Here is a 121,896-nt window from a genome sequence, read left to right as displayed (position 1 = left end):
AATATAATATACAAGGGACCCCGGCATCCGAGTGTTCATTATCAGAGTCCCCGAAAATTAAAGAATTCAAGGATGTCCTTGATTTCTCAAGGGCATCCTTGAATTCTTGAGGAAAATTGACCAAGCACTTGAATATTTTTGTGAGAACGACCCTCCTCAGGATCGTGCAGCAAAAGTTAAGCGCGAAGTTAAAGATATAACGAAATGCTACGACACAATTTTATCTGAAATATGGCAAAAACTGGATTCATTCTTTATTCGTAAAACTTGAAAATAGCGTAACTTCAATAAACTTTACTTAACCTTGCATTGTTCAATATATTATAATAAAAAATGTCTAATAAAATAATTCTCATTTTTTAGTTCCTTCGATTCATTTCTTGCTGTGTACAAGTACATAATACAAAAATTTGGTCTCCGTTTTAAGTACGAGAGACGGCCGAGGCTAGAAAAGATTGTATCACTTCACTGTTAACTGTTTTATTTAAGACTAGGTGTAACAGCAATAATGAGCTGCATACTTTGTTACGTTTCGTTCCTTAGCTTCTCCACGTATATTTTTAGGTGTTCTGTAGTTTTCCATTGAGAATAAAAGAGAACTCCTCCGAAATCAGCGAGAAGTAATTGTGGTTAATAACTGAGTTGCCATAAATTTATTAATGTGTTCCATTAATTATTTACGCTAATATAAAATCAATAAAAGAAAAACTCTTTTGACCTAAATTGTTAATAACTATGTCGTTAAAGTGTCAGGAGCTATTACAACTGCGATGATAAATTTGACAAATTCATTTTCACCATCCATATAAATCTACAAATCTATCGGGAAAGGCCTTGACAGGGCGAAATAAGTACACGTGGCAGAAGTCACCCATCAATTAACATTTTGACAGAAAGAATCATCTCTCTGAGAGTACTTGAATCCCATACATTAAACTCGTGTAGAGATTCGATCATTTCGAACTTGTTATTTATTTATTGTAGTTTTTAATCCACTTCAAAAGGCATCATTCTTTGGCTGAATTACGCTTATTTGGAGTTATTGGAGTTCAGACGCTACCAATCCTTATTTTAAGTACTGTAATAGCCAATTGAATAAATATGCTAACTCAATAGTTAACTGATGGTCGCGACCCTTCAAGGGATCCTCAAAGGATGATATTCCAAGGGCGCTACATGGCATAATAAATTAAACACAAAGCACTACATCTCAAATTAAGTTGGTTATTAAGCTCACTATGGCCAAGGGGGCCTCGCGCAACAATCCCCCCACAAAAAAATAGGAGCCAAAAGTAAAACGCTGAAAACTCGTAGTTTGTTCCGGATGAGGCAGAATCCTATAACTGAGCGACTTCTATTGCTTTAATTTTTATGCTGTCTTTCCTAGCGCTGTACATCCCATGGAGTCTGATGAGGAGGCCTGCAAATATGCACTTTGTTCCAACAGAACTTCATTTGGTTATGAATTAAAAATAATAAATAAATACAGTACTTTGAATACAGAGGAATTACACAGGGCATGTAATATTTATAAGCGCAAGAAATTACTTTGGGAGTAAAGCGGTTGCATTAAATCTTCTAGATAATTTTAATCCGTATTTATATGAATCTATAGTTATTAAATATTGTTAGGGTGCTAGCAGTGTCGCAGTTAATGGCTGTCATCTTTGTGTATGGATACATCAAGAAGCTAGTGCTTTAAAGTTATGCTACTACAGGCAATCAGGTAGTACTTCCTTGTAATTAGTTGAACTTTGACTAATACTTGTTAAAGTTAGAATGGGAATAAAATTTAAGTCTTTTAACTACTTCTCATTAAAAGAAGCAAATAGAAATTGTGGAAAATGTGGAAGGATGACATGAATATAGGTGGGCGCAGACATTGGAAATTGGTGAGAGACCATCTAAGAATTAATGCTACAGGTAAAAAAAAATAAAACTGAAACGCAAGTTGTTGAGAACAGTTAGTAAGTAAATGTGATGCTACTACATATAGGAAAACAGGCTTTTATTAGTTCCAATCAGAAGTTGTAAATAACATTATCAATCAATATTAAAATTGGCACAATTTCAACTGCAGTATATGCTTAGCAAGTATCTCACTAAAATATTTGATCTGAGCATTCATTTTGTCATGGAAAACATGAGAAGCCAAAGAAGGGTGTGTCAACTACAAAAGCAGAATTTACGTACGATGTTGTGCTCAATACAAGAAGACTGTCCGGCGTATTTATTGATGCGGCTGATATCACCAACAATGCGTGTGCTGTTATTATCACCTTTTACGGTTGCCTCAAATAAACCGTTGCTGGGTTTCACGTTGACAACAACCCTGATGAAGAACGTTCTCTGCAAAGAATTCGTTGTGGACCGATTGTTGTTTGGCACTACTAAATGCATTACTTGATGGGCACTTTTGATCTGGCTCAAGCTCAGTTCAGCACAGAGATGGGAGTTTTCCTTCAGTTCTCTTTTTATGATGTTGTTCAGCTCCTGGACGAGCGCATTCGCGGCCGCTTGCGTCTGTGGATCATCTGACGCCAGTCTCACCTCTTCATCACATGTGCAGTAATGAACTGGAATTCCGGCGGATTCGCAGGTGCGATTAGCGGGAAGCGGGCCGAACAGCGAGAAACCGTAGCGAGACGAACTCTTGCCCAATGGAATTCCTTTCTCTGCCAGTTGCAGCAGATCCACTAACGTGTCGTAGCTGTCGTAATGAGTAGCTAACCTTGCAGTGTTTGCTTCCAGATTACGAAGAACATGTGGTTGCTGCTTAGCTAGTATGTCCGGCACGTAAAGGGCGTAAAACGGCATTCTCTCTTCGATTCTACCCACAAATGTTTCTCGTATCCGGTCAAACCTATGGCCGTGGTCAGACATGAATACGAACACAGTTCTGTTCAAATGTCCGCCTCCGTGCAAGTACTCCAGCATCGAAACTAAGTCGTCGTCCGCTTCGGCAACCTGAGGCATGTACTCGTGGCTTAGTTCTGCAAGGAATGAAAATGCGAAATAGCTCGTGAGGGGGTATTTACTCACGAATTTCTTGAGGTACTGCACTTGCAGCATATGCTTGGGGAGGGCTGAGAAACACATATGGGAGCTCATCTTAAGAACAAAAGAGTCTTCGACAGCCAACCAGAAAGGACGGAGGTAGTAGTCAGTGGGCAAATCCCCAAACCCTGTGGCGAGGTAGTTGAAGAGGCCAAACTTGGGAAAATCCTCGGCGAACATAGTGACGTAACCAGCACGCGAGTAGTTTTTCCATATAATTGGCCAGCTGTCAAAATTTGGAATGTCTGGTGGATGGCGTAGCTCTCCTCCATAAGCCGCCTTTCCCGTCAGCATGGCTACAAGATTGGGAAAAGTGTTGTCGGCCACTTTGTTCATCCCACGGAAAACAAACGCGTGCATAGTTTCTGTCAGGTAGCGGTAAGTCTTCGGGAGCAACCGGATGAAGCTTAACCTGGAGAGCGAGTCAAGTCCGAAGATCAAGACGTTGTATCTGTTCCCATCGGCACGGCCAAGGTCTGTTCGCGTCCGGTTTGGCAAGTGAGCGTGGATGTAGTTATACACTGAAATTCCGGCAAAGTTACGACAAGTAACACTGATGAAATCGTGTTGCACTTTAATCCCTCCGTCATCGAATGGCACTTCGGCGCCGTAAATAACGTAGTCGTCGGTACCGTTTTTCCGGAGAATAGGTGTGTAGGAGCAGCTGAGAGAAGTCGCGGAGTAACCGTAAGTTTCCAGTACCGTGCCATTTAACCGAAGAAATCCGTCGTCATCGATAAAGGTGAAAGAATGGCGGCGTGCTCGGCAGGTGACTGATTTCGGTTCCCAGAGGTATGGTAGGATAGAACTGTCGAACGGATGGATTCGTCGCAGCAGACACGCTTGATTGAGATGCAGAAACTCACTTTCTACGTCGTAAGTGAAATACGGATGGTTGAGGATGTAGCGTGAACGGAACTGCCATTGCTGTGCGACCATCAACATCAGCACGAGTCCACACACCAAGCAGCCAATCAGCAATCGGCGGAATAAGACGAAGTGCCGCATGCTAGGAATCCATTCGCCAACGTTCGAATCGGTCCTAAAAAAAGAGAGAAAAACATTGACATATAAAAAAGCCAACAGTTCGAACAAGAAGTTATGAAAAACATTTAAAACTTATGGCGAGATAATCTGACAACGCTCACGTATATTGAAAGTGAAATACTTATATTGAGTATTGAATACTTATCAGGCGAAATATAAAAATGAAAATTTTATTAAAGTAATTTTCATATAAATAAAGATTTTTTTTTGTTTATGCTCCGGGACGACCACACAAGGTCGGAGGAGTTTACATGACAGAGAATACAAGAAACATCGCCTTATATAGTAGTCATGCGGGTCAGAACTACGGTCACTTCAAGCACATGTAATTATGATTGGCCACTCTGCTACTTGCACTTAATAAAGGGCCGGATATTTCGTGCATCGTACAGATTTGAACATGCTTATCTGCAATAGAAATCTCAACAAAGGTCACCGATGTTCCAAAACAACACAGTGCCGATGTTCCAATTTAATTTCAAAGGAACCCCTCCCCTTACCACGATTGTATATAATTTAATACAACAGCCATACTGTGCAATAAAGCCGGGCTTTTGCTACACCAGCAAAAAAAAAAAAAAAAAAAACACGCGTTTCCCTCCTCCCATATGAACCACTCCAGCTGCCTATCGAATTCTCCAATTCGTCGGCCGCTCCTACTCACGGAGGTAACAACATCCCGACTACAGGAAAAGTTCCTCCAATCGATTCTGTAATTCTTCTCTCCGCTCCCCCTGTTCAAATTTATGCTTTCTCGTTCTAGTTTCATATAATACGGGAAAATTTTTCCCGGTCATTCACTTTACTATTCCCTCCTTCAATCAGATAATCTCTGTTCCTCTGTCGGGAACCATAGGCTTGTTTACGATTTTTTTTCCCCTTTTAATTGAAATTGCTGTGCATTTAAGGATTATGACTGAGGTGACACTGGATCAAAACGAGCGTGTGGAAGTAATTTTGTTGGGAAGAGGTCGTAGTCGGCGAGAAGTCTCAAATACGTTCAATACACCCAAACAAAGAAACGGCTCTCCAATCACCCATTCCTGTTTGCTTATAGCTGAAAGAATTGAGGGAGACTGGGGACAATTTTATGAAAAGAATTCCGTGGGACTTCGAGGAGTTTCTGAAGACGCAACAATTAGAGATCTTAAAAGGATGTAGCTCATTTTCGAGAGTAACCATTAATTACAACCCGTTTCCTCCCATCGTGTAGCCATCCTGTAATCCAGTGGTTTTCAACCTGTTTTAAATAACTGCACCCCTACTCAATTTTCTGTCTGTTAGATTCGAATCTCTCTCTCTCTCTCTCTCTCTCTCTATATATATATATATATATATAAAATATGATATTTATTACAATAATATAATTATAAAAATTACATTTCATAATACAAATATATATATATATATATATATATATATATATACAGTATATAACAATTTTATTCTTTATATAGAGGTACTAAGTAAACATCAATTATAGATCACCACAAAATTAAAGATACTGTACACCTTTTTATAATGAAATAAAAAAATTAAAAAATAATAAGTTTAAGTAACTTAAACCCAAATTACGTGGCACCCCTGGAATGTTGTTGCGGCACCCCGGTTGAAAACAACTGCTGTAATCCATCTAAGGATTTTAGTTGTGGCCTTAACATGTTCCAGATTATACAGTAGTCTCTTGTGTAGGACAAAAGTGAAATGCTTTGCAAAAGTACTTATTCACTTTATCAGCTGGCTTATCAGTCATTTCCTCATATTCATTAAGTAAAGGACCGACCTGAATTTTTTTTTTTTTTTTTCCGTTCGTACTTAACGTGGGTAAAATTCCTTTTCACTCTCTTAACCAGCGATTTTTCCTACATGGCCTTCGCCGGCCTTAATATTTCTGTGGTACCATTACAGGTCAACTTAATTATTACACGCGTCTGTACTTTTTATCGCTCGATAACTTTACTTGCTATCTTTGTTGTTCTATTAAACTAGCCAGTTTCATACTGATTCATCTTGGCATTCTCCTCCAGATGTATTTTCTTAGTGACACACACACTCGTGGCTTCCGTGAAGGCAGTATTAAAGTTCTTGTTTATACTCCGGCACAACCACCAAGTCACTGGAGTTTACAATAAATCAATCAATCAATACAAATGTTAATCGTATTTAGCAGTCACGGCTTGAATCCCGGTGCACTCAAAGAACGTGCGCTACTGCACTCGCGCTCCTAACCACTCGGCTACGTCAGGCCTGTATTTAATCCTCTCTCCACCTGTCTTTCCAGCTGAGAGAGGCATCTGAGTGTCATAGTCCCCCTTCCTGAAATTGTAACCCTACCCTTACTTTAATAAATTATCATCATCAACCTTAGCACCTTACAACCTCCCCCCCCCGCGCCTAAGGGTTCCTGTAATATAACCCTTATGACATATGTTTCATGGGGTGATGATCAGGTCTAGATTTTTCTTGCCCTAGTCCTATGCCAATATGCACAAAGCGAAATACTCTGTAAAAATGAACTTTAGGTCATAGCAATCCACGTCTTATCATCAGCAAGCAAACTTTTGAATGACGTATGTATTCACAACACGTCATCAAAAGTTTAAACGCTACTTTTCAGTGATATTTTCTTCCACTTCAGTGATTACAGTATTTATATGAATTAAACTTTTTTTTTTATCTTAACGATAAATTAAAATTAAGTTCTGAATCAGATGCCTATGTTCAAAATAAAAGCGAGCTGTATTTAGTTAATGTATAGTAACAAATAATATAAAATAATACTAAACAGTGCTGCAGACACCTAAACCAAAAGCTCCGCAGTGATTCCTTAAACTGATTTACCACTAAACAGCTGAAGTTTTTGAATACATATGCTTTGGCAGCTGTCTCCTTGGACAAGTGTCAGGTGTGAAATGTAACATTTGGCTCTTCACTCGCTATTGCTTCCCCATTCTGAAATTCATTTTAATTCAGGGTCGACATTCGAGCGATCCACGACTGCGTTCTCGAGCAGACAGAAAAACAGTTCACGGTAGCGGTTCGCGTCCAAATAGTGAAAAACATGGATATAGCGGGGATGATCATTGCATTTCCAAGTGATAGCAACGTCTTACGTTAATTAAATGGCAGGTATTTCCACCAAACCAAAAAAATTACTGGATGCTCCTATAAATGCTTGGCAGGAGCGCTGGAGAATGTGTGATAAACGACGGATTATCCAAAACGTTTTTTGCGAATATAAAACATTCAGCATCGATACTGTCAAGTCTAAATGGTTGCACAGAAATTAACAGGCTATTTCTTATTAATTACTCATAGTTCGATTAACGCAAATTTACATGACTTAGCAATCGCTAAATGAACTAGTTGCCACTGTGGTGAAATGGAGTCATGGGAACCCATTATGTACAACTGAGGAGTACAACGATCTAAAGAGTTGAATTGTTGCCTCGGGTGAGATTACTCACCCGAGGCAACAATTAATGGAAACACAAGATAACATCTCGGCTTTCAGGGATTCGCCACTATTGTATTTGAGAGGTGAAGCAGTTTGGACTGATAGTGTAATATCGTGTGGCGTATGAGCTGGCTTGGCTCATACGCCACACGATATTACACTATCAGTCCAAAAGTGTAATATCGTGTGGCGTATGAGCTGGCTTGGCTAGAATTCTGTGCACCTGGCTTGCGCTGCTTTGCACTATGTTGTTGTTGTTTGGTTTTTAGGGGCATTAGCAACTAAGGCCATATTGCTCCGGGATATGCGGTGGTCATTCCCTGACCTTTCCGCATCCTCCATATTTGGTGGTGACGGGCTCGAACCCCGGTCTAATCAAGAAGCGTGTGCTACGCACTGCTGCTCCTTCCCACCTGGCTACGGAGGCGCCGCTTTGCACTAATGGAGTCATGAGTTCATGCAGTCGAGTCCAAATAGTGCAGTCATAGGCAAATTACTTATCTCTTCTGACATAAGTCTACTAATCGGGAAAATTGGAGGTCTCTCGTGACGGAATATGACACTGGTCGATTAGCCTTTTGTGATCTGGAGATGAGGACCTTGAAATGCTTTAGAATTCAGCTGCGAATGCAAGTATTGGAAGACGTGTGGAGTATTACGTTAAGAAGCTAGCTGACAAAGTTCACAAATGAAGAGACTGTGCTGTGTGACGGAACATGAATTTGTTTTGGGAGTGGACAAGAATGTATTCTGTTCCTGAATATTTGGGTGTTTTTTGTTTTTTTTTTTTTTTGGTCTCATGATCGACGTCTTCTGTTTCCACTTAACATCCTCTGGCAGATGATAACGCTATCAGTATTGTGATTGTAACGGGCAGCTTCTTGTGCTGGTTCACGATACCTAGAGCCCAGTTGCTTGTGCTGGCAGTTCGATTCTATGGGCACCTTGTGGTATAGGTTTAATTTTGTCGAAATGATGTTAAACTAGTTTGGGCTGAACTGGGAGAATTCCGAGAAAAACCTCCTGGTGTAGAACGGGAAAGGATTATGCTCAATTGATCTAAATGAAGACATTTTCTTAAATTACGATGGATATACATAACAGAGTTTATTATAATATAATGAATTTTTTAAACAATCTTTATGTGGTATTATGATTGGCTCCTAATATCTTGTTAAAACAGAACACAATGTGAAAGAGATGCGCTGTAAGTTACTAAAAAGTAGTTTTACCTTTTCAAATTCCCACATAGAATTCACTCCGATTACTCATGAAAGAGGTCTGCATACCCGATATAACATCACCTACATTTTGAGCCAAAAGACTTTCCTTTAGGCATTCATCTGGTTGTTTAGATCCTGAATTAAATTTAGAAAAAAAGGAAGAAATTAGAGTGAAAAAAAAAAAAAAAAAAGTAACAATTCTAAATCAGAATGAAAATCAAAGCGAGTTTTCGTTGGAAAACTTATTACAGAAAAATTATCTGCACGAGTTAGACTTTTTTTAATGAAGTAGTGCCGCATTCACGTCGCTATGATACACAATGAATATCACACGAATTTATTAAATAAAGAATATTAAAGAAGCTTATTAAAGAATAGTATTAAGTTACGCGAATAGGATAACTAGTGGTTAGTTTTAAATTAAGCATGTAAGAAACAATGCTGTTGAATAATGTGATCTAAAATGAATTGAAGAAAAAGATCGCTTGCTTTATGAAGTTTGATGTGTACACTTACGTACCGAAGTTCAGTTTAATGGAAGAGGGGCGCCGCCAAACATCACCAAAAGAAATCGGCGATCTCCCCTTGAGCGAATGTCGTAATTAATGAAGATCGGAGGCTGGGTTATAGTGTAGCTGTTTCCAGGACCTTTGGTAGTTGTGTGGGAAACACGAAAGCCGAAGCCTATCTTAATATTTTCGACAATTTGGAGCAGTTTTTTTTGGTACAGAACTGGTTATTTTAACATGATAATGTCCTATGCCAGGCTACCGGCACTGTTCCATAATGGTTCATGGACATGAGTGTATTTTTGTACATTAATATCCGTGGAATGGCCGGTGCAGAGTGCCGATTTGGAACGTCCAAATTCGATAGAGTTCGAACGTCCTTGAAACGTTTGAACCCTATGGAACGTCAGACGAGACGAACACGTCCTACGTCGATAGCTCAAATGGTCACAGTCCTACATTAGGAATGGAGAACTACAAACGCTGCAGTCTACCGGTCGTTGGTGAAAAGCCTGCCCAGGAGGATGGAGTGTCATAACGGCCAAAGGGGGAACGACACGCTACAGAAGTGAGTGGCAGTGACGTCAGTGTGAAATCGACGTGTCCGAATGCTTTCGAAGGGTAGTGGTTTTTTTTTTTTTTTTTTTTTTTTTGCGTTTCCATTAAAGAACATTTAAGGTCAAATCAACCTACTTGTTCTAAATCTGTTATTTGATGCAGTAAGCAAACATTCCAAATTTTTCGGGAAGTTCCGATATCAAGGATTCGGTACCGTTATCCCCCGTAACATCGCCTTCAACATTCACTTACAATTGGCAAAATAGTAGAATTGAGACATTCCCCATTGAGGAATGTCCCAATTCTACTATTTTGCCAATTGTAACTGAATAAAATCAAATAATTTATGAAGTATCTTTTCTTCACTTTAATGAATTTTGTCCTTAATTCATATCTTAACGAGGATTAACAATGATATTCCAAAACGAAGAAAATGTGTGAATTGTCTTCTCTGTAAGGTAGGAACACTATGATCGGAATGGCGCGTATTAACAGGTTTCGTGGATCAGAAATCGGTGACATTGAAGCTAAAATTTTTATTGAAAAATCAAAATTAATTACCAAAAGTAGCTGGCTATAAAAGTGCCATTGGGTCATGGACTGCCACAAGGCTTTCCAGAGTTTGCCAACAACGTAATCAAAAAAAAAAAAAAGCGAAAATTTCTATGAACAAGCCACAAAATAACATAGACGATAATAACAACAGGAAGACTAAACTTTGCTATACTGACCCGTCGCCTACAGAGTGCCGCAACCAACCGATACATTTCCCCAATTTACTAACACAACACTTTCACCAGGGCCACAAAGGTTAACGCATCTGGACCTTCCCCGATGAACGGGGAAGGTCTAGATTATAGGTAAATTAAACTCCTACTTCCTTTCTCGCCCTCGTAATCAAGTGGACAATCGCGAGAGTAGCCTTAGTACACGTTTAAGTGGACCATGGTTCAAGCGTGCGTTAAGAGCTAAATACATCAGAACAGGCGGCCCCAGGTCTATCAGCGCCCTGTGCGAGATTTTTTGGTGCACCCTCTTCAACTTCCTATTTAGTTTATGCATTATATTTTTACTATTAACTAAAAAATTAACTGAAAATCGCACGGCCCCGTGGGAAAAGCAAGTGGCCCGTTTCTGGCAAGTTCAGCGGCACGTTTATTCATTCGAATGCACGATAACTGAAATCCGAACTCTTCCAAATTGCTTAAATCGAAACGTAAGATTGACTTCATATCACGACTTAAGATTTACAGCAAATCAGTGAATTTGCACCCCCTAAATTTTGGCGCCCTGTGCGGATTTGATCGCTCCTGAAGCAGGCCGCGGATTGTATTCATTTTCGAAATGATTACTTTTTTCTTCTGTGCATCTGTCACATTGCCTAATCATTCTTCCAATCGGGACATTGCCACAATGTTTAGAGTACGTCAGTTACACGATGTGTACCATTAGGTAATACAAAAGACTGTAGCTAAAGATAGATAATGGTTAAAGGGAATTCTTTTGGGATACGTGTAGTTAATTCAATACTTATTCTATAGATAAGTGCAGATATATCATATGGATTGATTAATAAAAGGAAAGTTCATAGTTACGTTTCATCTGCCTAACTTTAATGAATGTAGAATAACAACTTTTTGGAAGGGTTAATCAACAGAGCTGACGGAGTTATGTTAACATGTATAACGTCCCAGAAGTAGAGGAGTGGCGCTGCTAACCGCAGATAGCCGAGATTTTCCTTGAAAATCCAAAGGTGAGACAGAACAATTAAAATTTAAATGGTAGCTTTATTAATGTTAAGGTGAGATTTGTCCGGAGAAACTTACCATTCGGACAGTTAGCTTAAGAAGAAGAGAATTGTATTAGCGAAGGATTAAAGGAAAGATATGTATAATAACTGTAGAAATAAATGTGATTATTTTAATGAACTTTAATTGAAGAAAAATAAAAATACATATATATAAACGCAAGAGAGTGTTACTGGCCCAATGGCAAGAAGATGTATGGGAAAGCCTAATGACCAGGATCGTAATCCATGCCATGTACTAATATCAAGTAAATGATGTGTAATGATTTGCCAGATTTTTTTCTTTGTAAAATATGTATAATAAACTAATTGTATATATTGTAGAGAAACTGTTTGTCATTCTAACAACCAGCCTGAACAAACAAAGAGGGCAACATAACCACTGCTATTCCCTAGAGCCAGTTTCTTCTGTGAGATAACAAGTCAGATGCAAAGTGGGATATAGTAAGAATATAAATAATAATAAATGAGAAAGGGGATTTTTAAGATAAGGGAGCTTAATAATAAATAAAATAGAAATAAAGAGACAAAAACACAAATAAACACCACCCCACCCCCACAATTGGTAGTGTAAAAGGCCGCCGTAGCCTAGTGGTCAGGCGCGGGGATGCATAAGTACACGTGCCTTGAGTGACCGGGGTTCAATCCCGTGACTGCTGAATACGGTGCTGGTTCTTGTATTCTGTCTATCTAGTGAACTCCTCTGACCGTTTGGTCGTCCCGGAGTATAACAGAAAATTTATTTATTATTATTTACATGGATAAGATATCTGCATTTAAAAAAATATTTTTTTTCTCAGATTTTGATGCAATCGGATAGGGCTCGACAATCTTGCTAAAAGTTTCTGTCTACTGGGAGCCTTCAGTTACTTTTTACCTAAACTCAGACCCAACAGAATAATGGGTCTGAGTTTGGAACAAACCTCAAGCAGAAATGACAGATGACATGGATCAAAACCAGAGGAAACCAAACTGTGGACGAACATGGTAAAGATAGATGCTTTCCACATAAATCTATTAAAAATGTTTGAATAACAACCCCAACAAACTGCACCTTAATATTTCAGTATGATTCAAAATATTTCTTGGGTTGCAGAAAAAAGTAGAAGTTAAATTCATTGTAAAAATAAAAGCTTAAAAAGCTTTTATTTATACAATTTAATAAGGTGTCTGTCATCTCCTTAGTTGGAAGTGGCTGGCGCTGAGGGTGGCGGAACCATATTATCAACCATTAGTACTTCTTGAAAGAAAGGTTACATTATCTGATAGATCTTTGCGATTATAAAATTTTAGTTTCAGGTGCCAGTTCTAACTTGCTTCTGGGAACTAAATGACCAAAGCAGCAACGAAAGTTTATCATTCGGTTCGTATAGTGATAAAAAGCAAAGTTGGGATGATTTTTTTCTTTATTCAAAATATAGATCGGGATATAATTTACCGAATTCAACCATATCTCTAATACCAATAATAAAAAGTGTTCACTTGTTCTATATGATCTTTATGAAAAATTTTATACTAATTTTTAAAAAAAGCTGAAATCGATGGGAGTTGGATGTCCAGTGCTTTAGCACCTGCAAATTCTCGGTTCTGCTCATGGGTGGTGCCGTGAGTGTGTGTTCCGGATTTGCGACCGTTATATCCGTGTGCCGTTTGGAGCATAAAGGGCAGTGTGGTCATTACATCGATAATAATTCGTTTTTCGCCACGTAACTCAAGAAACCACGATTCTGTCATCGAACGAGCTTCACTCGCATTCTTCGAGTCGCCATAAATTTGGCGGCACCGCATATCAGGAAGCGAGGTTCGCTTCATCAGAAGCGTGTCGTTCGCCCACAATGATTACAGGAAGTGGTGGCTACCTGGAACGAGCAACAGCTTCAAGGTACGGCACGGCACGCTGCGGTCATTCGACATTTACAACGCTTTGAATACTGATCCGGTGAACACAACACAGATTATTAATGTGGGGTAGGGAACACTGTCGTGGCTACTAATTATGCGAAGATCAATAACGTGCGGAGATACAAGAAAGTATATTTCTTGCGTCTGTGCGCGTTTATTTCTGTTGTCCTCCCACAAATTTATCTACAAAAAAACAACACGAACGAAAAGTTGTAGAATAAATGTTTCAAAGGTAATTTATTAAAAAGATTTTTTGCAGTATGAAAATAATAACACTTCGATACATCCCCAAGGCAAGGGAGGGGGTATGGAGTTTGCTTTAGTGTAGCAGTCGATATTATTATTATTGGTATAATTAGAAATTCTTGTAGTGTCTAAACTTACCTGCATGAAGAACTTGTTGAAATGTTTGTCGGTATAATCAACTCCCCTGACTTCTGGGCTACGTGTCAAGGGCATAAGAAAGCTCAGAGCCACATATACTCTTCAGGGAAAGAAAAACACGCTGAAAATACCTCTTGGCCAGTTACTTCCCATAATGCTACAATCCCCCGAATGCTCGGAACTCGCAATGGAAAATATATGATGTAAGGATAGGTGGAATGGGACCAGGGTATGCAAGTCAGGGTCAAAAGTGGATGGTCATCCACTTTTGCCTCTGTCATCTTTTAAAGACACAAGGTTATGTTGTACACGTTGGTACCGATAATATTAAGACTAAGGGATATATGAGAACTTACTTAACAAGTACAGGTCAATGTTGGGAAAAAGCCACGAGTTAAGATTGAAAGTGTCTGCAATTCTGCCCAGACACGATAGGAAGGGAGTACATTCTGAAAGCCTTGTCAATCAATTCAGCTCTAGAGAGAATGTGCAATATTCATGGGGTAGAATTTTTCTCGATCCGCTTAAGGAGGCATTGATAGGTGGGCCTGAAAACTACTAGCTTGGGGGGGGGGGGGGAGGATACACAGACTAATAAATTAACTAGAGTCGCAGGCTGAGCGAAAGTAATTCTTGCGATGCTTCCACTGGAACATGCAGCAGCCTGTCAGGGATTTCAAGCCCTGCTCTGGGTTATCACGGAACAAGTAAATACATGGGCTGTATTAACGTAACTAAGCGTAAGAACGTGTATACTAATGATACGAGCATTGTAAATAAATTTGTAATTGAAGTACTGATTAAGTCATAAAATGCAGACATTGTAGAGATATCGGTGTAACTCAAACATAAGCGATGCTCGATTTGAACATTGGGAGTACAATGTATACAGGAAGGACAGACAGGCCAGAGGGTGGGGAAGGGTTTATGCTCTTAGTTAAGAAGCATTAAATCTAAGGCAGTGCATCCAGTCGACATGGATGGCTAGTGCAGTGTTAAGTCAGTTTGGTGTGACATAAGCACTGGGAAAATTAAAATGACAGTAGGAATGTGTTATTGGCCTAATGACCGATCGGTATACCAAAAAACAACTATACAGAGAAGTAGAGTGAGCCAGTAAATCAGAATGTCTTATAATGGTAGATTTTAACTTTCCAGATGTTGACTGGAATTCGTGGGTTGGTCAATCACACACTAGAAAAATCATAATTGAAATTCGGTACCAATAAAAATAATAATCAAAAATTGACCAATTGCGATAATTTAACTCACAATTCGGAAGCAAATTTTAAAGTTTATTTTGTTGTTTGTTCTAAGTTTTAGACTTTTCATATTCCATATTCGTTGGCAGATCGGTGCCATTAACAACCTTCCTTCTGTTTTTTCATTGGCACTGAATTTGGTCATTCATTAATGATAGCGCAAGTTTACGTTTCGCAAATATTTTTGCAAATGAATACGATTGCCCACTACAGCAGTACAGTAGGGAGGCTTCCATTGAGGTCGGTTGCTGAACATGAGATGCAAGAATTTTTTTTTAAAGAGAACCGAACGAGAATATATACGTACTGTAATAGTAACTAGTCTTGTTCACAATACCGAATGTATTACTGTAAACCAAGTAACGACGAATTTGTGGGGGGGGGGGTTCATGCTGTTCCCCAGTTTCTCAAAAACAGAATTACGGACATCAACGATGTTTTCCCACATCGTATATCAAATTACAGCTAAAAAACAAAAAACTGAAATACGAGTTATATAGTATTTAGAACCATTTATGTCACTGGTCTAAAAGAAGATTCAAAATCAGCTAAATAGCACATCGAGAAAACACTTCAAATTTCGGTGTAATTTGAAGTGTTTCTTCGATGTGCGCCATTTAGCTGATTTTGAATCTTATGAAATAAAGTAACAAAGTTTTAAATTGGGCGAACACACAGAGTGGACAAATATTGATACGTGGCCGAACTAATGAAGGCGAACGACGACCGCAACCAATAAACTTGGAGGGAAGAAAAAAAAAAAAAAAAATTTAACACTATGGTTAAATCAAAGTGGAGGGGGAGAGAACATGCGAAATCACTAAAATCGATTGCTAGATTTTACAATTTTTCCTTTTAACGATAATCGGTGTAAAATTGAAAAAAAAAAAAAAAAAAACCACACTACGGCATAAATATGCATCCACCGCCTAGAGATTGCTAACGCTTCATTCCAACCACATTATGAAAATATTCTAGTTTTCTCGACTGACGTGCGAAACGCTTTTTAGTGTAGCTGACCTAAAATATTATGACCGTGAAGTGAGCTAGATACCTTATGAATTTACCATTGAGTGAAGTGGAAATTTTTGAATGCAACTGATAATATTCAAATATGACTCTGAACTGAAGCCACTGATAAGCCACTTTAAAGAATCTCCGCAATGTGTTATCTTTACTCATGAGGGAGTGCCCTCTGCAGTTTTGTAAGATAAAGATTCAGTCGCAATTTTCTCCGACAAGAAACAAATTTGAATATTCGCTCTTCGTTCCATACTTAACACAGTGACTGAACAATCAACAAGTATTCAAGTATTTGTGTTTGTTAGGCGGGATCCAGGGTTTCCCCTATACACCGCAGTGTACTCTAAAAGCATATCGCTGAGCCGGCAGAAAAAAAAAAAAAAAAAAAAAACTTTTCAAGGAAAGAACAACTAATAAAATGTTTGAACCCGTTACTGTGTGTAAGTGTGTGTTCTGTTGTATGTTGTGTGCCGGCTCCTGGCATTTCGCAGTCTGGGGGCAGAAGCAATTTCCTTCTACCCCCAGACTCCCGTCCCTAGCCACGTGGAGGCAGCCAGGAACAACTATACTTCATACTGATGCAAAACATCAAGAATAAATGGGAAGGACTTAGTAGGAAAATAGTTAGAAGAAAGAAACGGAAGAAATAGGTTAGAAAAGGAAACAGAAGAGGAAAAAAGAATTTCCTCAACACTAGTGGCAAATAATTAAAAACATTTCAACAAATATTGCTTTAAAACTCTTACTATTACAAAATATTATTTATATTTTGTTATATAAAATCTTCCAATTGAAAGCAAAAATAAGTAAGTATATTCAACTACAGTTAAGTTAAATTTGATTCAATAACACCAATTAACTTATTACAACAAAATTCAGCAACTATTGGAACAACACTTAAGTAAATAATTACATTTACCATTTAACTTAATGAATCAACCACCAGCCCGAATGGGGCTGAAATTTACAAAATCTCAATTTCTCAGAAGAGATATACATATATACAAAACTAGAAAACAAACACAGAACAGACTCAAAAACCCAAAAACAAAACCAGGTAATAACTGTAAGTTACAATATAATACAAAAGTTCTAGAAGAGTTAAAACTTTGTTACATATTTACATTTAACTACGAGCTAAGACATCTCATTTACAACAGAAGTACAAGAAGAAAGACTCCACCCTAACCAGGGCAAAACAAAAACTGTGCATTATTATACCTAAAACACAAGAGTTAGATTCCTAATGGTGTCGATGTTATCTAAGAACTATCTGACATTAAGATTTTCCGACGTTTGAAAACCTTATCCGCAAAAGTTGAAAAAGCCCCAAACAATTCCAAAGAGGAAACCAAAAGAGGAAACTCAGAAACATCAAACACGTTTGTTATTAATTGAAAAGGAAGCCGTAAATCAACATATAAAGGACAGTCTAATATTATGTGTGGAACTGTTTCCAATTCACCACACAAACAGTTTGGAGAGTTAGCAAGACCGAAATGAAAAAGCTTAAAATTAATGCTACCGTGCCCAGAAAGAAGAAAGGTGAGATATAGACCTGGCGTAAACCAGGGAAAGTTATCCCTAGTAAAAATTTCTACTGTAGGTTTAAAACTATAAGTTACTCTTCCTTTTGTATTAAGATTCCAATCCTGTTGCCAGGAATCTTTAAAGAGTGCTGTCAACCTTTTACATTCCTCCTTATAGGTAAGATCCAAATTGTTAGAATACTGGTTCAATTGGACAAGAATACCTCGACTTTTATGGAACATAAGAAAATTTTGAATACCCTCATATTGAATTGGTAATTTCCCAGTTAAAACTAACAGGGCTGGGGTAGAAATGGTTCTGCAAGCACGTGATGTTGCTAAAAGGAAAAAACGTTGCGCTTGTATAAGATACTTTGCAACCATAGTTGTAGTACATTTACGGCCCCAAGCACCAGCAGCATAGACAATAATCGGGATAAAGATGCATCTGTAATATGTTCGAAGCACACTGGATTTTAAACCAGAAGTACATCTTGCTATATGAAGTATTTTGCCAGTGAGGATTTTAATTTTCTTTAGCAAGTATTTCGCATGCTGGACGAAATTTAGCTTATTATCCAGCATGACTCCTAAATATTTGAAAGAAGTTACAAGGCCAATAGAATTATCATTAAGTTTTACGGTTGGTGGTCTGTTAACAGCTAGCCGCCCCTTCAACAGCATCTGCTTTGTCTTTGAGACTGAGACCTCGAGCTTATGCAGTTGGCACCAGCAGTCAAGATCAAGGAGTGCCTCATTGGCACGTTCCTCCAATTCCAACCTGGAATTACCAAGGATGAGAACGACCAAATCATCGGCGTAAGCAACTTTATGTGTATATGGTAGATTTTGAGTGAGCCACCCATCCAGAACAACGGACCAACAAATTGGTCCCAGAACAGAGCCCTGGGGGCAGCCACGAGTAACCTGTCTCTTTACAACTTCAAAGCCAGAGGAGACAACAATGTTACGGTTTGAGAAATAACTTGATATTAACCTGTATAAAGGAATGGAAACCTCGGCCTCCCGAAACCTCGCGAGGACACTTTGCCACCATAAGGTGTCAAAGGCCCCCTTGAAGTCTACAAAGAGACCAAGGACATATTTGCTATTAGAGGCAGCTGTCAAATCAAGGGTGGCATTAATGGCATCCACCGTTGAGTACCCTTTCCGAAAGCCAAATTGATTACGTGCCGAAAGAGAATGATTGTTATAATAAATCTGAAAACGAAGTGAGATTAATTTTTCTAGTACTTTGCTTAAAGCAGGAAGTAAAGCAATAGGCCTATATGAAGTAACCATATTTGCCGGTTTGTCTTGATGTTTTAATAATATTTTCAAATTTGCTACCTTCCAAGAATCAGGAAAACAACCACCAGCCAAACAAGAATTCAATAAGTCACTAATGCAAGTCGGGCAAAGCTTCCAGATTCGCTTCAGTATGGACACCTCCATCAAGTCCAGACCGGGACATTTGCCCGAATTAAGTGAACTGATGGAGTTGTCGATTTCAAAAATGGAAAAAGGTTCCTCAACACTTGAAGCAGAGTAACAAAGATGATTCAATCTTAAGGAAGTCTGCAAAGGACTCTCAGGAACGGTGATATCATCCTTTATTATTTCTTGTAAAATGAGTGATGGATTCCTTCCAAGAAAGAGTTTCCGTGAGATCTGGTTTTAGGATTGAAGAATGGATCAGACCAGGGTGAATCTTCTCAGTAACCAGTTTGAACACAAAACCCCAAGGGTCAGAATTTAAGTTTTTTGAAATTAGATCATCCCAAGCTTTTCTCTTACATTTATATATAGTATTGAAATAAGTTCTCCTTGATGTTTTATACTGTTCGTAAAAAGTCTGTATTTCCGCCTGGGGTCTGTGTGAACGCTTAGCCCTTTGAAATTTTCGCCTTGCAGAGCTAAAAGCTTTTCTCAGGTTCGAGAGCTCAGACGTCCACCAAGGGACGGAAGAAGGGGAACGAGAACATTTCTGCAATGTAGAGTCACAAACAAAAGAGAATAACTTCATAAATTCTTCAAGATGGGAATTAGTGTCCAGAGAATTCAGAAAAGCAATACAGGTAGGAGTAAAAGTATCCAAAAATTTTGCATCAAAAAGTGACCAATCTATATTAACTGTTCTATATCTGGGAAAATCAGCTGTGTGTCTGGAAGGGCCCAAGGAAACGTTAAATTTAATGTGGAATACAATGGCATTATGGTCACTACCGGACCACGTGGGCTGAACCGACCAAGAATGAATGTTACTGCCAAAGGCTCTGTTGGTAAGAGTTACATCAACACTGGACTGTCCGGAAGCAGAAACAAAAGTTGGAGGTGAATACGGAATGTTCCAAACCGTTAAACCTTTAGAAAAAATTAACTCCTCAAACAACTCACCCTTAAGATTTGGAGGAAAAGAAGACCAGAGCGACGAAGAAGAATTAGAATCTGTCATAATTAGTAGTTTTTCACCAGCTAAATGCGATAATACGTGGTCCAGATAGATTAAAAAAGGCTCAATTGGCTGTACACCTTGTGAACAACGCATGTACAATGATATAGCATAAAACTTTTCAAACGGACCCTCTATGCAGGCGCAGGCAGCAAAATTAGAACACAAGGTATTAATTTTAGTAACAACCAATGAGGGGTCAGCCACCACCAGGGCTGCCCAAACCATAGCCCTGGCATTCCCCCCAGTACCAATATGCTGTATATAAGAAGAGACTATTCGAAACGAAAAAGGAAAGCCTTTAACCAAACCCTTTACTGAATATAATTCTTGTAAACCCATAAACGAAATCTTTTTATCAATTGCAATTTTTGCTAAGTCATTAGTAACCGAAGCTGACCTCTGACAATTGAGTTGTATAACTTTTAGCGAAGGACTAAAAGAAGAATGGAGGATTCTATTGAAAATTAGTTTTTGAGCGAATCAGCTCCTGTGCTCGAATAAATTCCGGGCAGCTAAGATCCCTATAAGAGTGTTTACTATCCTTTCTCCTCACCTTACAGTTAACGCAGCAAGGGGGGGAGTCTTTCTTAGTACAATTGTCAAATTGGTGACCTTGATCACCGCAGTGACCACATACATTAGCAGTTTGTTGACAAGTTTTTGCGGAATGACCATATCCTAAACAACGAAAACAGCGCGAAACAATGGTAAAGTCCTTTACACTGTGGGCTGTCCAGCCCAAGAAAACTCTACAATCCGAACTCAATAAGCAGTGTCTCATTTTCGGGGAAACCTCGAAAACTAAATGACAAGTATTTTTATTTTTCGAGCCAAACCTGAATCTTACTTTAGTATTTGTTTCAAAATCCTTTTTATCAATTTTATTACAGAGATTTTTCTCAAACAAGTCATCCAAAAAGTCCTCATCTGAGGAATCCCCAGGGATGTCAAAAACTACCAAGGTTGGGTTTAACTTCTTAGGATGTTCTATGTGAAGATCGCAGTCCGCAAATTTACCACAATTCTCCAAAGTACGGAGATCATTCTCAGTAGCAGTCTCTATTACTATCCCTTTCTCCCTTAGCTTTCGCACTGATTTAATCTTAACCTTCTTTAACTCTTGCTTAAAATCCGAAGAAAGGAGTTGTTTTACATCTTCGCTTGACGTTACCGTACTGTTTACGCCAGCTTTGACGAAGAGAACGTGTTTCGATTGAGCACCCGAAGGTGGAGGGGCTAGAGCTGGACCAGTTTGAGGTCTTAAATTAGTAGTAGTTACTGTAGCAAACGTGGATGCTGTCGAGGGGTCTGAGGAAACAGACAAGGGTTTGGAGATTTCATCCAATTGCTGCGTCAGCGTATCCAATTTTATTTGGATATCCTTCAATTGGTTATCTTTAGCCAGCAAGCTGGCAGAAACATCCTCAAATTTAGTCAAAAAGTCTTCCACAGTTGCAAGTTTTGTACGAAGTTCTGTGATTTGGAAATCCTTTGATGTTAATAGTTCCTTCAAATAAATATTATCTGTAGCTGCAACCTGCAAAGAAGCAATCTCCTCCTTAAGCTTTGAAGTCGTCTCAACGTCTTTGGCAGCGAAGTCGTTGAAAAATTTCTTCTGTTCCTCCAAAGCAAAGGCCAACTTCTGAATTATCTCCTCCACACCATTCCAAAGTTGCCAAGATGATGTAATAAACTTAGATGGAATGCCCTTATACGAATGTGAAACTTCAGAAAACTGATTCTTATAAAAGTTAAAGGCTGAAATCAATTCAGAAGGATTACTAATGTCCACAATCAAGTTCTTGAGACTCTTAGACTGAGACTCATTCAAAGCCAGAGGGCCTTCAACTTTGGAAGGAGTACTGGTAAGAATCGAACCAATGGGTCCAAACTTCTGTGTAAGAGAACTGTCCAACACTGAAATGTTCAATAGTTGGGGACACTTACCTGTATTATCATCACGAGAAGTACTTGAGCTGGTGGAGCTATCCATTTGGAATGTAATTGTACCTAAAGTTTGATAATGAATAGTTCTGTTTCTACTCACCAGGGGCGTTCAAAAAATTCACAAAAATAAGTATTTTTAATCTGAATTACCACACCAAAAATGAGCAGGATCCGCCCAATAGGTATCGAGAAAAGGGCGATTTAAGTTTAAAAAAATAACAGCCCAAACCAGCCCAAAAATAATATTGAAGGCAGGTTTGAGCAAACAAGACAATTATGCTTATATCTGAGTCCCTAATAAGCCAAAACCCCCAAAACTTTATGGAGGGGGTCTATAGGGCATGAGAAGAAAGTATACTAAAGGGCAAAATATTAGGAGCACCCAAACAAAAGTTACAAAATTTAAAAGACATAGTGATAAAAATGGCAATTCAAGTATACACAATATTTTCAAGGTAACTATTGGTTACCAAAACAAATATATTATAGTCAATGATAATGTTTATATAACAGTGCAGCCAATAATCTGCACCAAAGATAGTATAACAAGCTAAAATGGTATTACCAACAGTCTGTAATAACTCAATATACAAAAACGCTATAGGTTATAGCTACACCACAAAATGGCGACTCCCATATGGAGGCAGCCATGCAAACACAAAATGGTGACTTAACAAAACTGAACAATCAACAGCTGTAACAAGACTAGGTGCGAACGATTTACGATATGCAGACCTCGTAAAATGAAAGGAGTCACGGAGGGTAGGTTCCACGGCACGCTGTACACGGACTTAGATGCACCTTAGTCCTGGAACTTAATTGTCAAAACGTTGCGCAAGCACTGCACTGCACTGCACAGCTACCAAGCGGTGATCTAGACAACACAAGAAAGAAAAGTATATTTTACTATTCTTTCTTAATGTTAAGAAAGAATACCTTTACAGCAAGTTGCCATAGTATTGCACTACCTCAAATAAGTAACGCTCCACCAGTAGAGAAGACTAATGTTACTTATTCTCGGCGGATACCACCACTCAAGACGGCACCACTTCGAAGCTTATTGGCTCCTCATCGGTGGCTGGGCAGGTACCCTGATTGTTGCAATTAAAACGATGCCAATTTAACTACTTTGGTAGATGGCTACGAAGTAAACTGATGCAATTGCACTAACCTATACGCTAGTCATTATACCATATAGTATGAGGCTCTCGTCCTAAAATACTCTATAGTCTATACTACGGCACACCATCAGGCATCTCTCATATTGTAGAGTTATACTACATAACTGGGTTCTCACTATTGCAACAACCAGGGTACCTGCCACCCACCGCTTCGAAACGGTGCCGCCTGGGGGGGCCTGATGGCCACAGTTTCCACGAATAGGTAACAACAGCCTTCTCTACTGGGGAAGCGTTGCCTATTCGAGGAATATATGAGCTTTGAGTGTGAGTTGAAGGAGCAACTATCCCTTTCTTTCCTCTACCTCTCCTACTATCACCTTCCTACATCTTTATCTCTTTTCTAAGTCTAATAGGGATAGTATGAGGGTAACCGAGAACTTGATCCCATACCGTATTTCAAAACGGTGCCGTCTGGGTAGTGATATCCGCCGAGAATAAGTAACATTAGTCTTGTCCACTGTTGAAGCGTTACTTATTCGAGGTAGTGCAATACCATGGCAACACGTTGTGAAGGTATTCACAATATGAGATTTAATTAAAACGATGCCAACTTAACTACTTTGGTAGATGGCTACAATTTAACTAATGCAATTGCACAAACCTATATGCTAGTCATTGTGGCATGGAGTTCTTGCCCTAAAATACTCTATATACTATTTAAATACTAATTAATTTAATTTATTTACGAAAAATACCTAAAAATGGGTTTCACTGCACATACCTCAACGTAATAGTCTACGTTTTGTAATACTGTACTTTATATTCAAAAACGCTTGAAATGCAACACGTAGTTCAGTCTCTTGATTTAAAAAATGCGATTTAAAAATTAATTGTAGTAAACTATCAATGTTTTCGTAATCCAGTTTATTTACTTTTTCTTCTTGGATTAATAAAAACTGAAATATAATTATTTAACGTTTCTGTTGTATTTAATACAATAAGGAAATAGTAATAATTCACGATTTACGTATTTAGTAAACTGACAGTATGCAAAATAGCAAACCCCCAGGGGCTCACATCTGGTGAGTATGGGTTTGGTACACCCAGGGTCCTGAGCTGGATATCATCATTCTTCTTTTCCTTGGTGATCCCTTTTACTTTTCTCTCTCTCTCTCTCTCTCTCTCTCTCTCTCTCTCTCTCTCTCTCTCTCTCTCTCTCTCTCTCTCTCTCTCTCTGTGTGTGTAACTTTTTTTTTTGGCTGGTGTACCATATAGCTGTTAATAATAATAATAATAACAACAACAACAACAAGTAACGACTTTTATGCGAGAACTGAGAACATTTCGTTTTTACGCATCCGTCACCTTCTTCCAGTCACATAGCTCCCTGAGGAGCTGTTGTGGCCACCAACAAATTTCTCCACCCGAATCGATCCTGTGCTCTACGAGCGGCATCGGAGTGTATCATGCCCAGAAGTTCACTGACCCCATCCTTCCACCTAGTTGCAGGTCTTCCTCTGCACCCCTCGATTTTTCCTTCCATTATATTCTTCAACAGAAAGTTTTCCCTTCTTACTATATGACCAAAAAACTTGAGTTTTCTTTTGTTGATGCTATGAAGAATTTTAGGCCTGTCAATTTTATTCAATACCCACTCGTTTGTTCTTCGATCCAAGTAAGAAATATTCAGTATTCTCCTGTGACACCACATTTCAAATGCCTCAATTTTCTTTTGTCAACTCTTTTCAGATTCCATCCTAAACATCTATAAGTGACAATTGAAAAAAAATAACGAATCAATGGTTCTCAGTTTCGTCTTTAGGGGCAGATCTCTCTCTCTCTCTCTCTCTCTCTCTCTCTCTCTCTCTCTCTCTCTCTCTCTCTCTCTCTCTCTCCCTCCCATAATTTTGTCCGATCAGTGACCAACGTTTCAGCAATTGCCTATTAATACCTCAATTAATTGAGGAAGTAATGAGCAATATGGCATCCGCCATACTGCTAATTAATTCCCCATTCGTTCATGACTCGACAGTTATGATGGAAAAAGCCAAATATAAAATTTTATGAAAATCCATCCAATAGGATAGTAATTATATGTGGACGGGCATGAAGACAATAGGCGTTTTACGCACACATATTGTAAAGAGCCGAAAAAAATTGTCTTGATAATTAAATTGAACTATTAGTTCGTAGAAAAGGCTCAATTTAATTAGGTGGGTGGACAATGCCCTAACAACCAGCACACTACTTTGAGAGCGTTCATTGTGCATTCAGCGGCAGAGATTAGGGAAGGCAAAAGGTGGTGGTTACTGGAATGAGTTTGTATTTAAGAACAGCCACCTCATATTTATAGTTGAATGAGAATATGGTGATTATTGTAAGATTATCAAGTTAACTGTAATTGATCTGTTCCAAGAAAACATCTTTTGTATGTACAGGATGTCCGTCATTTGCTCTCTTAATGGTGGTCAAAAGTAAAAGGTGGAGGATGATCGATGCTGCATTTTTTTTTTTTTTTTTTTTTTTTATAATGAAACCACTAAATGTGGACGCTTATGCGACAGAAAATTGGCGACTGCAATGAGATTCTGACTTCTATCGGGTACTGCTAATTCGGACACTCGTTAAAAATATTTAAATTACTTTCTCATTGAATCTTTTTTGTAGCTAAATCTGAGATAACGGCAAATTACTTTCACGTTCAATTTAGTTGGTTTTGGGTTGTTTTTTTTTAGGAGCATTAGCAACTAAGGCCATATTGCTCCGTGGATATGCGGTGGTCCTTCTCTGACCTTTCCGCATCCTCCGTATTTGGTAGTGACGGGTTCGAACGCCAGTCTAATCAAGGAGCGTGTGCTACGCACTGCTGCTCCTGCCCACCTGGCTACGGAGGCGCCATTCAATTTAGTATATTTTGCTTTATCAAAAGCAACGAATAATAAGAAGACACTCCCTGTAATCCATGAGTGACTGAGAAAGATAAATGACACGAACTGAAAGCACTAACGCGATATCAGAGGTGAATGCCTCTTTCCTTACCTCAAAGTCAGGCAATATTAGCTGAAGTTCATTCCACTTAAGCAAAGATTATTTGTCACCAAGCGATGCGAACATTTTGCTATCCGGCATCTATTTCCTGATACTTCTGCAGCATGCCAGAAATTGGCAGGCTAAAGGTCACCAGTGCAAAGATGCATGTTTGGCAGCCGCAGAAGACTAGAGTGACCCGATTAAATGGAGCTAATCAGGTCACTGTAGTCTTCTCTAGTATTTTAGACTTCCGCGTGGGATCCCAAGGGGACTTAGCGAGGTGCGCATGACTATGTCCACTATTATTTAAAAGCTTGTTACTGCAACAGAATATATTAATTCTGCTGCAGCATTAATTAAAAGCATAGAATGAGGCAGATCAAAGCTGTAGGGAGAAGAAAACTTTCACTCATGCGACAGTATTTTGAACTTCAGCTTTCCCAAACTGTAAATGTATGGGAAATGGACGCAGAATTCTTATTCTCTCTTCGATGAAGGAAGAGGCAGATAGACAGAAATATGAATATTTATGCGGAAAAAAAATTTTTTTCTTGGGATGGGTATGCCAAAAATACACTTTCAAAGTTTTCTTTTGGTATTAGAGTCAGATACATCTCTGATACATTTCAGTATCAGAGGCGACAACTTTCTAAGCGATCGCAGTATCTGCGAAAAGAAAATTTCTGCAAACCTTATTTTTCAAATGTTAAGATGTAATTCTTCACTTCTTCCTATACAGCTGCGCCCAGGAGATAAAGCCCTGGTAGAACCCAGAAGATCCTGGCCCACCTTCTGTCAACGCAGGTGGGTCAGTCTCTTTTGAGACGGTATGTGTTTTACTGGGACTGGCCCACCTTGCCGTGGTGTGGACGTGTACCTAGAATCATTTCTCCAGGTGACTGATGCTTCTGGGTAGCCAAGTGTCCAGAACACAACAACAGAACATGCGAACTATTTACACAAACCTACACCAAACACATTTGTAGCTCTTTTACAGTTGATTCTGTTCTTCACAGCGATACGAGGCGGAGTTGAACAGACGTTCCAGGTGCCGCACTTACTACACATGTCCAATCCCTGGCAGTAGAGTGTTAAACGCCACCAGGAGTTTCTTCCATCTCCGCATAGCATACATTGTGGGTATGAAACAACGCTGTCAATGCCAGAGGTTTAAAGGTGTATGGATTTTGTATGTGTAGTGTATCGTTGTTTCTCTAGCCATTTAGCAGCTGGGCCCTCTAATGGGACTCAACGTTGCCCCACTCCGCCCCGTGGAGGCAGACCAGGTACACCGGTATTATAGTTATTTACTCTGGCAGGTCCTGCCACCTAATTTCCTGAGATTTCAGTGGCAAGGACCCAAAAAAGAAAAAAAAAAATAAATAAATAAATAAATAAAAACCGTTATAGATAGGGGTCAGCCAAAAAGAGTACTAGTTGTGATTTGATGTTATTACGTTTTTGGGTGTAGGGCTCAAGCAATTTAGAGATAATTCGGGCACTAGTTGTAAGTTAGAGAAAAGGAGGTAGACTGGGGGAAAGACATACGGGGTCTATAGAGAATATGACCTCCAAGTCAGTGGAACAGGCCCATGCCCCACCAATCCCTGGTAGCAGAGACTGGTACGGCCACTCGTTCATGAAAATGTCAGTATCTCCATCTAAATTTAATTACAAACAGAATAATCCCTTCAGCTCACGCCAAATCATCCAAACGATCACTGTTCTCTCAAACTCCAATAAATCATGGAGTTATTCCATTCTTTGTACAACTACCAGTTCGCATATAAATAAAATAAAATTTTCGGTTTGTATTCCAAGACGACCACACGGTAAGAGGGATTTATATGCTGCTTCAATAAGTATAAATAAATATATGAATGCTTTGTTTATACAATGGGGCCAGCTACATAAGGTCAGAGGAATTCACAAGATAAAGATAAAAGGACATTACCGTATTTAGCACTTCCGCGATTACTCAAAGTGCGCGTACTTTGTGTCTTCGCATTTGACCACGGTTACAAGAAACATAATTAGATAGTTACTGTTATGTATGATGTTATTGCTATGTGGGATTATACCCTTATACTTAATTATGTTACCAACTTTTCTGGGCAAGCGCATTATTCCAAAAATTAGGAGTCTTTTTTTTTTTTTTTTTTTTGAAAAATTGCATCCCTCCAAAAATTAGGCTGTAAGAAAATAAACCTGGACGTTCTAACAAATATTTAGATACTGCAAATTAAAGTTCCCAGTTTGACTATTTAAAATTTTAGTTTTTTTTTTTGTGTTTATATAATTATTTAAAAATCATACTGCAAAGGCAACTTATTTTAGTCTCAACTTCTGAAATAAGGAAATACAACGTACATATGAATACAGGTATTTTAATTCGCCTCAAATAATATTAAACCGAGAATTTTAAGACCGATTCGAATATTAGGGAATACCAGAATATCTGGTTGATGTCGAATGGAGTCGCACTGAAAACGGTGAATATGGAGGAGGGGGAAATATTTTTCTTAATTAATCTGAAAATATTTTCATGTAAGATACAGTACTTCTCTAACATGTTTGACCCTGAAAACAGAATGGATTACATTGCAGGAAATTGCATGTTTTCTGTCAGTCGTTTCCATGGAGGGATTTTGTGTTTCCAAGGCTACAGGGAACGGCCCACTATATTTTTAGTGTACGAGCATCTCGTTCTCAGAGAAAGTCACGACTATAGAAAAGCGTTGCCTACAAAATGACTAGCACAAGACGATAACTCCAAAACGATTTCGATATGCACAAGGAGCTACCACGCAGTACCTTTCACAGGAATATCTAATTTGGTCACGCTTGTCACGTGTTTATAGTAGTACACTATGAATATTGCATGATAATAATACCCCATTTTCCCAGCGCACTCACTAACAGGGCCGCACTAGATATTAGTGACATCAGTGCCCTCTAACAGCTAAATGATTCGATACAGCTTGTCATTACTATTACTCATTGTCATCAAAACAGCTTCCCCTCCTTTATTTGATCTTGCCGTAGCAGTACATCGGTCGCTTCCCCCGTGAACTGTAGACAGTTTGATCAGTATACTTCATGATATGGTAAATTATATTTTGTAGAGTTTAGCTTCGCGTAATCTATTAAAAGCCAAATTTCAAGAAAGGTCTCAGTTTGAAAATGTGTGTGGTTGGTAATATCGAAATGAGCTTTCAATGACAAAAAGCTTTTTTTCGGAGGCTTTTTACAGGTAGTAGAAATCTGGTTATCTTAATAAACGTTGTTATTAACCTCTATTAAAACCGATGACATCTCATTCTTTGACCAGGATCGAAGAGCATCTACTTCTATAAGTGACTTACAGTAATCATGAATCCCTCAAGCTAGCGCATCGCATCCGTGAAATCAGCCTATACAGTGTAAAGCTATCAGGTCCACTATTACTTTTTCACAGTTGCAAATAGAATAGAAGGATAATTACATACAAAAAAGAAAAAAAAAGTACTGTGCGCGCGTCATAGAAACAAATTCAGTTACAGAACTGGAAAGAAATTTAAAACCACGTATAGCAATGACTTAAAAAAATTCTACTGTTAAGTTTATTTTTTTTTTTTTTAGGTGAGGCCCGATTGAACGATTCATTGGCGCATTAGCAACTAACAGGTAGAGGTGACAGACTACAAAAAATATTAAACCCTCCTCTTGGCAAGAAATCTCTCTCCTCTCGGCTGCACGAGTATTTAAATGTTGCCTCATTGGCACTACATACAGCTCATGCGGTTATTTTCCAGCTTACTTCAGTTACCAACCTAAACACACGTGTCTTTATAAACATACCAGAAATTATTTTAAGAATAAGGTCAATAGGTATACAGTGTAATTAGAAAAGGATTTGCATCATCTTCTGTTGTGCTATCAAGGGAAGCATAGTCAACTTGCGTGCATATTTTTGGTTAAAATTATTTCTTAAACCCGAGTGTCTGGAGTCTTTCATATCGTCTCTTCTGATTAGCAAACCTTTAAATTCATTATTCTTTCATTAACTGTTGCAAGCAAAAAAGTTTTTTTTTTAACAGATCGTATTTAAATAAAATATATATTATACTTCGAGACAGACTGCCAACAAGGGTTTATAAGATAGAGAATCTGAGACCATATTGTATTTAGTGGGCTCTAACCACAGTAAACTCAATTTTGTGATTTATAATTAATTAAAAAAACATTTAATAATCTAAAACTGTCATATAATCAACGATGTTAACCCAAACTTATCACAGAAGTATTTTGGGTTTATTTACATATAATTACATCATCATCATAAACAACTTACGTAAAATAGAATTACGAGGGAAGGACGAAAAAGAGATTCCCTCGAAGAACTTTTTAAAATTTCGGGAAAAGCCTGACGGAGCCAAATTTGAGCAGTACGGTGGGTCTTTCAAGGCTCTGAAACCAAGTGGCAGAATTTCTTCGTTCGATCGTGCAATCATGTTGAACTAGTATTGCACGTGGACCTCACTCACTATATCTTATCGTCACCACCAAATACAGACGATGCGGAAAGGTCAGGGAATGACCACCGCATATCCCGGAGCAATATGGTCTTAGTTGCTAATGCTCCTAAAAACCAAATAAACAAACAAACATCGTGATCTTAGATAACACTAAGATCACGAAATCAGTACAAAAGTAAACGTGTGGGAATACTTTAGTGTAACTCTTACAGGAGGAAAGGAAAAAAAGTCTTAATTCAAGAACGTATACTAACAATTTGCAGTGAACTACTGTAAATCTTACTTCCCCGAAGGGTCCAGATGTCAATGCAGAAAAATGGCTATTTTCACAGCATTCAGCCGATTTCACTGTAAAATCTAAGATTTGCTCAAATTCAAATTGAAGTCTTGCAATAGAAAAATTTCAATACTTACAGTATTCAAAAAGTCGTTATGGCCACATTATTATAATATAAGGAAGGAATCGTCATTTAAACCGGATGGAAATTTGGCCTCGAAGAACGTAGCTTTCATCAAAGCTCTAGGAAAATTGATTCCATTCTGGTGAATAAATCATACGAACGTCAATACACAATTCCTAAACACACAATGTGCAGAGATTTCTTACGACATACACTGCTGCAATAGAATTACGATTTAAGCTACTTATAATGAATAACTAAAAGGTTAATCCAGTAGTATATTAAGCTATGCTCATAAAAGTTTGAAATTTTCTATATACATAAGATTTTGTAAGACTATCAGCTATTCAGTACACATCACATTTACACGACCATTTCCCTTGCTATTATACAAATCCCTCTAGCGACAATAACAAACTAAGCACGAGAGTTCGAATGTAAATACATTTCGAAATTGATTTTTAAAAATGCTTACGATTATACGCAGTACATGTGTCTACGTTAGGGGTTCTCACACTAGGCATAGCAAGCAATTCGAGGGAAGACGGGTAGCACTTTTCCCCCTCAGATTTTAAATTCGACAGTTATATTTTATAAAATTGAGGTTCTATCATTCTTTTATTTGATTCGCAGATTAAATTTTAATTATCAAAATTAAGTAGAATATTTATTCCTTGCCAAAATAAGCCAAATGAAATCAGTTTCGTTTTGGGGAAGGGACTAGTCGCATAAATCATTTATCATTTTAGAGAATCGAGTATCCCAAAGTTCGAGAGCTCCTAGTATATTATTTATGCATTATTGCACAAGACACAACTGACGAAATTCCGGGGAGGGGGGGTTGTATATTTATTGCTAGCTTTATCATCAATCGAATATTTAGTTCAAGGTTTGTTTACAATCATAATAAGTGTTTTACCAATATATTCACTTTACGTGATAAGTGATTGAATGAAAATCTTTTAATATAGTAGGAAAGGGCCTTACGTGGTTTTTGTCCATACGGACAATTGTCTGTATGGAAAATTGTCTATTCAAGACACCATTCTTTTCAAGATGGTCCCTAAACTGCATCCTTAACCACTGACCTCCATCATTCCTACCACAGAAGTCAAATTTTCTGGCCAAGAGTAATCCATCTCCTTTTGTGCAAATCACTTTCCTCGTAGTTTTACACTTAACTGATTTTACAGCTAGAGTGATTTATGAGCTTCTTTTACAAGTATATTATTCTAGGAAACTCAGAATAACTAATTGGAAATTATGGTCTCGACTAAAGAAACTTGTAAAAATTACAGTCGAAGAAGTTTCTACCCAGACTTCAAACTAGCGAGAAGTGGTGAGACCACTATACTCTCACGCGGTGGGAGACAAATAAATTCTGAAAGTTAATGCACATTTATCTCTGTACGGTAGGTATGAAACAACCAGATTCGATACAGAAGATACCACCTGCACGTTTGTTTTAAAAAAAAATAAAATAAAAAATAAGAATGCCGAAAACAGAATATGCATCTGTGCTCTAATTACAATCTCGGGGCCCATCTTTGGAGTATTTGCCCTAGGCAAAATATTTGAAGGCCCTACTTTAATATTTAAAAAAATGAACGCTATAATCCAAAATTAGGATTACAGTCGGTAAAAAAAATATATTTGCATATATTTCCAAAGGTAAAAATTAAGAATATAACACATAACATATGCGTATTCTAATAAAACATTTATTTTTGGTATCAAAATCAAGAACAAAGACCATGTTAATTTTATTTGCAAATTTTATAAGGAATGCGAGCGCTCATGTTCGTAGTTAAGCTACTGGATATCATTGATTTTGGATGTGTCCAATGCCATTTACGGGCCCTATGCGCATGCCTAGTTTGCCTAGGCCTAAGATAGGCCCTGACAATCGCACGGTTATCTATACAAGGGGTGGCTAACTTAATTTGTGATGCGATCTACTTTATTTCTTTAAAATGTGCCGCGATCTACCAGCTCAATAATTTCATTGCACATGGTTAAAAAAAGTTAATGAACACATATTCAAAAATATTGCTTATAAATTTTAAAATTAAATACAATTCAGAATTCTTATTTTAAATTCACACGTATTTAAATTTTTAATTTATGTGAAATTTGTGTCTTCGTGTCATCTGTCAAGCTTTCAAAATCGGGGATACACTGTATAAGGCCAACCGTAAAGAATCTTCTGTATGCAAGTCCGTAAGAGTAGAGCTATTCTTCGTCTTTGCTTGTTTCAAATAAGAACAGGCAGATTCACATAGATATGTGAAACCAAAACAAAAATTTAAAAGTTCACTGCATTTTTGTACATTTGGATACTTTTCTTGGCAAACATATTTCCAAAATACTTTTTTGATGATGATCTGGCTTTTAGGAAGATATCGTTTCGCCATGTAATAATTTCATTTTCAAGTAATATTTTTTCCATGTGAAAAATCTCAGCGATTTTTTCTGCAATTTGTTTTGTATCTGAGTCGACGTTAAATGGATAAGAAATATGCTGAACAATGTCTTTAATTGTTTTAAAATCGCTGAATCTGGTACAACTTTCTCAATTTAAGAAACATATGTCACTATTAAATCCAAAAACAGGATATTTTTGCAAATGATTTTGCATATTTGCCAAATCATCTAACTTTTTCTTTGAGATCCTTAGTCACTGCCAAAAATTGATATTTATATGCAGAAATATTACTAATCCTGTCACCCACATTTTCCCCCTTGTAATTCCAAATTCAGATCACTCAATTTACTGGTAAAATCTGCCAAAAAAGCCAGATCACACAACTACTCCGTATGTTGTAGCTGCTGATAATCATCTCCCCTTTGATCAAATATATTTCATTTAGCAAATTTCTAAATCTCTGTAGAAACTTACTCCGACTCAACCACCTCACATCTGTGTATAATATCAGATCTGGTTCATTTTAATCGAGTTGCAATTAGGAAAGTCTCCTTTGATTAGATTGTCCTCTGTTGGAATTCACGATTTTGAAAGCTATGTCCATAACACTTTTAGTATTTAATCTTTTCCTGGTTAACACTTGTTGGTGGATGATAGTGGTAACTTAAAAAATCGGAATTCATCATCCTTTTGGGTAAATTTTGGCTGCGCGTCGACAAGAGTAGTCACGTGTTCAACGGATTTGTCATAAGAGTATGCAGTGGGGCCCATAATAATAACATTTAGATTTTGACTAATCTACTTTTTAATATATATTTAAAATTATTCGTGATCGACTGAAATTAAAGCCGCAATCGACTTGTTGGCCACCCCTGATCTATACTGATGGCAACTATCATAGCTCTTTCAATGTCTTTCGGATGTGCGGTAGAGACGTGTTTGTTATTGCCATACGTAAGCGAATTTTACCTGGAGTGATTATAATGGTTTCATTTCAAGAAATGGATATTGGTTTATTTCTGATACTTGTCAGAATTCTTACTTCCCGTTAATTTTTAAACGGAATTCAGATAGAGCAACAGTGTTCAAATATCTTTTTACTCGCCTTCACTTCAGCAAAGGAATAGAACAATTGGTATCTCTCGCTACCCCCCCCCATTAAGAACATATGAGTTAAAATTCTTAATATCTCGCATCCTCATAGAACCTCGTCACGCCTTAGGAAAACCACTGTTATAAAGTGGTTAGACAGAATTTGCCTCTCTAATTACCGATCAACGAGTCTTTCACAATTAGTTCCACATTGACATGCTGTGAACATTGGATAGTTGCCAGATGACGTGAAGGAATAGAAGTGTTGAGTAATTATTTGGTCGTCACTGACATCTGACAATTTAATAAACAAATGTATATCACTGCGGGATAAACCCCCTCCACCACCTCTCAATTTCAGAAGCATTTAAAAGCCCCTGTTTTATGATCCCTTCAGTACTCCCTGCGATTTTTCTGGAACTCTGAAGTATTCAGATCTCCGCCTTGTGGGTGCAAAAGTTTAATTTGAAAAGGAAAGGTAGGATACTAGATTTGAAAAAAAAACTAGATTTGAGCCATGTTATTCTTGGCACAAAAAAAAAAAAAAATCGTGCACGCACACATTGCATGAACAGTGCACCACTTTGCAAACAATTGGTAGCATCTCTTCTGATATTTATTAGTTCAGTTTAATACTTACTCCGTGTTAACCATATAACTATGGAGAATGTAGCACATGATATTCAACATACACATAGGAAAAGCAAAACGAACTATTAATAAATATATATTAAACAAAATATATATAAAGTGTAATTAAAACATTGACCGCAACGAGATAGCAGAAGAGTGAAGCCGGAATGAAGATGCCAAAGACCTGGTGGTAGTTATCTGTTAGAAGGCAAGATATTTATACAAATCAGCAATAATGTGTAAAATGAACCTACCATCTGCCTTCAAGCTACCCCTGTACTTTTGTCCCTCTAGAGTACTTTGGGAGAACAAAACGCAACACCGCACTTATTAGCGTTCCTCGCCTTCTACTCCCCCGCTAGAACACACTCCCCTAGCGTCACATTAAGTAAGGTCAGTAATTATGATGCAATTCCACCTGGATCAGCTGGGCTGTCAGGTGTTATGCCCTGGGCTTGCCCAGCAGGAGATACTTGATCCTGGCCGCCTCCACGTGGCGGGGATGGGGGTGGGGTGAGACGTAATGACCAGGTGTTACTGCTTCTTACCTGTTAAGAGTCAGGCACCGGCCGATAACATAACAACAGAACACATCATAACACTTACACGTCCAACACACAACTGGCCGGTTTTGCACAAGCTTCAGCACAAGAAGTACAATAGCGGCTTATGGGGGAAACCCTGGGATCCGCCACAACAACACATGAATATCCCTGTATCAGCTGGGTCACGGCACGACAGGAGGCCGTTACTTGATCAGCTTCTGACCATTGGGGGAAATGGAAGTGCGGTTAACAAAGAAGTGTTTGATTATTTTTTTTATCGCATAGGAAGAAGTTATAACTATTGAAAACACTTTTAATGGGAAACCCAAATCTAATAACTGGGGGAATAGATTGTATTTATTTTTAACATATAATATACACAACAGGCATTCGCCCAGTTAAAGTGTATAACAGAGCAAAGGTTGTACAAAACATAATAATAAATGAAAGTTAATTCAAACGGGAAAAGTCCAATTCACGAAAATAAAAAAGATATTCATGACGTCAAGTCCAGCGCTATGAAAACTCGCAGAAAGCAGTTTGCTGCAGGAGACATCATCACACTCACACACACACAAATTAATGAGGACATCTTTAGCCCAGAACTCATCCGTCAATCGCAATACACAATACCCAAGTAAAAGAATCCTGGTCGTGACGCCTCCTTCGCCCTTGGTATTGTTTTACATTTAACTCACAGTCATTTGTTATTGAACTCAATTTCCTCTCAAAGCACTGAACTTTCCCATTTCAGATCTAAGGAAAATCACCAGATGGGAAGAGGATTCCAAAGCATGGGATCTAGAAATGCTTCGAATAATGTTATAGTTTATACTCCGGCGCGACAGCCAGGTCAGAGTTTACAATAAATCATGAATACAATCTTTAATCGTATTTAGTAGTCACGCGGGATTGAACCACAGCCACTCAAAGAGCATGTGCTGTTGCACTCTTCCTCATGATCATTCCGGCTACGTCACGCCTGCAGAATCAGTGGACCCTGCCGTGAAAGTATCAAAGGAATTACCCCTCAATGGGAATAGAATGGAATTTAAATATTGTACAGTTCCAGAAACTAATGACACCTCAAATATGTTAACACATATTTTTGCACATTTCGCATTTTTAATGTCATTAATACTTCTGTAAGAATTTTAAAAAATGCTAACCTAACATATATACACGCGCACACATTCGTATATAAGATGCTATTTATTATAGCGGTGACCCCAACCGCTGACGCCTAGATCTGGCTTTAAATGAACTCATAAGATTATCGATTGTGAATTTTTAAGTTCAAAGTAATAGTGACCATTGATGACTATTTTAAATCAAAAAGGCCTACACGCTGATGCGGCAACTGAAAAGTTCCTCCTTCGGCTGGTGTTTTTACCATTGCACCACCGACTATAATCGTTATTTACTGGAAAGATACGCTTCGTTTCTTGCAATACTTTTCGGTATTTTTACAAGCATTTAATAGACGGAGAACGCACGTTTGGATCTGAAACACGTGGTTTCCTGTTGGTGTACAGATAAACTCTTTTCGAGGTCGCTGCTTTTGTAACCATACGTACGAGATCAGCAGTTTTGAACGTTGATTTTTCTCTCAGCAGAGATGAGGTCTGTAAAAGTTTGGAATTTACTCTAGTTAACAAGATATATAGTCTTGTAGTTACAAATTAGAGTTGTATCTCAAATGTTAAAATATTGCACACGCTCGGCGTTATTTTTAAAATTCGTTTTTGTTTTTTCAATGTGCGCAATGTCAATTTAGGGCGATCTCCTGTGTGTTAGTACATCTTGTGGATAACTTGTTGAGAGACTGACTGGCTGAAAAGACTAAATGTCAGAGAGAGAGAGAGAGAGAGAGAGAGAGAGAGAGAGAGAGAGAGAGAGAGATGGGAGGGAAATACAATAATATGAGCGAGAGTCGAAATGACAATCTGTTTTCCATCTAGCTGCCCACAAACTCATATCCAGCATGTTTGCTTTCAAGCTCTTTTTTTATGTCGCTGTTGATCAAAGTATCTTTTGACAATTTTAGCCAATAGAAAATGGTTGAAAGTTTCCGCAAAAAAAAAAAATGGATAACTACGTTAAAATGCATAATCATAATACAAATTTTCTCATCAATAGGGAATTGAAAATCTCCAGGAAGAATCTCATTGGTCCTTACAACTCATCGATATCAGTAACAACTGAATACCTACTGCATAAATGTAAGTTAGTAAATTTCCTCTTTACTCGCTATTTCACAAAATCAAATACAATCCAAGATTTACGAATCCAAAAATATTTGGAGTTCGTTTGCAATCTGATTAACCGAACAGTCAAAGAGTAATTTGACCTACAGTAAAATAGCGCTTCTATTTTAAATTCTTTCCATGAAGAGTTGTACTGCTTGAAATGGCATACATTTCAGTGCATTTATGCAAAGGAATATGCAAATTACATAAACTTCGGTGAAAATATGCCCTTTCTTAAGAAACCTCCAAGAAAAGGAAAAAATTTTTACGTCCAATTAGTTCGGCTATTACAGTACTTTATCATAATGTGCAATCATAACAAAGCATTTGTAACCTACCTTTGGCTTAAATTAAACGTTCTGTCATATTACAGCACTCAATATTTATCATTTTATTTCTATGGTGATTCTGACCTCAATGTTTCTTTCCCTGCCCTCGCAGAGGTTCGTGTCATTCCTGCTGGTCTAATTAAATAAATAAAAAAATAAATTTTCTGTTTATACTCCGGCACGACAACCAAGTCAGTAGAGTTTACAATAAATCGTCAATACAAATATTTATCGTATTTAGTAGTCACGGGCTTGAACCCCGGTCCACTCAAGGAACGCGTGCTATGCACTCTCGCTCCTGACCAATTACTTCCCTGTTTCAAGCACTTTGAGAAACTATGCGGGGATTTAATCACAATAAGTTTAGTTTCGTCATACTTTTCCTGTTTTCACAGCTGTCTGCGTGGTAGACAGTTGTGAAATCAGTACTATATAATTTGGATAGACTAACCGGTATTCACATTTTACTTTTGTTTTGAAAATACATTATACAGGCATTCCTTGTAATTAATATATAAGGAATCATAGCAAATATAAAAACCACACAAAATGTCAGATATAAAAATTCGTCAAAAGTTTCCTATAAATCAGAAGCTTCACAGTGATGAATTATACTATGAAGAATTTTCTACATCGTGCATTTTTAACACTTTAAATGTAAAGTAACTCTTATAATTAGATCTAAAAAAATAAAAGGCTACTTTCAGAAACGTTACAAAATCATTAGAAATGTCTCAGCAATAACTTCCATCTTTTAATATGGAGTACTTTTTAGTGAAATTTTGATATGTCTCAAGAAGGGGAATGTAAGGTTTTGATACACAAAAACCTTACATTCCCCTTCTTGAGACATATATCAAAATTTCACTTCAAATTAAATTATTCGTTATTTTTTACTGATTATTAAGGAAACTGTTCATGAAAGTTGCTTCAAAATTCTTCGCAGATATGGAGGACACAAGAGATGCACAAATTGCCAACCGACCAGCATATTAATCCCTAAATATGTTTGTTACTGACGAATTGTGTACTACGTGACAATAATGGACTTGGAAAATCCTCCTCACAAGAAATAAATAAATACATATTCTGTTTATACTCCCGGACGACCACACGGTCAGAGGGGTTCACAAGATAGAAAGAATACAAGACACGGCACAGCATTTAGCAGTTACGGGCTTGAATCCCGGTCACTCAAGGCACGTGTACCTATTCACCCTCTCTTCTGACCACTCGGCTATGGCAGCCATATGTGACATCGCCACATCTATCTCGCCATCCTTTATGGAGGAAAGTCCCGAAATGGACAACCGACAAACTCTTCACCTCCTATCAGTCATCCGAATCACTGATACGTCACCATCTGCTACAGATGGTGACGATACGAATCATAGATCCTAACATTTTGGATCTGTGCGTCTGCAGGATTCCTCCACCAAACTTGCGCTCGCGTCCGTACAATACATAATCCCTAGCCTTGGGAGATGGTGCCCATTGTAAACGCAATGCATGATGACCTTCTTGACCTAATCAAGGTCAAGACGAGGTACGTCAGCTGTTGAATTTGTCTGTCCGATCTCAGCAGATATTTATCTATTTTCCTTTTGTATTTCCCTGGCGTTACTTTCGCTGTGGTGGGAACACTGTATACAAAAAAATGAGGTCGAGATTCAGAAACGGGTACCCCTTCCAGACTGCTAGCGATACGGCCGTGATTAACGGGTGCTAACTCCGCCCAGTGTCACGTGATCTCCTTAACAGACGGAAACAGCTGGCATGGGTGACACGCACCTAGCGGCACTGGAAACACGAGGCACGCTGAGGTTCGGCCTCGCGTTTTTCTGGGTTACGAAACCGAAAAATTAAAAAAAAAAAAAAAAAAAAGGAACTTGTGTTTATTCACATTTTTCTCGGCTGAATAATTTCGGGGATGTGAGGACTGGAGCCCCAAAGAGACGGGGGGGGGGGGTCTGGAGTCTTTAAAAAAAATAAAAATTAATTTTTAAAAAATAAGTAACTTAGCTCTGATTGGTTGATTACGATTGCATAATCACATTTTGGTAAGTTCTTGATTTGTGCGGGTGCCTGTTGCTTGCTGCCGTGAAATCTTTGTCACAGGTATTTTTCGCAGGATGGATTTCTTTCCAAAAGCTGTGAGCTTAGTGTATGAACCTGAAAGCGGAGTCACATCCCGTCAACCATTGCTTCCCCCTCCTCTCCTCGTCGCCATTTTGAAAGGGGTACCCGTTTCTGAATCTCTACCAAATTTCATGTTTAGACCTCGATCATCAAGAGCTCACAAGTTAGAGAGAATACAAGAAAATGCGCCGTATTTTGCAGATCACGGGCTTGAACGCCGGTCAATCAAAGCACGTGTACTTATGCATCCCCCCCGCGCATGACTACGCGGCTAAAGATATCATTCGGATGACTAATAGTCAGTAACTACTGTGTGGGAGCTTCTTTTCTTTTCTTTATTGCTAATTTATTTTGCCAATATTATAGAGGCGTTAATTTGGCACTCCACTGACTTAAGCTATAAAAGTTCCCCTCCTTTTTCGTATTCCCACTGCGCTACCTGACTGCAGGATTCCGATATAGTTCAGGGATTTCTGGCTCGAGGAGGGTTAAGTATTCCCTCTCAGATTTAATGTAATCTGTATATAGCGGCAAGTAAGTGTCAGTAAATCTATGAATAACTATAAGCGATAATTTTGGTAACAAAACAATTTTAATACACACTAATGAATACTTACCATGTAGATACATATCTATACATTTGACAATTTCATAGGATCTCACACACTTGAAGGGTTAAGGTTAATCCATTATCAACAACTAAGTTATTGATTAGACAGTCTTCTCGATTACCACTGTTCAGTCTCACCTTGTTGACTCTTATATCATACACAATACATAACCTATTATGTGTACAATTAACATTTGTATAATGGTGAGTATACATCAATATATTCGATCAGGTGACCTTTAATCATAACAATTAATCTGTTTCACAGAGAACTTCCCTTTAGGAATCATATGCTTTTAATTAGTCATACACTTGGTTAGTTCTAAGAGTATCTCACTTCTCATTGATTGTTTTTTCTTCACCTATTCTAGTATACTACTAACTGAATTCATCTCACTTTATATTAACGTTACTTTAACTATTGTACATAATCCGTCATTTAAAATAATTAAATGCACATGGCATAATACTTTAAGAGTTTAGTATCTATATAATATCGGTGTTTTGATACACCATAGACACTCTTAAAAAACTACAAAGTAGTTGTTGTGGGCATCATTTGCTCTTTCTCATATTGTTATCTGCCTTCACGACGAGTTGCCATGATACTGCACTACCTCAAATAAGTAACGCTTCACGAATAGAGAAGACTATTGTTACTTATTCTCAGTGAGTACCACCACCCAGACATGTTACAAGGCTATTGGCCTATCATCAGTGGGTGGGCAGGTACCCTAGTATCGCAGGCATGACGGCCCAGTTGTGAAGTTAATCGCACAATATGAGAGATTATGAGAGATGCCAAAAGGTGTATAAGATAATATTTAAAATAATTAAATGCACATGACATAATACTTTAAGAGTTTAGTATCTATATAATATCGGTGTTTTGATTTGAGGTAGTGCAGTATCATGGCAACTCGTCGTGAAGGCAGAGCACAATATGAGAAAGAGCAAATGATGCCCACAACAACTACTTTGTAGTTTTTTAAGAGTGTCTATGGTGTATCAAAACACCGATATTATATAATCCGTCATATACACTCTGCTATTTGTGTTTCTTTGGGTACACAAAGTATATGTGTATAATTGTAATCAATTTGTTAGTTGTTCTCTCCTTATAGGCAGATGTTTACCATTATCCTTCCACTCTAAAGCTCTTTATTATTTCGTTTCATTAGGGCTTTGATTACACTAAAAAAACTCCCCTTCTCCATACCGCTTTTTTTTTTTTTTTTAGAATTTGATCCCCCTTTTTCTCTAAGAATTACTTTTCACATTCCTAATTAGTTACGCTTTATATTAGGGAGTGATCGACAACGTATTTGATGGACAACTTCACCAGAGTACTGCACTGCTACATTCCTGGTGTATGATTCAGCATACCCTCAGGCGTGACCAAGATTCTTTCCCACTAGCCCGGATTTTGTTGCTTTTGTGTGATACACTTAACAATTAAAATGATTTGCATTAATTTACTCATTTAATTCAATTATTACCTTTATCACTAATTTTTTTTATTTCGTTAATTTTACATAAGTCGTACTGCAATTGTATATAAATTTCTCCCCCCTCTTTTTCGTAGTCCAATGTTTCGTCTAATTCTCTAACAGACCAACATGTAAGTCAATATCTTACAACTGTACTAATCATTCGATTATGCCATCACTAGAATAACAGTAACAAGTCTTTGTACAAAATTACCAGTTTAAATGGGGGGGGGGAACCTTTAGCCCATCCACCAGGTCAGAGGAGTCTACAATTAATGATTTTAGCAGTTAACTTAGGTTTACTGCACGCTCCCGGAGTTCAGAATTGCTTGTATTAGCGGGGATGAGGAATGAAGCTCCCTCAACGACAGGAATCACATCCTCCCTCCTCTGCATAACGGGTGGACTTTGTTTTTACTTCAAGCATTTCCATCTAATAGTGGCGAATTCTTGCATTTCTGGACAAATCATAAGGTAAAATAATCCTATGCAAACTAAAACACCAATACTATTCACTGTCACAGACTTGTCGAAATCATGATTCAACATCATGACTCAACAAATGCACCCAACTTGAAGGAACTAGTTTGACAGGACTAAATTAACTTTATTCAATAAATAGGGTTTTTTTTTTTTTTTGTAATTGATTTGATCTTTAAAAGGTGCTTACTTTGACAGTTTATTTAAATCTTTACTTAAACATAAAATGGTTTCAGCTGGGAAATGCATGTATAAAGTGTCACAGATGTCTTTACTGATAAGAAAGCCGTCACCGTTGATTCACCAGCGAGTTACAGCATTTTTCCATGCACTGAACACTCCTTCGCATGTATGCAGAACTTGCTCTAGCTGATGGCTGTTCTTTCTGAGTACAGTACTGTACTAAATCAATGAGCGCATACTTATTTTGCTCGCGGCCCCTTTATTAAATATAAAATTGACGCTACCCCTCAATGTAAACCCCGAGGTAGTATGGTCAGATTTTTAAAGAAGAAAAATGGCATTTTATAAATTATGTAGTAAAAAATTTTATTCGAGTACCGAGAAAGGAATAAAAAAAGTGTTTCCATTTTAATTTACATATTAAAATAATTTAGTATTTTAATCGAATATAGCAAAAATAACAAATCAAATTCTTATTCTTCAATTAAGATCACAAAATAATAAAAAAAATTTACAATTACAAAACAAAACCATTAATGAGAAGAACGAGCCTGGATAACCGGTAATATTTGGTCCATATTTGACACAATGTTTGAAATTACTAATCTCGTGTTATTTTCTGGATCAAGTCCGGAAAGCTTTTTTTGTTTTTATAGCTCTTAATTTTGAGAAACCAACCTCACATAAATATGTAGACCCGAAAGGTAGCAATGTTTGTATCGCCGTTTTCGATAATTGTGGTACTCGTCTCGAAGAGAAAGTCACAATTTTTTCCCAAACAGTCTTGAAAAGAGCACGTAATGCTTGGTCAGACAACAAGATCTTTTTGCTGAATGGTAATTTCGGGGCATTAAGAAATATCAAAAGCAAAAAGGATCACGAATCCAATAACTTTTTTTCTGAAGATACATTATATCATTTGGAAAAATTCTTAATTAGCATTGTCAGGTGGGTGGCAATTATATCCCTAAATTGCAAAATGTCAATATTATAACAAAATCAGAAAAGCATGGGAATATTTCAGTATTATTACGCACAAATGCAGGTTTCCAAAAGATTAAGCTTCCCTTTGAAAGTTTCAATGTTATCACTGACTATTAATATTTGTTCCCTGTCCTTGAAGACTTAAATTTAAATCATTAAGTTTTTCAAATATATCAGCAAGGGAACTAAGTTTTCCAAGCCATTGTTGATTTGTAAACAACTGAGCAAGGTTCTGATTTTTATCCGATAAAAACAAAACTTCATGTTTGAGGTCAAAAAGACGTCGCAACTCTTTACTACTGAAAAACCACCTCACTTTCGTATATAAAAGAAGCGTTTCATCCAGTTTCATTACAACAAAGCATTGTGCAAAGTCTGCTATTTAAGCCTCTAGTTTTTAAGCTGATCACACTTATCGCATCTTTCAAAACTTTGTGCAAATCAGTTTGCATTTCCTTTGCTACTAATGCTTCCCCCTATGTGTAATGCAATGATTCAAAACTATATTTGGAGCAATTTCGTTTACTTTGCCTTTTAAACCTTTATTTTATCCCGTTAATGCAGCCCCACCATCAGTACAAATCGCAAAGAAGTTGTTTCACATTAGATTATGTTTGAAAGAAAATATTTATAACATCAGAAATGTTCTCGCCCGTCGATTTCCCTTCCAAAACTTTGCAAAATAGAAAATTATCTAAAATATCTCCCTCGCAGCAGTATCTCACATATACAATAAGTTGAGCAAGGTTTTAAATATCTGTGAATTCATCTAACTGTATTGTAAAAATTGGACTTTCTCTCAATCGATTTAATAAATTGAATTATGTTGTCCCCGATAAATGCAAGACTGTCTCTGGATAGAGACATGGTATTAAATCGTTGCTGTGCTTTTCTCCATGCATAATTGAAATCATTTTATAGCAGCAGGGAGAACATGAGATTCAGCAATAGTATGCGATTTCAAATTTTTTTTTCATATTAAATTTAAAACATGCAATAGCAACAGACTGTTGCTATTTACTGCCACCGCACCTCTGGCCTTTAGGCAATTTCAGAAATCTTTGCTGTCGGAAGCACGAATTAAGAGCTAAAGGGATTACGGTTCAGCATTTGAGTAGTAATGAGAAGTCACACTAGTCAGCTGCTTTCTGTGTACCAATAGCTAGTGAGCAAATTAAGGCGTATTACCCACAAGGGCAATAAGTAAGTAAGCACCTGAATCACACGTGAAACCACCCTAAAAAATAAAGATTGGCAATAGGGTGCATTCGTATCTCACACTTCGTTCGAGTAGTAAGGTCTCTATACCTACAGTATTGAAAATGTAATTTGAACAGGTTTTTTAGCGTTTATGTACACAAAAACAAATTTCATTTAAAAATTGCCGCAACCCCTCTGGGAGTCGCGCCCATAGTTTGAGCACCACTGTACTAGATGCAGGAGTGAGGCAACTCCTTAAATATGTATATATATATCTAACTGAGGAGAGCCTCGGAGACAAGTGTCAAATTGTTTTGCCGGGTGACATTATCACAAGTCTGATTCCAGATCTTTCACCGCAAAAAGCTCATGGCATTCAATTGTAAAGTAAACCGGAATTGTATTCTGTAATAAAGACGGATGCAACAGAACCAAAGTATGTCTGGCGGGTGTCAAAACAGACGATGCCATTAACCATTTATTTTTAATAACATAATCATATACTGAATGGTATATGTGGTCTATGTAGGTACTAATGACTTAAGACAAAACGAACTGATGGTGAAGAAATACGGTCATGCTGGAAAAAAATCATTCCAGAAGGGATAAGATCCATTAGGTTCAAGTCTTGGGCAAAACGAAAGTCAAGTTCTGTCGACAGCAGTTTTATCGGTGTAATTTTTCTAAAAAAAAAAAAAAAAGAAAGAAAGAAAGAAACCACTTTTATAGTGAAAAATTCGTTCCCGTCTATCCGTCATATTGTTCGTTCATATATATATATAAATAAATAAATAAATAAATAAATAATAATAACTGCCAGCTCTATTGATCCGATTTCGATGAAATTTGGAAAGATCAACATATCTTTCTAAGAGCCAAATATAAAATTATGAAAATCCGTCCACTGGGAGTCGAAGTATTACATGCGAGTGAACGGACGGAAATGGTGAAGATAATTTGCGCTTTCCTAAAAATCATTAGCGACATTAGTTTATAAAAAGCACCAAGCCTAGACTAGCTGCTAGAAACTGGTAACCTAGCAGAATAGTAACTATAAATTTCGAGCTCTTCCGTCAGCTTTTGTGGAGCGGACCTCGTAATCTTTCATATGAAACCAGTTATTGACTCCTCGCAGCGGGACTTGGCGGTAAGGTAGTTTTGCCACTACTACGTCCTAGGCTAATGATGCAATCGGCGCCTTCTCTCCCACGAACATCTACATGTAAGCTGAGGCTGTTCTTGGATCCTTTAGCACCATTGATCCCACAGAGTAAACATAGCACACTGTAGTCTGGAGAACCATAATCTATACATCATAATTCAGACTGTTTAACAACAGAAGTCTGTTGGAAAAGAGTCCCCATTATGTAAAGGAAAATTTGTCGCCTCCTACCCGGAGTGCAGAGTGTCAATATCTAAGGGCCGTTGTTTACTGGAATCGCAAAAACCAATTAAGATGACCCACATACATCACTCACTATAATTAAATCCATAGAAATTTAATTGCAAAACAGTGTCCACTAAAATTAGGTGGACGGCAATGCTGATATAGCTTTAAACTTGACTAACAAATGCGTATTTCTCATTAGACAATACAGTTTTAAACGTATCGCATAACGTGAAATTTCATTATCTATTACAGTTGAATTAATCAATAACAACCCGCATTTACTCTCACTGGTTGGTATAAATGATTTCACAGAAATCATCTCTGGCACGAGGGATACCTTCATTCCACGTAGAGACTGAGAAATTTTCGTAAATTATCCATTAGGACGTCTCTCAAGGTCAGGAAGATAACTGTATGCAGAATTATCTGGAGCTTATCGCGAGAGATGGGGAAAGGAGATCATTTTACAATCAAAAGAATTAACGCAATTCGCAGCTTGAGTTACAGCATAAGATACTGTAGGCGTATACTTTTTCTCTGTGTACTCTATATACAATTGTTTAATTAATTTATATATATATATATATATATATATATATATATATATATATATATTTTTTTTTTTTTATCACCTACTGTTATTTTATTTTGGTAACTATGTTACCCTTGGGCCTCTGACTGCGTATACTGGTCCAGGAATTTTGGGTTAACTAGTATAGAGTGAGACAACTGACAAAACACAAGTAGTTAATTGTAACATGTTTAATACAAGGGTTCAAACTCACGTACATACAAATTTTCAACCAATTGTCCAATACAGGCAAACTCCACAGGAATGTACCGTTACAAAAGTTCTTTACTAAATCTAATTACCACGAAGAATAATTTACAGTTCTTTTAAGAACTCAGTTGGGTTTTATCCTTCCACTTTACTGGTTAATCATGTCCTTCGCAGCTAGGAGTACAGAATGCCTTATATTTTATTCTCTTCTCCCCAGGGACTATTACTTGGCTAGGTATAACAATACTTACAATTTATTCTTCCCTTCTCCAGATTGGGCCAGCTCCTTGAGTTCTGGGCGACTTTCTAGTATGCTCTTCAAATCGGGTTCCTTTGTTCTGTACCAAAAAACTCACCGACCGACTCACTATAATACGGCCTACTCACTCTAAAACCACCAACTCACTCTAAACCGACCAACAACTACCTTTTTTTCCCGCCGAACAAATCCTTATGTCCTTTCGTACTAAATTCTCCCCCTATCCCTTATTTTAATATAATCCCTGATTAGTTCTATCGTCCTTGACCTTCTCCGTATATTTCTCCTGGTTCGGATCATTTCAGGGAAATTTAACTTGACCTTTTTGTAGGTCTAAGTTCACCCTCCTTCTGGAAATTTTGTCTTGCCCTTAAACATTTTCCTAACGATTTAATCCTATCTTAATTGTACTTTGCGTGTATAATTAATTGTTCACCGGATCAGTCTAATTTGCAAGAATATTCCGATGTTAAATGAATATTATCACTTTATTTATTTATTTATTAATTTTTTTTATAAGCCAAAGCTTACAATACATTAAGCGGCTACGAGAGAAGAATTTAAAATACGGTAACCATCTTGCGTTAAGAAAGAACGATGTCTAGAAAATCTCAGAGATAATTGGCCATCATAAACTATGTGGGTCTAGTGCAAAAACGGATCGCGTTATTCTTTGAAGAATTTCCGGCTCTACGTGAGCCGGAGATTCTTCAAAGTATTTTAAGCATTTGAATGTACGTGACGATTTTGTATATCTGAAGGTCATACTGACGATAAATCGAGGTTATTTTGAGATTTAGAAAGGAGAGAAAATGACAAGCCGTTTTTTTACAAATATTAAATTTATAAATAAGCAAAGGTTGATTTGTAGACTGAATTATGAAAGGCAGTTCTTTTGAGCTTTAATAAACTTCACTAAACGCTCACTGAAAAGAGGTGTAGGCTTAGTTGAACCTACAGACATTTCCCCTAGAAGATTGAGTTGTTTGAATTCGGTCATTCCTGCAAAAAATCACCCGGAAAACTGACAGCAAAAGCTTTCCAGTATTTAAAGAACTAATGTGATTCAGAGCAAGAATAGGTTCTGTATCAGAAGCGTATTCCGGCAGAATTGTTAAGGATGGCAGATAACTACAGCACTGGGGCATTCAATGGGAATGCTTTTCTTTCGGGGGGGGGGGTTTCCCCAACATGGTATAAAATACACCTACTTACAAAAAAAATTGGTGTATATTTAACGAAATTAAGTTTATAGTAATTTTAGAGGTGGAAAAAATCCAGTACATTGTGAATTTAAGAACTGTTCAATATACTCACAAAAGAGAAGACTGTTTTAATAAAAGCTTAATGTTTTGAAGATTCTTCTAGCTGAATTTTGAAATAGTTTCAATTATCAGAGTAGATCTCGTCAGATTCAGTTCATCTCAAAATATTTTGGCTGACTTTACTATCCGGTACCCCTGAGCGTGGCCGACGAACAGTCGAAGTGGAGGATGTGATTGGTTCTGTCGAAGTGAAGGGCGTGATAAGTTACAGGGAAAGGCTGCGTGACGAACAGTAGGTCAAGTGAAGAATGCGAACAGAAAAATAAATGCAATTAGAAGGGATCAAAAAAAAAAAAAAAAAAAAAGGGTCATGTTTTTAATCGAAAAAGTTAACTAGGCCACAATTCGAGACGGATTCAAGCAAAAGGGGTGTTTTTTTTAAAATAGATTTTCGTTTTAATTTATCAGTTTGTCCCTCTCTTCAACCATTACTATCATGTTTTTCGCAATTAGTCGAAAGTATGTCTAAGCATCTCCAATTGGCCTGCACAATCACCAGACTTAAACGTTGAGCCACTATGGGCTGGTATTTGGTTGGAGGAGAATGAGAAGTAGATTCTCCACCTTCATCGCTCATGGAACTTGAAACCATGAAGGAATGTTAGACCATGAAGAATGGTCCGACATTCCTCTTCAATATTTATTTAAATCTATTTCACGTAGAATAGAAACTGTTTTAATAAAAGGCCATATTATTTAAACATCATATTACTGCATACCTCTAACTCTTATCACAGATGTTCCCATTATTTTGTCTACCTCTTGTAATTATTCTCAAAACTAGGAAGAAACAGCTTTAAGAAATGGTCTGTCGTAAAATTTCGGTAAGTTCTACATTTATGACCATAAAATTCCGTTTCCATAACTACTTATTTTTTGAAAAACCAAAATTTCTCCGTGTAATGCCAACTTTTATTTGATGACTTTGAAAGAATACACTCTTTGAATAAATTCAAATAAAGCAGTAGAATATTGTAAATTGTTAATAAAGGGTAATCTTATTAAATTATAATATAACAGTTTTAACACAAGGGTAAGCTTGAGGAATATACTGCAGGACCACATGGGGAGTGCTTTCCCACGTAGGATCACCTGATGCGACCAATCCAGTACACGAATGCACAAATTAAGCAGTGTTCGGGCGAATATCGAGACAAATGTGGCCGGAAATTAAGCTGACGCGATCAGTGAAAACAAAGGCGCTCGACCCTACCCTAGTTCAGGTGTGGTTCCTTTTGTCGAAAAGGGGACAAAATGAACACCATTGATAGGGAGCAAATAAAACTGAATGAAATAGACTACTACGTATAAATGAATTAAATGAAGTGAGAAAATTTTATCTCACTTAATTTATTTTAATTAGACAACCATAGAATGGAAGGTGCACTTTCCTTTCTTAGAAAAATTTTTAAAGCCCATAACTTAGTTTTTAAATTTATAATCCCCGTAAGTTATTAGAATCTCATAACCACTATGCACGTGGCAAAACTACAACCAACTAAGCGGATTACTATGAGGTGAGTGCTGAAAAATTAAGCTAAGCTATATCCACGATCTAGTCATTACATCACAGCACTAAGGATTCTTTAAAATATCATCAAACCTGGTCAGTTGTCTATAATAGTACATTACAGTAATTATCTTCTGGTTAATTGAATTTATAAAAACTATTGACAGAAAAGGTAGGATTGTTTGCTAATTATGTACGCATATAAATGTAATTATATTTACGAGACTTAAGGCAGTCTAGATTTCAGTGAAAGAATCGGTAAGAAAATTGCGCAGGACTTTGCTATTAAGACTGTCAGATTTCATTTTGTTTATTGTATAAATATTGATGAGATGTAACTAAACAGAGACAGTATGTGTTACTTGAATAGAAATAAGACATGTTTAAGGTGACGGATGCAAAATTGTCAAATTTTTTTTTTTTAGATAATGTGTGTATAGTAATATGTGGTTTATTAAATTTGTTATTTTAGCAAGGTGTGGTTGATCTTTGAATGTTTTACACACCCTCTAGTATGAGGTTTTCAGGCCTAAAAATTCGTAGCAAGGACAGTCACGCATTTAATGTCCAAAGCTTGTTTAGAACCATTCAAAAGAATCCCGCGCCAGCAAAGCTGGCACCAGCACAGCAAAAGACGAAGGAAATAAGAAAATAGCATTATAGGGGGGTGGGACGAAGTACGATAAAGGAAACTGCTCGACCATGTCTTTATCCAGTGCTGTCCAATGAAGCCCACAAGGTGTAGTCTTCAGTTAAACAGCAGCAATAAAGTTATCCAATGCAAAATTCTAGACGTAAATCTGTTTATCTGGAGTGGTATCATTAATTGATGGCGGTAATCACTGTACAGAGGACGGATTGAGATTCATACTCTTAAATAAAGGATGAGCCAGAAAAACTCCTTGGCGTGTTCTTGAAAAACCAGCAAAATTTTTGATGGCATCAGGACGACAGAAGAGGCAACGGGTTGTAGTTTCATTTACGATGTGTTTTCAATTTGATTGCTTGCATTGACATTGAGGTTGAAATGCCTTCCTACGATTAAAAGCAGAATTACAGAAGGTTTGAAGGGCCTGGAAATTATTGATAGATACGAGTAGCAACTCGCATCCAGAAAAGTTTGGAACTGTTGCCTTAAGAGCCGATCTAAGGTCCTCGTAAATAGAGCATTCAAAAAAGGACGTGAGAAGAGTCTTCCGGTTGGCCCACATCGATAGGAGACCATGTCGCACATCGTATGGAAAAGTGACAACTGAAAAATTGTCGAATTCGATTTAATATAATAGGAGTAAGCTTGAACTCTACATCCTGGAAAAATTACATATTTATTTATCGGGACCAATTTATATTCCTTAGCACTGTGTTACATTAACACATTAAGAAACGAGGAATCTATATAGAATAACTGAAATACCAATGACGATTTCACCGATTTTAAAAACGCTTGTCAGCATTATTGGAATAACTCAAAGCCGGAAGGCAGTGAAAATGTGAAGTTACACGAAATCAAGATACTGAAGGTTGGAAAAGATAAAACTATCGAAATGAAATCAGCATACATCAAGAAGATGCAAGTTTCAGATTAAATAAAAAAAAAAAAAAATCCATATCCAGGACCTAATTAAAAACAAATCATATCCATAAAAGCTACGAACCGTTTTATGTTTCGGCATTCAAACCTTAAACCTTATTTTGATTAATAAGAGAATTATTGTATTTTTTTAATTAAAAGTACATTTGTGTTTTTTGTTACATTGTCATTTCAAAACATATTAACAAAATACGCTACTTTTGTCAAAACTATTTCAAAATCTTAAGCTTTCTGTACCTTTCCTATATTAAAAATGTCAACTGAAAAAAAAACAAATACAGTAAATAAGAAGTGACAACTCAGTCAGCGTAACAAATCTTTTAGAAAAGGTTTATTGCACCTTAATAAAGCTGGAATTTTTTTTCTAATCTATTATTATCGCCCACAACTGAGATGAAACCTTATCTGTTTTCGCTTTTCTGAAAAATCGCATTTTGAGCGATAGTAGAAATCCTAATAAAAAGTTTGGCGTTAAGCAAATCATGTCCAGTTAATATGTAGGAGATAACCAGTGAGGGTGAAAACCATTTTTTGGTGGATGATGGAAGTAGCGGTTACATTAGAACCGAATTTTTTGGTAATGACGCCTTTGTTTTCTAGAATTCCATCTAGTCTGCCAAATGTTGCCAATAAATCCATCCACACCGAGGATTAGCAATAATTCCGTAGAAATGCCCAGGGGGATATAAAAACCACTAAAGGTGCTGGTCACGTGGTAAAGTGTCCGCAAGAATCTGTAGAGCTGAAATTGATACTGTTCGGCAAACGTGAAGAAGGCCAAGGAGAAAACAACTTCGAATAGTGCATAACTTTGTACAGGATTAGCAAAAATAACCCGAAGCTTCGAAACATTAATAAAATGTTATTAGGCGGTATTCAGTCTTAAAAAAAATTAGCCTCTAAGCCTGGAGCGCTGACTGCTTGTAGGAATTAATCATGGAAAAAAAAATATATCGGCATAACATTTGCTGATGACATTACAATGTCAGTCAGCAGATAAAAGTAAGTCATTAGGATATACACTGCAGAACGTCTCCAGTGGAAGGCCCTTGCTTTAAGCTGATTTCCACTTACCAATACGGTAAAGTTTGTTAGATGACTTCTGATTCACAATAACAAAAGCTCCCCCGAGGCTTACCTCCAGATTATGGGTACACCTTGTCACCGCGTTGCGGGCATGGCCAAATTTTGGACGGATTCAAGCAGAAGAAGCCACTTCCTCCGGAGGTGTACCCATAATCTGAAGTTTAACGATTTCCGAAAACCAAATGTTGCAAAAATTTAATTAGTATTGCTGAATCGAATGATTACGATAAATGAAGGCGAAATCCATCTTATCGCTGTTATCTAATTCAATTAACATTGTCTTTTAGTAGGGCAGAAAATTGTTAACGTAATCCCGGAATATGTCGATAAAATTCATAATTAAAATAATCTGACCATTTTCTAAATACCAACAATCTTGGCTCCTTTCGTGTCTGCAGGAAATGAAGATCCTGTTCGGGGAATAGTCCAATGGTGAGAGAACTAATTGATTAACAATAAATTAAAGAGCTGTTGTCTACATAACTCGCGGCTCGCCTTAGATGTAGACAAGCTTATTTGATGATTGTTATGCGCATGCCTGTTGTGAGTCAAGTTGGCTGATCAGGGCAGTTGGGAAACCACTGCTGATTCAACAACCAGCACCTCTTTTTGATTACAATAGCTTAAATGGAAAAGTCCTGCAGTCTCCTTGCTTAGATACGACGAACAATCTTTGTAAAATAGCCTTCACTCAATTCAATATTCTGGCGCTAATGGAAAATAACACCAATGAGTTTGTAATTATTAAATGTTTTTAAATGAAGGGCTACGGCGAAGATTGCGAGCGGGGGATCGGCTATTATGAAGACAAAGAAATGAATGGATATGGCGACAAAACGCGAAAGCTGGGATGCTCTGCTTTAAGCCCGGAAACAGGTCTACAGAACACGCGACAATTCGTATCTGTCTGTCGTGTGACCAACTAAAGTACGTTAATAAACTTCCGCCTGAACTCTCCACGAGTAAATTTTGCCAAACTGCGGCGAGAGGACATTGAACGGAGAAGAAAGTTTTTGTTAAAGTTGTCAGATGACATTCCAACAGCAGCAGAGGTCTAGACAGACACGCCGCTTTACGTCACGCGAAAGCTATCATTGAAACTAACCAATTTAGGCCTAAGTGAGAGACAATGGGTGGGGGGGGGGGTCATCACAGCCAGTTACTTTTACCTTGCTGCCAATAAACAAAACTGACAATGGGGATGGGGCAAGCAGCTTGCCCAAAGCGATCGTTGGACCTCGCCTTTTAACTTTTCTTAAGACTGCGAACATATAATAATCCCTATACTACATAATAGGGTCGTGCAAAGGTACTTGGGAGGCTTGGATGCAAAATGGGTCAAGGGACCTCATTTATGTGGAGACTGTCTCCCTCGATTATGGCACAATAGATCGGGGCCCTGGTGCGGCGAAACATTGCTTCCATAACTTGGACAAACAGAAAGGGCGAATGAAATTTTCTCCTTTTAAACGAATGGATTTTCTTGTTTTCAAAGTGCTGAAAACATTCAAAACTCGATAATGGCTGCATTCTGCTACCGAGAGCCAGCTGTAACTGTTAAAATTTGAATACAGAAATAAAGATTCTAAAAGTAAGTTTAGCTTAACTTAGAAAAAGAAAGTTTTACTTACATTGTCGGGCATCACTCGAAATTACATCAGTCGGCCCTATTTAGAAACCAAGTCGTTTTGAGTAGTTTCCAATTACTGTACCGAACACTCCACAATTTCGAGCAGTCATCGAATAACTTGCAGAAACTAAAGCAAACCATGTGTACGGTGCATTATCACTGACGTACACGACAAGTGACTGCGTACGTTAATTACGTTCAAGAGGATTCGACGCAGGAAATACACTTGGTTAAGCGGCTGCCCACTGCGTAGCCACCCCAGGAAGGCAGGGCGCACAATTTGACTACAATGAGGCCAGCAGGCAACGCTTGCGCCATTTGGAATCTCCAGACAATACTTATTTTTTAAATTTGATTGCAAGGATGAATTCGGGCACTTTATTCAATTACTTAATGTAAATAAGAAATTGAAATTTCTAGAGAGAAGAGGAAACGAAATGTTAAGCTCAACGACAGCAGAACACAGAACTGTACAACAGGCTGGCTAAAGACATCTCGCGCATGACAACTCAAACTAAAAAGTACCAATTAAAGCGTACAATAAGTGCCAATATATTAAGCATTCGCAATAAGCTTAACTTCTAGAGCTGCCTATAATCAGCTGCTTTTCTAAACTGCATGAGAAGTATGGCGAGAAGGAACCTACCTGTAGCTGGCGGTTGTACACTCCGCTTCGCTTTCTCATCCGGTCAGCAGCGGGTCCACCTGACCGCTTTCCCAATATTTAAACTGCGAACGAACTTTGGAATTGTCCAAGGCGAACCTTTGTCCGCAGGGACAGCGGGATCGCACACGAATTGACATACACACACACAAGGAGAAATGAGTGCGAATGCAGTGATAAACCTTCCCTCCCCACAACAACACGAGCTAAATATGCTCGGAGAAACAATACTGAAGGTCGTCTTTAACGCTGCCTGCCCGCAAATCGCCGTTTCATCCGCACATTCCTTCCATCCGCTATCGATTCCGATCGTTGCAGCTTCAATGGCAAAGGATTGCGAGCAGCAGGCGTTCGATAGTTCTGTAACTTCCTCCCACATGGGCAGAGGCAAACGACCAATGCACCGCTCCCCGGAGTAGGAGGCAAATGGAGCACCGGCGGCAATAAAGGCAAGTCTGGCGTCTCTCCTCCCCCTCCCTCTCTAAGAATGAGCGAGACCCAAAGCGTCACTGCATCTGTGCGTCTCCTTGTGCGAGAAGAAATGAACGCAGCCGTTAAGCCGAGGCATAGAGAGAGAGAGGAATGTCGAATCTCTACGAAAAAGAAACTCCTCCGCCATCGAAAGGAAGGAATTATGGAGTTTGAAGATTGATCACGTGATTATGTGCGCTCAATGAAGCGTTCATTCAGGGTTGGAAGTAGTGATTAGAGAGACTTCGTCTTAAATATGAATGAGAGATGGCTTAGCAGTTTCCGACTAACCACTCTTGCTCGACACATATGCGATTGGATTGAACAATAACAACGTTCCATCATTCATTATGAATCTCCTCCTTCCTCCCTTATTATTCTGTTTACTTGAGGGGATACGCGTGGGGGAAAGCGCATAATAAATTTCTTAGTCTTATTCAAACAACAGGAACTGATACATCACCATTCCTGGGGGCGTGTACTCACACGAAAAGTCGAAACCTAAATTACTCACTTGTATCGGAAAGAAATTCTCATCGCTAAAGATGTTTTATGAACATCAAACCATTTCTACAACTACTACGCAATCCAATTTTTGTTAGACGCGTAGAAACTGTTCAGCCAATTGAATGTGAGAACAATATTCATTTATAAAATCCGTGAATAACTCACGAGTCGCTCGTGTTTTTACTGTTTGAAATAACCGCTATCAGTGTGGGGGGGGGGGAGAATTACCAGCTAATTTTCATTATCAGGAAGGCTTGGTCATGTCAGACCTTGCATTTCTACAGGTAGAACAGAAAAACTGCACTAAAAAAAAGTATGAATAATCTCGTAAAACTTACAAATATTATGTATATTGCTACAGTTCAATGCTTAAACTGGAAAATTCGGTATTGAGCAGTTCAGACGCACGTTTCAATGAACATTTACATCTGTAGTCATTTATAATGACTAAAAGGTAGTGCAAGTGGTTACAAATATAAATAACATTCAGTTTGGTAGCTGCAAATAAACGAAGAGTCACAGCAAGTGCTATCGCGTACTGTAATGTCAACTTTAAATGCATACTTAGTACGCTATCAGAGAGAGAGAATATCGATGAATGCGCTCCACAGACAAAAATACTTTTGGAATATTATAAGGAGGTGCATGCGATCTTTTATCACAAAAATGTACTGTGGATAATTCAACCAATTTTTCGCACGTAATAACGACGGTTGCTAACTTTAGTTTTTTCCACGTTACAACTTGTCATGCAGCAGACAAGCTGTCCCCCACCCCTCGTGCAGTGTGGTAATTTAGCGCTGCGCTGTGCTGCATATTTTCTATCTCTCTTTTCTCCCAGCTGATTTAAATTAATGGCAAAATTACTCACCGGATTATACAACCACATTGCACAAACTGCTCCTGCAAGTTCTGTTTACCCATTAGCTGTTATGAAGTTTACTGAATAAAACTAAAAGAGAAAGAAATGTCACCTTTTTTTAAACATTGGAATTGAACACTTCTCGACAATACGAAAGTCTCACAATGTAACCAACCATATTTACTATGCATTCACGAAATATGTACTAATATTTCGTTAACGAACACGTTCACTACATTCAAATTGTACTATACTTACCAGTAGCGAAAAGCAACTTAAGTGTGGTGCTGAATAGAGGAGCTGTTGAGCACAACTAAGAAAGCCAACTGCATCCTGCGCGCCATCTATCCGTTTATATAGTTAGGCAATATGAAACCTTATTAAACAAGAATACTATGGCACTATATTCAATGAGCAAGCACTTCGTGCAAAATCACCAACGGTTATACGTCAGATACCACCCGCTGAGTGATAGAGTGTGTGTCGGGGGATACCCGGGTATCCCCCGACGCGATCCCTCTCTTCAATATCCCTCGCACGGGGAAAAAACCCCGTGTGACGGATTTTGAAGAGAAAAATGTGTATGGGTCTGTTCCCCCTGTATGTACTAAGGTCGGTTTTGGGTTGTGAGGGGAAACCGGAGTACCCGGAGGAAACCTCACGACCACGGCCTGAGACCGACTAACTCAAGATACTGAGCAGGAAATCCCACAGTCGGATTCGAACCCGACACTCCACTCAGTACAGCCTGGCATTTCTGCCAACTCGGCTACCGGGCCCCGACAAACATCCTTTCGAAAGTGTTATTTATTTCTTCGTGAATATACAGAACATTGAAAGTATCAATAGCAACCTCTCTTACATTAATATAATGGATTTTGTAGTTGTGGATATTAACATTTGTAGTAATTTATGTTTAACGATGAAATTATTGTATAACAACACGAAAACATTAGTTTTTTTTTCTTTTTTTTTAACATGCAGTTTTAATTCATTTCTCTGCACAGGGACAGACTGGCCAGTGGATTATTTGCGAGATTAAAATTAATAATCTACCTGAAAACTGGGTGCGTCCAGGAACCAACTGGATAAACTGATATGCATCTTTTTATTTTCGAAGATATTATCATCAGAAAATATATTTTTACTTTTAATTAAGGCTTTTAATTTTAATAAAACTTAGTTAAACTTTTAATGAATTTTTCATTAGCTGGCTGATTCTGTTGACCAGAAAAAACAAAACAAACCAACAAACAAAAAAAAAAAAAAAAGATAATGAGAATATGAAAGGAAAAATCTGGAAAAAAAAAAAACGCTTATCAAGTTAATCTTACTGTCTGAGATATTTTAAAAAATTAATCCGCCAACAGATGGTGCCACTGATTAAATACGGCGTCTTACCTCAAAAATACATAAAATAATAATAATAATAATAAAATAAAACACGCACGCACACAAACTTGATATGTCAGCGTATGGCAAAGCAAGGTCGTTCTGAACCAGAAGTTACTGAGAAAAATATCGTGGGAATATTTTAGTACTAAGGCTTTCTGCAATTACTCACACCACTAAAGAAAAAATACTTTTATTTTCCGTGAGCATTTTTCTTTCTATTGTGATCCAGCGTTTTGTACGTCTTGATAAATGCCGAAATACGCCGAACGATAAGCTTACAGGGTTTCACAGGAGAACAGCAGCGAAACTGCTGTACTCGAAACTGCCAAACAGACTAGTCTGCCGCTGAGAGGGAGCAGAATCAAAAGAGCCCCACTGTCAGTATATCGCATGGTTTACACAGGTAGGGACTGTCCACAAACCCTGAAGGGGACAGAATTGTAGTTTCGCTTTTGGAAGAGAATGATAGTTGGATGTTATGTAGCGAAAATGTCTGTGCGTGCCATTGTTGAGTAATTAAACCATCGGAAACGATCTTTAAAAATGGAAGTCCAAGAAATGACAAGACAGGAAAAATGAGAATTGAGCCCAAGAAACGATCAGATCAGGCAGATGTAAAACAGTGACTGACAGCAGCAGCAGAAGAGTCTTGAAATGGCTGGTCTCGCCATCATACCCAAGAGAATCTGTATTTCCAAGACATGTCGTAGTGAACTATACATCGTGCATTTCATTGGAAGAACTATGGAGAATGCTTACTGCCTGAGTGCGTTGTCCCATTTATGAAGTTGGGGGAGAAGTGCCATGGTCCGGGATGTTGGCATTCGAATAGGGCCTCTGGTAGCATGGATCCATGAATTTTCCGTCATACATTGATGTTCTGGACATTCTGTGTGCCTTACACTCGGAAGTTTTATGGAATCGGCCATGTACTTTCCAACACGAAAATGCTCCGTCTCACGAAGCAGATTCTGAACAGGAGATCTGAAGAGAATAAACATAGCGGCCAGAACAGGAAGTTCATATTCTATGAATTTCAGACTTCAGTCCACCTGAATATTTTTGGGACGAATTCGAATGAGAGAATTAGAGTGATTCCAAGATAGCCCTCTTCGTTAATGAAGTTCACATATAGAAGGGGAGCAGTGGTGGTCCCAGACAGGGGCTATAGCGCCGCCTTATAATAAAAAGAATGTGGATTCTTTTATTCTTACGTGATGATTAAAGCTTAATAATTCCCCGAACACTATTTTAGCCCCCCTCCCTTTAGAAAATTCTCGGATCGCCACTGAGGGGAATAGAGAACAATACCATAAATCGCAGAATTGCTCGTAATCACCCCTCACTCCGTAGCCGAGTGGGCAGGAGCGGGAGTGCAGTAGCACACGCTCTTTGAATAGACCGGGGTTCAAGCCCCTGACTGCTGAATACGGTCGATCTGCCAACCCGCACTGGACCAGCGTGGCAGATTATGGTCCATTTCCCTCAGCATGAATTGTTGAGGAGGCTTCCACCCTGCAGTGGGTTGATAATGGCTGCACTTTACTTTACTTTTTTTTACCATAAATCATCTACCAGAAATCGGTAGCTTCTTCCAGGATGCATTTAAGCAGCAATTATGGTCAAAGGTGGTCTAACGCCTATTGATTTCTGTATATGTACATATATATATACATTTTTTAAAAGTGTTTCATGCCTTTTTGACAGGATAATGTATCTCGCTAAAGTTCGTGGGATAATTCATAAATTGCTAAGCGGATGCTGAGAAAAATAGGGAGTCCCCAGCTCCTTTTTTAAAGTAAAGATCGGGTCCCAAGAAAGTGGAACACTCTTAGAAATAAAGGTGTTGTCCACTTCAGATAACAGTTCTCTGCAAAATACAGGATCTGCATTGGTAACGTCCTCTGCGGTAGAGCGGGAGGTGGGAGGAAAGCAGAATTGCTCGTAATGTGTAGATTTTATTAGGCTAATTCCTGTAGGGATTCTATATAAGCTGGAACGCTCGTTGGGATCACGAGTAAAATTCTAAGATAGACAGAAGCGTTACTGCACAGAAGTAGCAGAATTTTCCATAAGTGGTGACAACCATTTCTAACTTGCTAACTGAAAGTACTCTCCACCTTGAATCCATGGGATCATCTTACCAGAAACATGTTAGTATGAGTGTTACTCAAGGAGGCGTCCTTTCTTCATTCCTCCTTCACTGTAACACTGGTCCCTTTTCTCATTGTTAAATTAACTAAAGTACACTCAGGAAACTCAGGTTTTTCGTCCAGCAAACACTCATTGTACAAACAAATTTAGAAATATTTATTCACTAGCCAGTAGGACGACTTCTGCCAGAATTACAGCGGGTACACCTCGTGGCATGGATTCTACCAGATATCAGAGGGACTATGCTCTCAAATTTGACCATTTTTCCATCACCATCAGGATATTTGTGTAATTATCTGTGGCTACTGCCAAAAGTGCTTCTACAATAACACCGTTTCGAAAATCTCAAAGATCACCTGTCTTCCCCATGACTGAATCATCTAAGAAGTCCCAGAAACGCGTGCAGTTTTTCTTTGATTACAAAGAACTTGTGGTCATACTATGTGATAACTTATATTTGAACACCGTACTTTCTATCTATTGACGCCAGTTGCAAATGGTTTCTGATTTCTTGGCAAGTGAGTGATAAAACTTTATCGTGAAGTATACAGTATACAGGGTGGTTATAAATAAACCGAGTCACAGGCCTGTAGACGGAGAAGGCTTAATCGCACAGAGCTGAAATTTAGGGTAAGCAGCAGTCATGCAATGTAGAAAAAAATTACGTGAAAATTAGACCAGGGAAAATGGCGCTGTTACTGATTGGGGCTCCTGTTTCAGTCAGTCCAAATTTTAGTTCTTGCTCAATTTTAGGCGCTATTTTCTTCGCCGTGTCCGTTGGTGTACACTCGACTCTCATTGGATCCTCTAAGAAGATTTTTCGATTCATCCCAAATTTCGCCCTCGTGGGTAGCACAGTTGGTACGATCGCCATCCTCCCCACACCGGGTGGAAAAGACCTGAGTTCGAATCCCGTCGAAGACGTGAGGAAATTTTTTATGGGTCTTTTTCACAACGTGGCTGAATTAGTCGGACTCAAGCGAGGATACCATGGCGTTTTCTCCTGGAAACTCAGGTTTTTCGTCCAGCAAATAAAAAATCGACCTCAGAACACACGCAATTTACAGACAGTATACACGAAGCAATATGACCTTAGTCGCCGATGCCCCTAAAACTCAACAACAACATCCCAAATTGCATTAAAATTCGACTGATAGAAATTCGGTAACATTTCTTCTTTTTTTTCTTTTCATTCGTAAAATTTCGAGTTATCTCCCTACATAAACGGAAGTATATTTCAGTTTTGTTAGTTCATTGGAAGGTTTTAAAATCCATTTCGATTCCTCCTCCCCTTTTCTTGCAGAAATCCTGCCCACTTTCCAACAATCATACTAAATCATGATGGCCTTCAGACCCTCTCTCCAACTCTTCGCTTAAATTCTCAGTGGCGATACAATAGTTACGCCATCGTGTTGCAAGTTAGTTGATGCGCCTTAAAATCTACAACGACCACAGTGAGACCATCTGGATTCATCACGGGATGACACATACGTGCGGAAGCCGATATAAGCAAACCAATGAACATAAATGGAAGGAAAAACTCATCAGCGCAAACTTATGGATCGATAACGCCGGGTGTTGTTTAGTCGTAAGGAAACACCTCGTGTTTTGTGAAACTGAGGGCGCTGTGAGAGAGTAAGTGAGAGATGCGTTCTATTCTTCGTAGTAAACAAGTTATAAAAATAGTAACCGATTGAAAAACCGATTACCAGGAATTTATTACAAAACAACGTTTGAATTTTTTCCAGGCTAGAAGAAGGATGTTCGGTGCTAAGCGGGAAGCCCGTGTAGATATTTATTCTGCGCACTTTTCTGTTTTATATATATATTTATTTTTCTCTCTACTCAGTTATGGTTTTTACCATAAAAGTAAACGCGAGCTTCAACTGCAAGCGAAATGCGAATGGCGCGTGCGATTTGTGGCTTAATGAGCCAAAATTGTAAAGCTGAACACGAGCATTCGAGCCATCAAAAAACTTGCATTAAGCAAATGGAAATTTATTATTAAAATGAAATTGCCATTACACTAATAATTCAATATATTCGCATTTTTATTAAAGTTTCAGTCGTGCATCCCATCGTTTACTCAAGTAAACGCTCATTATACTGAGTAATGTGTGTTTTTTAAGTAAACGATGTAGCTCCATTACTGAAAGAACAACAGGTAAAGGGACCAACAAACATTTACTGAGTAAACAGTGGAAACGTAGCTAATAAACACAGTTGCGGTGCATGACGGGAAAGTTAAAAGCGGATAGACTTTGAATTGTAATGCAGATGATTGCCACTTCGATGGCTAAGACTCGCCTATTCTTCTTTAGGGGGAAGTCGAGAGACGAAATCCTGAAACTGAAGCTGAAACAGAAAAATCTCTTTCATCTGGGTTTTAATAACCACAAAAATGCATCGCTTTCATGTAACTGGGTCAATTGTAGACTTTCGAAGGTCGCAACACTTCTCGCGTAGGTCTTACCTGCAAACTATTGTAGGAGTAGAAGACTGAATAATTGTGTCTAAGGAGGAAGTGACTGCTAAAATGGTACTCAGCTTCAACAGACAAAGCTTAACCAAATCTCCACCTCGACACCCACAAGTCAGTGAAATGAAAGTAATAAAATACTCACCCTATTAGATTGCATTTTTATCTCTTCATATGGCTACTCGTGGTTTTCAGTGGGGAAGTCGATCGATCAATCTTGACCGGATGGTAATGGGTAAAATCTGTTACATATTGCGCGATAATTCTATACAATACATTCTCCAGCAGCGCACTTAGCAAAGTATGAAATTATTTGGCGTCTTGCCAACCTTCCCGCTCTTCGTCTCGCGTTCAACAGTGTTCGTGAGTTAGGATAAAGTGCAAATTTATTTCTTGCATTTTTTTGACACATTCTTGGCATCCAGCCTGAATTTTGTAGTTGTACCAAGTTCGGATTTTTTTTTTTATTTATTTAGCCTATTTAGGAAAATTCATTGAATTAAAAAAAATGGGGGGGGGGGGGGGGTGCAACAAAATAAAATAATAATAAATAAAACTAGGAAACCTGTTTGATGATGAAAATTTTACTTCCTTAGATGCAGTTTTCAATTGCATAATTTTACAGCAATCAAAACAGGTTTCTTTAAATATAATAATGATTTAATATCTACTTTTCTAAAAGAAGGAAGTCTGCAATGATTTTTCGCTTCACTGCGGCTTCATTTCGGCGTCATTTCGGCTTGTTTTGCAACAACAGCGTTCTGCTCAACCCCCCCCCCCCCAACAAAAAAAAGCAGAATTGAAAATAATGTACATTTTTAAGTATCAGTACTGCGGTGAATATTTATTTTAAAAAATATATTTAAATATAAAGTTATAAATATTATTTCAAAACTTCTTTTAGAATGTTTCTTTTCTTTCTTTCTTTGTTTTTTTTTTTTTTTTTTTAAGTTAAGGAAAACGACGGATACTTATGGGCTTGGCAAACCCAGGGTCTTGAGCTGGATATCATCATTCTTCTCTTTCTTGGTGATTCTCTTCTACTTCTCTCTCTCTCTCTCTCTCTCTCTCTCTCTCTCTCTCTCTCTCTCTCAGGGTAATGCGAGAATTTTTTTTTTTTTTGGCCGGTGCAGTATAAGCCTCAGGCTTCCTTGCACCATAAGGCGGCTAATAATAATAATAATAATAATAATAATAATATGTCACGCTCCGTTTTCTTAAACGTTTCTTTCGATTCACAAAGCCGCCAATTAATACAATAACAAGTAAATCGCAGATTTACTTGTTATTGTAATACAAATAATTTTTTAATAATTATTTAATAATTTTTCTACAAATAATTTTTTAATAATTATTTAATCAGAAAATTACATTCATAGTGATTAACTTTCTCAAAAGAGATGGGGAACAGTCAGCATCCACAGTTGTATTTTATTACTTTAATAACGACACAAGATATACAAACACCATTTTGTGGCAAGCCCAGCTGTGGAATGCGACAGTTGATATTGACCGTTGTCATGTAGCAAACCACAAAGTTATTGGTTTCAGAACACACACACACACACACACGTGACAGCGATATAAATATCTTATATTTAATGGTGGTATTGAAAATCGACATGCGTGACTGGAAATCATTATTTTAGTAGTAAAATAATAATACTGAGTCGAATACTGACTTTAAAAAAATAAAAAAGCTAGACAGAAATTTAAAGTGCTACACTATAAAAATTTTCACGCAAAGGCTGACAGCACAACAACAACAACAACAACAAAATATATTCATAAAATAAAATAAAATAAAACAAATAAATAAAATAAAAAATAAATAAATTTTCTGTTTATATTTTCCTAGACCGCCACACACATGGCTTGAGCCAGGAAAGGTTATTTTAAAGCCCGAGGCAGATAATTTATAGACCTGATGCAGCTGTTCAAAAATACACCCATCTTCAGCAACTACAATATATCAATTCCACAATCCACACAGCTATGACCTCTGCATCATCCAATCACAACTCACATCCTTATCAACATTCAGAAATCCACCATCCAACTGTCACTGGAACCATACAGGAATAAATCTGCAGCGGATGCCGACATCTTCTCCGAGATTGTGTCCTGTTCTCCGATTTCCAGTCACGCTGCACAAGTTTGGTTTACGCGCCTCAGATCTCTGTCTCTTTTGTGCCACCCCAGGAATCCTCCGACGCACGCACCTGGCCTGCCCTGTAAATACAATGGTCATCAAACATGCATTGGAAACGGATACGCTCACCTGCAACCACACACACATACACACCTAGGTACTGGTACCTGCTGCACGAAGAATAGATAACACACACATTGCGAAACTCTTTATTGCTGCCAAGGCCAAAACAACACGCCTTCTGCGTGACACACACACACACACACACACACACACACACACACACACACACACACACACACACACAAGAACCGGGGAAAACGAGCCTCCTACAAGGAGCTCAAACTAGGACCTTATGTAGAGGCTATGCAGAAAATCAAAGCAGAATCCTACTGGAATTCTACCACAACATTCCATCCAAAGAAAGTCCAGCACACTTCACCACAGGTTGAATCAGAGCAGATTGCTCTTTGCCATCAATGAAGATATCATGGCATCTAATGCACAAATCCTGATAACCAAGGATGGTTCCAGGTGGGCGGGGGTGTAATGAGACTATACTATACCCTCTCCCCCCCTTTATGATTTTAAAAATTTTCAAATAATGTCGATTTTTTAACTTCTGCATGGCGATTAAAGCTTAATGATTCCCTGGAACACTTCTTTAGCACTTCCTCCCCCTTATGAAATTCCTGGTATCGTTCCTGCTTGTTTCTCCTTGTGAACAGAAAGCGTTAAATACAATACACTAAGTACGGCCTTGCCCTACAGCTTCAATATGTTATGTGTTGTTGTTACTTACTACTCTTGAAATGACCTTTAAAGTTTAAATTGGTATATATAATTGTACAATGTAAATAGCTTTTATATTTTGAAAATGTATTTGAAAAAAACGAAAACAAAAGCATATCACATTAGACTCCCGCTGTAGCGAGTCGTAACGCGAGGATACAGTATTATAAGTATTGTACCCTTGCGGTGCTATTTTTGTATTGTAAACTGCTCTGATCCTCTGTGGCCGCCCGGAGTATAAACAGAAAAAATATATCTTAATTTTATTTTATTTATTAACTAAGGCATAACCACATCATACTAGTCAAGCCTATAGACAATGAGACCATGGAAGGCCATGGAATCACTGAAGAAGAGATGAATAAAGACCTGAAGATTAGGTTTGCCACCAAACCTACAGCCAAAGGGACGAGGCACTGGGTATTAGAGACCTCGGGCAGCATGAGGCGATCTTTACTCTCACAAAACAACGGGGTTTATCTTGGGGTGGACTGCACATACCATTAAAGACTATCTGGTTCCTACCAGATGCTATAAATGTCTGTGCTATGGGCACTCTGCTAAATACTGCAGACAACAGGACCCAACCTGTGGACACTGTGGAATCACAGGTCACAAACACACAGAGTGCCAAAATAAGGAACAGACCCCCTCCTGTCCAAATTGCAAAGCAAAAAGGAAGCAACATAACCATTCTTATAGGGATAACAAGTGTCACGAATATATAAGAGCAGTTGAAACATTACAACAGAAAACAGATTATGAATAACCACACCTGCAGAAGTAATTACAATAGAGCAACAATAAAAATAGTTCAATTGAACTGTCATGGATCCCTACTAGTGATGGGACAGTAAGCAAAATTAATCCAGGAAGAAAAACGAACAATCTTACTCTTACAGGAGCCCGACTCTTACAAAGGGGTTGTTAAGGGGCTGCCATCTACAACCAGAATAATCCAGTCTGAAGTGGTTACAACTGGACAAGGGGGAAATGCTATTGTCCGAGTTTGGGCTACAATAGCCATTACTGATCATAAGCTCACAGTGACAAAAATAACTGGCCTATGCTCCACCCATGCTGCCTGTGCATGTGTTGAGGGTCCCACAGGACAGCTTCATCTGATAAACCTCCATTCATAATGTAGTCAGGACTTCCAATCTGCAGATCCGTATATCAATAATTTGGATCATGCTATTAATAAACTAAGGGGCTCTGACCTCATTGCAGTTGATGCGAATGCAAACTCAACCATGTGGAACAGCGAACGTACATGCCCCAAAGGTGAATTATTTGAAGAGGTGATACTGGCACACAATATGCAAATTCCAAGCAGACCAGGCCATCCACCCACCTGTGTTACCCCCATGGATCACTCCTTCATAGATTTCACCATGGCCACTAGTTCCCTAAGCAGAAAAGTAACAGAATGAAGAGTTAATATATAGTGGACTACAAGTGACCACAACGCAATCATAAGCAGAATCCAAAGAACCACACCGGGCCATAGACACGACATAAACAGCTTGTCGAGGTAAAAAATTGCAAAAGCAGACTGGGACACATTTACCGTATATTCCAGCTTCAACATATAATAACTGAACGTGACCCAGGATGTCTCAGAAGGCTCCCCGACACCACCAGGTTGAAGAGGTGCAAAACATAATCATACAAGCATCTGAAATCGATGTCCCACGGAAGAAAAGAAGATCCAACCATGTCCCCTGGTGGACTAACAATCTCACAGCTATGAGAATGCAAACAAGGGCAGCGAGAAGAGATTATCAGAGGGCAAGAAGAAATCACTCTAGGAGCCAAAATGATGTAGCAATCCTTTTGGAGCGGTACAGAGATATGAGGTGGCTGTATCATCAAGAAATGCACAAACAAAAGAGATATACCTGGGAAACCCTAGTACAAACAAGTGGCAACACAGACCCTTTGGGTCTTGTGCACAGGATGGTAACCACAAAATAGCATCCTGAGGAAATGTTGTCCTCTATCCAAGATGGACAAAATGAATAGACTACTTCTTGAAGGGAGTCCTTGAATAGGATCCTTGATGCCATTGTCCACCAAGATGACACCAGCCAGAAGACAACAGTGCAAATAACCATGAGAATCAACCATCTCACTCACAGAGGTACAACTGAAGAAGATTCTTTTACCAGAGAAGAGATTGAAGAGGCCATAATGTCAAGCAAGGCTGGCAAATGCCCTGGCATTGATGGAGTTGAGGTAGAAATCCTGAAACAAGCTTGGAAAACAATTCCCTCTGTTCTTGAAAATCTCTACAACACATGTCTACAGGAGGGAACCTTCCCTCAGACCTGGAAGAAGACACTACTCAAAATTCTGATCAAAAGCCCTACCAAGCCTGCACTGGATCCAAACTCGTATCGATCCATTGCCCTGCTGCCAATTTCAGGCAACATTCTTGAAAAGTTGATGGCACAAAGAGTAATTACCTATTACTATCACAAACATCTTGCATCCCCTCACCAGTATGGGTTTTCTAAAGGGCGCTCTGCAGAAAATGCGATGACAGTTCTAGTCTCGACAGCAACAACCACCATCAAGAAGTACTTGCTTGCCTTCCTTGTTGATTTCAAAGGGGCCTTTGATACCTTATGGTGGCAAAGTGTCCTGGAGAGACTCAGGGAGGCTGAAGTCTCGAACCGGCTTTATCTGCCGTTTACCAGCTACTTCTCCGACCGAACACTTCTTATCAGATCTAACCAACTGGAAGTTCATAGGCCTGTTACCAGAGGCGGCCCACAGGGGTTCAACCTGGGGCCCCTGTGTTGGACAGTGGTATTTGATACCTGGCTGAGAAAAGAATACCCAAACACCACCTTCCTGGCATATACAGATGACCTTACCATGCTGGTAGAGGGAAACTCCAGAGCTCAAATAGAACAACAGATCATTACAATCATGAGAGACGTCCTCCAAGACCGGACTACTCAGCATAAGCTACAGATCTCCCCACACAAGACAGTACAGATGTTCCTCAAGGGGAAATTAGACCCAGCAAGGCCACCCACTGTTAGGTACAATGGCCAATCCATTAGGAGCATGGCCAGCACAAAATACCTTGGAGTAATCTTTAATTGCAGGCTCTCTTTTCTCCAACATGTCAAGTTGTTTGTTATTTGGTTTTTAGGAGCATTAAATTTTCTGTTTATACTCCGGCACAACAACCAAGTCAGTAGAGTTTACAATAAATCGTCAATACAAATATTTATCGTATTTAGTAGTCACTGGCTTGAACCCTGGTCCACTCAAGGAACGCGTGCTATGCACTCTCGCTCCTGACCACTCGGCTACGTCAGGCCTAAATTAGAAACTAAGGTCATATTGCTCCGGGAATATGCGGTGGTCATTCCCTGACCTTTCCGAATCCTCCGTATTTGGTGGTGATTGGCTCGAACCCCGGTCTAATCAAGAAGCGTGTGCTACGCACTGCAGCTCCTTCCCACCTGGCTACGGAGGCGCCAACATGTCAAGTATGTCAAAGAAAAAGTCAAGACATATATAAGAAGGATAATTAATTTTACTAAGACGGAGTGGGGCCTTAAACCCCGAACTGTAAATCTATACTACAATTGTATTGTGCTTCCAATAATAACATATGGAGCAGGGGCATGGGTGCACAGAGTCAACATACAGGCTGTGAGAAATCAATTACTACAGGATCAAAGGGCTGCCCTCCTAGCAATGACCTTGCAGAACAAACTCCACCTTTGCATTCCAGCAAGATTCCTCTTGATATGGAAGTTGTTTATCACCAGATAAAGTTTCTCCGCAAAAGGAACATACAGGACAATGCTCACAACATCCAGATAGACCTCACCATTCCTGCTAAACAAGATCTGAATAGAATAACAATGCTGTTAGTCTCCAGGTGGCAGAAGAAATGGAACAACACACAGCACGGAGCAATCACCCGTAAATTCCTACCAGAGGTAGCTGAGAACAGCAAAAACCACACTAAATGATTCACTCCAGGGCTCCATGCCCTATTCTTGTTAGCGGACTATGGTAGCTTCAACGAAAAACTCCACAGCATGTGCCTCACAGACACCCCAGATTGCACCTGTGGAAACAGGGAATCTTGTGGCCACCTTATGTATGATTGTCATCTGTACGTGGACATCTGGACTCAACTTGAAATTGAGACTGGTTGCTACACTCAAGATGAAGCGCCGGAATTAATTGCAACTCAAGCTAACTATGCAGCCTTCTGTAGGTATGCTAATGCCCTCTTCAAGCGTAGGACAACTATTACTCAAGAACAGCGCTAACCAGATCCTGACGCGTAAGCTCTAACAAGATTAGATTGATCAGACACATTAATGGGACTAATCCTTCGACTGTGACTTACCTAAATTCATTCATAGTTATATCCAGTGATGGACACTTCACTTTGCATACAGAACCACACCTTGGCAGAAAACACTGCAGACCCTGATCTTCCGAGGATGGGATCCTCTTTGTTGACCACTGCCTGCGGCAGGATCTATGCTGCTGACCCCAACTCGAGTGGGAGCTTTGCCGCCTGCTGACCCCCACCTGTGGGTGGAATCTTCACTAGCTGCTAACCCCTCCTGAGGGGTGAAATATTTGCTGCTGACTTTCATCTGGGGTTGGATCTTCACTGCTTGCTAACCCTTATTGAGGGGGTGGGATCGTTGCTGCTGCCCTCACCGAGGGGTGGGATATTTGTGCTGGGGGTCAGCAGCAAATATCCCACCTCAGTAGGGGCCAGCAGTGAAGACCCAGGTGGGGTCTTCACTGCTGGACCTACTGTCTAGTGCTCACACGCTATCACTTTAACTAACTCCTCCTTCCTACTGCTATGGGGATGCCTTTAACTATCATCTCCACCTTTCTATCACTATATTCCCCCAAATCCATCCTTCCTCATTTCTCCCTGCTATAGATCCACTCTCCTTTCCTATATTTCCACGGGCTTCCCCAGACCATCAGCTAAAAGATGAATCTGGTCTGCCTCTGTGCAGCTAGAGATGTAAGACATGGGGCAATCAAACTAGTGTTTGTTTGTTGCCCCCTGGTTGCTAAATCTCCTGACGCCGGCCACTCAACAACAACACCTTCACATGTTCCAACACTACACACAAACGGCTGGCGATGGCGCTTACCTCACCACAAGATGACAAAGCGGCGAATGGGGAATCATTGAATCCGCAAAAAAACCCACTAATAATAATAATAATAATAATAATAATTAACTAGGGCAATTATTTTGCATTAAGCAATGTGATTACCCTTAAGATTCATTATTGAACGGGTCAGTCCCTCTACACCATGTTTTGTTCGTAGCGAACTGTCCACGTCGATAATTGGCATCGTTTTAATTGTATTACCAAGGATGTCCAATCCGCAGGTCGCTTGGAACCCGCGCCTTTATATTATACGGTCTGCGACCATGTAGGCAGCCTTACTAAGGATTACTGCGTCCCCCGAGTTTAAAACTAACGTGTCGCAAATTATATACTCGAGAAAATTAACAGAACACCATGTTTTGCATGACTATTTATTGCGAACAGTGCTGCTGAAGACACAGTTCACAACAAAATAGGAGTCCCGTTTTAGCCTACAAATAGAATTTACACGTTTCATCTGTAGATAACGAGGAATGCGGTGCCATCCTTCAACATCAGAGAAAGGGACACTTACGGTGTTCTAGTGTGTGTGGTGGAATAATGATCAACGGCCGCACCCCTCTTCTTATTTTGATAGGGGTAGCGTTACTACGCAGAGGTACTGAGAACAGATTCTCGAACCCTATGTGCGACTTTTTAGGAATGCGGTTGGCCCAGATTTTCTTTTCATGCACGACAACGCCACTGCACATAGAACTCAAGTGGTGGAGCTAACATCTTGGAACTGAAGATATCCAACGACTGCCGTGGCCAATACGATCGACAGACTTATGTGGGGCGTCCCATTGTACGCCGACAGTCAACTTTTCGGTCACTTGATGGGCTAGGTTCTGCGCTGGTAGAAGAATGGGATTTGTTGCCACAGAATTTTATATCACACTTATATAAAGCACAGTTCACTGCTGTCAAGCCTGTTTAGCCTTCGGAAGGGGTCATACGCAGCACTGATGTCATGTGACCATATTTTCGTGCAACTTGTATCAACTGACTTCTTCAAAATGACCTTTTTGGCAATTCTTATACAATCCCCTATAAATGTCCCTTAAATATCTATTGCAAGTAATGGAGATTTTCATCAGCCTGAAACTCATGCTATCTGGATATTTAACATTTCACAAACTATCGCCAATATGAATTCCGTGAATGTCGGCCCATGGTGACATGGTGGTTTATGTTATTCACCTTTGAACAATTCTGTTGAAAAGTTCGGTGAAACTAAGAGAATTGCGCTTGATATTTTTGTCTTTCGATTTCTAAAGAAAAATGGGTAGCCAGTTTTCTACTACGTTGCTTGCTGCAGATAATAAATAAACGATTCTTTATTATGCACTAAAGTGGAGTACAGAACTTAGTACATAATACCCATCACATCGAGATGACAAGGCCTTACAGTAGATTACATATAAAGACAGAGGACATGGGGTACCTTAAATACAATGTAACAATATAATGAACAGATAACTTACAATACACGTGGACTGCTGTACAGTGTTCTGGAAAGGTGGTCGCATCTTTTAGTTAAAATACTAACAAGTATGTCACACATTAAATTATAAGATCACAGACAGGAAATTCTTTCAACATAGGCATATAATCCGTCTCGTTTTCTCCAATTTTGAATTAGAATCCCTTTGGAAATCCAATCAACCATTGTGGACACCTGTGGGCAGTTTACGGAGGACCCTCCCTCTGTAATGGGAACCTTGCACAAAGATATGCCAATCGCAGTCGAGGGACTGGATCAATGGGATCATCTCAGTTGGGAGAAACCTTCTTGATAGAGAGAGAGAGAGAGAGAGAGAGAGCAAGCCTGTTGAAGCGTGATAATAAGACAGAACTTTCACAGTGAGAGCTTTTGGGAACCCTCTAGAAGCAAACATTCTAAAAATTAGGTTAGGAGATTGACCCCTTTTTACAGAATGAAGTACTCTTCTCCACATCATAATCTGGGCACGATAAATAGTGTCTACTTCTGGTAAATGGTTGTTTGTCATCTGACTTCTCGGCTAATGCTAGGGTTCCTTCCCAAAAAAAAAAAAAAAATCAGTTCTTTCTTCGGTTAGATGTTGCTAAACCAAGGCTATGAGGTTCAAAATATCGCGTTTGCAATTGCGTATATTTATTCTCGGGGTTTACTGGACAAAAAAGTCGAGTTTTAGGGAAAAATCCATGCATTGTTAGACTCATGTAATACTGTCCTGAGATCGCCTAATTCATCCACGTTGTAAAAAAAAAAAAAAAAAAAAAACAGCACATAAAAAAATTCTTCTTCATAGCCTCATATAATGATTACATTACTGGGAGAGGAACCCAGGCCTTACCCACCTTTTTCGAGAGGAGGTGATTATACCCAAAGGAATATCCGCGAGGCCATTCCTTTCTTTCATATTTTCCTGTTTTGCATTAATGACCTTCTACTGCTGATTGGAAACCTTATGTACAGTTTTCTCGGTGACATCACAATACATTTTCACTTCCAGTTTTTTTTTTTTTTTTTTTTATGAGAACCCCAAACACGAGAGGTATTATAACCTATAGTACTTAGTACCGCGCTTGGGTTGGAGGTTGAGAAGACGAAAGAAGACATTTGTTGATATTGGACTTGAACTTCTGTAGATTGTAATTTTCAGGAAATATGTATGAAGGAAGGTTGTTCCAGAAAACGGCAGTTGAATGAATAAATGAGGAAGATGAAAAGTTGGTTCTGTGGGTTTGAAGTTGGACAGTAAATGGATGTTGGCTGGTGGCGGCACGTGTTCGGACTGTTTTGAAAGAGAGAGCGGGAATTATAGAAGCCAATTCAGAAGAACAGTGCCCATGGAAGTATCTGTAGAAGAGGCATGCAGCAGAAACAGTACGTCTATGAGAAAGCGAGTGGAGAGACTCTGTTAGAGATGAATCATTAATTAACCTAACTGCCCTCTTCTGAATGGAATCAAGAAGCCTGAGAGAGGTTTTGGGGGCACCACCCCAGATGTGGGAACAATAGTCCATGGCAGGGCGGATTTGCGATTTATACAGAGTGAGCAGCTGTTTGGAAGAAAAGTAACGCCGAGAGCGAAAGAGAAAACCAAGTTTTTTAGATGCAGAGGAAGCAATATTTGTAATGTGCTTGTGCCAAGAGAGATTAGAAGTCAGGGTAATCCCCAAAAGAGATATATCATTTTGCCTAGAAATCGGAATGTCACTAAAGATAAGCATAGGAGCAGAAGAATCCTTTTTGCGAGATATAAGACAAGATTGAGTTTTAGAAGGGTTGAAATCAACTAAGTTGTCTTTGCCCCACTGGAGAATTACCTGAAGATCGGCATTTAAGGAATTGGCAGCAGATTTTCGAGAACTTGAAGCTGATTGAGCTGGACAAGGTTTCTCAAAATGGAAAGTTGAATGCAATGTGCTATCATCGGCAAAACTATGGATAGGATTTCCAGTCAATGGAAGAAGGTCATTGATATACAAGAGGAAAAGAGTGGGGGAAAGAACTGAACCTTGGGGGACACCGGCATTAGTAGAGAGGTTAGAAGACAGAGAGCCATCTACCATCACCCTCAGTGAGCGATCAGAGAGAAAACTGGATAACCAATTACTAAAAACAGTTGGCAAACCATAAGATGGAAGCTTGTTTAGAAGACCTTTATGCCAAACACGATCAAAAGCCTTTGAGATGCCAAGAGCAACTACTTGTGTTTCACCGAACCTTTCCATTGAATTAGTCCATAAATGGGTAACATAAGCCAGAATATCACCAGTGGATCGACACTGACGGAATCCATACTGGCGATCGTTGATCAGACGGAAGGTTTCTAGGTAGTTTAAGAGTTGGCGGTTAATTGATTTCTCCATTACTTTAGAAAGAGTAGAAGTAATTGCAATGGGACGATAATTGGATGGGAGGGATTTGTCACCCTTTTTAGGAACTGGCTGGATATGAGCAAATTTCCAAGCAGAAGGAAAAACACCTTTGGAATAAGAAAGTGAAAAAAGGCGGCAAAGAATAGGAGTAAGTTCAGGAGCACAGGTTTTGAGAATAAGTGGAGAAATACCATCAGGACCTGGAGCTTTCTTAGCATCAAGATTCATCAAAATCCTTCTGATATCCTTTTGACGGAAGACCACAGGAGGCATTGAATGGAGCGTGTTAGGAATGGTGGGAGGAGTTTTACCAAGATCATTAATACATGAGCTCAAAGAAAAATGGGATGCTAGCAGGTCAGCTTTATCCTTGGCTGAAGTGACAACAGAACCATCTGGTTTGGACAGAGGTGGGAGCAGAGATGGACAAAAGTTGCGGCCAATAGCTTTGGCAAGAGACCAGAATGCTCGGCTACCATTAGGGCAAGAAGCAAGTTTTCTACTCTTAGCCTGTTCAAACTCTAGTTTGGACTGATTAATAACTGCTTTACAATTGTTGCGAGCTTTGGTGTAGGCAGAAAATGAAACTGAAGAATTAGAAACAAGCCAATTACGATATGCAACGTTCTTCTCTTGGACAGCCTTAGCACATTTATTGGAAAACCAAGGTTTAGATAAAGGACGAGATTTTAAAGTGGAGTGTGGGATAAAGGATTCCATTCCTGCAAGAATAATTTCACTGACACGATCTGAGCAAACGTTGACATCAGAAGTTTTGAAACAGTAATCAGACCAAGGAAAAGAAGAAAAGAAGTCTCGCAGGTCATCCCATTTTGCATTCTTGTAATGCCAAACAATACGAGGTTGGGAATAGCCATGAGATAAAGGTTCCATTGGAGAAGAGGCAATCACCAAGTTGTGATCTGAAGTGCCTAAAGGACATCTCACTTCAACCTTGTAGTTAGAAGGGTTGTTTGTGAGAAAAAGATCAAGCGTATTGGCTGTATGATTAGGATTGTCCGGTATTCTTGTAGGTAAATGAACAATCTGTGCTAGGTCATTAGTAATTGCAAAAGCCTCAGCATCTCGACCTGCTGGGTCGGTGTGACTAGAAAACGGAAGCCAGCTGGAGTTGTAAACGTTAAAATCACCAAGGAAAAAAAATTACCTCACTGTTAGGAAAGTTGGACTGGAGAAAGTCAAGTTGCAAAGAGAGGAAGTCAAAGAGCTCCAAGTGATTAGTGGAGTTGGGAGAACGGTAGAGACAACAGATGAATTTTACACAATGAGGTAGAGAGATTTTAAGCCAGAGAAGATCAAAGAGAGGAGATTCCAAATTGCCAAGTCTCTGACAGGGAATACCAGAACGGACATATGCACAAGTACCTCCTTTGAGGTGAAAGGAATCATAGCAAATAATTTGGACATCTGAGATGAGCAGTAGTTGAATCAACTGATAACTGAGATTCAGTCAGAAAAAGTACATGGGGTTTGGAAGACTGCAAGTGGAAATGGACATCGTTGAGATTAGAATTGAGACCACGTATATTTGTGAAATGAATTAGGAAGTCCTTGGGAGGTTTAGATCTTTTCGCAGATAAGCTTGCTCTATTATTTTGACAATTCATGGTGTATTCAATAGTAAGAAAAAGTGGGTGGGACATGCTGTATGAAGTAATGAAATTTTTGGATATGGCGTACATGTGGTAAGAATATACCCAGATCCTTGACATAACGTGGCCTCGACAATGCTCCCCGCATACACACTACTCGGACTCCCTCCAGTCACTATCTGGCAGAGTAGAGGTAGCAAGATTATACACTAGCTGATCCGGAAGCTTCCTAGAGAGTTACCAATAGGTTCAGTCCGGTGTACTAACTAGCGGCCGGCCTGCGAACACCGTTTTAGAGCTGTACCCTCGAAATGTAAGGAATATTGGATCTCGCCACGACATTCATCATAACCTCAAAAATCATCAATCATACTGCATGATGGAAGAGATAGGGAAGGGTTGGCCGGAACTTAGCTCTAGAGACTAAACATGGGTTCCACCACTTCAAGCCTCCAATAAGCAAAGTGGTGGTATTTCACCGGTTGATGAGAGTCATTTACCACCTAGTACTGCGTGGTGACATAGAGGGGCGGCATTCCTCCATGTGGTGTGGGCGCCACACCTCGACCCCTGCTTACGTTGGTTCACACCTGGGTGGTCACCCACCATGTACTTGTGCATGAAGGTTATACCCAGGATTACTAACAGTCCCACCATCGTGAAGGTGCAAGCAGAGGATTTGGCTGTCATAGACCGTCCGGACTTCGCCGAACTTGGGTCCACTTTGACTTGAGTGTCACCCGAATATCAGTTCCATCAGCGTTTTAGACTCCCAGGTAGCAAGAACAGCTTGTCTGGCATATCTGAGAGAATGTCTGTGACAACCTCAAGGACCAAAAGTTTAAGAATATATGGGAATTAACACGTCAATTTAATACGAAAACCTCCACATTAAACCAAACAACCTCGTTGAGAAAATTATTGTCTCCACTACTCCAGAAAGAAACACTTTTCTGTAAACCGATATGAATCGATATTTTTGTAAAACTTGAGTTTATTGAAGGCCTGGACTAATTTTGGTATATAAGGTTCGAACCCCTTGGGATAGAGATCTTTGGGAAGTTTTTCATATCTTTAACTTCGCTGGAATGTCTGTTACTCGATTTTTGTGGACTTCTGTGAATGGCTTTCGCATGGTACCACTTGTTCTTTTTGATTAAAAGTTTTAAGAAGCAATAACTGCTGCGGCTACAATACTTCAAAGGCCACAGCCACAAAGTCGCAACAAACAGAAACAGAAAAGATGGAACAGATTCATAATGGCAGCACGAAGAATGAAATAAAATCAAATAATCTGAAGTTTATGAATACTTTTAAGTTATCTTATTCCCATTGCTCTTTAGGAAGCGAAAATTGTTTTCTTTTGGAGACAATAAAACGTTATAAATCAGTCTTCACAGAGGTTCTTAATGCCTTATCAAGCGTGGAAAAATTATAACAGATAATCAAAATACACAGCCGTTCGTTTAATGTAGCTGGAAAATTCCATTACTTCTATAACATTCTCAACTTTCTTTTCTAATCTCGGTGGTACCGTAAGAAATTGAGCTTGCCCATCTCCGCCCTTCTTATCGCGGTATAATCCACCCTCACTTTTTGTTCAATTAAATTTCTGAGTGCGGGCATATTTTTACTGTCTGAGAGTTCGCAGTTCTTCAATGATAAGGCTTAAGAATCGATTGCTGGGCTTACTGACGACACGAGGTCTGGCCATTGTCCCGGTCGCCAGAGTGTCGTAAATACTTAAAACATTTAAAGTTCTGAAAGAAATTTGTCGCAGAACAGCTGTTCGAAAAGTTAGTGGGTTTGTCATGTAAATGGTAGAGTCCGAGAGAAAAATTCTAACCTTGTCGTTTCACCAGGGAAATAAATCGTGTGAAGAGCTTTTCGCATCCTGCTTGGTAAGCATAATCACTTATACCGCTGGGTAAATACTGGATAGGAAATTTAAAAGAAAATATTTCTTCTCGAAGGAAGTACACGTTAAATAAATTTCAGAGAACCAACTTTCATAATATTTTTTTAACTTAAGATTAGAAAAGTTGATTTCATTTAATATGCAGGATGTTCCACGAATGATAACCAAATTTTAGAAGGGTGTTGATTAGATGATATTGAGTGGAAAATGTTGTATAAATGTGTTCCGTTCTCGGAACACATTTTCATCCCGTAATGGTTGGTCTTTTCTTTAGTTTCTGTCTTTAGTGCAATAAAAATAATTTTCTAATAAAACCCGCTCTGCGTGGGTACCGGGAATCCGTCTGGCAGAACAAATTCCTCCCCCCCTTCCCCATACGAACATTAAAGGGGGCTAACAACGTGGGTTTGCAGTTGAGTCCAAAAATTAATGGTTGGGCCCTAATCAACACCACTAATTTTTCGAACAGCTGTTATGTGACAAATCTATCAGAACTTTAAATGCTAAAGAATTTATGAATATCTGGCGACCGGGACAATGGCCCGTCGTCAGTAATCCCAGCAATCGATTCTGATGTACTCCATTATCATTCAGGAACTTTTAGATGGCAAAAATGTGCTTGCTCAGAAATTAATTGGACAAAAAAATAAGGGGGATTATATTGCGGTAAAGGCTGGGATGTGTCGATTTGGTTTCCTACATTGTGGCCAACATTAGAAAGAACGTTTGGGATTTCGGCTATTAAAATAATGGTATTTTTCAAGTACATTTAAAATCGAACAGCTGTCTTTTGATATCCCGTAATTTTTCCATACTTAATAAGGCATGGAGAACTGCTGTGAGGAGTTTTTCTTCATGAAGATTTACTGCGCGTCCTGAACGAGTGCAATTTTGGTTTTACAGGAAGAGACGGGACTTCAAAAGCAATTTAAAAGTATTGATCCATTCCATGATGTGTTCCACTTTTTTTTTTTTGGCTTATTTTGGTCTTAATCCCTGTGGTTGCGCACTTTATGGATATTCTTTGGCGCACTCGGTTTTCAATTTACCACGACGTGCGTAAAGAAGAACAGATAAAGTACGCTTTCTTATCTCTTAGTATCGATTTAAATATATGCCAATTTTAACCGTAGCCATTCTGACTCATATCCGTTTAGAATATTGCTAGACTCGACAGCGAATACGGAAAATATGTCTAGGGACCTCACTAAGGACCTCAATACACTCAGGATCGTGTCATGGATTTTCAGCATCTGAGCACAAACAAGAAAATACCACCCCCCTACCTCCACTGGCTAGTTCTAATATCACAGTGTCTTTTCGTATTAGAAGTAGATAATAATTGTGTAGTTGTATTAATGACTATAGGCTCCGAATTAGGTATTTGATTATCATTGCACCAAAGAACACTTTTCAGTCCTTTGGTCTAATTCGGCTCGCGACATCCCTATCACAGGTGCGCAACTCCATGTATTCAATACCTCAGCGCTCAAATGGAATTTCATTCTGACCATTCTGTTATTACTCCGCGAGTTCAATTTAACAGTTACTGATGTTCATCTTAATGAACAAAATAATAACTCCAGCAATACCAAGACAATTTTCTCTGTGTGAAATTCGTGAACCTGATGTTATTCTCAGGCGACTCAGACAAATAACTAGAATTCACTCTACGAAAATACACCAAGGAACCCACTATGCCAGTTGTTGAAGAGCTCTATTCCATTTACACTACTGGTGCTTCCAAAAAAAAGTTAAGATTTAAAACATGTACTGTGTAAGCCTTGATTCAATGAAGGATATACTTCAGAAAAGTGCTGTATGAAATCAAAATAATCAAAGAGAATTTTATTACAATCAAGAAATAAACTGAGCACCTCAAGCAACCATCGCATAGGCACTCACCATCCAAGAAACTTTTAACAAAGTTGGAGAAATGCGCACCATACAGTTAACTCGACAGAACGACTTAACTTACAGAAGAACGGGCTGTGAAACGTGATATCAACCATTGCATTCAGTCTAACTATAATGCCCTAATAGAACAGATGCACCCACTTCGGTAGAGAGCAGAACCAATGGATCCTACAAGAAAGCTAGCAGTTAAAACAGCTAAAAACCGATTTAGTTTTGAAATGTCAGCACCACCTTCGAAACTTTCCTAAATCAACAAGCTCCGGGAAACGATAAAATGAACACATGTCTCAAGATGAGATTAAAATCCTGAACCAAGATCATAATGAGTATATCCCCCAAGTGAGGGACCCTTTCATCTAACAAGAGGACCCCACTCAATCGATGCCACGTGGCCAGAAATGCCAGGTTCTTCACATCATACTATTTAGGATGTCCAATGAAAAGACAGAACTTTCAAACAGAAAAGACAGAACTCCAAACGCACATCCCAACTAGACACTTCTCATTGTCAACCGGACTATCAAGCCCGGAACATTTCCCAGTGAAGGCGCCCAATGAGTCTCAACTCGAGGGATAATCTTTGTCTCAAGCTCAGCCACAAAGTAGGCGAACATCAGGACGATGTTGGCTGCTGAGTATACACACAGGTAGGGGCGAAACCCATCAGGACAAAGCGCCCCACTTTTGCCTCTTTTGTCATCTTCTGTCCACCAAATAAACAACAAATGATCTTAATATTTGGCCACGAGAAACCTTGGTAAAAACCATACACTGACAGGTATCGAAGAGGGAATAGTTACACAAACGAAATAAACCATTCGGCATAATAGCCAACGAACCAGGAATAGATTAAACTCAATTACCTTCAACTTAAGTTCTTCATCCACAACGTCAGAAGACTCATCAATAAACTAAATTCAATATAATCCCTGCTCCTCATGAAAGAATTTGAAATTGTTTGTATCACAGAAATCTGATTAACCAAGAGCAACCACTAGATACTCTAACGTATCCCACGAACTACTTTTTTCTCTTGATTTCCCCTAAAAGACATCAAAAGAGGAGGAGGAGGAGGAGGAGATGTCGCCATGATTTTTAGAGAAAGCTATCAAACCACGAAAACTAAAACCAGCCTAACACACAACTTTGAAGCCCTAGCCATAGTGTCCTTGAATAAGCTCACCCAGATACAAGTTTGCTTAATATATCTTCCCTTAGATCGAATTGAGGAATTAAGAGCAGAACTATACAAGTGGACTCTGTCTGTCTCCAATCTGTCACTATAGTTTGGAGTCCAAACTAGGTTTTCAAATTATTTCATTTATTACAAATATCTGGAGATGATGCAGGCTCAACAGTAAGAACACAAGGAAATCAAGGCCCGCTTCACTGAGAAACCTACTAAAATTAAAGCTGAATGGGGGAACATGGTCACAGCCATAAACACTTACACAGTACTACTACTAACGTGCTATTTCGGGATCATAGATTGGACAAACACCGAGCTGGTGGAGATTATGAGATTGACCAGGATAATTATGAACCTGCGGGATTACTTCCAGGAAAACACAGCAACAATCTACCAAGCCATAAGAAAGATAGTCAAACGACACACAACACTCAACCTGAACAAGGGGACCACAGTCACACAGACAGAAGAAACAAAGACAGAAAGATGGGTGAAGAAGACACTCCATGGCAGACATTACAATGACCTCCATCAAGACTACATAGATAAGACGGCCTCCAACACTTGGATCACGAACTGAAAGTTCTTCCCCGAAAGATTCATGCTCGAAAGATTCATGACCGAAGGATTCATGCTCACTATCCAAAACCCCAGGATTAGATATGCTCGAGCCGGAAATAGTAAGGAAAGTGGCTGAGTACACCCCGAATCTGCTCCTGGACCTTTACAACCACTGTCTCCACTCAGGCTGGTTCCCTACGGACTGGAAGGTGGCAAACATTAAATTGATCCTTAAAAACCCTTCAAAACCACAGCACAAGCCGGACTCCTATCGGCCAATAGCACTCCTGACTGTGCTCAGCAAAGTGTTGGAGCAGCTGCTCAGACATAGGATTGAATCACACTACCTCACAGCTAGCTTAACAGCAAACAAACAGTTTGGCTTTAAACCGGGAAACTCAACCCTCGACGCACTGGAATGTATCCTTAACATGGCGGAGAGCTGCCGACAAAAATACTTTCTCCTCATCTCTATTGACTTTGTAGGGGCGTTCGACGCCCTCTGGTGGCCGAGCGTCCTCGCAAGACTCAGGGCAGCCCAACTGCCATCAAATCTATTCAGCTGCATAAGAAGCTACCTAACAAACAGACGGATCCTGGTACAGGCCCCTTACTGCAAGGTAGATCGACAGATACACCGAGGATGCCCCCAGGGCTCAGTATTAGGCCCCCTCCTGTGGAACTATGTATTGGACGAGTTCCTCTCCCTCGACTTAGGGGGTGTACAGGCATTGGCCTATGCAGACGACCTATCCCTAGCCCTTACTGCAGATTCAAGAGCCCAACTAGAAACTCTCGCGAATGCAGCAGTAACCACACTGCAAGAATGGACGGAAAGGCATCGGCTCACCATTTCGGCCACCAAGACTAAATCCATCTTACTTAAGGGCTACCTAACCCCAACTAGACCGCCGCAAATAAGAATCAACAATAGGACAATTAAGCTAGTCACAGAACTAAAGTACCTGGGAGTTATCCTGGACCGTAATCGGTCTTTCACCCCACACCTAAAATATATACAGGCTAAGATGAAAAAATACGCTGGCATGCTTGCCAGAGTCACACGTTGCGAATGGGGCCTGAAAAGGCGCACACTTGCGATCCTTTATAAAGCAGCCATTATCCCGGCAATCGCATACGCCTCCGGCGTCTGGTTCCACAAAGCCTCAACAGCGGTAAACCGCAGACGACTGGATATCATACATAGACCCATCCTATTGACCCTCACCCGAGCATGCAAGACAGTCTCTACTCATGCACTACAAGTGATCACGGGCGCTCTCCCTCTTGATCTTGAGGTGATTCGCAATGGCATGCTTCAGCAACTCAGACGTGGCAAAGTCACAACCTTCCAGGACCACACTACGGACCCGGCTAATAACTGTGAAGTTGAGAAATACAGGCTGCAAACGTACTTGACATCGATATGGCAACAACGCTGGACGATTTCTGACAAAGGAGACATCACACGAAGGTTCTTTCCGAACTTGCAAAAGGTGTACCCAAAATATCCGACATGGCTCTGCCCTGGTCTCCACGTCACCTACCTTCTCACAGGACATGGAGCTATCCGCCACAAGCTACACCTCTTTGGACTGACAGATAACCCAGCCTGCGCATGTGGTTCCCTCGAGACCTGGGACCACCTGCTACACGAGTGTGAACTGTACGAAGATCTGCGTGGACACCTCATCACACGAGTCCAGTTCAACCCCAAAAATCAGGAGCACTACCTACTGGAGGACGAGGGAACCTACAATGCCCTAACCAACTTTGCTCAGTGCCTCTTTGTAAGACGCCAGACTCTTCCTTTGCCGGAAAATCTAGGACAACTAGGATAAATACAACAACAATCACAACAAATGATGAACCAAGATAAAACTGGACTGTGCCTGAACTGCACTCTCCCAAATACTGACCGATGGAGGACACCGATTCCATTTGAGAACTGTTAACCAAATGCATTGACTACAATCGGACCTTCGGGAGTCCACCCTGACTGTGACTGAAGCCTATCCTACTGAATATCCACTAGTGGATGGACTTGGATCCCACGAGTAACTACTTAATAAAAGACCAAGCATGATCTGCACAAATGTCATACAGACCTGGACTGAAAACCTGGACAGAGATATCTTCACTCCACTCCTGGGAATACCAAATGGGGCAGCCCTGACGCCTTGGCGCCCGACTGAAGCCACCCCACATGTATGCCCTGTTGGCAAATAGGCCAGCTCCCTTGCCTGGCCTACTTTCTACCCGTCCCTGGCGGGGGATGAGGGGACAGCCCTGCTGTCACCTCCCCTTCTCGCCACTCCTTCTTTTCCTTCTGGTGGGGCATGGGCATGCCCCACTGTAAACTGGAGTTGTCTTCCCTATCGGCTCCATACTTCTATCTATCTCCCCCCCCCCAGTCTTCAGTCTCCCTCCCCACTCTACCTGCACGCTAGTGAACGCCCCACACAATCTAAATTCCACAAGTGAAAATCAATTTCGCCCAACATTTCTTTTGACCTCCTAGCACTTCCTCCTCAACGTGATCACATTTTTATTTATTTATTTTTTATTTATTTTTATTTTATTTTATTTATTTATTTATTTATTTTTTTTATTTTATTTTATTTATTTATTTATTTTTTTTATTTATTTATTTATTTTTTTTTATTATTTTTATTTTTTTTTTTAGGTCCTAGCCACTGAAATCTCAGGAAATTAGGTGGCAGGACCTGCCAGAGTGAACTATATTCAAGTGGATACCTGGTCTGCCTCCACGGGGCGAAAGTGGGGCAACGTCGGGCCTCAGTAGAGGTCTGGCGGCTAAATGACCAGATGAACAACGGTACAAGGCATCACACATATACAAAGTCCATACACTTTTAAATCTCTGGCTTTTCCAGTAAACTGGTTCACATACAATGTAACCTACGCGGAGATGGGGGAAACCCCTGGTGCCGCTTGACCCTAAACACACTTTACACTTTACTTTACACTATCCAAGACTAGGTAATCAACACCAGAAACTACGGGAAACACATCGCCAAGGACCTCAGAGTAACAGATGACATATGTCGATGATGATGGCACCTGACCTCAGAAAGGATCCAACACATCACCGCGGGATGCAAGGTGATTAATCAGACTGAGTACACGCGTAGACACGACCAGGCAGCCAGGATAATACATCAGAAACTAGCGAGAAAATACCAATTGATCAAAGAAAGTGTACCGTACTACAAGTACGAGCCCCAGGCAGTACTAGAGACCCCAACCCACAAGCTGTACTGGGACCCAGCCATGATAACGGACAAGGCAATCCAATACAACAGATCAGACATAATCCTTGTGGACAAGAAGGAAAAAGCTACCTCTCTGATTAACATAGTGATGCCCAACACTGGCAACCTCCGGAAAATCCACGAGGAGATATGATTATCTCCTCGTGGAAGTACACGAAACTAAGACTGGAGAGTAAACAGATGTGGCATATGCAACAAGTACCAACCATCGTGTCAACCACCGGTATGGTGCCAAAGACCCTAAATAACAGTCTATCAGCAATAGATCTCCCAGAAAGCACCTACAAGGAACTCCAGAAAGTGGCAATCCTGAACACCTGTATGAGTTTCTCGACCAACAGTAACACCGGATATAAGAACCACCCTGTGTACTTGGTAGCAATACTCCCCACGGGGTGGAACCCACCAATCAGGGAGAAATAATAATACAATAATAATAACTGCTTCTTTCAGATTAAAGATTATAACAATATAAGTTGTTTATGAATAAATTATCGACAGTTTTATACCGTTTAGTTGTACTGATATGATTTAGTTAAATGAATTTGAACAGTTTTTTTTTCTAATTTTTAACTTCACCCGATTGCTGCATTTTCGAAAACGAAACTGAAAAAAAAAAGCGTACACAATTTTTTGTTATTATTATTATTAAGTATTTATTATTATTATTATTTTTATTTCTTCCTCTTCTTCCATTGGTCCAACTATTCAGTCACTGCTTAGAAGAGAACTTCCATGCCTCTTTGTCCACTACGTTTTGTCTGGTTTCCATGCCAATTCATTTCTACTGTTTTCAGCCCACAAACACGCACAGAAAAAGTCACTGCTAGTGATTTCCTTCCGCTCTGGGAAGTGCCCGTTTTGGCACCTTCCCACCCGACACTCGCCAAACACGGACAATCGATTAACGCACGCACACGCACACTCTGCTCTAAAGTTGTTGGAATGAGTATTGAGTTTTACCAGGGCTGATTCAGTGCCAGTAGCTGTTCATTCCCTAGAGTTCTGCCGCGTTAAGTACCAAACCTTTCTATTTAATGGGAAGTCGCTGTAGCGCATGACATGTATCAAAAACGAAGCATTTGGGATGTTTTTCGGTGTGTGGTAGAAGGACATGCGAACGTGTTGGGCTGAGCCATTCACAGATATTCAATTTCAGGTTCAGTGAAATATAATGTTGCGGGAAACGTAATTCCTTCTGATATACTCTCATTACTGATCAGTGTTAGATTCCGGGTAGGAGTAGGAGGTAGGATAGCTCTTCTGGAGCACTCAGAAAATTTACAATTTACAGTTTATAATAATAATAATAATCACGCTTTTCCTGGTGAAGTAGATTTCGATAACAGCACCGGAAGTCACGTGTTCCGAGCTACCTGCAGAATCCTTATGTATGGATCATAGTTCTTCGATTTACTTTACGTGTTTGCTGTTGCCTTGTCCTGTTTTCGTACAGTAACAGCAGAAGGAGGAGGAGAAGAAGGAAAAGGAACATTCCTGAAGTGTTTTTGGGATACTTACCGAATATTGTTACAGGACAGAACGAGTAAAGTTATATCAGTGATGGTTGATATGTATATGCATAAGCGCCTACTATCTTCACCATGTCTATCTGTCTGTATGTTCGTCCGCATGTAACAACTCGATTCCCAGTGGATTGATTTTCACAAAATTTTATATTTAGAAAGAGATTTTAGAAATTTTATATTTAGACTATAAAATTTATATTTTATATTATTTATTTCTTTTAGAAAGATTTTCCAAATAACCCAAATTTAATTAAAATCGGAAATAGAAATCAGGCAGTTATTATTTCTTTTTTCCATACGGTTTGAAGGGAAAAAATGAGATCATAGATTCGCGATTTTAATGTAGTATTGTTATCTTAAAGGTGGAATTCCACTGAGGAAACATTTAGGGAACATGTAGCGTGCGACATTGACGCATGCTACACACAGTTTTTCAATCGAAGGAACACGAAGGGACAAGAAGCAAGTACAGTATCTTTGCCGTATGCTACATGTTGATTGTTGTTGCCGGGGCGCATGCGTCAACTCTCGAAAAGTTTCCACGTGTCGCACAATGTCGTCGTTATCCAACAGTCGGCGGATCGGTGCGGTTTGTATCGTGCCACATGGAGTGGAATATTGAAAAAAAAAAAAAAAAAAAATACCTTGTTTATTGATGATTATCATAATTCACTGGAGTTATGGAATAATAAAATTAGTGATTATAAAGACAACAGAGTAAAAAATGATAAGCTGAAGCAGTTAGCGAGTAAATACGATTGTAGTGTAACTGATGTGAAAAAGAAAATCAAGAATTTGCGTTCAGCTTTCCATCGTGAGCAAAAAAAATCTACAATCAAAGAAGAGTGGTTCATCTCCTAGCAAAAAAGGGAAATGGTTTGCATTTGAGTTTTTTATTGGACGTCGATGTGCCCAGATCAACATTGTCAACTGCTGTCAGTGATGAGGAGGACTTTGAGGTGAGTTTTTTTTTAATTTAAAACTTAATTACCTTAATTTGAATAATTATATATTTGAATAGTACATATAAAAGTTAGGCATAAAGGTCCTGCCAAGGCACACGTCTTTCATCTGATTGAAAATATCTCGTAAATTCGTTTCTCACTTCTTTAGCTTCAAAAGTTGCCCTCCGTGCTGCTCTATGTTGCAAATCCTGCAGACCAGTATTGCCTTGGATAACTGCCCTCCATGATTCCGGAATAATATTTCCATCTCGTGTTTCATGGTCAAAATTTCCTTGAGGAGAGTATAGTGATCGCGATGCTTTACTCCTCAAAAAGTTATGAAGATAAATGCATGTTGTTGTGATGATTTCAGAGTGGTTTTCTAAATACACGAAACACAGATGATAGAAACCCAAAAGTATTTTCCACTACTCTGCGAGCGCGAGGATGTCTATAATTGTATTGTCTCTGACAAGAGCCTTTGTCGTGGTAGCCGCTAAAGGGATTCATGATGTGTTCCTGCACAGGGAACGCATCATCCGTCAATATTACATAAGGCGATAACTTATTGCTACCAGGAAGTGGTTGTGGTTGAGGTAATTGTAGGTTTCCTTTGGCCAATTTTTTATAAAATGACGTTTCTCGAAAAACACCTCCGTCAGAAATCCTGCCTTGACAGCCAATATTAGCGTATATGAAATTATAGTTTGCGTCAGCAATGGCCATCGAAACAATGCTGAAAGTCCCTTTGCAGTTGAAAAAACATATTTGAAGCAGCTATGGGCAAATATGATGTCGAAAATGTGCCTACTCGAACTAGTACACCTCTTCATAACAACTATGAAAGTAGTGGTGGCGCTGTTCTATCCTTTTTCAGTTAAAACAAACAGAAAATCGCGAATACATTTTAAATACAAATAGAAATTGAAACAAATATTGAAGTGATGATTCAGAGTTATTTATGAAACAAAAATACTCTATCTGACCAGATAAGCAAAATGGCGCCTAAATGTATAAATCAGTTAACCAGATAAAAACAGCCTGTTTTCGGAACGTCCTCATTTCTAGTTTATCGCTCGCACTGTCCATATCAAGATAACAATTATCTTGAATAGGTCACAAAGATACCGTGTGGATGACTTTTTGGTGGGAGGAAGGAATAGGAAGAATGGAAGTACGAAAAAGTGAAGCCGAAGTCCATGCGAGAAAATACTAGTCCCAAAATGTAATCATTGTGAGTGGAAGATGTTGCTTCCACTCAAAACGACTGTTATCTTTAACTGCGAGGTATCTTAGAGACATCTTCTGGGATTTATGGCAGTTGTCTGCTCGGCAGTTCGCTTCAACGTTCGCCGGATCTACAGAGTGGACTTGTATCCAGGCAAACTATTTAAAGCCGGATTCATGAGTGGGGTCTTTATACAAGACACCTATTTCTCTGTCCATTTGATCACTCTGCACAAAAGAATTGGATCAATCTGAATTGGCGTTGCCACGGCCCGTTGCTGCTGTACCCGAAAGCAATGGGCGATAGCATTCTTCATTGATGACTTGAGACTCCGATAGTCTTCAGTTGGAGTCGCGATGAAATTTTACCTGGAGGAAACAAAGAACCGGATTCCATCTCTCACGGAGAGATATTCGTTTGGAAGGGTGTTTTAATGGCGTGGGTTGCAATCACTACCATTGGGGGGACATGTTTTTGCATGTTTCTGCGAAGAGTCTTGCCCTCTTGAGTAGCACAGTTGGTAGGATCGCCGTCCTCCCCACACCAGGTGGAAAAGACCCAAGTTCCAGTCCCGTCGATGACGGGAGGAATTTTTATGAGTCTTTTTCACAACGTGGCTGAGTTAGTCGGTCTCAGGCGAGGGTAGCATGGTTTTTTTTCTCTCGGAAACTGAGTTTTTCGTCCAGCAAACAGAAAATCGACCTCAGAACACACGCAATATACACTGAGCAACATGGCCTTAGTTGCCGATGTTCCATAAACCAAACAAAAACAACAAGAACAACAACAGAAAGGAGCCTTCACGGTTGTAAGGCAACGCGATGAGGTCCTTGAGCCTCATATAAAGCTCTCTTTCAGCCACAACTGGTCCAGTCGATAACGCATGTCATCACACAGACTGAGGCCACATTGCGCCTTATATGTACTGTATTACGTTGGTTTGGTTGTTGTAGGGTTTTACGCACATCAGTAACTTAGGTCATATTGCGCAGAGTATATTATGTCTGCAAATTGTGTGTATTCTGTAGTCGATTTGCTGTTTTGTGGACGAAAAACCGAGTTTCTGGGAGAAAAAACCACGCTAACCTCGCCTGAAACCGACTAACTCAGCCACATTGAGAAAAAATTACTCATAAAAAAATTTCACATAAAGTCCCTCACGTCATTGACGGATATTAAGCAGGTATTTAATATTAGGTGTGGATCCTGATATAAAAGCAGATATTTTGTCTCAATTCAATAGCATGTTACTTACATGTTCATATAAATAATTTCATCAATAAGTATAGGTGGGAGATTTTAATTTAAATTAAAACAAACCAGGAGTATGAGTGGTGGTATCACGTACATTTTTAAGGGATAATACATGAACTAAAGAGGTTGACATCGTTGTCTCACACCACCTATACTTAGAAGAGACAAATGGAGATGTGGAAGACAGGCGCTTGAAAAATGACTTTTAAAGCTCAAAAGCTTAAGTCATTAGCCGGTAAACTCATCATTCTTTTCCTCCCAGGATGTGCGACTCAAGTGACGGTTATATATGAAAGTGGTTAACACCCTGGGAGAAAATAAGAATAAAAGCACGATCGATTAGACTTGCGGTTTTAAAATATATGGACGGAAAACAATAACCCCCAATGGCCTTTGAATATGAGAAGTTTCAATTCCAAATGATTATTTCTCAGCTGTCTAGATCACATTGCTGTCGGATACAATATTTATGAACCTAAAACCGAGCAAAACTATAATTCACGTGATTTCATCGAATAGCATTAGCATTAGTAGAGGCATATGATGCAAGAAAGCAAGCTTATGCAGCATCAGCCAAAAAAAAAAAAAAAAAAAAAACCACTTCCACTTCACCCCTCTGTTCGTTCGAAATACCTGTCCAGCTGAGTCTTAAATTTATTTAGGCTATCAACTTCCACAACAAGGGATGGAAGTCTGTTCCACCAACCAACTACCCGCTGGCTAAAGGCAAATTTCCGCACATCAATCCTACATCTGTCTTTTTTCAATTTGAATTTATGCCTTCTCAGGTGATTATTCTGAGCAAGAGGAAGAATCCCATCAGCATTGAGCATGCTCAAACCATTCAAGGCTTTATACACCTCTATTAGATCACCTCGCTGGTGCCTACTCTCCAGACACTGTAATTTGCAAAACTTAGCCTTTCTTCGTAAGAGCACCCCTTTGTTCCATTCACTAATCTTGTTGCCCTTCTCTGTACTCGTTCCAGCAGCTCTACATCCTTCTTGAAATGAGGCCTCCAGACCTGTATACAGTACTCAAGGTGTGGCCTGACCATTGCCTTATACAAGGGAATAATCACCTCCTTATCCCTGCTAGAAAAATTCCTGTATATTATTGACAAGACACCATGAGCCACTCTTGCAGCCCATCTGCACTGCTCAGAGAACTTCATATCTGTCTGCACAATCACCCCCATGTCCTTTTCATTCTCTACCACTGTCAGTGTAGTACCACAGAGTTGATACGCTGCTCTGGGGTTGCTGTTCCCCATATGTAGTACTTTACATTTGTCAATGTTAAACTTCATTTGCCACCTCTCAGCCCATCTGCTCAACCTTTCCAGATCCTGTTGCAGCAGCATAGTGTCAGTAGTGTCCTTGACAACCCTGCCTATCGTCTGCAAACTTGGACATTAAGCTTGATATACCATCATCAATATCATTTATAAATACACTGAACCCTGAGGCACTCCACTAATAACATTAGTCCACGACGAGCAGTGTCCATTGATTACCACTCTCTGTCTTCTCCCCCTCAACCACCCCTTTATCCATAGCAGCAATTTGCCTCCAATGCCACACTGCTCCAATTTGTGCAGCAGTCTTCCATGTGCAACAGTATCAAAAGCCTTTCTAAGATCCAAATATATGATATCAAAGTTATTCCCTGCATCCAGTTCCTTTGTGACCACATCATAGTATCCAATCAAATTGGTCAGGCAAGACTTCCCCTTAACAAAACCATGCTGTGTCCGAGCTATAACTGAAGTCTTGTCTAGATGATCCTGCAATACTTCTTTATCCAGTGCCTCCATTAATTTTCCTGGAACAGAAGTTAAACTCACAGGTCTATAATTGCTTGTGTCAGCCTTTGATCCTCCTTTGTGAATTGGGGTCACATTTGCACATCTCCAGTCTGTGGGTAACTCCCCTGAGTACAAGGAAGCTCTTATAATTATGGCCAAGGGTTTCCTTAGTTCCTTCGTTGCCTCCTTTAATATAACTGGATAGATCCCATCCACCCCAGGTGCCTTTCTTGTGTTTATCTTCAACAATTTCTCCTCCACTTTACTCTCAGTTATTACAAGATTCTCTAGCTTACTGCCAGAGTTGAATACACCTCCGGAACTCCTCATGTGTGAATGTCGATGCAAAATATTCATTCAGTTTGTCAGCTACCTGAGCAGGGTCATCAACAGTTGACCCATCGATATCAAGTGGACCAATCTGATTCATCCCCTTCCTTCTAGAGTTTACATAAGTAAAGAACTCTTTGCTGTTTTTCTTTGCATCCCTTGCCAAAGATTTCTCGTAATCTGCCTTCGCCTGCCTAACCTCCTTTGTAACTTGGTTACAGATCAACTTGTATCTATCATAGGCTATCTGTGTCACGTATTAATTTGTATGTATCCCATGCATTTTTCTTCTCTGCCATATGTCTCATTAGTTCATATGACATCCATTTGGGCCTTAACCTTGAATAATATTTCTTAGTTGGTATGTAAAGCTTAGTAGCTTCCAAGAAAAGTTCTTTGAATGCTTCCCATTTTGAATTTGCTGCTGGTAACATCATCAGTTGGTCCCATTGTATAGAATTTAAATACTGTATCAGACCATCGTAGTCGCCTTTACGAAAGCAATAACCCTTCCTTTTACCCCTGATTGTAATTACCTCTTTGAGTAAATCTCACTTCAGCACACTGTGATCACTGCCACCTAGTGGTTCCTTTATCTGCAGATTTTTAATGCATGAAGAATCACTACTGATAATAAAATCAAGAGTATTACTCCCTCTAGTTGCCTCCCGAACATGCTGATGTAGAAAACAATCATCCAATAAATTCACAAAAGCCTTGCTAGTGTATGAGTGACCAACCCACAATTTCCAGTCAATATCTGGGAAAATAAAATCCCCCATTATAAGACTATCTGATTTCTTGTACAGTTTCTTATTATACTCATCAGAGTCATTAGGCCTATAGCACACTCCTACTCTCAATTTTGATCTCCCAAAGCTTATGTCACACCAAACTGACTCAACACTGCACCGTCCAGCGATGTCGACTGGCTTCACTTCCTTGGATTTTATGTATTTCTTAACTAATAGCATAACCCCTCCTCCCTTCCTATCCTGTCTATCCATTCTGCAGACGTTGTACTCCCCAAATTCCAGTTCTGCATCTCTTATATCTGTGTGACACCACGTCTCTGATATCCCAACAATATCTGCCTTTGATGTTTTGAGCAATACCTCAAATTCATCAAATTTATTTACTAAACTCCTAGCATTGGTGTACATGCACCTGTTTCTATTCTTAGCTACCCTAACACAACCCATGTGTTTACTTGTACCGCAATGATTCCCAGCAGTCTCTGAAATATCCTGCATCTTATTTTCCAGGCTTCTGCTCATTCCAATAGAAGCAGTGCAAGAATCACTTTTACCTCTGCCAGTGGCTACTGTTAAACTATTAGTCTTCGTATCCCCCCAAGCTAGCAGTTTTCCGATCCACCTAACACTGCCTCGATAGCATCAGCAAATATCCTTGCACCCTTTCTATTTAAGTGTATCCCATCCCTGTAGAAGCAGTCCCTTCTGTTAACAAGTACAGACCAGGCTGAAAAAAATTCTACCCCTTGAGCCTTGCACAATCTTTCCAGGGCCGAATTGATCGACAAGGCTCTCATCATATACTCCCTCCTATCGTGTCTGAGCAGAATTGCAGACACTTTCAAATTCAACCTTAATTCACGGCTTTTTTTCAAAAATGACCTGTACTTGTTAAGTAATTCTGCCGGTCTCCTACTCTTGATATCATTAGTACCAACGTGTACAACTATATCACCTTTTGTGTCGAGAAGATTTATAAACTAATCAGCCTTAAGTGTTGTTTTGAATGTAACCTCACCGCAGTAACATCAGCGTTATTTCAGTTTTTTTTTAATGCCTATCATTCTTTTCTTGTTTGCTATCGCTAGCCTTTCAGACAACGCTAAATAAACTGATGGATTAATTTCAGAAAAACACAGCGCCACCCTACTAAGCTATAAAGAAGATAGACAAGCGCCATACCCCACTCAACTTAAGCGAGGAGACTCCCCGCCCAGACGGAACAATTGAAGCTAGAAAGATGGGCACAGAAGACACTCCATGGCAGCACTACAATGACGTCCATCAAGACCAGATAGATAAAATGGCTTCCAATGCATGGCTCACAAGCAGGATGCTCTTCCCTGAGACTGAAAGATTCATGCTCGTTTTCCAAGACCACGCAATAAGAAACATCCCGGAGTGACAGATGACATATGTCGACGATGCCCCCTGGCCTCAGAAACGATCCAGCACGTCACTGCAGGATACAGGGTGATCTGCCAACCGAAGTACGCTCGCAGACACGACCAGGATAATACATCAAAAGCTAGGAGGAAATACTAGATCAAAGAAAGCGTACCGTATAATAAGTACGAACCCTGGGCAATACTGGAGACCTCAGCCCACAAGCTGTACTGGGACCACGCCATAACAACAAACAAGACAATCCTGCACAACCGATCGGACATAACCTTGTCGACAAGAAAGAAATGGCTACTTATTTGATAGACATAGCGGTGTTGAACAGTGGCAACCTTCAGATAACCCACGAGGAAAAGATTAGGAAGTACTCAGACCTATGACAGGAGATCAAAGAGATGTGGCATATGCAACAAGTAACGACTATCCAGATTGTCGTGTGAACCACCGGTACGATATCAAAGACACTACGCAATAGCCTAGCAGCAATAGGTCTCCCAGAGAACACATGCAAGGAACTCCAGAAAGTCGCAGTCCTGACCACTTGTAGGACTGTCGGTGAGTTCCTCGATCAACAGTAACACCGGATATAACAAACACCCTGTGCACTTGGTACCAGTATCCGTCAGGGGTGGAACCCTCTATGAGGAGGAAATAATATAATAACAATAATGTAATAATAATAATAACTTCTAATGCAAGTCTACAGCTGTAAATAACAATACTTCCTATGCAAAGGTTTTGCAGCAAGCTTCTATTCAACCAAGTGTTCAAGATTCACATAAATATTTTCTCCAATGGGGACAGAAAAATCTATTGAAAAATTAGCTAATTCAAAACCAAATATAGTAATTTTGAGGGTTGATGAGGAGGCTGATTTGAAGTCTGGCCACGAAGACAGAAGTCACCGTTACGCTGAAAACAGATTTCAGAAGAAAGAAAATGAAATCTGTAAGCGTTACCAGAAATAATGCGGTTATACCGCAAACTCCCAAGATCTTAGTAATTTAGTATCTTCGGACTGTTTTGCTAGTGCTGGAATTACAATAAACGCACAGATCCTTCAGCGCTTATTTTACGTTCCAAAAGATTCTACAAAAGAGGAAATTTTAGAAGACATATTTAATAAAAATTTAATCGATTTTTGCTGCTTTTTTGAGGAAATCAAGCAAGAGATAGTTTTCAAATTTAATACTAAGGCACGGTGGGCTAATTCTGTTATCTGAGTAGTCAGTTTTTTAACCAAAGTCTGCAAGTGCATTGCGGAACTTCCAGATCTAAAGTTGTTGCTGAAGAAATTCGCACAAGCTCTATACAAGAATAGTATGTAGAAAAATCCCATCTGTTAATATGTACCAAATTTGAGCTTCCAGCTCTTCTCTCGAATAATATCCAAAAACTTGTATAATAATACTAAGCAAATCCCTTGATATGACTGTTATCACAGGTGCGTTCAATCATTTTGCTACATGCGTACGAATTACTAATACATCATCCTCGTTCTATCTTTTAAATTTATTATTCACCTTCTGGTGATATTAAAATATAATTAAAAAGCTCGAAACAGTTTGAAACAGCTCTGCATTTCCTTGGACCTTCAAACTTTGTCATTACTACCGATGCAAATTCAAATTCTTCTACATGGTTCAGTAATTTTACTAATGAAAGGGGACGTCTACTGGAGATTCTTGATCGCTTGTTGTCCATAACGGTCCAGGATACACTCAAAACAGATATCCTTCTACTTTCAGGTTGTGGTTGGATTTTAGGAGCATCAGCGACTAAGGAAGGCCATACTGCTCCGTGTATATTGTCTGTAAGTTGCATGTGTTCTGTTTGATGGACAGAAAACCCGAGTTTCCTGGAGAAAAAAACCATAATCCCTCGCCTGAGACCGATTAACTCAGCCACGTTGTGAAAAGGCCCATAAAAATTTCTCCCGTCATCGACGGGACTTGAAACTGAGATCTTTTCCACCCGATGTGGAGAGGACGGCGATTCCTCCAACTACGCTACCTACGAGGGCCAGTTTCTCAGGAGAATCGAACATTGATCTCACTATAACTTCGGAAAATATGATTTATAATATTACAAAAACTGGTTTGTTGATCCTGACTTGTGTTTCAGTGACCATCGTGGAATACTGTTTCAAATTATACCTCTGCAAAAGTCTAATCAATGTAATCCTTCCGTTCTCACTGGAAGAATTACAAACAGCCATTAAAAAGGTCAATGTTTCTAAATGTTCTGGCAGTGACCTTATTGAAAATATTTTCAGCATCAGCGTTGTCAAAATATTTCCTAACATTATTTTGCTAAAGTTTAACAAATGTCTCTTGAAGGTAATTTTCTCAGTAGCCTGGAAAATAGCTTTACTGCGTATATTCCATAAACCTGAAAAACTGCTCTATGACTTGAAAGCGTACAGACCGATTGCCAACATGAAAAAATTGCTCGAACGATTAATAGGTCTCAGAATCCACAAAGTGTTTTACGACAAACAGCATTTATCAATATAGAGGATTGTGTTATAGACTAGAAAAGGAGTTCCAGACGAATTCTGAGATATTGGAATCAGCTTGAATAGTAACAATATCAAAGATGAGAAGAAAAACATCTGGAACGAACTTGTTAACATATAGCAAACACGATGGGAAGGGAAAGTTACCAGAAAGTTTTTTCCCACAGGTTACTTACCTAATGGACAAAGGAAGAACAAAATGGTTCGCTATATCCATGCATACGTCATATTTCATCACTGGACACGGATCACTAAACGATAAATCGTACACATTCAGACTTCATCATACTGTCCTTCTTGCAGACAATGTGAAGACAGGCAGTATGTTTTATTTGTCTATGACATTTATGAGGACCTGCGAGTTCCCTTAAAAAAAATTTGTTAGAGACTTTCGCCCTCGATTGGAATATCACCTTTTGGAATTTTGTCTTTCGGTGTAGATTATGTCTTCATCTGAAGACCGACAGGGCTGATAGTTGAAGTCTTCCTCCGCGCGGTTGGGACTGGTGTACTGGAAAGGCTTTCCTGTTTTTTGCTCTTCTAAATTACTAACTCAGAGTGTCCCGTATGAGATTTACAAGGCGGAGTTGAACAAACGTTCCTGGTACCCCTTAACCTTTGACTTACGTATATAGATATACTGTATACATATTTGGATATTAGACCAATTTTGATACAACCGAGACTGGTTCGTACGTGAAAACCCCAGAAGGGCTAAAGTTTCTGATATACTCATACCGGTACGTCTGGCCGCGACTGACATCCCACATCCAATTCGCTGTTATTTTACGCATTTGAAGGAAGAAACAACAAAGCCTTTGAAAAGTCACCAAAGTACATGTAGGTCGCTTTAGTGTAGGGGGAGAAACCCCTACGTCTCCGCCGGAGCGTGACTAATAATAGCTCGGAGTGAAAAGCCTCTTTATAACGAAATTTTCTAGTCGTTGATGGAAAAAGACTCCTACACCTTTTGCCAACGAATGTCAGGACAGCGAAAATGCAACACAGCCACGAAAATCAAATGAAATTAGCGGTACAGATACTATGGTTATAGTCAGAGGATTCACTAGAAATTGTTACTGCATGTACTTGGGGAGGAAGGGGCAGATTCTAAGACAATTTAATATATACTGATCCTTAACTCTAAAATAATTAAATTTCTATTGATACCTAACTCTGTAAGCAGCTCTTGGAGCTGTTTACGGATTTAGGGATCAGTAGGCTTAGTCAACAGAAGTCACGAAAAAAAACTTTGAAAATTCTACAGCATAGTAGTTGAATTTTCAAAGTTTTTTTTTCTAAAATAGTTTTTGCATAAAATTTAAAATCCTACTGCAAGTCAATCTGAGAAGATGATCAGCAAGATGATCTCCACTTGGAGAAATCTTTGGGGGATTTTCTCCAAATGGAGATCATCTCGCTAACTAGGAAGACGTAACTGGTGGATTGGAACCGGGCGTGGACTAAAAAGACCCCGAATCTAACGTAGCCTCTTCTCCGAATCCAGTCTAAAGGGAACCCCTTTTTGTCCGTTTTCCTTAATTTACAAAATTAATTGCAATTGCCTGAGTTTTGTTGGTGCTACTTTAAACAACCAGTCCATTTCGAGATCAGCAAGGTCAATACTGCACTTATGTCAATAAAATGAAATCCATCCAATGGCGCCATCTAGTGTCAATAATACATACTTATGTACAAATGACAGAGGAATTTACAATTTAGTAAAACAATGTATTCAAAAGGTAATTCTGAATAATGATTTTACTAACGTAATAGCCAGGTTATGTAATTTGATAATTAAGAAACGGAAAAGAACAGAAGTCACGAAAGAAGCAAATCAAATCATGTTATAAATAAATACTCTAAAATTGTTTTGAAAAAATGCTTGTTGCGATCCGGAATTTCTCTGGGTGGACAAACATTAGGATTTATAAATTATGAATGAGTTGTCACTGGATTTAGGGTTTGATCTTTCATTGTTTCTGATATTGTATTCAAGACACGGATGAAAGTTTGAGTTTAAATGCTTCGAAGATATGTTTGCTGATATATTTGTTGTATCATAAAATAAAATGTTATTTTAGTTTTTTTTTTTTATTAAAATTAATAAAATCCTTTAAATTAAAAGAAATAATGATAAAGTTATGCGATATATTCTACGTATGAGATTTTCTATAACGATTTCTTTGTTTACCTTTATTTATACCGTCGTGGTGTACAGTACCGAAATAAAATAATGAACAATATTCTTTATTTATATTTTTGAAAACGATTGAAAATGTTTCTTAATGATCGAGATAAATTAGAAAAAGATAACGTTGCAGAAATCATCTATACAAATGATGAAATGAAGGGTTTTCCTTATCTCATTGAGAGGCTCCCTTTATTGGGATTGGGAAGGGAATGTTTTCAATCTGAAAGGCTAGATTCAATCAAAGGTTATTCAATCTGATTGGAGACCTTGTAATTTTGCATGATTGGAGTGTTTTCATTTCTGAGAACGCCATCTCTTATCCAGAGGACATCGAAAAAGGAAACATATATCCAAAGCTCTTCCAGAAATTGCAGGATATCCTTCGACGGATAGCCAAAATGCAGATAGCCAACTCGATAAAGTCTTCCATTTCCATAGAATACGAAGAAATTTCAGCCTATAGGAAATTTTCAGTGCAGAATAAATGTACTGTGGAAATGTAAATTTCTGGAAATGTACATTTCCAGAAATGTACTGTGCACTAAATCATCGTTTCTGGAAATTTTCTGGAAAATTTCTACGAAAATTTCAGTATTCTGCACTGGATCATCGTTTCTGCACTGCTGTTACACGTGCAGTCTTACAATCCTTCTACTGCAACTGTAATTTACGTTTTCTCTTTGCAACACCAGCGTTAGAAAGGGGGGGAATCCAAGAATAAACCAGCCCGCTACTAGTCCTGGCAAAACTGTAAATATAATTAAATAAATCTCCAGATTTACATGCGCACGCGCATACCGAAATGCACATGCGCACGCGCATACCGAAATGAGCATGCGTACGCGCATACGTAAATAAACATGCGCACGCGCATACGTAAATTAACATGCGTACGCGCATACGTAAATGAACATGCGCACGCGCATACCTAAATGAACATGCGCACGCGCATACCGAAATAAACATGCGCACGCGCATACCTAAATAAACATGCGCACGCGCATACCTAAATTAACATGCGCACGCGCATACCGAAATGAGCATGCGCACGCGCATGCCTAATGCACATGTGCATGCGCATACCGAAATGAGCATGCGCACGCGCATATCTAAATGCGCACGCGCACGCCCACACACACGCATACTTAAACGCGCATAAAAAAGCGCACGCGCATACTTAGATACTTAAATGAACACGCGCTACATGCGCACACGTAAATGTAACGCATTTACATGCGCGTGCGCATGCGCAAATGAACATGCGCACGCGCATACCGAAATGAGCATGCGTACGCGCATACGTAAATAAACATGCGTACGCGCATACGTAAATGAACATGCGCACGCGCATACCTAAATAAACATGCGCACGCGCATACCTAAATGAACATGCGCACGCGCATACCTAAATAAACATGCGCACGCGCATACCGAAATGAGCATGCGCACGCGCATACCGAAATGAACATGCGCACGCGCATACCTAAATGCACATGTGCATGCGCATACCGAAATGAGCATGCGCACGCGCATACCTAAATGCGCACGCGCACGCCCACACACGCATACTTAAACGCGCATAAAAAAGCGCACGCGCATACTTAGATACTTAAATGAACACATGCTATATGCGCACACGTAAATGTAACGCATTTACATGCGCGTGCGCATGCGCAAATGAACATGCGCACGCGCATACCGAAATGAGCATGCGTACGCGCATACGTAAATAAACATGCGTACGCGCATACGTAAATGAACATGCGCACGCGCATACCTAAATGAACATGCGCACGCGCATACCTAAATAAACATGCGCACGCGCATACCGAAATGAACATGCGCACGCGCATGCCTAAATGAACATGCGCACGCGCATACCGAAATGAGCATGCGCACGCGCATACCGAAATGAACATGCGCACGCGCATACCTAAATGCACATGTGCATGCGCATACCGAAATGAGCATGCGCACGCGCATACCTAAATGCGCATGCGCACGCCCACACACGCATACTTAAACGCGCATAAAAAAGCGCACGCGCATACTTAGATACTTAAATGAACACATGCTACATGCGCACACGTAAATGTAACGCATTTACATGCGCGTGCGCATGCGCAAATGAACATGCGCACGCGCATACCGAAATGAGCATGCGTACGCGCATACGTAAATAAACATGCGCACGCGCATACGTAAATAAACATGCGCACGCGCATACGTAAATGAACATGCGCATGCGCATACCGAAATGAACATGCGCACGCGCATGCCTAAATGCACATGCGCACGCGCACACCGAAATGAGCATGCGCACGCGCATGTCGAAATGAGCATGCGCACGCGCATACCGAAATGAACATGCGCACGCGCATACCTAAATGAACATGCGCACGCGCATACCGAAATGAACATGCGCACGCGCATACCTAAATGAACATGCGCACGCGCATACCGAAATGAACATGCGCACGCGCATACCGAAATGCACATGCGCACGTGACCACCAGCATGGCCAACACCAAATCCCGCGGTTGCCTCAAATAATCGGCATGAGGAGAACTGTGACCACAGTCAAAATGCTGGTTGGCAAAATCAACTCCCTGGGATATATGCCTGTGGAACATGCCAGTGGCATGTTCCACTTACGAGCCGCCCGTCTTCTTCAGCTACAATCTTCAGTCTGCTGAAGATCAGTGATACAAGCCCTGCTAACGATCGGAGTTGACCTCCAGAAATTCGCTTCGGATCGCAATTACAGGCGCTCATTGGCCGAACTTGTTCTCCTTTTGTTTGGCCCCTGATGTCGACTGTTACTGATACCTACATGCCACTTGCTATCTCCTATGACACGCAGAACGACACGTCGCAGGCAAATCGGTGAACTGTTTCACAAGAAAATGCGATATGTAACATCAATTTGGCACTGTGAAATTTTCTGACTTGTGTGACTATTCTGAATATGGTGACATGAAGTATAAATATTGAATGGTTAATGCTACGTTTTTAAGTTAATAATGTTATGTTATTATTATTATTATTATTATTATTATTATTATTAACAGCTACAAAACAGCAAACAACGTGCCTGAGGGTGCAGCTACAAAGAATTATTACATAGCTTCAAAAAGCTTGGAGTATACATTTCCCAAAGTAAAGAAAAAAGTATATGTACAGATAAAATAAACTAAATAAATAAAAGGACTCATCCGTCCTATTTAAGTGAACAGGCAGAGCACTGGTATTTCTTCACACACAATCAGAGTCTTAGAACTTAAAAGAAGAGTCTATTTTAAGTCAGGTACCGGATGAGGTTAGCAATTTCAGTTGCCTCTTGAAGTGTCCGGGGGTACCAAATATCTCAATATTTGCTTTGTTCATTGATCTTGCAGTCCTGTTGTAGAAGTTGTAGTATCCATAATTTGTTCTCGCATAGGATGGTTTCAGCAGTGGATGGTTTCTTAGCGCTCTTGTCGGAGCGTTGAAATTTATTTGTGAGACGAGATGAGGGCAATTCAGGGTACCATTTAATAGTTGGTTAAGAAGGAGTATTAACATTAATTATTAACATTATTATTAACATTAATACGTACATAAAAAAATAATAAAAATATGTACATATTTTTATGTTACCCTATATCACTGTCAAGTCTGTGGCTTGCACATTATTGTATCTTTAGTGTAAAATAAAGATTCTCTCTCTCTCTCTCTCTCTTGACTTTCTATAGTATTTAGTAGTCACGGGCTTGAACCCCGGACCACTCAAGGAACGTGCGGTATGCTTTCCCGCTCCTGACCACTCGGCTCAAACAAGCGCATACCTAAATGAACATGCGCATACGTAAATGCAAATGCGCGCACGCATATGTAAATGAACGTGTGCATGTGCAAATATGCTGTAAAAGAAATATGCGTATACAGGCAGTTCCCGGGTTTTCGAGTTTTTTTTTCAAGTATCAACAAAATCTAAAATATGAACATTAATTGCAAAAAAAAAAAAAAAAAAAGAATGAATGTTAAACATTCATAAATACAGCATTTCAAACGACACTCGTAGTACAGTACAGTATTCCCCAACACAGTGCACCCCGCTTTAATTAAATTAATTAATCCGCTGCAGAGACACCATCGTATCTTGAAAATATCGTATGTGAACCCAATAACACATTGTTTTTGGTAATTCGTTGGAAGCTGAAATTTTAATTATATAACTTCAGCTCTCTAAATTTTATAGTGTAAATTGTATTAGTTACCAAATGAAATCATTCAGATGTCTTTATCGTGTGTTCCGTTATAAGAACCAATTTTGAACTGCTTTGCGCTATTTTTGTAAAGCACTTTCTGGGGGTCACGACCATAAAACAATAAAAACAATTTGCACTTTCCTGTTTATGGGGCTTTTCTGTTACTGCAAGCAATTATAAACGGGTAGTAAAGAAGATGTACACTGTATTGCCTTTGTGAAAATACCGATAGCTGGAATTGTGTGGTATTTTGCGTTATTATGGTGAAATGTGTTTCCCTTTTACTGAAATCTTCCATCGGTATTTTCAGCCTTGCCTGCCATGTAGGCAGGCAAGGCAATTGCCTCCGGGCCCGGACTGTTTAGGGCCCCGGCGTCTTTCGTTAATTTTATTTAATTGTTTTCATATTAATTTGTGACCTCCTTAGTTATGTGTTTGTGTGTGGAAAACAAACAGAAAATCAAGTAAATTCATCTACTGGAAGCCACACTGGAAACGAAAAAAACTGGTGTAAAACTGATAGAAAATTGTTTTGTTGCATTGCTAACAGATTGCGACTAACAAAAGCTGGTCTTAAAGTACAAGTGACATGGCTATGTTATTCTCAAAAATATGATTTTGTGTATTGTGAACCATGTTGGTTATTTGGAGATCGCTCTCTAATGCAGAATTAAAAAAATCTAAAATAAACGGCATATCTGACTGGAAAAATTTATCTCATAAAATGAAAAGACACGAAGCTTCCTCTGCTCACATTTCTGCTTGTATAACATACGATCTTTGGCGCAAAATAAAACAATCAATGCTGATTTAGTAACCGTTATCCAACGGTTACTAAATCAGCTATTGAAAGTTAAATTGAAGTTACTATTGAAAACGAAATTATTTGTCTTTTATCTGAGAAAGTCCAAAATGTTATTATTGATGAAATAAAGTCTGCGCCGTGGACACACTACCGAGGATGTCACAAAAACTGATAGGATGAGTCAAATATTTCGTAATGTTACTGCGAAAACAGAAAGTGATATACCATCAGAAATCATTATAAATGAGCGATTTTTGGGATTTTATAGTATAAAAGATCAATCAACTAGCAAAATTGAAAGTGACATTATTTACTGTATAGAATCCAAAGGGCCAGATTTACAGAACTGCCGAGGTCAAAGATATGATGGTCCCGCAATAATGAGTGGGGCATATAGCGGTGTGCAATCGAGAATATTACAAAAAGTTCCAAATGCCCACTAAGTTCATTGCGCGGCGCATAACTTAAACTGAGTAATTAATGATGCCGCGAAAAAAGTAGCTGACGTGTCTTTATTTTATGACATAATTGAAAATATTTACTCATTTTTTGCGGATAGTATTGTATTGTACGATGGGATGTATTGAATCAGAAACAGAATGTAGATGCAAATGAAAGCGCTATATCAGCAATTACTCTAAAGGAATTGTGTCCAACGCGTTGTTCATCAAGATTTGATTGTTTATTAGCATTGAGCTATAGTTAACGTTTTTAGAAATGTTCTAAAAACGTTAACAAAAATAATATTAATATTAGATAGAAAACGATGTAGCAAATTCTGCCGATTTCAACAAAATTATAGATATTTTTTCGACTAAAAAGGCTAGGACACAAAATTTTCATTAAAGTTTAAAATATTTGTTATAAAACTTTTTTTGTGTATATAGATACAGTTTAACTTATACAGTTGGTTATTTATTACAATGATTTGTTTTAAAATTACTCCAAAACCATTATATGTGTGTACTGTATGTGTATTTTTTTTCCTGCGGTGTTTATTTACGTTTCTGTATTTTTATTATGTTTTTTTTTTTTTTTTTTTTTTTTTGTCATTTATATCTGCGTGTAATACATGTCGTGTATATGTTTATTATTGTTACTGAGGTTTTATGTTCATGCATATTTTAATTCAAATCTTATTATTTATAGATATTATTCATTTACTTAAGGCTTGAATTTTTGTTAATGTGAATAAAGATTGCTTTCTACCTAGTTAGCTTTATTTACTTCGTAGATATACAGTAAATTTTTTTCAACGATCGTTTTGTTTGTATTTCTGTTGATCTTAATCTGTAATTAAAACTATTGGGTTTTATTTTACAATAATAAAAAATAGGGTTTGATTTAAATTCGATATTTATTTTTTAATTATTTATACAGTACCTTCATAAATGTATTCATTATATTTATTACAGTGTCTACAGAGGCAGAGGAGGAGTTATGATGGTTTCAATTTTTTTTAATCTTCTCGTATTTATATTTTTTACTCTTGTTTTTGCAATTTTTATTAATTAAGTAGGGGCCCGAACGTGTTCTTTGCTACGCCACTGCTTCCATCGTATAAAAAACATAAAGAAATGTTCAGAATCTTCTCTTCATTCCTTTTTTACTCCGCACTACTTCCAGTGGGTGCGGGATTTCGTGAACTTTGGCATGTAAGAGGATAAAAAAACCCAGGCCCGGCTACTCGTGCCTGGGGACAAGCACCAGGCCGCAGCTTCCCAGGTGTTGGCTGCTCCTTTGCAGAGGTCCTACATTCAATACGGATCCACTAGGTGGAGATGGGCTATGCCTAGGGGCCACCCTTGATACCAGAACACACACGTCATTAGCTCCATCGGTTGTTATTGATAAGAGCTTAAATAATGGTAATTTAATTTTTTCAATAACATTTTTGAATGCGTTAAATATATCAAGACCTCTAGTTCTTTCTTTTAGCAAAACCATACCCAGCACTTCTTCTCTAGTGGCAGAACCATCGAAAAACATAAGAATAAAAACCAGCAGTTGAGTGTATCACTGACGTCTGGAGATCCATCCAGTTGTGAAGGACACACAATTAGCAATATGAGCAAGCATCGTTCGCTCATATTACTGAGCATGCGTCGCGTCACAGTATTTCGAGATAATTGTGGATCCTGAAGAGCACTTTTAATTTAATTTTTGTTTTTAAATTTTTACTTAGTGTAACCACGTGACACTAAGTGTGACCGAGCGTTGAGTTCCTTCAATTCTGCGGGTGTACCCGATAAAATGGCCATTCAGAGTGCGCAGAATCTACAGAGTTGTGTACTTATTTGATTTAATTTGTGCATTGCTCAAAGAAAGCGGACCTGAAATAGGTTTAGAAAGCGGAGATTCCCATTGGTTGTTTTGTGACAAGTGGATGCGATAATCGAGATCCAACAGAGTGGTCAAGCGAGAGAGTTCAGTAGTAAACGCGTGTTATTTGACCGTGGTTCAAGTTTTTAAATTCGATTAATGATTGACACGAATAATTAGTTAAGGTTTTATGTTTCAGTTTTTTTGTAAATGTAATGTGATATTCAGTTGGAACGCATTTTGCTTCTGATTTTCCACTCAGGTACAATTACTTGGCACACAAGTAGACACTTGATGATCCATGCCAGCTCACCTTATTATCGTACAGGCACAGGCTCTGATTGCATCTCTTGAAATAGGCGTTCAAAAACGGTGGTCTGGATTTGCGCTCGCTATCTATCTATCGAATACTGATTATCTGCAGGATTTTGTAGGATTTATGAAGAAATGCAGTCAGTCAGTTTGAAGTTACAGAAGAATGCGATGGTCGCTGATAGGAAAGAAACTTACTCAACGCTCGGTCACACTTAGTGTCACGTGGTGTTCCTACTTGTAGATGTAAATATTTACTTTAATGGAAAGAATGTTTTTCTGATTATTTTCTATGTGTGTTGGTATCGTTATTTTTATTTTTTTTTTTTTTGAAGGCAGGTTTTAAACAGATAAGCGTATACATTGTATTATGACTTTGTGAACCTTGGTGGGTGTAGCGCGTGGCTCTCAACAACACGACGGTGCGGATGAATTTCAGAACAGCAGTGAATCTAACAGTTCTCAATGGAGAGACTAAATACTTTTCTTAAAACAATTTCATGGATTAGATAGAGTTAACAATTGTTCGTTTTCGCCAATGATTTTTTAAAAATAATAATAAAAATTAATCATAAAGTTCCTTTCAATGACAATAGTACTAAAGGGATTTAATCTTTAATCATCTCCAAATAGTGTACAAATAGTGTAATAGGGATTTAATGTGTATATTGCATATAAAATTAAATCAATTTGGCACAAAGAATTTTAAATAAAGTTTGTTTTTACGTTCCTACTTGTTTTTCCTGTTGTTAAACACTATACGTATTTCTCACTTCTATCCTTTCTAGAAGCTTTTAGTCTGAGACCAGAAACAATTGTCCAGAAGATTCATTATCGTATAATCTATACCAGAGGTCAACAACCATTCAGGTATGGTGACCGTAGTACAGATTATACGACTTATCATGTAAAAAACTCGGGGAAGTCAAAAATAAAAAAAAAAGGCCAAAATAAACATGTGCCCAATTCTATTATACTTTTACCATTCGGAATTCCTTAGCCATTTTTAAAATTTCAAAACAGGTGCAGCTCTACAACCATTCAGAAGCGGACACCTTTTTGATCCTAGAATACTTCGCAGCAGTCATTGCACGATTTTTTGAACACCCTGCGTGTATATTTTGTAAAGCTTTACTAGAGAAAATGAAACCGCTTTACAAATTGAAAATATTTATGTTTTCGCTGAACTTTTATTGAAACATTCTGGTAATTTGAAAACAATTTCTTCTCACGAATACATCACATGATTTCGCCTGTAGAAATAAAAGAATTACTGGAGTAGTTACTGCGCCATTATAGCGCTGCAGCAACATCAGATGCACCCAGCCATGTACTTAATTATACGGGCTAACATTACTGTCATACTGTACTGGTTAACCTTCAAACAACTGAATGTAAACGAGGTATTTCAATAATATAGTACGTAATAATTTACCCTTCTTCCAGCGTAACTTTATTCTATAATAAATTATATTATTTTCAGCGACCGTAACTCCAACTCCACCGCGAACGTTGCTCAATCACTGATGACTCTAAAATACAATTTAATATGACATTGCGTATATTGGTGTATGTACAGTGGCAGTCATGGCATATGTTCCTCGTGAAAATTACACATTCATTGACAGCATTTTTGTTGTGTATGATAAAATATTTGAATTTGGCTCATTATCGACTTAAAAGTCGGTAATGAGCCACTCATTAGTGTACCTTCACAAAGAGCATCTTTCACGGTGGCCACTTCTGTGCGACAGAATTCTATGAGTGAATGAGTGAGATCGAAGGTAAAGTTTAGTATCTATGCCATTGGCAAGGAAATGTCCACCAATTCTCTAGCTAAGGCGTTTCTCAATGGGCCTTCTACTGTCTTTGCCATGGTGTTCCTGAAGAGATTAACAGCTGGTGTGGATAGCTTGGTCAGAGTCCACGTGAAAATGCCAATTCCTGTTACTTCTACATTTATACCACTCATCCTATCAACTTGAAACTCGCGCAGTTTGAGAACACTTCCTTGATGTCTCCGTTGGCTGATCTCGAGAGTCACTTTAAACTCCTTCGCCTGTAGGAACACCACCCCGGACATCGATTTGGTAACCAACTTCCTCTTCCACTGGTAACGTCCTCTAATCTGGTCTGTTGCTAATTGGGCGCGTAGAGTGATTACGTCATCGTTGCATTCTACTGACGATGGTCCCACACGACGAAGAGAGGGAAGACCCCAGGCTTCCCCTTCGTAAAGTTCAAAAAATCCATCCTTCGAAGGCAATCGGGTAGGACTCGGTATCTGGGACGTAAGGTTGGAGATTAGAAAGTCCACGAAAGCGTCCGTATCACTTCCTTCACACGATCCAGATATTGGGCCGCCGTACACTGGAATATAGAAGGAATGGATGTTGGATTAGTGAGGAAATTATTAAAAAGGTGAAAAATTAGTTTTAAAGCTCTGTAAAAGGTTAAAGGTAGGAATTAAAACATTGGACGCTTTGTAATGTTCAAATCTGAAGTCAGCTTAAGAATACATTTCTGAATTCCAACATGCAGTTTCATTGTTGTTGTTGTTATTTGGTTTTTAGGAGCATTAGCAACTAAGGCCATATTGCTCCGGTGCGGTGGTCATTCCCTGACCTTTCCGCATGCTCCGTATTTGGTGGTGACGGGCTCGAACCCCGGTCTAATCAAGAAGCGTGTGCTACGCACTGCTGCTCCTTCCCACCTGGCTACGGAGGCGCTATGCAGTTTCATCTGCTCAACCTTAAAATAATTGGAACTTATGATTGTGTATTACTCAACTCTGTTACTGAAGATTATTAAATGAGTACAGATAATAATGTTTCTGAATCCGATTTGTATAATCATATATGTTGTTCTAATACATTGTCAAAAAGTCGTTGTCAATAATTTCTTACTACATCGATGACCACCCATTTAGAAGTTCTTAGAGATGAGAAAATTAGTTGTGATATGCCTTTTATATGAAATTTTCCATTCACATACTGAAATTACTGGTACAGCTTTGCATAATCACTAAATATTTTTAATAAATTCCAAGAAACCTTGGATTTAAAGAGGTTGCTGGCCGTCCAAGATGCGGTCGATTATTTGTGTGCTCCCCATGAATCCATAATTTCAAGTAGTTCTAGTTCACATAGGAACGCCATCAAAAGACTCCCTCGTCAGCTACTAAATTTTCCACAGAAGACCTTCCAACAGGTAAACTTTTATTATTTTTTTTATATTAGCCACTCGCCCACTGTTTTGTCTTTGCCCTGCTTATGAACATACCACAATAAAAGACACCAAGCCTAGGGATATAATCAAGGTCAGAACAAGGACGTCACTTCACAGGAAGCTAAACCCAACAATAGCAGTCCTCCCCCACCCTAGACTACTGTCGGCAAGACAGGACGTAAACAAATACAATCCTTTCACTGAACAGTATCTGCTGCATAACGAATCGGACTCTAAGTACTCAAAATTTCAAATAAGAAAATGCAGGACGAACAATCCACTCAGCATCCAACCACGTGTGCCATCTGTCTACTAAATAAAGAAGCTGATTTAACTTGTTGTCGATGCAACCTGAAAATCTGTAGCTCCTGTCTTACCCCCTCACAAAAGAAATTAAATAAGCAAAGAAGAGGCACATGGACCTGTGAAGCATGTAGAAGCCATACCTCTACTATTCCAACACAGATCTTCCTACAGAGGATACAACGAATGAAGGTAATTTGCATAACTCCAACATAACACAGGTAACTCTTGAAAAAACACAACAGGAGACTTCGCCTAACATTGATGTCCGAGAATCGGTTGAGTCCCCTCTCTTGGCATCTTTTACTCCAAAGACAACTGACTGTGAGCACTAAGACAGTGAACATTGAAGAGATACCACGGGCAACAACCGGTGATGGACTGCTTCAATCGTTTATATTTTTGTACAGATTTCTCATGTTTGTAATTTACAGCAGTTTTGATAAATCAATATTCTTGAATTTAGGACACTTCGGTATTGCACAACTTTAAATATGTAAAAAAATAAACACTGTAAACTCTGTACCTTTCAGGTTAAGCATACATGTGGTCCATGTAACCGCTGGACACATGTCCCTGCCTTAACCTCTGAATGTATATATCACCCCCCCCCTAGCTTACCGCTGTCCAGGGGGTTGCTCTTGAGCAGAGCAACAAACAGATTGAAGCAGTCCATCACCGGTTGTTGCCCGTGGTATCTCTTCAATGTTCACTTCAATTATATCAAAGGCAGAAAGTTTCATAAAAAAAAAAACAAATCTTAAAATGTACAGTGTTTGAAGTAAAATTCGATTTTTATTGAGTTTTTCAATTCGTGGTGTCCGTCATCATTTAATTCCTCTGGAGCACCGAAGAGGCATGCATGTCCTGTTTTCCAATTATGGAGGTTACAGACGCCAGCCAAAATTCTTGCCAGAATTAAATTTAAATAGGAATGCACTCTATTTACTTCAGCTCTTTCTCGCCCAGTTCGAGAAAGGTCAACTGAATATTTGCCTACGTGAGGAGGAAAGGGAAGCGCATAATTTGTACTTTATTATCTACTTTTGGCTTCCTTGCGCTATGTGGCAAATGTTTTTACTAAATCTTTATACCTCCTTGCACTTAGGTTATTTGGGTTGTGTACATTTTTATTAGCATAAGATAGACTTTAGCGAAACATCGATTAAATATTTTCAACAGTGTTTAAACAAGAAATGCAAGAACTGAATTGTCTAACTGATTGTCCAGATCAGATAAATCTAAGTGCAAATTGTATTTATTAGAATATTTGTCCTTAAACTTAAGCTGTTCAGTTATTGTACTATTTATTGACTGCTTTTAGTGAGTTTCAGAAAGTGATAACAGAATGATAATACTAAGTGGCCGTGGTAGGCGCACACTTACCCTTAGGAAACCAAGAACAGAGGGCAGCCACTAAAATGGCAAGGAAGGAAGATGTGTTCCGCATTCTCATCGCCTGAAAAACAAAAACAGGAAAATATGGTAAATGAAAGAAAGATATCCGAAGTAAAATGTTTTAACAATTCTACATTAATCTGAATAACGTAGCATCAGGAATAAAACAGAAACACATACAAGGTGGTGGTCGTTCATGAATCCAGAAGAGTTCATTGTTCAACTGTGGATAATAAATACCTTTCTGAGAAAATGAAAACTCGATCTTAAACCTTTTTATTTTTTTTCGAAGGAAGTCTCAAACCTCTTTTATTAGACTCGAAATTTCTTAATAATTTTTACTTATCTCCTTTAAGAACAGTTTGGAAATCCCCATTTCACATCCAGATCACGATTTCAAGAACTTTTGTAGTTTACATCGATTTACAGCAATGCGTGCTTCTAAAAAGAGGATCCGAATTATTTTCTAATCTTATAATTAATTGTTAACCTCTTAAAGATTATCAATCAGGAACGGATAAATGCGGGGACTGCCACAGGAATGAAATGCCTTTATTACTTTGTGGGAAAAGAAAAAAAAAACTTGCGTAATTATCTCCATCTCAGAGTAGATGCGAGTATTACTTAAAAAGATGGATTTCATAGATCAAAGAACCGGAAAAACTGTTAAGGGTGTGACTCCATCCTTTGCTATTATCTATGATGACTAGCAAATTAGGCTGGCCATGATTAAAAGATGAGGCGCAGCCCATTAATTTTCGAAAAATGATAACCGATTGCGCTATAAAAGTGAAAATGTGGTCGAAGTTGCTCGCTCGTTAACTTCTATGCATATAGAGAATCCATCGCGTCAATTCTTGTTGTATCAATATTTTTTTGACAAAAAGGCTTGCATAACATTTACACCAACTGTCACACACCGAAGGAAAAGTCGTGAGGTACACGCATCAGTGGTGTGTGCTGATACGCATCTGATCCTTGGGCAATGTCATGACGATGTAGCGGGGATTCTGCGGCAGTATTACGGAGATACCTTCCCGATCGACCCGCACGACATTCGCGCATATTTCTTGATGTAGTCGTTAGCTACGGAAAGAGGTATTGTCACCGTTGACCTATGGGCGTTCGTATGCACTGGGAAGATAGAAGACAACAGAGAGAATTCTGGACCACAGAGAAGTTGCGAGGTAATATGTTGTCCGGGGTCAATGCGCCGCTAAATAAATAAACAATTATCCATGACGTCTTCTGTCGGAAGTCATCGTTGTCCTCACAACACACATTTTAGATTGGGATTCAGTTAGGCAAATTTCATCCGAGAACTACTGATTTAATCAAGATGAATGCAATGTGATTTAAGTTACAATTAGAGCAGGATTAACTCCACTTCGACCTATCACGCAGGCACACCATGCTACCCATCGAATTTCCGAATGAGGTGACCACCAAGGAAACTCCGGCCATTGGGATTAATGTTCGTAGTTTCTTCGGGTATTCTGTGGCCGATTTAATTGTTTTGGGGAGCGAACTAGCCGAGGTCTCAGAAGAAATAAACACCTAACTTCTTCATGCCAACTTTAAATGGCCGTTTAGAAGTTCCTACCGAACAAATCACGCTATTCTGGAGGAGGAAACCCAGATGCTTTGAAACAGGAGTCAAGTGGCAGAGCCATTATCTTATCACGGAGAGCGAACTTGCATGTGATTAATGAGTGGTACATATCGGATGTGCCACTCATTAATCAGACCTTCTGCATGTTTTTTCTATAATGAAACGGCCTCTCATTTGCAATGCATTCAAAACGAGCTGCTTCAGAATTGCACTACTTTATTTATGCGAACGAATTCGTTTCTTTTCATATAGAAGGGTTCACCCCCCCCACCGAAAAACCTAGAAGCTAGGAGGCTGACGTCTTTATTCACAATCTTTAAGAAAAATTGATTTCTTCTGCTTTCATGCAAATATTTTACTAATGGTTACAGAAAGAAGACTTAAAAATTGTAAAATCTAAATAGAAGATCGTCAATAAAGTTAGTGCTATTTGCAGGTACAGTATTATATAGTTTGCGGGTTAATGGTATAACACAATCACACCATTAATTTGATCTTGAATATTTACATATTGGTTTACAAGTAAGATATTTTCTTCATACTACATCGATACACTTTTTAATTATAAATAACCATATTGAAAATCAGTTTATTCAGCAACTCAATTTCTTCCGTTGAACAGACAGATATCTCTTATTCATTGGTGAGTAGTCGACGAATCTTTTTGCATTTGAATGCCAAAAACACAGGGAAATGCAAGCCAAGAAATGTTTTTCGTATATCTCGGGACGGACTAACATGGCGGAATAAAACTCTTGAGTTATCTGCAGGATTGTTTACCAACAAAAGAATCCAGATTTTCCTAGGGGTTCACAGTTTTCCAATTATGAGTATGGCGCGTATATCTGATTTCACTGCACATGCATTCAAATTTTGGAACGAATCCATATCTCCATTTGGGTGAGGCAACTTTTTCTTAAAGGGAGTCGTCCGTTTATCAGTTCTCTTGAAGTTGCCTATAAATGATTCAGTATTTCCTCTTGTTATTTTTAATCCACGTGTTATTTATCTTAACTATGACTGATCTATATATTAATGCTGAGATGACAGACGTTCATTTAATTTCATTTACGAATGAATGAATGGAAACAGCAATGAAGCTAAGCGTCTCTACAGAGAAACTTTTCCACAAAGGCGATGTCCAGTCAAGGATTTATTTGTAGCATCCATCGGCGTCTTCGTGAGACAGGCTCCTTTTCGTCTGGTCTGTTATTGCCGATTGGGAAAGAACAAGAACTGTCTGAACACTTGCTTTAAAGGAACGAGTGGAGAACGTGATCGAGAAGGATTCTGAAGACAGCACGAGAAATGCGAAAGTATTTGGTGTTCCAGTAACAAAATATTTTATTGGTAAAAAAATATCCAGTAATTTTGAGGGAGGTCGCAAGAGAGCGCATTGTACCATTAAAGTTATGAGGGCATCACTGGTCTAGCAGAAGTTCCCTTCAACTGGAGAAGCGACAGTACGTCGCCAAAACATGGAGGGTGTTCTAAGAGTAAAGTGGGTAACTGTCGACTGATCAGTCTGACTTCAGTGGTAGGAAAAATTGTGGAGGGAATGGTCAAGAGTGCCCTACAGAATCATTTATATAGAAATGAAAATTCTGAAAGCATGGTTTTGTAAAGGGAAAATGATGTTTAACCAACCTGGTAAACTGCTTTCACAGAGTCACTCATGAGCTAGATGCAGGAAATAATTTCAACGTAGTTTACTGGGATTTAAGCAAAGCATTTGACTGAGTCTTGCATGAGAGTTTACTCTACAACCTGGAATATATCTCCTGAACTGTCACAAGGAACTCCTCAGATGTATTTCAGGGTAGCTGCGGGATAGGTGGTGATTAATGGTTACTCCTGAAATTGGACCAACGTAAGAAGTGGGGTTCCCCAAGAGGATATTGGGACCACTGTTGTTTTTAATCCTAAACATGAAGTTTAGTTTGTAAGAAACACCTTAAAATCGAGACGTTTAGAACTAGTCTAAATTTCTAGTCTGTATTAATATACCTGGAAAAAGTTTGGAGATGTGCGATGCGCCAGCAGACGTTTCATATTAATACTGTTCTCTCGTTGACATTTATTACCTTTTCTCTTAATTTTACAGTATTGAAAAACACTATACTTTGCAACATAACTTGAATGATCTTCAATGTGTCATATCAATTTTGCGATTATAATTTTTTGTATTTAAGTTGTCATCAGCAAATCCAACTCTGTTCCCTTTCTCTAGCAATAGTTCAACTCTTTAATTAACGTGCAAAAAAAAAAAAAAAAAAAACAAGTAGGTGCAGCAATTTTTCAAGTTTTGAGAAGAAAGAGCCTATTCAAGGAAAGTCGGCAGTGGTATGAATAAAGCTTGCATTCCAAAAGAGCGTATTATTTGTAGAGACCTCTTAAAACACGGTAGGTAACTCTGAATGGGCGCTGGGCGCCTGGAACTGTTCACCAACGACTGTGTAGTACAGAAGTGAGAGCTTATTGTCCTAAGCAAAATCTGCTCCAACGTAAGAATGGTTGAAGTGATCGAAATGGGTTCAAAAACATTTCAAGCTGATCTAACAGTCAATAGAACAGCCTTTCTTTACTCAGACAATAACATCTCCGACTCTCCTGTGAACGTGGATAGTTTGTTAAATGGTGAGGGAATGAAAGGTTTAGTGATATAATCTTTTTCTGTAAGTGAGCACATCATTCACAGCAGGGGTGGATGGATGGAGAGACTATGCATGCAACCCGGAAAAAATATAGTAAATTCAAAAGATATTCAAGTTTCGGAGTGCCGTTTGATTTCAAATAGAATGGACCACCTTCATTAAGAGGATAATTGCATTTTCTAAGATGGCTGCTTTTGCAGCACCAAACACTCTTTCCACTAAATTAAGGATGAGGATCATTAGAATTAATAGAAATAATTATAAATGATCAACTCATTAGAATTCTGTGTAGTCCAGAAGTAAGTTTACTTCTTCTATCCACATTCTTACATCATAGTAACTTTATGTATCATTGCATCTTTTTCTTGGCTGTCTTAAACTTGGCAACTTAGAACTTGAACACGCACTGATGTTGACAAAACGTGAGCCTTTATTTCTTTTTCTTTGAACCCTTCCTACCCCAACCCTACCTGCAATGATTTCACAAAGATTTAAGAATAGAATCTTTGTGTCTCCTGACCACCGATAAACCCGTATTTAAGTAATTTGTGAAGAGACACGACCAGATGTCTCAACAACCGCACGTGCACTGACCACACACTGTCCAACTCCAGTCTGGTATATCGTTCCCAACAATAACAGTCACTAAGACTTCGGAAACTAAACCGAGAAACTCTAATTAATTGCTTCTTACCACTTGAATCTGTCTCATTCGGAACTTTATCGAATCCGCAGCAGGAGATTTCTCACTAGATGGTACGACAAAGCTGAAGAATGTGGTCTACAAAATTCGTAACTGAGGGTAGCCGTCTGAGAAAGTCTGACGTGCGTCGAAGAAGACAGAAGTAGCCTTTCGATTACGAAAGAAGAGGCAGCCCAAAAACTGGGAAAATTAAGCCTAGAGGAATGCTGGGACCAGCTGTGAAAAAGAAGAGAAAGGGCTGTTAGCCAAAAGGAAGAACTCGCCTGAGTGAATGTGGGAAACTTCGATCAGCTTGGCCAGTCGCCATCCCTCAGTATAAACAGTAAGAAACTCTTCTCAATGGCATTTTCTTACTGAGATGCTAATTCTTTCTTGACCATCATTATGTATAGTCACTCTCGGTATTCTTCAGCGGTAAGGGTGAGTTATCTTCATTGTTGAAGACTAAGCACGGCTTCCATAGGTCTGATCATGTGTTGACCTTTCCCCCCACATTTCTCGCCTTTCTGTACCAGCGGGAAATATGCAAGTGTTGCAACACAACATTCGAATCCAGAAGCCATCTTTGGAAAATGATGTACTGTAATTCCATCTTCCAAAGATCGCATTTATTCATTGTGTTGTGTTGTCACTTTCTAGAATATCGTACAAATATTTATGCAAATGTGTTTTACGTTTAAAATGGCCTTCCGACTTTCTCGATCCAGTTAGAAGCAAGAAGTTACCATAGCAAAATTTTGGCATGCGATTAGGAATGTACTACAGATAAGTATTCTTCCCCACCACCACCCTCCTAATAAAAAAAAAAAAAAAAAAAAAAGAACGGCTGTCAATATGCTCACAACGGTAACCGAGTGGTCAAGTTAAAAGTACAGAGTTGCCCACTCGCGCGTTAGAATCCATTAATGGTACAAAATACGGCAATCTTATACTTTCTATCTTTTAAAGTCTTAGGCTCTTTTGTAGCCGAACCCGAAGTATAATCTGAGAGTTTATTTGTTTATTATATATTTGCAACATCAGCTGAATCTTTTCTCTCGATTCCTTTACCTTAAAAATACGACTAATATAAAATAGCTTAACGTACACTGAGTGATCACTGAATTATGACCACCCCTATGAAAACTGAATGCGACCCGTTGACCACGTGCGGTATGAGAGTGCGGGGTTAGTCGACCTACGCAGCATAGATAAGGTGTCAGTGGTTCAGTAGGTAGTAAAATTCCGAGATGGGTAAAAGGAAGGATTTTGATAAAGGAGAGATTGTGGGTACTGGACGAGATGGTGCCTGGATTTTCCAAAACGGCTAAACTGGTGGGAGTGTTCGAGAGTCGCCGTAGTTAAAGCGTACCAGGACTGGCGTCAAATGGTCAAACAACTACCCGATTGCAAAACTGCAAAGGTCAGCGAAAAGGTTGATGTTGAGCGCCGGTCCGGCAACTCGTACAGGAGAACAGGCGAAGTACTGTTGAACAGTTGACTACCCAATAGAACATGGACCAACCCGGAACAATATCTGGCATGACCATTGCGTCGCACGTATGGGATATACCAGCAGACTGCCCCTACAGCATCCTCACCTAACCAAGGTTCATCGGCGAAAAAGACTCGCCTGGTGCAAAGAGCATGCAAGTTGGACGTTAGAAGACTGGAAGAAGGTGTGCTGGTCGGATGAGTCACGTTATTTACTGCAAACCGTGGATGGTCGTGTACGGATTTGGCGTCAACAACACGAGGTTCTTCATCCATCATGCATGGTATCAAAAGTGCAGGCCAGTGGAGGCGGTTGTATGGTGTGGGGCATGTTTCACTGGTAGGAACTTGGACTCCTGGTGCATATGGAACAAGGTATCAGTGTTTCCGCTATCGTTAACTGCTTGTGTGCACCCCTACTATGTTGCACTTTTTCCTGAACGGGGATGGTGTCTTCCAAGATGACAATGCGCTGAGCCATCGGGCACTTGTGCAGGAATGGTTTGAGGAACACAGTTCTGACTTGCAGCATATCGATTGGCCTCCGAAATCCCTCGATATCGATCCCAGAGAGCACTTGTGGGACATTAAAGAAAGGCATATCAGGCGTATGGATACACCAATCACCTTCATACCTGCATTGCTGACCGCATTACACACAGCTTGGTTGACCATACCTCCAGAACGCTTCCGACGTCTTGTTGAATCAATGCCACGTCGGATAGCCGCTGAACTGAGGACAAAAGGAGGACTTACGAAGTAGGTGGTCATAATTCAGTGATCACTCAGTGTAGTACGATACTAATACGAGTAATATCTTTCGCGACATTTCTGGTAGTTTTCTTATATCAGCTGCTAAGTTAATTTTTCTCCTGCAAGTTAAAATGGAGATTATCAACTTAAAAGAAAAGGTCGAAAAGAAAGACGAATTTAACTTAGAAATTCATTTCATAAATATTTCCAATACAGAAGTGGACGCCACTTATTGTGATCACCTTCGGGACTAAGTTGTTCAGCGTTGTTTATAGATGTGGACCGGAAATGTGTACATAAAAAGGTGGAAGTGGACAGAAAGACATCATTAATATTAAGTAATATAAAATATTTTAAGTTCTTCGAGAAAGTAAATAATAAAAATGAAACTTCCATAATGGTTTCATACAAACCATTAAAAACAAATAAAGAAAATATTAAAATCAAAAATTAGAACAGGGTTAATGGCCTACTTACTGTAAAATAGTCAGAGAGGAGCAGGAGTACAGATACAATACTCTCCTTTATGGACACCGACAACAATACGAACTGAACTAAACAACAGCAGTAATTAGACACGCAACGTGTTGGAGATTAAGAAAAAACGTGATATTTCGCAATCAGTTCCACTGCACATGCGCAAACCGCAATAATTATTTATTGATTAATTATCGAGTACATTAGTTATTAATTAATACATATTACTCACCAATTAGTGATTATAATTGATATTTATTAACTACTAATTGTTGATGACATGAAAAAAAAAGACGAAACTAAAATAAAATAAAAAGAAAATCAAACGATTAAAATTAAAAAAAAAAAAAATCAGACGAACTAAGAAAAAAAACCAAACCTTAATTTTTTCTCAATAATAAAATTGAAATATTTAAAAACGTACAGTTTTAAGCAATACGAATTTAAGTTGGAAAACCAGAAGACACCAAAGAGTTTAAGGGATGCACAACTTAGCCATCAAGGATAGACGAATATTCGAGATTCTCCTTCTGTTTGTATTATCCGTATATGTGAGGTTACGCGGTATAAGTGCAGCTATTTATGTAATACCAACCCGCAGCAAGATGGTAATTAGAAAATGTGTCGCTCTGCTCCTTAACTCCACATTTTTTGCACTGTCTGTCAAACGCTACATTTTTAATTACGCTAAAAACTGGAATTTCGTAAAGAAGAGAAAAAACGTGGAAGATACGCTTACCGTGAGAGGTGGAGGTGGTGAGGGACAGTTCCGAAATGAGAATTAGAGAAACTGCAACGGTACAGTGCCGCTATATAGTAACAACCCGTGACGTCACGCTCTTTGAAATCTTAAGCACGTTGGCCATGAGATAAGGATGAGTAAGCATCCACTTCCGGTCAGCGTAATCAAGGATGGGTTTGTTCGATAGGTTTGCTGTGGAGGTACAAAGTATGAGTGTATCCGTTCTCGGTAACGGCCCACATGGCAGAAATGGAAGGAAGTGAACTTCCACCTGTCCTCTCTCTTCGTCACAACACTCCAGACGTGTCCTATAAACAGCTGGAAAACCTGATATCAACGAAGCCATTTATCACACTTAAAACAACTCTAAAATTAAATGTATTCATAGCACGCAGCTATTTATGTGAATACAAGGATACTCGTATTAATTAGATTCATCGAGGGAGGGATCACGGTGTTCTGCTTCTCCATTTCCCAAACAATTTTGAAATTATACATTTTGAACCTTTAAATCCGTTGGTGGATTTTTAGGCCTGAGTTCTCAGGTCATATTTCACCTTTCTGTATTTATGTCTGTAGAATTTGGTTCAGGGGACTTATTTGCATGATGTGCGGGCTGAAAAACCCCGAATAACTAACAGAGCAATCATATTCCTCCACCGATCAGATTATTACAGCCTCCACTGAAGAGGACTTAAGAAATTCCTCCAGTCATAGACGGGAATCGAAC

The 121,896-nt window shown here is 39.0% G+C and overlaps 2 protein-coding genes across 7 annotated transcripts; both read right to left on the bottom strand.

Annotated features, from left to right (window-relative positions):
* Window positions 1-1,991: 1,991 nt before the first annotated feature.
* Window positions 1,992-63,974, bottom strand: LOC150083064 (uncharacterized). 6 transcript variants are annotated; one of them, XM_090377762.1, is made up of 3 exons: window positions 63,838-63,974; window positions 8,794-8,919; window positions 1,992-4,099 (listed from the first exon to the last, which is right to left on the bottom strand). In XM_090377762.1, exon 3 carries the CDS (start codon window positions 4,063-4,065, stop codon window positions 2,167-2,169), a length of 1,899 nt encoding a protein of 632 aa, XP_090233888.1. In that variant the 5' UTR covers window positions 4,066-4,099; window positions 8,794-8,919; window positions 63,838-63,974; the 3' UTR covers window positions 1,992-2,166. The 6 variants fall into 6 exon arrangements, with proteins under 6 accessions (XP_090233888.1, XP_090233886.1, XP_090233889.1 ...); XM_090377760.1 differs by lacking the exon at window positions 63,838-63,974 and adding an exon at window positions 55,807-56,287; XM_090377763.1 differs by lacking the exon at window positions 63,838-63,974 and adding an exon at window positions 55,162-55,474.
* Window positions 63,975-109,189: 45,215 nt separating this feature from the next.
* LOC150083063 (uncharacterized) lies at window positions 109,190-121,193 on the bottom strand. The gene is made up of 3 exons (XM_090377003.1): window positions 121,164-121,193; window positions 112,741-112,813; window positions 109,190-110,193 (listed from the first exon to the last, which is right to left on the bottom strand). Exons 2-3 carry the CDS (start codon window positions 112,808-112,810, stop codon window positions 109,622-109,624), a joined length of 642 nt encoding a protein of 213 aa, XP_090233129.1. The 5' UTR covers window positions 112,811-112,813; window positions 121,164-121,193; the 3' UTR covers window positions 109,190-109,621.
* Window positions 121,194-121,896: the final 703 nt, after the last annotated feature.

This window comes from Mastigoproctus giganteus, chromosome 7 (genome assembly GCF_048544385.1).
Source record: "Mastigoproctus giganteus isolate SK-2022 chromosome 7, ASM4854438v1, whole genome shotgun sequence".
Classification (NCBI taxonomy): Eukaryota; Metazoa; Arthropoda; class Arachnida; order Uropygi; family Thelyphonidae; genus Mastigoproctus; species Mastigoproctus giganteus.
This window is presented reverse-complemented; position numbering and strand designations above follow the sequence as displayed.

Coding starts and splice junctions, on each gene's coding strand:
- LOC150083063 (XM_090377003.1), bottom strand. CDS start 112,810: ATGAGAATGCGGAACACATCTTCCTTCCTTGCCATTTTAGTGGCTGCC. Junction 110,194..112,740: donor CTGTTCTTGGTTTCCTAAGG/GTAAGTGTGCGC, acceptor TCTATATTCCAG/TGTACGGCGGCCCAATATCT.